General features: G+C 37.9%; 1 long non-coding RNA gene and 1 other non-coding gene across 4 annotated transcripts; both read left to right on the top strand.

Moving 5' to 3' along the window:
• The first annotated feature begins 77,645 nt into the window (after positions 1 to 77,645).
• Positions 77,646 to 135,074, top strand: LOC117662270 (uncharacterized). 3 transcript variants are annotated; one of them, XR_015734404.1, is made up of 3 exons: positions 77,646 to 77,779; positions 81,690 to 81,807; positions 133,737 to 135,074. It is a non-coding gene; the product is annotated as an uncharacterized LOC117662270 (long non-coding RNA). The 3 variants fall into 3 exon arrangements; XR_004590310.3 differs by lacking the exon at positions 133,737 to 135,074 and adding an exon at positions 91,690 to 91,850; XR_004590312.3 differs by lacking the exon at positions 133,737 to 135,074 and adding an exon at positions 88,353 to 88,897.
• LOC117664489 (U6 spliceosomal RNA) lies at positions 99,040 to 99,146 on the top strand. Its single transcript, XR_004591077.1, has one exon. It is a non-coding gene; the product is annotated as a U6 spliceosomal RNA (small nuclear RNA).
• Positions 135,075 to 144,179: the final 9,105 nt, after the last annotated feature.

Here is a 144,179-nt window from a genome sequence, read left to right as displayed (position 1 = left end):
GCCCCTGAGAGTTGGGAACGACTAGCACATATGTGCAAGGGGAACCTTTACCTTATATTTAGGACATTGAATTCAACCTTTTCCTATGAAGACACGAAATCCATTATGCTTGGGCCTGCATTCTTGCCTGCTAGAGAACTTTCCATCTGAAATCCTTTCAGTTTTTATGAAAAGTACCTCCACACCACAACTGCCATAAAATCTTTTCTCAGTAAGCTGATTTCTAGCAATTCTACCAATCTTTCTTAGTAAGCCAATTTCTATTACTTGATCAACTTCATATCGTCTCTTCTCTAAGCCTCTTCCAGTTTGTCTTAGACATACCCAATTCCAGCAACGATTCTTTGTATATTTTACCCTCCAGTCCCCTAATAATCTTTGTTCCTCTTCTCTGTTAAGGGCAAGTTGGATAATATGATGATTAAAGTTATATATAGTTGGCTCAAAAATCATAATCATCATATTATCCAACTTGCTGGAATTGGGTATGTCTAGTTTAATGAAAAAAAGGACTAGGGGTAACATGATAGCAATGTTCCAATATATCTCAGGGGTTGCCACAAAGAAGAGGGAGCCAAGCTATTCTCCAAAGCATCTGTAGGCAGGACAAGAAACAATGGATGGAAACTAATCAAAGAGAGAAGCAACAAACAACTAAGGAGAAGTTTCTTGACAATTAGAACAATTAATCAGTGGAACAACTTGCCTCCAGAAGTTGTGAATGCTCCAACACTGGAAGTCTTAAAGAAGAGATTAGACAACCATTTGTTTGAGATGGTATAGAGTTTCCTGCCAGAGCAGGGGGTTGGACTAGAAGACCTCTGAGGTCCCTTCCAACTCTGTTATTCCATTAACTAGCTTGCTTATCAGAATGTCATGGGATACTTTGCAGAAATCAAAATAAAAAATCCATCTACAACAGGGATGTCAAACTCATGGCCCAGGGGCCAGATGTATCATGTGCTGGCCACGCCCACCCCCGTTTTAGGGGGGGGCAAATTTGCAATACATCACATGATGACAACATGTTGTCATGAGTTTGACACCCCTGATCTACAAGATGCCCACAAACTATTGAAGAAGTTATTGAATCAAAACAGAGAGAAGTTAACTTGTCAGAGCTACAGAGTGCCTAAAATATTTTCAGGGAAGATGGCAGAATTATCACTATGGATCAACAAATAATCTAAATACATTATTAAAAACTTGTCCAATAGGTCATAAAAATATGATCCATAAATCTCATGAAGCCTAAGGAGCTTACAAAACATCCAAATAATATAACTGTATATTCAAACTACCAACAGCAGATAACAAAGGTCAGTAAATATTTATGACCCTAGGTAAACTCTTCTGAGATTGAACTTGCTAAAATGCCTGATTTTCTCAGTCATTTTAAGAATAAAGAAATGCTGGGAATGTCCCTAATGTTCAGAAGCCCATAATCACAAATGAAATGTTTATAATCATCCCTTAAATAATAATAATAAAAAGATTGAACACTGTAGAGGAAAAAGAGGGGTAGGTGAAGTCATTCTGTATATTATTATGAATAAATTCATTTAGGCTGACCAATTCAGCCTAAATATGGGAGAATGTCTTTTGAGAAAATCTGTGGCAGAGGAATAAGGAATAATAACAGAGTTGATGTGGATGAAGAAAGTAAAGACGATAACTTTAATGAAATTTTGCAAGAACTGTTGCCTAGGTAAAAGGGATCTAGATTCTTTTTAAATTCAACATAATGAGATAACATTCAGAACTAGCTTAAGCAGATGTCTCCCTAATTCACAGGAGTATACAAAGTGGGAGGAGTACAGCATAAGACTTCTAATATTCTGTTATTATAGCCAATCTCAATAAAAGTAATTTTACGCTTCTTGTGGAGTTGATTAGTCTTCTGTACCTATTACAGCAGAGGTGTCAAATTCGATTTCATTGAGGGCCGCATCAGGGTTGTGTTTGACCTCGAGGGGATGGAGTAGACGTGGACAGGGTGGGTGTGGCCAGCTCAACATCACTTGTGTTGGGGGGGGGACTGTGGATCCCCAGGTGCTCTGCCAGCAAAAACAGACTCCCGAGCTCCATTTTTGGCTGTGACAACCTCCTGAAATCCTCTGCCAGTGAAAACAGAACTCGGGAGAGCCACACACAGCCCTCCCAAGATCCATTTTCACCGGCAGAGGCACTGCGGGCCAGTCTTTCACTGTTTCCAAGGCAGCCCTATGGGCCAGATCTAAGCACCCTGCAGGCCAGATCCGGCCCCTGGGCCTTGAGTTCGACACCTCTGTACTAGATTTTACAGAAAGGGGTTCTGATGGTGAAAATCTGTGCTTTCTTTTGCCACTGTTCCTGAGTCCCCCATGAACAGAGCTGAACTAATGAAGACAATGCCTCTGGAACTATTGGGTGGTAATCTTTAATATGTCACTAACCCAAACTCTGTAAATTAACAAAATAATTTGCAATTAAGCAGTTTGTATTTCAAATACAATAAAAATAATGAGATTTTAATTAGGTCATTAAAACAATCAGGGTGTGTCCACTTTTCTAGGCATTACAACAAAATTTAGTCCAATTCAAGGAAACAACATTGTATTGGTTGATAAAAGTAATTATACATAAAATAAATCAGAATTGTCTGGCCATTTCACCAAATAGTGAGTTATAAAGCAGGCTCTTGAATATGGGGCATCATATAACCAGATATGAGGTATAGATTCAATGGATCCTTCACCACCAGTGCACGCTCTTCACTCGTATAGGCAGATTTATTTTAATAAACTGTTGGATTTGTCCTGACTCTGTCATTTAGCAAAGAAGAGCCTTCAGCTGCATTCTTAGTGAAATATATACTTTAACTAAAGCCAAGTGGTTACAAGATAAGAAAAGGGCAGATCTAAGGTTTGTGCATGAAAACTGCCTACTTGCTTTCCTCTTTCTCAGGTTCAACAAGCCCCCTCCCCCCCTTATCTGCTTAATGTCCAATGGGATTCAAACAAATTGCTTTGATAACAGTTGTGATTCTTGGCGGCTGCTCTAATTGATGCCCTTAGGTGCAATAATGATCTGCATTCCATTCCCATGTTTGTGGCCTTGGGGTCAGCCCAGCAGCACTGACATAGACTTCCAAATTATTGGTTGAATGAAGCAAGTGCTTGACTATAGTGCATCATTATGAGGTGCCTGACACCTCATAATATTGAGATTTTGCAGACAGATCAGTTACCATGTTGATTCACAATTGTCTGCCATGAGCAAAGAGCCTAGACCTCAGTGGGAAAAGTAACATTAATCATTGGGCAGTAGTAAAAATCTATGTGTTTGCTTCTACTTTAATCAGACCTGCCTCTCTCCTTAGTATACATCAGGGGTCAGCAACCTACGGCTCTGGAGCCTCATGTGGCTCTTTGGGCCTTCTGCTGTGGCTCCCTGTCAGGTGATCCCTACACTAGCTGGCCCCACCCCTCGCCCTCCCCTTCCAGTCACTCCTCGCCTGGCCTGAGAAGGTAAGGGCAATGGCGGGGAATGGAGAAGTGGCCAGGGCAGAGACAGAGAGATACAGAGAGAGTGGGGAGAAAGAGAGACATAGAGAGATACAGAGAGAGAAGGAGGGGGGAGAGAGGGAGGGAGGGGAGAGAGAGATATGTCAAAAGGATTTTGTGATTCCCAGTGTTTTTAACAACTAGTTCTCTGCCCTAATGACCAGCTGGGTAAGTGTGGCTAGGGGGAGATCATGTGACCGGTGAAAGTGAGTGACATCAAGTTGGCCACGCCCACCCAGGTTTTGTGGCTCCCAATGTTTTCTTTTTGTGGGAAAAGGATCCAAATGGCTCTTTGAGTTTTTAAGGTTGCAGACCCCTGGTATACATTATGCATCCATCTCTGGAATTCTTAATACATATACAGGGAGACCACTGTACCTCAGACAGCTGGTTGTGAGTCCCTCCTTGTGAAGTGGGGCCATGGGGTTCAGATGGGTTTGCTGATCACGTACCTGGCTCCCTGCCACGTGGCAGCAACCCTGCCTGAGCTACTCAACGTTATTGCTGCGGTGGCGGTTGATACCCCCAGACTTATGGTCATGGGGGATTTCAACCTGCCGTCCGTGGGTGAGACGTCTGAGGTGGCTCGGGAGTTCATGGCTTCCATGACGGCCATGGATCTGACCCAACTAATTCATGGCCCTACGCACACTGGGGGAAACACACTGGACTTGCTTTTTGTCTCTGGACAGTGGTTGAGTGATCTTGAGATAGGGGATGTAGTCATCGAGCCCTTGTCATGGTCGGATCACTCTCTCCTTCGCCTTGACCTTCGTACCGCGGCACCCCGCTGCAGGGAGGCAGAACCGATAAGATGGTACCGCCCCAGGCGCCTGATGGAACCCGATAGGTTCCAGACGGAGCTTGGGCCAATTCCTGAGGTTCTGGCTCACGCCTCGACTGGAGACCTAGTGGCCGCCTGGGATAGGGCGGCCGCTGGGGCCCTGGATCGAGTCGTGCCTTTGCGGCCTCTGACCCGGCGCGGATCTCGCCTGGCTCCTTGGTTTACCGAGGAGCTGAGGGAGATGAAGCGCCGGAAAAGACGCCTAGAGAGTAGTTGGAGAGCTAGTCTTTCTGAATCGGACCGGACACTGGTTAGATCCCATATTAGGACTTACCTAGTGGCAATAAAAGCAGCAAAATGTATGCATTTTGCTGCTCTTATTGCGTCATCAGATAATCGCCCGGCCGCCCTGTTTAGGGTGACCCGCTCCCTGCTCCACCAGGAAGCGTGGGAGGACCCCTTGGAGGGAAGAGCCGAGGACTTTGTTCAGTATCTGTATGACAAAATCACTCAGATTCGGGAAGGTCTGGACTCTGACTGGGTAGATCCAGCGAGAGTGACGGAGGCAGGTCTTGAGACTGTTATCTGGGATGAGTTTGATCCTATGACCCCAGATGACGTGGACAGAATTCTGGGTAGATTGAACGTGACCACATGTTTGTTGGACCCGTGTCCCTCCTGGTTAGTGCTGGCTTCCCGGGAGGTGACGCGAGGCTGGCTCCAGGGGATTATAAATGCTTCATTGGGTGAGGGTGTCTTCCCCGCCGCCCTTAAGGAGGCAGTGGTGAGGCCCCTCCTCAAGAAGCCTTCCCTGGACCCGGCAATATTGGCTAATTATCGTCCAGTCTCCAACCTTCGTTTTGTGGCGAAGGTTGTTGAGAGTGTGGTTGCGGGACAGCTTCCCCAGTACCTGGATGAAGCGTCGTATCTGGATCCGTTCCAGTCGGGTTTCAGGCCTGGATACAGCACAGAAACGGCATTGGTCGCGTTGGTTGATGATCTCTGGAGGGCTCGGGACAGGGGCTGCTCCTCTGTCCTGGTCCTGTTAGATCTCTCAGCGGCTTTTGATACCATTGACCATGGTATCATGCTGCACCGGTTGGAAGAGTTGGGGGTGGGAGGCACCGTACTAAGGTGGTTCTCCTCCTTTCTCTCCGACCGGTCGCAGTCTGTGTTGACAGGGGGGCAGAGGTCGACCCCGAGGCCCCTCATAGGTGGGGTGCCGCAGGGATCGATCCTCTCGCCCCTTTTGTTCAACATTTATATAAAGCCGCTGGGCGAGATCATCCGTGGTTTTGGGGTGAAGTACCATCAGTACGCGGATGACACCTAGCTGTACATCTCCACCCCGGACCACCCCAACGATGCCCTTGAAGTGATGTCCCAGTGCCTGGAGGCCGTACGGATCTGGATGGGGAGGAACAGGCTCAGGCTCAACCCATCCAAGACCGAGTGGCTGTGGTTTCCGACGTCCCGATATAGTCAGCTAATGCCATCGCTGACTATTGGGGGCGAATCATTGGCCCCCACGGATAGGGCTCGCAACTTGGGTGTCCTCCTGGATTCACGGCTGTCGTTAGAAGAGCATGTGACGGCCGTGTCCGGGAGGATTTTTCATCAGGTTCGCCTGATCCGCCAGTTGCGTCCCTATCTAGATCGGGACTCCCTACACACAGTCACTCATGCCCTCGTTACTTCTCGTCTGGATTACTGCAACGCTCTCTACATGGGGCTCCCCTTGAGGTGCACTCGGAGGCTCCAACTGGCGCAGAGTGCGGCCGCGCGGGTGGTGATGGGAGCGACATGGAGTTCCCATGTGACACCTCTCCTGCGCGAGCTGCACTGGCTCCCGGTGGTCTTCCGAGTGCGCTTCAAGGCTCTGGTTATCACCTTCAAAGCGCTCCATGGCTTAGGACCTGGTTATTTACGGGACCGCCTGCTACCACCAATAGCCTCCCACCGGCCAGTACGCTCCCATAGAGAGGGGCTCCTCCGGGTGCCGTCAGCCAAACAATGTCGGCTGTCGGCCCCTAGGGGGAGAGCCTTCTCTGTGGGGGCACCTACGATTTGGAACGAGCTCCCCCCGGAGATACGTAGGATCCCGGATCTGCGCACCTTCCGCTGCGCGCTTAAGACTTTTCTATTTTATCAAGCTGGCCTGGCCTAAATCTTCCCCCTTTTTAAATGTGGAAATTTTAAAATTTTAAATTTTAAATTCGTCTTTTTATAGGGGTATGGGTAAGGCATTTTAAATTGGGGAGCCATTTTAGATTTAATTCTGTTTTAAACGTATTTTAATTGTTTATATTGTATGTTTTTAACTTTGGCTGTTCACCGCCCCGAGTCCTTTGGGAGAGGGGGCGGTATAAAAATCTAATAAATAAATAAATAAAATAAATAAATATTTTTGTCCTGGGTTTCATCTGATAGGTCCAGTTTAACCAGTCAGTTTGGCATTTTTCATTCCAGCCCATATTTTGAGCTAACAACCAAGAGTCTCCTATGGAAACCCACACAGAGTACTTTCTCTGTTGTAAACAACATATATATTATGAATGGCAGCCAGTTCTCTAGTAGCATTATCAAAATGAGCTCTCAGGGAATTTATAAACATAGTGTAGTTGTCCAAGTCTGGGATGTTCAGGATTGTGATGCCCATTTCCCAATCCTTTCTGTCAAGTGACTACTTAGTACTTGCAAGAGATTAGTCCATTGAGAAAACCCTCAAGTCTGCTAGTGAGGTATCCCATTGAACAAAAAATGGGGAAAGGTTTCCAGGTTCATCTGGGTTAATTGATTCATCTGGGTCACTGTGTTATTGGAGCAAGACATTGGTGGCTTGATATGCAATCAATGGAACTGCAACACCAGCCATGGTTTAATAATGGAGTTGTGAGTAAATTTTCTCATTCAATAACAATGGGAGTAGAACTGGTTGATATTGTTGTCAGAACAAGAGTCAGATAAAACTTTTATTTAGGATATAAGAACCATTCTGATATATATTATAAACATTGCTCATTATATCAAATGTTGATCAATTATCCAGGGCCTTTTGCTATAGTATGACAAAAATGAAACAACTAAAAAAATGTTAGCCGTATTCACCCATGTAATAATGGTGAATAATACCTGTATTTTGGCAGTGACTAACATCACTATTTCATAATATTCCACATTTAATTTTCCAGTTTCCACAGAGATTAACAGGGTTCTTATAATCTTAGCTGTTTTGTGTTAAACTGCAGGCTGATAGAATATGTATATAGTTAGCAACACCCTGTTGTGTTAATAGGAAGAAGATGTATTGCCAGATGTATTTCTATATTATCATTGACTTGAAAATGCTGTATTTGTTCTTGAAAATGAGATCTTCAAACAGAAATGGCAAATAAAAGATATTTTTCTTAAGTCTTGTGATTATTAGTCAGTGGTGAGAGGCAAGCAGGTTATTTGTATTTGATACAAGTTAAGGTTATTCTATATAATAAAATACAACATTTTTTCAGATTTACATTATTTTACTTAGAATGATATACTGCATACCATATGACTTTTGAATGAAAAGTGATGGACCATTTTGAGCGTAATTGTAAACAAGTCTTCTTAATCCCATAATGTTAAGCAATTTTAAGTTAACATTTGTTCAGTTTAACTCAGTGGCATCTATGAGAAGTGCAGGAAGAAAATAAAGGCTACTAGAAATACTGGATCTATGCATAAAGAAATAGGCTTTTTTTCAGTGGGAACAATTAGAAGGGCAGAATAGTGAAGGGAACTAGTACACTGAATATACTGCAACCAAGGAACCAACCACAGAAAGGGCTCGCAATCTGGGAGTCCTCCTGGATATGCAGCTGTCCTTGGAGGAACATCAGACAGCTGTAACCAGGGGGATCTTTTGTCAGGTTTGCCTGATTCGCCAGTTGCGGCCCTTTCTTGATCGGGATTCCCTGTGCACAGTCACTCATGCCCTCGTCACCTCTCGTCTTGACTACTGCAACGCTCTCTACATGGGGCTCCCCTTGAAGAGCACCCGGAGGCTCCAACTGGTCCAGAATGCAGCAGCGCGGGTAGTGACGGGAGCAGCATGGCGCTCCCATGTAATACCGCTCCTGCGTGAGCTGCACTGGCTCCCAGTGGTCTTCCGGGTGCGCTTCAAGGTGCTGGTTATCACCTTTAAAATGCTCCATGGCATCGGGCCTAGCTACCTTCGAGACCGCCTGCTGCTACCGACGACCTCCCATCGTCCCGTGCGCTCCCACAGAGAGGGCCTCCTCAGGGTGCCATCAGCCAATCAATGTATGCTGGTGACCCCCAGGGGGAGGGCCTTCTCTGTGGGGGCACCTACCCTCTGGAATCAGTTGCCCCCAGAGATAAGGAGAATCCAAGACCTTAGTGCCTTCTGCCGTGCCCTTAAAACCTACTTTTTCCAGCAAGCCAGGCTGGTTTAAGAAGAAATTTTAAATGTTTTAATTGGTTTGTATTTTTAATTTTGGGCCAAATTTATATATATTTTAATTGTTTTTTAATATTTGTATTGTATGTTTTTTAATTCTGGCTGTACACCGCCCTGAGTCCTCAGGGAGAGGGGCGGTATATAAATTTAAAATAAATAAAAAAATAAATAAAATTTATATAGCTCATGCCTCTCACTATCGGGATTACAGACAACTGAAAAGTCTTTGTATTATATCAGACATTGTGCTACATCTATAAAATTCATGAGAATGTCATATTGCCCATTTCATGCTATGAGACAATTTGCTACTTTAGAAGACTTAGAAAAGCCATCGTCTACAAACGGCAATTTTAATGATATTTATGTAAGGCATGATATGGATGGATCTTCAGGCATATGCTTGAAAGGCCCTAGAGATCAATCCATATTTCTTGAGGCTGCTGACAAGATGATTCTGAATAGGATTAGTTTCTGGAACATTGATAATACTGCTGTACTCACTCTCCAAACATTTGTAATCTTTTGAAAATAAACACACAAATTGGTGTCCACGCAGCACTCTTAACCTGTTCAATTACACTAGAGGCTTCATTAGTGCAATTAGTGCATCAGCATTCATGATGTTAATATGGGGGATGGGACAGCTTTGTCTGTGGTGTGAACTCAGACCATTGATTAATTTCTAGGCAAAATGAGAAATTAAAGTAAATTCAATAAAACAGTTAAGTTTAAGGTGTGGATGCAGCCGCAACTTGGATGAACAAAGGTCACTGTTGAATGGAAATTAGTGTTTTCTTTTAGTGAAATGAAGTTCACTCTAGGACTCCATGGAAATAGTATTTTAATTAAAATATAATCGATGCCCTTAGGTGCAATAATTTTAGGTGAGGTTTTTGTGAATTTTCCTCCCTCATTTTCTGCCATTAGTTCTATTTTATTTTACTGAATCAATTCACCAATTTATTAACATATGTATTTAACATATGTATCGACCATGGTATCATGCTGCATCGGCTGGAAGAGTTGGGGGTGGGAGGCACCGTGTTGCGGTGGTTCTCCTCCTTTCTCTCCGACCGGTCGCAGTTTGTGTTGGCAGGGAGGCAGAGGTCGACCTCGAGGCCTCTCATCTGTGGAGTGCCGCAGGGATCGGTCCTCTCGCCCCTTCTGTTCAACATTTATGTAAAGCCGCTGGGCGAGATCATCCATGGCTTTGGGGTGAGATACCACCAGTATGCTGATGACACCCAGCTGTACATCTCCACCCCAGGCCACCCCAATGATGCCCTTGAAGTGATGTCCCAGTGCCTGGAGGTTGTGCGGATCTGGATGGGGAGGAACAGGCTCAGGCTCAACCCTTCCAAGACTGAGTGGCTGTGGCTCCCGGCATCCCGATATAGTCAGTTGACTCCATCACTGACTATTGGGGGAGAGTCTTTGGCCCCCACAGAGGGGGCTCGCAATCTGGGAGTCCTCCTGGATAGGCAGCTGTCCTTGGAGGAACATCTGACAGCTGTAACCAGGGGGACCTTTTATCAGGTTCACCTGATTCGCCAGTTGCTGCCCTTTCTTGATCGGGATTCCCTGTGCACAGTCACTCATGCCCTCATCACCTCTCACCTTGACTACTGCAATGCTCTCTACATGGGGCTCCCCTTGAAGAGCACCCGGAGGCTCCAACTGGTCCAGAATGCAGCAGCGCGGGTAGTGATGGGAGCAGCATGGCGCTCCCATGTAACACCGCTCCTGCGTGAGCTGCACTGGTTCCCAGTGGTCTTCCGGGTGCGCTTCAAGGTGCTGGTTATCACCTTTAAAGCGCTCCATGGCATCGGGCCTAGCTATCTTCGAGACCGCCTGCTGCTACCAACAACCTCCCATCGTCCCGTGCGCTCCCACAGAGAGGGCCTCCTCAGGGTGCCATCAGCCAATCAATGTAGGCTGGTGACCCCCAGGGGGAGGGCCTTCTCTGTGGGGGCACCTACCCTCTGGAATCAGTTGCCCCCAGAGATAAGGAGAATCCAAGACCTTAGCGCCTTCCGCCGTGCCCTTAAAACCCACTTTTTCCAGCAAGCCGGGCTGGCTTAAGAAGAATTTTTAAATGTTTTAATTGGTTTGTATTTTTAATTTTGGGCCAAATTTATATATTTTTTAATTGTTTTTAATATTTGTATTTTATGTTTTTTAATTCTGGCTGTACACCGCCCTGAGTCCTCAGGGAGAAGGGCGGTATATAAATTTAAAATAAAATAAAAATAAAAATAAAAATAAAATTTGTTGTGTTTTATGTTTTACCATCTGGAAATGCTTCTCCGTTAAATAAGAGGAGGTCAGTGTGGTTTGAATAATCCATCTATTCTTCTGTAAAGTACAAGTAACTATATTTGGGGCAATATTTATCATCTAATACTTTGATGAAAGAGAACTAAAAAGCCAGTGTGGTAAGACTGGAGCATAACTTTGGTTAGCTAATCAACGACAGTGCCTTTCCATTCTTCAATCCTTGTATGAAAAACACCGACAAAACAGGAAAATAATGGGGCGAAACCAGTGGTGGGATTCAGGTAATTTAACAAACGGTTCTCTGCCCTAATGATTTCTTCCAACAACCAGTGTGCCAAACTGCTCAGAAAGTTAACAACCGGTTCTCCCGAAGTGGTGCGAACTGGCTGAATCCCACCACTGGGCGAAACAAAACAACAGAGTTGGAGGGGACCTTAGAGGTTCTCTAGTCCAACCCCCTACTCAGGCAGGAAATCTTATACCATTTCAGACAAATGGTTGTCTAATCTCTTTTTTAAAACCTCCAGTGTTGGAGCACACACAACTTCTGGAAGGAAGTCATTCCACTGATTAATTGTTCTAACTGCCAGGAAATTTCTCCTTACCTCTAGGTTGGTTCTCTCCTTGATTAGTTTCCATCTGTTGCTTCTTGTCCTGCCTTCAGGTGCTTTGGATAATAGGTTGACCCACTCTTCTTTGTGGCAATCCATAAAGCTATGTAGGGGCAGCAGGTTGAAATTTGAAAGATATTAGAGATGATAAAGATTATATGTGGTTTAAAAAACTTGACACGGCAGTGGGGTACAACTGCCATAAGTTCTTTATATCTTTGTACATATATTGTGATATGCATCTGCGTACAAAGGCATGGCTTGGATGAAAACAAGATGTTCCTATGGAAGTTCCTCAAACAAATGATTAAGCTGATTGCTTGTGAGCACTTATATAGGCAAATTACATCTAAAAGATTGTAGCATAGGCTTGTCACAAAGGAATTATGTCAGACCAGTCCTATCACAACAGTCCTTGATAGATATTAATTTAGTGGAAGAGGGAATGCCATAGACAGAATGTACTTGGAGCTCAGTGTAATATTTGATGGAAAGATTCCAAATACTCCTTTTTGTAGAAGGATAAAATAGGCTCGATCATAGCACCACAAGGGGAAGAATAATAAAGAATATTTTTAATGGTTCATCTTAGAAGGAAATATTGAGTGGATTGTCAACAGGCTCTTTCCAAAACTTTTTTCAACACCTTGGATAAGAGATTTGAGCTGACATTTATTAAGTTTGCAGATGATGGAAAACTGGAGGGCTGATTGATACTTTATATGAAAAAGAAAAGATTTACAAACTCCAAGATGGGCTTAAGTAGTGAAATGAAATGAACAGGATAGAATGTAACAGGAAGAAATGCAAAGTTCTACACTTAGTATGAAAAATGAAAGGCACAAGAATAGGACAAGGGTGACCTGGTCTGGCATTAATACCTGTGAAAGGAATCTTGTTAATGAAAATTTAAATATCATCCAGCAGCTATTTAACACATTGACATTATTGCATTAGCTGGATAATAGAGTCTAGACCAGTCTCCCAACCTCAGCTCCTAGTTTGTTGGCTGGGGAATTCTGGGAATTGGAGTCCATATATTTTAAAGTTTCTGATGTTGAGAAACAGCAGACCAGTTCACAGGAAGAAATTCTTCTACTCTGCTGTGATCAGACCCCATCTGGAGTATAGTGTGAAGTTTGGGCACCATAGCTTAAAAAGGACAGTGATAGTTTAGATTAGGCTCAGCGGCTATCAATATGTTGAGGAGTCTGGAAATCAAACCCTTTGAAGATGGTTGAAGCAGGTAATTACATTTAGCCTATAGGGATAAGTAGGGAAAAATAAGTAAAATTATCATAATTTATCATTTATAGAGATATATGATAACAGTTATCAAATATCTGAAGGACTAACACAGAGAAGAAGTGAATATTCTTTAGCTCTCCAGGGGACAAGACTAAAACCAATGAGTTAAAATTGCAAGAAAAGAGTTCCAGAATTCTATCATGTGAACAGGCTGCCATGTGAACCAAGGTCCTTAAATACAGCTTTGTTGTCAGAGAGACGCTGCTCCTACAAAGAGCAATAGTTGGACAAGATGGATTTTGATGTCCTTTCCAACCCTATGATTCTATGAGTTGTGGTAGAGATAGCAATAGCAATAGCACTTAGACTTACATACCGCTTTACAGTGCTTTACAGTCCTCTCTAAGCAGTTTACAGAGTCAGCATATTGCCCCCAACAATTTGGATCCTCATTTTATGTACCTCAGAAGGATGGAAGCAGGGGTAGGCTCCTGGGGGTTAGGCAGGATTTGGGTGATCCTCTAGCCAAGGATCGCCAGGGTTCGGTGAACCCCCAAATGCCACCCCTGGCTGGCCACGCTCACCCTGCCCTGCCCCCCCAGGAGTTTCCACATGGCCCATTCATCAGGTAAGTGCAGGGGCCGCCTAGAGGGTCTGGCAGGGCAAAAAATGGGCCTACCGGAGGCTCTGGAAGTCCAGAAACGGGCCTGTTTCTGACCTCTGGAGGGCCTCCAGACCCTGGGGGAAGCAGCTTTTACCCTCCTGGAGGCTCGAGGAAAGCCTCCGGAGTCTGGAAAGGGTGAAAAATGCCCCCCCTCCACCATGGTGCAGGCAGCCAACTAGGCCATGCCCACCATGGCCATGCCCACCCAGCAATGGGGCAGCGAACCCGTTGCTAAAGGATCTGAAGCCCACCCCTGGATGGAAGGCTGAGTCAACCTTAAGCCTGGTGAGATTTGAACTGCCAAATTGCAGGCAGCTGGCAGGCAGCAGAAGTAGCCTGCAGTACTGCGCTCTAACCACTACGCCACCGAGGCTCTTAATGTGGAGTGAATGTTATAGTATTTTTTTTTAATTCAGGCTTGATTATTTGTGACTAATTGGGCAAGTCAATGTCATTTTTTGCTAATCATACAGATGTGGGTTGCCAATACCTTTGATGAGTTGCTTTCTGAAATTCCCAGTCTACCACCCAGTACTGGGATTTCCTAGTGGTCTTCCACCCATGGAGTAATCAGATCCAACCTTATTAATTGGCTAGATATTACCATTTACTGAAGATCAATGTAATTGTACACAGCATTATATGGCCATTAGAGGCTTTTGAGAACCAAATGTGAATTTTAAAATGAAACCGATGCTATTTATTTAAGATCCTTTCGCTACAGGCAACAAAGCAATTGTATTTTCAGCTTCTGAGGAGGAAGTACTTAACTAAAGAGAACTCCAAGAGACTGGGCTTGGATATGTGTGGGACAGAATCAGCTCTTTTTAATTATCCGCCAGCCTAATCATACAAACATCAAGCTACACGCACCATATGTCATTTCTTATTGAATGCATTCAGGAGTTTCTTGATTAATCCTTTATTATTTCTTGCCAAATCCCAAGGTTCCCGAAAAGCTGCATGTACTTATATATGTATGTGATTATCTGAAGCAATTCTAATACAAAAGCAACCACTGGAATTATTCTAGACATAGTTGCTTGTTTTTTCATACATACTAATACCTACTGGAAGTACAACCTCTAGCACCTCCTGCAGGGAGAGAATGAACCTAAATTGCTTAGGGAGTTTTCACTGTAGCATTCATATCTTTGTATTTTCTAAACAGAGCTTCATGCTGATAGGGACTTCATATTGTTCCTGCATTCACATGTACAGAGCAGTAATAGGCATATCTCATGGAGTTAAATTTTGCTGGAAGAAATGAAGTTAAAAAATGAATTTGATTAACCAGAATCCATATTTACACATTCTGAAGGTTATTCATCAATAGATTTAGGCATCCTTACTGAGATCCCAATGCAGAATAATTACAGCTAACATATCTAATCAGGGAAATAACAAGTAGTAATTGGGGATACATACAGGAATAAATAATGTATTTCTGAAATTTATTTTTGTAACATTGAGCCATTTCTATGTGAGATTATAATATAAATTAGTAGGTCAGATCCAGACTTCTCTATTTTGAATTGGTCCTGAGACTATATTAAGAATTGCTATGAGAAAAGGAAAAAGTTTGAAAATGAATTGGATCTAAAGATGAACCAAATGAAATAATGCTCAGATTTCTCTGAAGGACAAGGGGTTCTGTGCTCAGGTTCAATATTGACATTGGCCTTTGGCACTCTAAATATTTAGGACTACATTACTTGAAGGACTGCATTCACTTTTTTAGCATTAAACATATTATTTGAATTCCTCCCAGAAGGATACTTAGAATGGCAGGCATAAAAGATAAGAGTTTTCATGGTAATGGACTTCCAGTTCATGCAATTCTCTTCCAGATCATGTTCTATCATATAACTTCAAGTATTCAAGTAGATCCCACAGATTTAACTACATTGTTTACCATGGCAATAATTTAATTAGCAATTCAATGAGATTGTTGTATACAGTATATGATACTGTTTAGTTTCAGCTAGGATTGTCTGTCCCAAAAAAGGCATGTTAGAGCATACGGAAATGTAAATCAAGCACTTGTGTGTAGTTCCTTAAAGGAATTGCATTAAAGGAATTGCATTAAATGGTGTTTGCAGAGGACAAACATGATCCTTGGAAGAGACACCATTGATTTAATAAACTGATGATACAGGCTACATTCATATCCTTGCACCCCATGGCCAGGGGTGGGCTTCAAAAATTTTAGCAAGGGGTTGTCTGTCCAGTTGCTGGGTGAGTGTGGCCATAGTGGGTGTGGCCTAGTCAGCCTACTGTACTATGGAGAGGCAGGGCGTTTTTGCCCTCCCTGGGCTCTGGGGTCTTTTTTCGAGTCTCCAGGAGGGCGAAAATGGCCTCCGCAGGCTCCGGAGGCCTCTAGAGCCGGAAATGAGTCAAACTTCCACTAGGCCCGTTTTTCACCCTCCCCGAGCCTCCATTCACGCCCTGCACTTACCTGCATCCAAAACAGGCTGCGTTGGGACTCCTGGGAGGGGAGAGGCAGGGTGGGCGGGGCCAGCCAGGAGTGGGATTTGGAGGTTCTCTGAACTGCACAGAATCTTAGCTAGAGGTTCTCCCGAACCCTTGCAAATCCCCAGCAGCCCACCCCTGCCCATGAGCCCAAGATCATGCCTATATGCCTTGTCTTTTTTAAAAAAACAAACATACAAACAGCCAGACCTCTATTACTTCTATTAGAGATCTTGTCAAGAAACAGAGAGCCCAGGTCTGTTTGGAGCTTTTCTTTTTTTTTACCAGTACATTTCACCTCTAAAAACTAAAAAAGAAAAGAAAAATACTAGTGGCACTGCCTAGTATGGCACAGTTCTGGAGGTGCATTTGTACCTTGATAGGCTTCTTTCCTGTAACTCTGGCGATATACATAACAGCAACATAAGCAAGCAATTTTTGTCAATGGTTTATTTGGGTGGGGGGAGGGGGTGTTCAGGTGGCCAAGTAATGGAACAAACTGCCTCTGAAATTGAAGACAGCCATCTCCTCATTATACTGTTGGAGAAGGTCAAATACATATTTAACCAGGCCTTTATTTTTAGCATTTTATATGCCATGATTTTATGATGTGTGGGTTTTTTTTTCTTGTGTTCAGTAAGCTACCCAGAGCTATTAAGAAATAATAACCTGAAAAGAGCAGTCAGCCTGTTTTCTAAATAAACAAATAAATAAACACAAGTTGATGGAAGGCTTCCATTCTGACTAAAGCAGCAGCAGCCATGCTAATAAAGGATTTGGTTGTGTGTCTTACATGTTTAAATGGATCTGTGGAAAAAATAGCAATGCTGGGCTAAACAGAGTGTTCAGTGGGTCTTGCTGTAGCCAAAACCCAGCTCAGTTAAAGTAACCAAATTATTTTGATAATTTTATTTGAAATGCAACTGATAAACAATATATGTATGTATACTAGTGCTCCCAGCAAAGCTTTTGCATTTTGTTTGAGTAATCCTGAGCAAAAGCAAACCAAACGCTTATATACCTTTGGCCCACTATGTTGCAAAGAAAAAATCCAAGACAGAAGCAGAATGATGTAGGGATGTTTTAGATCAGGGGTGTCAAACTTGCAACAACACGAGTTTTTCCTATTTGCTAACCAGGGGTGGGAGTGGCCAGTGCATGATGCATCCGGCCCACGTTTTAGATACACCCGTTTTAGATAAACCCACTTGTAAATGACCTTATATTCATTATTCCTTCCTTGTAGGTCAGCATCATAATCATACTCTCTTTGAGATACGATCAGTCAATAGAAACAATTAGGATTACCAGCCGCTCCTGACTTGCAACCATAACTGGGACAAGAATTTTCATTGCTAAACAAGGCAGTTGTTAAGGAAGTTGTGACCAATTGTATGACCTTTTTTGCCATGGTTAAGCGAATCACTTAACGCAGTTGCATAGGGAATCATGTGGTTATTAAATGAATCTGGCTTCATCCACTGACTTTGCTTGTCATCAGTCAGCTGGGAAGGTTGCAAATAGGGATACTTTGACCCAGGGATGCTGGGTCAAACCACTATAAGTACATGGAGGTTGCCAAATGTCTGATTTTTGATCACCTGACCGTAGGGATGTTGCAAAAGTTATAAAGGCAAAGACCAGGTTGTGTTAAGACACTTTTATCAGTGCCTTTGTAACTTCAAATGGTCATTTAATTAATGTTTGAAAGTTGAGGGTTTTCTGTACTGGGCCACAGGTTCCTGACCGAGTCTTCTCGCTGTTGTCACTCAGGGTCAATTCAGTTTGCTTTGAATTGTTTTACAAGAGCACTTTAAGAAGTTCATAACTATTGTGGGGGAAGGCAACTCAAAGGTTTCGATACTGAATGCCTCTTACATATGTATGGGAAGATACAGGGGTGAAATGTAAAATTTGTTACTACTGGTTCTGTGGGCGTGGCTTGGTGGGGGGGTAATGTGACTGGGTGGGCATGGCCAACTTTTTTTTTTTTTAACTTTTCAAAGCATTTTTTCTAATGCTTTGAAAAGCCTCTGCCGATCAGGCAACTCAGCTGAGATCTTCAGAAACTTTGCAAAGCATTTTTTTAACCACCACTTCAGCCAAGAGGTTGCAGAAAAAAATACTTTGAAAAGCCTCTGACAATCCCAGCTGAGCCGCGCTATCATCAGAGGCTTTTTTTTTTTAACTTTTAAAAGCATTTTTTCATCAGAAGAGGTTGTAGAAAAAGTGCTTTTAAAAGTAAAAAAAAAATAAAGCCTCTGATGATCGTGCGGCTCAGCTGGGCATGGTGGGGGGGGCGCAGGGATTTTTGCTACTGGTTCTCCAAACCACCCGCCGCCATCGCTACTGGATCAAGTGATCTGGTCCGAACCGGGAGCATTTCACCCCTGGGAAGATACATTTCTACCACCACAGGTTCAGTGACAATTCTTCCACAGAGCAATCTTTTAAAAAGCTGCCATGTGGCTGTTTGAATCTGCAAAGGGTTTTGAAGATTGTGCATTATTTTAAAATAGTATATAATAGCTACTATTACAACTAGGTGCATAATTTGTTGAAAGGTAAGTATTGCTCTGTACATTTGGGTGAGGTGCCAGGATCCTCACTCAAAAAAGAAGTGGAGTTAGTAACAAAAGCTGACTGTTCTAATTTAATTTACATTTTAATTGCATTAATATATTACAAATTCTATACAGGCAATATGGCTACTCCATATATTTATTAATTCCTTTCCTGGCATTAACCATTGCTCTGAGAACTGGAGCCAAGATTTTGGGGAACTCCATGCAATGTTAAGGTCCCTCAGGTGGTACACCTGGGTATTACAAATCCTCTTTTTTCCCCTTAAAACTAAGAAAAATTATAAAGCTGCTGTTCAAGAAAACACATCTCTTTGCCAAACATCTGTCTGGTATAAGTGAGAGAGAGAAAGAGAGAGAAACACCAATGTTTCTGCTGTGGTCTAGAGGTGAAGCTCTTGTCTCACAATCAGGAGGTTGTGAGTTCGATCCTAAGTAGAGGCTCTCCTGCTTGGGCAGGGGGTTGGACTAGATGACCTGCAACTCTGTTAATCTGTTAAATGTACTATATAATTTATCTTCCAAGAAGATTTACCCTATTCCAGGAAGTTCTTCAGTAGCTACATCTGCATAATGTCTCTATTTCACTAAAGCATAACTATTGAATATATTAAATTCAATTATCTTTTATTCCTGGGGTCTTTGATATTATATATTCTCTTGGGAAGCTCCAATTTTCCATACTTACTGTGCACAGGTTCTTCACAATCAATCTAATTTTCTTAGCAACCAAAAAGATAGGCTGATTAGGGACAATAGGCTCCTTTTAACGTCAGTCATTCAGCTAAATGGTGATTTTTGTTCCAATGAAAACTTGTAACTATGCCTGTCTCTTAGAATTTCAAACCAAAGCCAATTTAACAGATCTGGGACATCTGGAAATACAACACTGAGGACTTCTGAAGTTCAAAAGATGTAATACAAATATATAGCTATAAAAATATAGATATAGTTTTATATCTGGATGTAATCGACAGCAAAAAGAAAGAAAAGATAAACAGGATTTCTGTAGATGGCTACAAGGAGTCCAGAATAGCCACGATCATGCTCCCAGGGTAGTGGTTGAGATCATTTATTTATTGAGCTCTTTGGGCCTCATTGAGCTAACTACGATGATTATGCAACATGATGATACAAAATGATAGAGCTATCATTTTGTGAATAAATGGGCAAGTTTGTTTTTCTCCCAAATTTTTATCTCCTAAATTCAAAAGCTTAAACAGCATTCCATTCTATCTGTATTGAGTTTTCTTATGCATTCTGCTGTCCAATGTAGCTGGACGATGATGATGATTGAAAAAAATAAGAGGTGGGAGAGTATAGACTTACTGAGGAAGTCCATGCGAATTGCTCCTTATCGATCATACTGAGGCACATCTATATGGAAGTGAACACCTCCTGCTCCCTTTTACTTTTTTTTTTTTTCTGGTCAGGGTGAGCAAGCAAAAGAAGAGATGTCATTTGTCCAACCAAAAGTGTTTAGCATTTCTAAACTGCAGTTCATTTCTACCTATAGATTGATAGGTAAGCGGGTGAGGAAAGCTTTGAGATGGTTCATAGATTTAATAAAAATGCCTGAAAAGCTCAATGAAGCTGGAAGGGGGCAATTACAAAATGCTGACCCCTGAGCATAGCAAGAGGGAATTGTACTGGAAGAGTATAATCTTCACAATATACAGGTTTACCTTCTCAAGTTTGATTTGATTCCTGCATAATGATCCATGATCCTTTAATGTATTAAAAACCAGTATTTGACTTGGTCATGAATATTTTCCAAATTCTATAATATAGCACTGACTCCTTCCACAACTTGACACTCTTCAGAATGCTGGATACGAGTTATGGGAGTTGAAGCTCGAATACATCTGGACATCAGTAGTCTGAAAAAGGATAATTTAAACCACAAAGCAGAATGTCTTTTAAATTATTTTTACTCCATTCCAGAATGTAAATAAACAGTTTTATTTATTGCTGTCCTTTCCTGGGATCCCCATATTGGGATCTCAGAGCAGCTCCTGCCATATTAATTTAAAAATCATATAAACACTGGAAACAAGGAAAGCACATTGGAAAAAGGTTAATAAAATATAAACAGCAGTGGGCATTACAACCTACAAAGCTACCATAAAATCACACAGACATTTGAAAAATATGGAAGGAAAGAAAATTATCTGATACAGAAACGGTGTGAAAATTCTTCATTGGGCAGAATGTAATACGAAGTGGCTTTCCATGTACACACATCAAGAGACAACTGGGAAGCAACTTCTAAAGCAGCTTCATGTGTCTAGGAAAAATGCATTTTCCTGAACAACTCAACAAGAGGGGCTTTGTTCATGCTTATGTCCATTCTGAAGAACTTCCCTTTCAAAAGATTGGAATAGCTCTAGTCAACAGCTACAAGAGCCAATGCTGTGATTAAGATAACAAGCTAGAAGTCAGGAGACTATGAGTTGTGGTCTCATCTTAAGCATGAAGTGAGCTGAACGACTTTGGGTCAGGCATTCTGTTTCAGCCCTGAGAAAGACAACAGCAATAGCAAACCATTTTCAAAAATCTTGAGGGAAAAAACTATAGGGACTAATCCAAGCAGTTGCTAGGAGTTGAGATTGATTTTAAAAAAGCAGTGCCACCTGGGGTTTTTTTTTCCTGGCATAGTAATAGAAAGTAACTATTTAAATACCTCTTTAAAAATGCTTTAATTGTTCTGCCAAAGCAAGAAACACTTGCCAGTACATTTATATACTTGTAGGTAGAATGCAGAAGCTGACACTGTGACTGAACATGAGTTATATTAGTCCTGCAAATCACTCTACTATTATTGTGGGAAGGTGTGAAATTAATGCATGATACCCCTGCAGTTTAAGAATCCAATTTCCTAATGTGATCTGTATCCTTCCTTCCTTCCTTCCTTCCTTCCTTCCTTCCTTCCTTCCTTCCTTCCTTCCTTCCTTCCTTCCTTCCTTGCAAGTCAACACATTTTTGCTCATATTAGCAAGGTCATACAGCATTCACTAGTAATGCACTACTCTTTTATTTTCACTTGGTATAATATTCCTTGTCCCAAAATAGAATAATGTGATGGATATGTACAGCAGGGGTGAAATCCAGCAGGTTCTCACAGATTCTGGAGAACCGGTAGCGGAAATTTTGAGTAGTTCGGAGAACTGGCAAATGCCATCTCTGGCTGGACCCAGAGTGGGGTGGGAATGGAGATTTTGCAGTATCCTTCCCCTGCCACGTCCACCAAGCCACACCATGCCCACCAAGCCACGCCCACAGAACTGATAGCAAATGAGCTTTCTCCAGAGGTCTGGATGGTCCCAATTCTGCTGTGGTTTAGAGCCATGAAGATCAGGCTCTTCACCCAGACTTTCAGTGAAAGTAAGACCTTCAATTCATCGCACTTGCCATCTTACATCTTTATTTGTATGTTGTATTGATTTTATTGTAATTTCTTTTATTGTGAGCCACAACAGAGTTGTTGAGAGTTGGGCAGCATTATAGCATTGCAAGTTTAATCAATCATTATAATTAAGATTATTAACATTTCTTCAACCACATTCCTATTTTAGCAAACATTTTATTAAGATGCACACATTCATTTATATCCCTGACAAACACAATTGGTTTGAATTTTGGTCTTCACCACATTAATTTTCAGACGCATACGTATATATCATTTATTATTTACTGCAAATAATTTTGGTTCTCTGTCAAAAACATGGCTTCATCAAAATAAAAAATAAACATATACATTCACATCATCACCCATGCCACCATTAATACCCTCAGAAACATTCTTTATATATGTATACATAAATATTGTAAACAATTCAGGGAACATCATATGTCTCATCTTAGTGTCTATTCAGTGATAATTTATTTGCTAAGCATTCTACATTATTCTCATGTGTACTTTACTTCCATCATGTACCTTTCTTATAGCATGTGGCACTGAACAATTGAATCCACACTCACATAAAACTTTCCATGCTTAAGCATATTTGTTCTATCACATGCTTTCTTTAAATCAACCAACGTGCAATATTTTTCTTACATTTACACATTCCTCAATGATCTGCTAAAGAGCAAAAATTAAAAACAACACAACCACCCCCCAAAAAAATCAGTTCTCTGCACTCCCTCCCTGGCATAAAACTAAACTGCACTTCCCAGATTTTGCAAAAAGTCATCTTCTTTATACTTGATTCAGAATTCCAACAGGCATCTTCCCTGCCATAGTTAACAAACTAATCCCTCTATATTTTTTTGCAGAATCTGTACAATATATGCTTTATATACAACTTAGATGGGGTTCTGAACTACCCCACAGTACTATAGGTCTCTCTCCATTTCTTAGGATAAGATCATTGTTTTACGAATAACCTGTGGAATTCCTTCAGATTTTCTTTTAGAAATGTATTCCTTATCTGAAGAATATCAGACTCAAAACTGTTTTGCACTTATTCTCTTATCTTCCCTTATGTCTTTTCACAATTATTTCCTGAATATCAAAGTTGCCCTGCTACATTTCAAAGACTGTTCCCGCAGTATATGTCCACTTTGAAGGATGTCTAAATCTTTTCTGTTTTATCTTGTGGTGGTATCAGTTGTAAAGCAATTCCCCTTGAAATTCAGTTTCATCTTTGAAGCACATCTGCTTGTATTGCTTTCACCAAGATATTATATAAGACCTATGTCACTTTGAAACAGTTGCTCTTGATTGGCAGTAAGAGACCAGTAACTCAATATAGCCTGTTAATTTTGAAAATAAACACGTTTCAATCCTCTCTAATTTCATGGGGTTATTTGGTGAGGCTTTTGTACCACAAATCTTGGCACCTTTTCCTTTCTAAAGGGAAATAATAATTACTTTTTCCCAATTATTAGCATAGATGGTGTCTTCTCGACAGCACTATGCTACACACTTAGGAACAAGTTACACAATCACATCCATATTTTAATATTTCTCCAATTCTATCTATACCCCCTGCATCCTAACCATCTTTTCATGTTATTATACAGATAGTCCTGGACTTACAACCATTCATTTAGTGACTCTTCAAAGTTACAATAACACTGAAAAAGTGATGTACAACTAGTCCTTGCATTTCTGGCCATCGAGTATCTCCAAAGTCATGTGATCAAAATTTAGGCACTTGGAAACCAGCATGTAGAGGTAGTCCTCAACTTGCAACAGTTCATTTAGTGACAGTTCAAAGTTACAATCGCACTGAAAAAAGTGACTTAGGATGATTTTTCACATTTATGACCGTTCTAGAATCCTCATGGTCATGTGATTTATATTCAGATACTTGACAACTAACTCATCTTTATGATGGTTGCAGTGTCCCAGGATCATGTGATACCCTTTTGCGACATTTTGACAAACAAAGTCAATGGGGAAAACAGATTCACTTAACAACTGTATTACTAATTTAACAACTGCAGTGATTCACTTAACAACTGTGGCAAGAAAAATCATAAAATGGAGCAAAACTCACTTAACAAATTTCTCACTTAACAACAGAAACATTGAGGTCAATTGAGGTCGTAAATCAAGGACTACCTGTATTTACAATAATAGCAGCATCCCAGGATCATGTGATTGCTGTTGCAACCTTCCCAGCCAGTTTCCTGCAAGCAAAGTCAATGGGAGAAGTCAGATTCACTTAACAACTGCAACAAACTGTTTAACAACTATGACAAAAAAGTCATGAAATCAGGCACATAACTCATTTAACAACACCTTGCAACAATTCTGATACCAATTGTGGTCATACATTAAAGACTACCAGTATCATTTGTGTCTATCTTTTCATTATTTCTTTCCTGGATAGTGACATTTTTAGCCTTTGTTTCAGTTTTAATTTTTGACATGTCACTATGATTCCATACAGATCTCTACAGTACCACTTTCAGCTTTCCCTCAATTCAAGTTCATCCCAAATTATTTTTATCACTTCTGTTTTTAATGTTATTCACTCTCCTGGGTGCTCACTGTGCTCACTGTTTAAGCTCACATCTCCCACTCCTAAAGTATTTATAATTTCATCAGAATGCCACCTGCATTTTCTCTGCCTTTTAAAATATTTACTATCTTTTTGATAGTATTATTGCGTAAATATTATACAAAATCTTTCTCTCATCAACATTTTTGCTGCAATCTTTCTTTTATCTCTTCGGGAATTCCCTCACTTCATCTTTGTACCAAGCATTCTTTTGCAGGGTTTCCATTAGCATAACTCCACATATTTCTATTGCTTTCCCTCATCTTTACATTGTTTTCATTTTTTCACTTTGTTCCAACCAGTTTTTACACCTTTCCTCTCCTCTCCCCTCCCTTCCGCTCCCCTCCCTTCTCCCCCTCTCCTCTCCTACCCTGCCTGCCCTGCCCTTTTTCCATTCATTCTGATAGGAGGCCATCTAGTTCATGCTTTTTAATATAGGGCTTGTATCTTTTTTGATCCCACAAGTTATTCTACTTTCGGTTTCATGTCTCTCACTTCTTTCTTTGTCATCCATTTTCCCCAAGATCTACTCTGGGTCATACCAAATAATTGTCTGTCCCATATTTAGACTGTCTCATTAGCATCAGGAGTGGATTCTAAATTTTTTTACTACCGGTTCTTTGGGCATGGCTTATTTTGTGGGCATGGTTTGATGGTCATGTGACAATTATTTAGGATTTAGCAGAGGTGCTGGTCTACCAGGCTTTTAACTGCTTGCAGAGCTGTACCGGTCTACCCATTTGTTTTTGGAAGCACCCGTCTACCCATTTGTTTTTTGAGTGCACTGGTCTACCACCACACTGCCTTTTAACACTGTTCAGCTGTAGGGCGGCCTTTTGAAGCCCCACGGTAAGAGTTTAAACAGTTTTTTTCCTTCTAGCCAATCAGCTGGGACTTGGGAGGCAGCGAATAGATTGGGGACGGGGCCAAATAAAAGGTAAGAATAAGGGGGCGGACTGGAGGCCCAGCTCCCAAACAAAGAGAACCGGTTCGGTGACGTCATATTGTCACCGCTACTGGCTCAGCCGAACCGGGCCGAACCGGGAGGAACCCACCACTGATTAGCACTGAATCCAGTAGTTTTCTCTTTCGTTATAAACAATCAGATCAGCTTTGCTTTTAGATTCTATTCATTTCCTCTCTTATGGGTGCCTAAAATTATTCTTAATCTATTTAAAAAGGGGGAATATATTGGCTAACATCTTGTTCCAGGTAGTGAAACATAGTGACATTTTGAAAGACAGATTCCCGCCCCCCCCCCCAACTGTAGAATATCAAAAGCCAAGTTTCTTCAGATTTTTTCCCCTTGCTACTTACATCCTGTCAGTAAAATGCTATAGGTAGTTAATGATATTGGTGGGGGAGGGAATTCCCAGAACAAGGGACAAGTGGTTCTACTTTAACTAACAAGTAACAGTCAGGTAAGATTATCATCACATATTCGCAGAGGCAAGGATTTAGGAGACAGAAATATGAAAAGACAAAATACGTACATACTGTAATACATAAGGTAAAGATAAAAGTTCCCCTCGCACATATGTGCTAATCGTTCCCGACTCTAGGGGGCAGTGCTCATCTCCGTTTCAAAGCCAATGTCAGATGTAAATGCCTTATTCCCTAATGTGTAAATAATGTATATATGGGATATCAGGGGTTAACTTATTCTTTGACTCTTAATGTATTCATAATTCACCACTCCCACTCTTGGCTCCACCCTTTGTATATATAAGGAGCCACCTTCACCATTTTCTTTGCTTCTATCTGTGAATATTCAGTGAATATAGAATGCCTATTATAATTAAAGAGAAATATATTTAAACCTCTAACTCTCATTATTATTATTGAGTCTGATCCTAAAAATATTGCAACAAGCTGGTAGCAGAGGATGGTTAATTGACTCAATAAATACCTAAAAATGTCTAAGAAAGATAGGCCCAACACCAGGGCCTACAGCAAAGAAATAGAAACTGAACAAGAAATAACCAACGAATCCACAAACGCGATTTCGAGAGAATCCGAAGAATACACCACTGAAGAAGAAGAATTAATAAATGAAAATGATGGCCAGGAGGAAATCGAAATAGAAAATAACGAACTCAGGTCAGAGATATTGAAGTTATTAAAAAGCCAGAAGAATGATGAAAGCCTCATCGCGAACCTCCAAGAAATGCTGAAGAACAGCGGAGCAGCGAGAGAGAAAAACATCGCTAAAGAGAAACCCAAAGACCAAAAAACTGTGAGTGATATGACTACAGAGAAAGTCGTTATGAAAAAGAAAAAATGTGATCCCGCGCGAAATTTTGAATGGCAGCCATCTTGGTTTCAACAAGCCTCCAAAGTGAGCGAAGCAGAGCCAATCAAAATGCTCAGTTCAAAATTTCTGGCGCGAAAAACGTTATCAGACAACGAAAGTGAAAAGGAGGATTCAAACTCTTCGGAAGAGCCAGAATCAGAAAATGAAGACGACTTAACGAAATCCCAAGTAAAGTCAGCAATGAAGACGCTTTTTGCTGCATTTGGGCCAAAATTAAAAATTTCCAAAGCGCCAACGAAGAAGCAAGCGAACAAGCCGATACTTCAAGACCTGCACGCTCCCATCCTGACTTCGAGAGCGACGACGCCCGAGCCCAGAGAGCCATGTCGATTCCGCCCTACACCGCAGACCGAAGCAAGTGCCAACGCACCCAAAAGAAAGAGAAGAACAGTCGCCGCCATCAGAACTCCTAAGACCGAGCCAGAGACCGACTCGTCTGAAGAGGAGCGGAGCGAGCGAGCTACAATGGAGAGAACCTTCCACGACAACGTCAAAGAAGAAATGAACAACGCGCATGTGCGAAACTACGTAGACGGTCCGGAAAGACTTGAACTGGCCAGAGAACCGCGCAGACTCGTTGCGAGCATCCCCATGCCGTTTTGCAATTTCCTACACTTGCGAGACCACGGACTACCTCAGGTTGTAAGTAATGGACAAAATAATGTGGGTAACTTACCCAGTGACTTCCCAAAACTTAGGGTTGATGGCATTAATTTACAAGAATGGTATCAACAGCTCCAGGTTGTCTTTATGAAAGAAAATTTACTATTTTTTATCACTAGTCCCCCAAGAAGACCTTGGACTTTAAAAATAGATTGTTTACACCATAAGGCATTTTTCTTAATAATATCTAGCGTGTCTCCTGCAATGTATCATAGCATCAAACCAAATCTAACTGTTTCAGAAATAATTCAATGCATGTTTAATTTGTTTCACAGCGATAGTGTAGCTACCACCACAAGAATGTCTAAGGACTTCTTTTCTTCCAGAGTAAAACCAGGGGTTTCCATAAGTGAGCATTTAATATCTTTAAACAAAATAAGAGCTGAGCTGCATTTGAGGGGGGAAGTGATTTCAGATCAAACAATGAAAAGTGTTATTATCAACTCACTTGATTCATCATGGGATAGTTTTATGTCACACTTAGACACCATCAATCTAGGATATTTATCAATAGAAAGTCTGTCTAACAAATTGATAGCAGAAGACAATTCAAGAAAAAATCGTTATAGCAATCACACAGAACACAAATCTTTTAGGAAGGTAGCTTTCCAAGAAAAATATAATGAAACTTTTAAATGCCACAATTGTGGGTCCAGGGAACACAATAGAAGAGATTGTCCCAAAATTTCAAAGGAAAGACATAGGTCAGAATATAGGAATAAATACAATTATAGACAGTCTTCCACAGATAGACATAAATATAGAAGCCCACCAAATTACAGAGAAAGTAGAGGGGGCAGAGAAAATTCAAAAGAGAGAAAATCTGGTTCACTGAATGGACTAAATAAACAAGACAGCACTAAAACGCAACAAAATGAGAACAATAATTGGCTTATTGGTTCTGGGGCAACTAATCACACCACTAATAACAAAAATATATTGTCTTCATTTACAGAAGATAAGTTTGTAATAAAGGTAGCTAATCAAGAAAAAGTTCAAGTATTAGGCAGAGGGAATGTGACCTTGCCTGGTCTAGGAAAAATAGAGGGGGTATTGTTAATACCAGAAATACCTCATAACATACTAAGTGCCATAAAACTAAGCAGAGATTCTGACATCAATATAGTTTTCTCAAAGGGAAAAGCAACTTTAGAGAAGAATAAAACAAATGTAGGCACTGTGATGATTAAAGGAGGCCTACCCTATCTGATAACAAAAGAAAGATGGTTACATAACATTGATTCAAATATGGAAGATTGTATTGAGGCAGATGATGAAAATATTAGTAACAGTGACAATGATGAATGTAAAATATCTCATGATCACACAGATACACACAATGAGAAGAAACCAAAAATAGGTAAACCAATTCATGATGAGTGTGCTCATATCTTACATAGGAAGTTAGGACATGCAAGTTTTCCTGTAGTACAAAAAATGACTGAACACGCAGAAGGTGTCAAAATAAAAAATTGTGAAAATTATTTGGAATGCTCAGTATGTAAATCTACTAAACTAAAAACTAGTCCCAGGCCAAAAAAATCCACCAGATCAACTAACAAAATTTTTGACTTAGTACACATGGACTTAGTTGGCCCATTAACTCCATCAATCACTTATAGAAAACGTTACTTCCTAACAATAGTAGACGATTACAGTCGCTATGGTTTTGTTTACACATTAAAACACAAGGATGAAACCTTTCAAAAATTTAAGGAATTTTACAAACGCATAGAAACACAACATAATATCAGAATAAAACAAATTATGACAGATAGGGGATGTGAATTCATGTCTAAAGAATTCTCCCAATGGTTAAAGGATAGAGGAATGCTACATTACACGTCTAGTCCATTTTCTGCGTTCCAGAACGGGATTGCAGAGAGAAAGAATTCCACATTACAAACCATGATTAGGTGCACATTAGAGGATGCTGGTTTAGGCAAACAATTTTGGTCAGAAGCCCTACATTATTCAAATTACACTCAAAATAGAACCTGGTCCAGTATTGTGAATAAGACACCATATGAGGTGATGTATAATAGGAAACCAAAATTAGCACACATGCACATATTTGGGGTCACTGCAGACGTACACATACCTAAACAGTTGAGAAGAAAGGGAGAAAACGTATCCAGAAGACTAAGATTTATGGGATATGAAACTGGCACCAAAGGGTACAGATTCATTGATAATAATAATAAATTTATAGTTTCCAGAACAGCTGTGTTCCATGAACAGGCCAACTGGTCTAAATTACATCTTAATGAAATATTTCCAAATAAATGCAAAGATACCAAATCTCGTGAGGAAGGGACAATAGAAAATCAAAATGTCAACAAAAATAAAAACAAAACCAAAACATGGACAAATAGTCAACACAAAATAAAGACAGACACATTAACAAAAAAGGAAGCAAGATATTTGCATGACTACCATAGCCAACCAGAAAGTGCTATTAGGAACAACAGAAATCAAATACCAAATAAATACAGAGATTACATAATGCATATGGATGGTGAACAAATAACACCTAATACATATGAGGAAGTATTAAAACTCCCTCGTGAAGAAAAGGAAAAATGGGAACTAGCTATGAAAAAAGAGATGGAAAGTTTGCAAGGATTAAATGTATTCACACCTGCGATTGCACCTAAAGATAAAACAATTATTGGTACCAGGTGGATTTATAAAATTAAGAACCTAGAAGGAGGCAATACCTTATACAAAGCTAGATTGGTTGCACAAGGTTATGCACAAAAATATCCGGAGGACTATACTGACACGTACTCCCCCACAGTAAGAACAGAGAGTGTTAAAACAGCTCTAGTAGTAGCATCCGCACTCAATCTTGATGTATTTCAATATGACATACAGACTGCGTACCTACACGCAAAACTAGATAAGGAAATATATGTAAGAGCACCTCACAGTCAATACACTAATAAAAATGAAATTTGGCTATTGAACAAGAGTTTATACGGATTAAAGCAATCTGGCAAAAGATGGTACGATTGCTTGGTAAAAGTACTTAAGACCATGGATTTCAACGCTACCACTGCTGATAACTGTTTCTTTGTCAAAAAGAGTGATGATCACATTGAATTTGTATTGATTTATGTAGATGATATTTTATATATAGGAAAACACAAAGAGAGAAGAGAAATCTTTGTAAACAAGCTAAATGAACATTTCTCGTTGAAATCTCTAGGTAAAGTAAACAAATACCTTGGTGTACAAATTAACAAAACTAGAAGGGGATTCAAACTTACTCAGAAAGATAAGATTATTGAACTTCTAAACAAATGCAATTTAAACAATGCCAAACCCTGTGACACTCCTATGCAAACTGATTTCCTTAGAAATACTGATGAATCTTCCCCTGAATTCAAGGATAATACATTTTATAGATCAGTCATAGGTTCACTTCTTTATATATCTAATTGGACCAGGCGAGATATTGCATTACCACTCAATTTATTATCAAGGCACGTTAGCAAACCAACAATGTATCACTGGGAAGCTGTCAAAAGAATTTTAAGATATCTGAAAAGTACATTAGACTTTTGCCTAGTATTAGAACCTAGTGATAATAAAGAACCAAAACTTACATGTTACGCAGATGCGGATTGGGCTGGAGATATATCATGCAGAAAAAGTACTTCTGGTTATATTTTTCTGTTAAATGACTGTCCAGTTTACTGGTACACTGGTAAACAAGAACTGGTAGCCACTTCAACCACAGAAGCGGAATATGTTTGTTTATCCAAAGCTGCAAATAACCTTGTATGGTTTAATGATTTAATTTCAGATGTTTGGAAAAAACCTGCTTTGCCTTTTGTTATGCATGAAGACAATAAAGCGGCCATTGAAATATCTAGATCCGATGCCATTGGACAAAGATCCAGGCATATAGATATAAAATTTAAGCATGTGAGACAATTGTCTCAAGATGGATTTATCAAAGCAGTGCATTGTGATACCTCTGAACAATTAGCTGACATATTGACGAAGCCTTACCTTCTAAACAGCACAAATACTTAACTTCCAAATTGTATGTCTTATATTGTCCTGAATCTGAATGTAATTGGTGTTGTATAGCGAACCGGCATTTAGAGGGGGATTTGTCAGATGTAAATGCCTTATTCCCTAATGTGTAAATAATGTATATATGGGATATCAGGGGTTAACTTATTCTTTGACTCTTAATGTATTCATAATTCACCACTCCCACTCTTGGCTCCACCCTTTGTATATATAAGGAGCCACCTTCACCATTTTCTTTGCTTCTATCTGTGAATATTCAGTGAATATAGAATGCCTATTATAATTAAAGAGAAATATATTTAAACCTCTAACTCTCATTATTATTATTGAGTCTGATCCTAAAAATATTGCAACAGCCAAAGACCCTGTGCTGTCCGAAGACATCTCCGTGGTCCAAAGACATCTCCGTGGTCTTGTGGCCAGCATGACTAAACGCCAAAGATGCACGGAGCACTGTTACCTTCTCACCAAAGGCGGTCCCTATTTTTCTACTTGCATTTTTTACGTGCTTTCGAACTGTTAGGTTGGCAGAAGCTGGGACAAGTAATGGGAGCTCACCCCGTTATGCAGCACTAGGGATTCGAACTGCTGAACTGTTGACCTCTTGATCGACAAGCTCAGCATCTTAGCCACTGAGCCACCATGTCCCTATACTGTAATACATATATACATACATACATACATACATACATACATACATACATACATAGCTATTTGGATGCTATTCTTGTAACTCTAGACACTCTTATTTTCAGCAAAATCAATGAAATCAATTTCTAGAGTCACAGTCTCTGCTGGCAATGAAAATGTGGTCTCTGCAGAGACTAAACACCTAATAGCAAGATCTTCCTGCATGGATTTCAATCAAAATGAATTGAGTGACTTTCTATAATTTCATGCTGGGTTACAGGAAGGAGGTAAGGAAGAAGGGTGACTTCCCTAATACCTAATCGGTCTCTAACAGCTTTATAATTGGCATATCCCATGAGCTATTAAGGATGAAAATAACTAATTTCCACTCATTGTACAGAATAATCAGATCACCTTTCCTGTCCCCTCTTCCAATTGCTTGAGTACTATTTTGGAGTAGCAGGGGGAAGCTTTTATTTTCTTATTCTGGCAAAGGGGAGAGCAAGATGTGATAATTAGAAAATAAAGAAGGGTTTTTTTTTTTAAAAAAAAAAAAACAGGATCAGAATGCTGAGCTGCAAGTGAATAGTTTATGTCTGTAGGATGCAATGATTTTTTTTCCTCAGTTAATTCAGGAAAGTCTTCTTGTTCACCTTATGTAGCTTTTCTCTAAAAATAGAAGCGGATTCATACAAAGTTGAGAAATATGAGATACTCTAAGACAAGTTAGCAACTTGCTGGTTAAATGCAGCTTTTTAAGCATTAATTTGTCAATGTTTCCCAGAGTATGCTACTGGAATTTAGCAGCCAAGCGCATATTTGGGGATCTTGACCTCCCCCTCTCCCCCCTCAAAACATAGTCCCTTTCAAAGAGGAAAAAAGACTATTAATTCAGCATTATCGATTCTAACAATGCCATTTTTCACACTGCCTTGGAAAGCAGAACAAGATTAAACTTGTACTCCTTATCCCTTAATATTCTGTGTATCTCTGTATAAAAGGATAGAGCTTTGACCTGTGTAAATTCCTTTTTCCAATTTCAGTATCCTTTAGTTTTGTTTTTATCTGAAATCTCCATATTCTGTATCTAAGATGGTTCGATTTACATAGATAGATAGATAGTGCATTTCCTAAAGGGGTAGACATTGCAGATGTGGGCACCAATCAAACATTTGGCAATATGTGTGGAATAGCCCAAAATATCTATAAGCATCTAGAGGTGTAAATCACATAGATATTAAGGGGCACTAGGGCTAACGGGGGGGGAGGGGGTGTCTTCTCATATTCAAACCTCCTTCTGTTCCTAGAGATTCAATGTCACATGCAATATGCACACATATCAGCATCGCTCAGCACAATTTCTCCTTCCAGTTAATATACAGAAATTTTGTATGAACATTGTCACCACCTGGCTTCTTCCCCATTTAAATCTTATCTTTTCCCCCTCTCTCTTTATAGGCTCCACTGTCACAATAGTTTAAATGATCTTGGGTCCATTTCTTTCTCTTTTTATTTCTCAAGTGCTATAAAAAGCACACAAAAAAAATCTTAAGGATGCTTTCATGTAGTAAAAGGAATCAAAGATTAGAATTAGTCTCTCGCACCAAAACTGAAATACCTCTTCGATTCCAACTGGAACATTAAAAGTCATACAGATGAAAAACCTGGATAAATAAATAGGTATTTGGAGTTTTCTAAAGAATTGAAAGTGATACAAATGAGATATCAAACCTTGACATAGGTTTAATACTTCCTATCAAGATTAAAAACAATAGTCCTATTCCCGCAGAACCCAAATACTTCACCATCATACTCTGGACCACTCCGTCAGAGATGGATGAGTCATTGTAGTAACCATTTTTATATTTCTGTCAGACATGGCAAAAGATTTAATTGCCTACCACCACTCTCAGCAGTTCTTCCAAGCAATATAAGTACAGCAGTGGTGAAATGTACAATTTGTTACTACTGGTTCTGTGGGCGTGGCTTGGTGGGGGGTAATATGACTGAGTGGGCGTGGCCAACTTTTTTTTTTTACTTTTAAAACCATTTTTTTCTACAACCTCTTCGGCTGAAGAAGTTGTTAAAAAAATGCTTTTAAAGCCTCTGACGATCCCAGCTGACTTGCCTGATCGACCGAGGCTTTTTTTTTTTTTTAGCCTCTGATGATCCCAGCTGAGCCGCGCAATCATCAAAGGCTTTTTGTTTACTTTTAAAAGCATTTTTTCGGCCAAAGAGTTTGTAGAAAAAATGCTTTTAAATTTTTTTTAAAAAGCCTCTGATGATTGCGTGCAATGGGAAGGGCAGGGATTTTTGCTACCGGTTCTCTGAACCACCCACCTCCATCACTATTGGATCGGGTGATCCGGTCCGAACCAGGAGCATTTCACCCCTGAAGTACAGCATACAGCAGTGTTGGTGAACCTTTTCGGCACCGAGAGCTGAAATGGGAGCGTGGGTAGGCAGGGAAACCGGAGGAGTAGCTCCCTGGTGCACACGTGTGGGAGTGCTGGAGCAGTTCTCCAGCACAGATGTGCATGCCAGAAAGCTGAGCTCCCAGTTTCCGGTTTGTGCATGCACGCCAGTCACCTGGTCTTTTGGTTTCTGGCATGCATGCGCCCACAAAGACCAGCTGCCGGGCTCACATGCACCAGGGAGCTGCTCATCCGGTTTCCAGCGCTCCCGCACACATGAAGACCAGCTGACGCATCGGAACCCAGAAGAGCAACGGGTGATGGCTGGAGTGCCCAGAGAGATGGCTTTGTGTGCTACTTCCAGCACACATGCCATAAGTTCGTCAACACGGGCATACAGCATATTATTGTTTTACTTGGGTTTTGTCTATAGAAGATATAGAAGAAATTTAAGGAAGAAATTGGTTGAGAAATGGCTTGTTTCTTGAATTATAAAGCAGGCCTGTTTTTTGTAAGGAAAACATCTCCCTGGTCTCTGAAATATGGGAAATATGGGGGGGGGGTCTATTAAAGATGAAAGTCAGGTTAAAACAATAAACCAGGATGAAATAAGTTAAAAAGAATCCCCCTTCCAGTTATTCTTAAAATCTTTCTTTGTATCCAGCAGAACAAATAATGGAAAGTTTTTTTGCAGATTCTAGTTCAAAATCATGTGATTTATCAATTGCAAGATAAATATACAGCGTAACATGGAAAGAAGGAAGGAAGGAAGGAAGGAAGGAAGGAAGGAAGGAAGGAAGGAAGGAAGGAAGGAAGGAAGGAAATGTGTGTGTGTGTGTGTGTGTGTGTGTGTGTGTGTGTGTAAGTATATATACTTAGTTCATTTTTACCAGCATTTTTTTTGACCCAATTTGTCTTTATCTTTTCTTTGACAAAAAAGAATTATTTGCCTTGAGCAGTGTCACTTCCATTTTATTGGCGCCATTCCCTGTAACTTTTTTAGCTGGCATTCTGAAGCTTATTATTTGGCTGACAGCAATGAATACATTTACATTTTTCAACTGTTTTTTTCTTTTCTCTAATTTTTATTCTGTCTTTGGCTTTTGTTTTGCTTTTTGTCAGACCTAGGCATAATTATTTTACACTTTTCTAAGTAGTAATTAAAATTCCTGCTAGTTTTGTTTGCTATAATTTTTGAAGATAAAAGTAGCATTACCTTAATTGACTCTTGAATATAGATTATTTTTCTATTAAACTAGTTTAGTAACTATAAATGGTAGTTTAATTTTGTGCCTTAAACCTTTCATATAATAACTGTTCCACCTTGATTTATTTTTCTATGTAATAATTGCTTTTTACATTTGCTTGTATATGTTGGTTCTATTATCCCATTCAAAACTCATTTATGCATAATAATCCTTTGTTTTCTCTGATTTTTTTATATCACCATCTTATTACTTTACCTCATAGGTTTGACTGTATCCCTTGCCTGTTGCTATAAATTTAAACAAACAAATGAACAAAGAAACAATCTAATTTTCCAACTATTGGTGATATTTTCCAATCCAGCTGTTTGGTTTATTAAAAGAATAGTTATTCACTCCAACCATTTACCATTATATTCATCTTTCTAGATCAGATCTGCAAGTATAACAGAATAAGGTGAATGATAATGAAGATACAATGTACTTTTATCACCTGAAATTGTTGGGGAAAGTTATTATTTGTCAGTGTATAAAGAATTTATGAACTGGAATAGCCATGGCAATGAGACAGCCAATGGGAACTGTTTTTTTGACTGAGACACAGGATTTGCTGTGAAAGCCATGGGAGCAGTTTTTAGTCTGGGTGTGGCTTAGCTATTCTGTGTTCAGATTTTGTTCTTCTCTCTACCACATTACAAGAGATGCATAAGTATTGTTTGCTTGTATCATGTATTTCTATTTTTGTAGATAAAGTTTTTCTATATTATGAATCCTGTTCAGTTCTTTGTATGTGTGCTGGGTTAGCAACAATTACTAACATTACTAACATCATTGTTTAATGCTTTTTTTCTTCTTGGAAACTTGATGTTCAAATACCAATATGAAAGGCAAAAGAATTAAAAATTCCTGTTAGTAACTACCTGGGGAAAGTATTCAACAGTGGTAGGTCTGACATGCACTGTAGTCTATTCAGTCATCTGAAGATCCAGATGTATACCATAGACTCTTTCTGAAATGAATGAAAAACTTAAAAGTATTAAATGAAATGCCTGACATCTATTGTTTCTGGGCAATCCTAAAACTTGAAGAATTATTGCCAATATAAAGTAGTAGCCCAGATCAACCTTGACTGATTACTTGATTGTTATTATGAAATGTTGACTTGAAACAGTTCATACCATTCTACAATGTTTTCACTTCAGTATAAATTGAAGGATTTTCTGGAGGCAATGTAAAAAAAAGCACAGGAAGTTCAGAGACTGACAAGAGAAATAAAATCAAGTAGACTTTCAAAAAGGTTATGTGTTATTGAATTTAATATTTCAAGTTGCAAAACTTTCCAGTTATCAAAGTGAGATATGCCTTAAGTACTTAGCCCAGACAAGTTGATGAGGTTGCTGCATTTTCTATGTATAGTATCTTCAAATATGATTATATGATATATCAGTTCTATGATTAATTTGAAATTATATATACTAATTTCCTTTTATTTTTTTATACTTTAATAGATCCACATTCCAGTTTTGGAATTGTTGGATCGATTGTTGGTTTCCAGAGGCATATAAACTTTAGCAGTAGAAGAGCAGTAGTTTTCCTAACTTAACAAAACATGCCTCACTGGACTTGTTATCAAAGAATAAAAAAGTTAAGTAACATTATTTTGCATTCAACTGCAGCAGAATAACAATCACCCCAAAAAAGTGGTGAAACATTCAGGATATTTATTAAGAGGAATGTAGCTGCTTTCTCTTAAAGCTTTGCTATATTTAGAAGTGATACATTGTGAATTTATGTCTTCTTGATAATACAGCATGCCATCACCATCTACATGAGTTATAAACCCCTGTTTCACATGATCTAAAAACCCATACTTTTTCTCATATTATTATCTGGAAAAAATAAGTCATGTTTATTATTTTATGTCCTAACAATGAGAATACCACCCCTTCAATAGCACTGAATAGGATAGGAATAGAAGGATTCCTTAAGCAAAAACTTGGTCAAGGAAAGAATTTTGACTAATAACTAGAAAACTCATACTCATTATATCATATTTATTTATTTATTTATTTACTTATTTATTTATTTATTTATTTATTTTGTCAAGAACATATTAGGTAGTATATATAAGTATGAGCATGAATTGAATACATAAAATAGATACAAATAGAGGAAATATTAGGACAGAGATGGTAGGCAGGCTGGTGCTCTTATGCACGCCCCTTACAGACCTCTTAGGAATGGGGTGAGGTCAACAGTAGACAGTCTTAGGTTAAAATTTTGGGGGTTTGGGGATGAAACCACATAGTCAGGTACTGTATTCCAGGCATTGACCACTCTGTTGCTGAAGTTGTATTTTCTGCCATCGAGTTTGGAGCGATTCACTTTAAGTTTGTATCTATTGTGTGCTCGTATACTGTTGTGGTTGAAGCTGAAGTAGTCATTGACAGGTAGGACATTGTAGCAGATAGTTTTAGATCATACCAAAGAAGGCGTAGTTCTAAGTTTTTTAGGCCCAGAATTTCAAGTCTGGTGGCATAAGGTATTTTGTTGTGAGCAGAGGAGCGGAGGACTCTTCTTGTGAAATATTTCTGGACACATTCAATTGTATTAATGTCCGATTTGCAGTGCAGATTCCAGACAGATGAGCTGTATTCGAGAATTGGTTTAGCAAATGTTTTGTATGCTCTGGTTAGTAGTGTGATATTTATATAAATATATAGATATATATTTATATAAATATGTATATATTAGATATATAAAGTATTTCTCTGGTTCAAGAGGGAAACAGAATGGCCATGATGGGCAAAAAAGCAGAGGGAGTAGAAGTGACTTACTGTCACATTTTCCTTGTGGGAAGACAGGAGGGAGCATCAGAAATCTCTCTCACTTCCTCCCTTTTTCTCTCTCCCTCCCTTCCTCCCATTGTGCTTTGCCCTGTCCTGAAGGCAGTAACTGATGCTGCTGGATAGGAGAGCAAGTGCTTGAAACATTGTAAATTAGAATCACATGACGCAAGGAGCAGCTCAGCAACACTGAAGGAACAGCAGCCTGGTAGCACTGAAGCAGCCACAACTTCCCCAAATTTCATTCTATAATGAGTCCCAGCATTCTGTAAGTTAGCCCACTTGTTCTTACTTTGCAGACAAAGGTTTGCCCTATGATGTATCATTTCACCAGGTTAACGGTTTACAGACACAAATGTTTTAGTAATATATAAATAGAAAACCATTTACCAAATATGAGCCAATACAAAAGTTTAAATGGGATTGGAGACTCCCAAAATGGAATAGATAGATGAGAGTGTGCCTATCTGTCTCTCTTCCTTGGGTAAAAATTGACAAGATCAAGGAATAGAGCATTATGGAAGGAAGCTAAATAGTTGCATTTTGAATAGGAAAATGACACTTTGTGTGATATTTTATAACACGTCTGTTTGTCTAAGAAAACAATATTCATTTCAATATTATAAATTCAAAGCAGAAGGTACTGTAGATTGCTATTACCGGTATCGTATGAGAATATATATTAAGGAATTATTCCCGATGCCGTATATCTTCAGTGTATTTTTCATCACAAATATATTTCCATCAACAATCCTGTATCGCATAAATGGCCTAAAGGGGAAAAAATGCAAACATATAACATTCAAACATATTCTTTACTGGGATTATTATTTCACAATTTATTTGAACAAATTCTTTCTACTTTTACTTGAATTCTATCACAGACTCTTTCCCTGTTCCTTCCACTGCTTGAGGTAATGATTATAACATTTTTTACTATCCATGCAGCACAAGATTTCTAAAATTTCAAGCATAAACCTAGGAATCTACAATAGCTATCTCTTATTTCAATCTGAAACCTGAGACAATGGAAGGTTTTCATTATTTCCAATTCAGTTCTAACAATGCAATGATCTGATACTCTCTGTCTTGGGCAACAGATTTGAAAGCTGTGATGCTAATAATGAGACAGCTATCTAAAAAATTTACAGTGAGGGTTGCTAGAAGTGAGTGTCACGGGAGATTTCTGGGAATGGAAAAAAAAACCCATTCCACAGATAGCCTGGGCCCAGGTTGCTCTGAACTATTCAGTAGCTGTTTACCCCAAATCTAACAGAGTTTTGAAATGTTTGCATAACACAATAGCCTATCAATTTCATGCAGTTCTCAACTTATGACTGTAATGGAGACTGCCCATTACAGTCATACGTTGTGATGTTGTTATTACCTCTTTTTTTTTGCAGTGAATTAACTTGGTCATTAAGCAAATCCATGGTCATTAATCCCATTGTTCTCTATGAGACACCATTGCCAAAATCAGGAAGTAAATGCCAGCTATAAATGCCAATTCATAGCTTCATGTCTTGAGATGGAAAAGTACACATCTGATATGCATACTAATCATAACAAACCCAGGCTTTGAAAAATACTTAACAATACATGTTAAACGTAAGATGAATTATGGAATTGCCTTTGAGAAATAACTGGAATTATGGCATTCAATTCAATTTATTATGAAAGGCAAATTAGTGCCTTTGTAGCCTCAACCAAAAATGTAATCCAGATACTGTCACTGATGATATAAAAACTATTAAACCAGCAGAACTAATAGCTAAACACATTTCAACAAGTTGCTAGTATAAAAAATACACAAAGTAAACAACTGCTGTTTCAGTTCCCAAATCAGGCCCAAAAGAGATGGAAATGGATCAAAATAGACACTCATTTGCTACAATAGCAGTTTAAGTGGCTGACCTATCATATAATCCCTGAACAATTCTAATCCATCAAAGTTAATAAATGGAGAAAGTTGCTAATATTTATGACAAACATACTTACAATGGAAAGCATTCTGCACTGTTTTAACTAAATTGGGTATATTTGTTATCGTTATTAATGATGATGGAACAGGAGTTGTTTCAAGTGGTTGAAGGCTGGATCAAGTTCTATCAAGGATGTAGTACATATTACTGTATATAATAACATTTGTAGTGATCTCTCAGGCATTTGTTTCAAAAATTCAAAGAAGCTTAACATAGAATTAAATCACAGTGACAATCTGAATTGGATGAAAAATACAGGAAAGAGTTTGAAAAGTTAATTTGACATGCAGAGAAATTTATCTTAAAGTTTAGAAAACTGAGAAATGTAAGAAATGTCTCTAGTGTTTTTTGAGGGGTTGTTAGCAGTATGATAAAAGAGGCAACCTGTTTTTTTTATACAGTTTGGGATGATATTTAACTGACATTCTAGTTTTATCCTATGCTCAAATTTCCCAGAAGGATTTGACCTATTTGATACTTTACTGTCTGGCAATCCTTTTACCAACAAATTTTTCCTGCTTTATTTAATTTGACTATTCTTTATTGTCATCTGGAAATAATATTCTTTGCATGTTTCCTACAATTATTTTTTGAAACAGGTTGCTTTCTCTTCATATTCTTAAGGGCAAATGAACAAATGCAACCACAAATACAGTACTTTGGACACAACCTGTTAGAAAACAATAGACTCTTGAGAAGATTGGGAAATGAGATTAGAAAAATAGTGAACATTTGAAAACAGGAAGCAAGCACATTTATAGTGGCAATCAAAAGTTGAAGTTAGAAAACTAATTTTGTAAATGGGACCCAGTGGCCAAATTAATACATATAAGAAACTGGAGAAAGTTTTGATGATGAGTAATGGCCAATGGCTGAAAAAGTACAATGGATGGCAAAATATAGGTTCTTAAAGAATATACAATATCTTCCTATTGCCTTTAAAATGGAGGCGGTGGTTCAGTGGCTAAGATGCTGAGCTTGTCGATCAGAAGGTCGGCAGTTCAGTGATTCAAATCCCTAGTACCGCACTCTTAGTACCGGAGTGACCTCCTGTTACTTGTCCCAGCTTCTGCTAACCTAGCAGTTTGAAAGCATGTAAAAAATGCAAGTAGAAAAATAGGGACCACCTTTGGTGGGAAGGTAACAGCACTCCATGTGCCTTTGGCGTTTAGTCATGTGGGCCACATGACCATGTTTACGTCTTCGGACAGCGCTGGCTCTTTGGTTTAGAAATGGAGATAAGCACCGCCCCTAGAACCGGAAATGACTAGCATACATGTGCTGGGGAACCTTTACCTTTATTGCCTTTAAACATTAGGACTAATAGCCATTCATAGTCCTATCATAGCACAATTTGTCTCCTTTAAATCTATTTAAACTAGTAATTTTAACAAGATCTGGCAGTAAAAAAAATCCATCAATTGATTATATGCTATGAGAAGTGTTTTTGTTTACCCTAATTCTTCTATCAGTCATTTTGATTAGATAATTCCAATAAGCGAAGGGGGAAAATTTATTTCTCTCAATTTTCTCACCAATATTGTAAAATTACCTTTCAGATTTTATAATGTTCTATCCTCAACTTCTTTGGATCTTTTCAGCCATACTAGAAATATTAAATGTATAAACTTTTACTCCTTGTTCAGTAAATTTACTTCTCCTTTTCCAGTTTTGCGAAGCTCTTTGTGATTTAGGATATCCAGAGTTATAATTAGCAATATTCTTGAAAAAAAATCCAGAAAAGAAATACATACAAATAAAATAAAAATAAATTATATGTGTGTGTGTACACACACACACATACACACACACTGTATATGAGATGCAGTTTGGTGAATCAGTGGCACTTTATATAAACCTATCTGAATTTTGGCCCATCCATTATTCCAGAACAGTCTGTTAAACAAAGACCAAGAAGAAAATGTTGAAATGGTTTTATAACAGACCTGGATTCTGAAATTCTAAATGTTGAAATATGTTTTTGTGCACTATGTCCTACCGTAGCCTGATTGTTTTCTGGAACAGAATAACAATTTCCATAATTCCAGACCAGCAAGAATTTGAATAAGAAGATGATTTGTTACTGTTGGGGCAACACAGACTAATATAATTATCCTTCTGGAAATTATAGTTCAAAAAGCAGATGAACCCTTGTGATTTATCCTATTAAGAAGTAAGATAACAAACTATGTGGCTCCTCTATTAGGTATAATAGAGTATAACTATTTTGTGCAGAAATAGGAATATTTCTTCTTTCTTTCTGTAGCTGAAGCTCCACATTCATGCAAACCACAGTATTCACATGAATTTGATAAATTAGTCAAACGGTTGTTTGAAGGTTTCATCAATCTTTCCCACTTTTTGGACTGAAATATTTTAGCCCAAATATTAAGTAAGGAAGCTAATATGTAATTGAAAACAACTGTCATGTCTATGTGTGATTGTGTGTGTATGTGCTTGTGTATGTAATTATGTACATATTTTTAAAATGTGGTTTTTAAATAAAATATATATAATATCTTTTATTTTAACTACTTTTGAGCTGTGGCTATGGCCATTCAAACTTCAAGGAGAGCTCTTAACAATCTCCTCAATCTTCTCAAAAAGAAAATAATTTAATTTGTGCAAACAAATTGTGGGAGCAGAAAAAACAAAGCAATTATATTTGGTCAAAATATATTTCACCCCTCACTGTGTAGCGCCCAGCTATAAAAATTTCTCATCCAACCTGATGAGGGTGTATTTTTTTGTTGTTGTTTTTATGATGGCTTTATTTTGATTGATGGCTACTAGAGGGTTTTACTGAATTTTGAGGCAAAACTATTGTGCAGTCACAAATCATACCAATGTGACTTAATAATATGACAATTACCTTTACCATTATCACCATCAAAAATTCACATCAAGACAGTGCAGACTTGTATTCTAAGATTTTTTTTTAATGAAATTGTAACCACATGGGAACGTATAGCTTACTGCCACTATCGCTATAATATTTCTCTCCCTTGCTTTGCCCTCCCTGACCCCCATCCATATTTTAGAGAGATATTTCTATGATTTAAATGAATTATCTCCTCAAAAGCTCTCCCTTGTGATTGGAAACCGCAATCTGGGTTCTAAATCATGGTGAGAGTTCATAAATACAGCAAGTTTCCTACTTCAGAGTTTGCCTAATATGCTTCTGTGAATTTTATAACATGCCAATTACAATCGTTTGAAGAATGGCTGTTTTTTTAAATTTAATTTTTGTAAATCATGGGCCATTTTGAAAATAATGAAGGAACAACAGAACCCATGAGGGACCTATGCTTCTTCCTTCCACCCCTCAGAATATGATATGAAAGAAGAGAACACCTATCAACTTTATGAGATGATATCCTACTCCTGATGTGAGCCCATCTTGCATCTCCCTAATATCCCAAGAATATGGGAAGTCCAATCTCTTATATCTTCCACTGCTTCTTTTAAGAAACATGCAAAATACCTGTAATGAATGTGTAGTCGGCTCCTCATACATCTAACATTACCAAGAGGTAGAGATTTTTTTTTCCTTCACTATATGACTCAAACCTTATGAATTCTCCCTAACTTATTATTTTATATTCTGATTGTCAGATGTAAATGCCTTATTCTCCAATGTGTAAATAATGTATATATGGAACATCAGAGGTTAACTTATTCTTTGGACTTTAATGTATTCATAACTTACCACTCCCATTCCTAGCTCCACCCCTTGTATATATAAGGAGCCACCCTCACCATTCTCGTGGCTTCTACCTCGAATATTCAGTGAATATAGAATGCCTATCATAATTAAAAAGAAATATATTTAAAGCTTTAACTTCTATTATCTTTATTGAGTCTGATCCTGAAAATATTGCAACAAGCTGGTAGCAGAGGATGGTTAATTGACTCAATAAGTAATTAAAAAATGTCCAAGAAAGATAGGCCCAACACCAGGGCCTACAGCAAAGAAATAGAAACTGATCAAGAGATGATCAACGAATCCACCAATGCGATTTCGAGAGAATCCGAAGAATACACCACTGAAGAAGAAGAACTAATGAGTGAAAATAATGACCAGAAAGAAATCGAAATAGAAAATAACGAACTCAGGTCAGAGATATTAAAGATACTAAAAAGCCAAAAGAATGATGAAAGTCTCATCGCGGACCTCCAGGAGATGCTGAAGAACAGCGGAGCAGCGAGAGAGAAAAACGTCATTAAAGAAAAACCCAAAGATCAAAAAATCGTAAGTGAGATGACTACTGAGAAAATAGTTGTTAAAAAGAAAAGATGTGATCCCGCGCGAAATTTTGAATGGCAGCCATCTTGGTTTCAACGAACTTCAAAAGAGAATGGAGCAGAGCCAATCAAAACGCTCAGTTCAAAATTTCTGGCGCGAAAAACACTATCAGACGAAGAAAGTGAGAAAGAAGTCTCAAACTCTTCAGATGATCCAAAATCAGAAAGTGAAGACGATTTAACGAAATCTCAAGTAAAATCAGCAATGAAAACGCTTTTTGCTGCTTTTGGGCCAAGACTGAAAATTACCAAGACATCTACGAAGAAGCAAGAAATCAAACCGGCGACTCAAGACCTGCACGCTCCCATCCTGACTTCGAAAGCGACGACGCCCGAGCCCAGAGAGCCATGCCGATTTCGCCCTACACCACAGACAAAATCGAATACCAACGCACACAAAAAGAAGAAAAGAACCGTCACCACCACCAGAACCCCAAAAACCGAGCCAGAGACCGACTCATCTGAGGAGGAGCGGATCGAGAGAGCTGAAAGGGAGAGAACCTTCCACGACGCCACCAAAGAAGAAATGAACAACGCGCATGTGCGAAACTACGTAGACGACCCAGAAGGACTTGAACTGGCCAGAGAACCGCGCAGACTCATTGCAAGCATCCCAATGCCGTTCTGTAATTTCCTGCACTTGAGAGATCACGGACTGCCCCAGGTTGTAAGTAATGGACAGAATAATGTAGGTAACTTACCCAGTGACTTCCCAAAACTTAGAATTGATGGCATTAATTTACAAGAGTGGTATCAACAGCTTCAGGTTATTTTCATGAAAGAAAATTTACTATTCTTTATAACTAGCCCTCCAAGAAGACCTTGGACTTTAAAAATAGATTGTTTACATCATAGAGCATTTTTCATAATAATATCTAGCGTGTCTCCTGCAATGTATCATAGCATCAAACCAAACCTAACTGTATCAGAAATAATTCAATGCATGTTTAATCTATTTCACAGCGATAGCGTAGCTACAACCACAAGAATGTCTAAGGATTTCTTTTCCTCTAGAGTAAAACCAGGGGTTTCTATAAGTGAGCATTTGATAAATCTAAACAAAATAAGAGCTGAGCTACAATTGAGGGGGGAAGTGATTTCAGATCAAACAATGAAAAGTGTTATTATCAATTCACTTGATCCATCATGGGATAGCTTTATGTCACACTTAGATACCATTAATTTGGGATATTTATCCATAGAAAGTCTATCTAACAAATTGATAGCAGAAGACAATTCAAGAAAAAATCGATCCAATAACCAAACAGACCACAAACCTTTTAGGAAAGTAGTCTTTCAAGATAAACATAATGAGGCCTTTAGATGCTACAATTGTGGATCCAGGGAACATAGTAGAAGAGACTGCCCCAAAGTCTCAAGAGAGAGACATAGACCAGAATATAGGAGCAAATATAATTACAGACAATCTTCCACAGATAGACACAAATATAGAAGCCCACCAAATTACAAAGAAGGTAGAGGGGGTAGAGAAAATTCAAAAGAGAGGAAATCTGGGTCACTGAATGGGCTAAATAAACAAGACAGCACCAGAACACAGCTGGATGAGAATAACAATTGGCTTATTGACTCTGGTGCAACAAATCACACCACCAACAACAAAAGTATATTATCTTCATTTATAGAAGATAAGTTTGTGATAAAGGTAGCTAATCAAGAAAAGGTTCAAGTACTAGGCAAAGGAAATGTGACCTTGCCTGGTCTAGGGAAAATAGAGGGGGTATTATTAATCCCAGAAATACCTCACAACATACTAAGTGCCATAAAATTAAGCAGAGAATCTGATATCAATATAGTTTTCTCAAAGGGGAAAGCAACTATAGAAAAGAACAAAACAAATGTAGGTACTGTAATGATAAAAGGAGGTCTACCCTATCTGATAACTAAAGAAAGATGTTTACATAACATTGATTCAAATATGGAAGATTGTATTGAAGCAGATGATGAAAATGTCAGTAACAGTGACAATGATGAGTGTAGAATAACTCATGATCACAAAAACACATACAAGGAAAAGAAACCAAAAATAGGTAAACCAATTCATGATGAGTGTGCTCACATCTTACACAGGAAGTTAGGACATGCAAGCTTTCCTGTAGTACAAAAAATGACTGAACACGCAGAAGGTGTCAAAATAAAAAATTGTGAAAATTATTTGGAATGCTCAGTATGTAAGTCCACCAAACTAAAAACCAGTCCCAGACCAAAAAAATCTAACAGATCAACTAACAATATTTTTGATTTGGTACATATGGACTTAGTTGGTCCATTAAGTCCCTCAATTACCTATAGAAAACGTTACTTCCTAACAATAGTGGATGACTACAGCCGATATGGTTTTGTTTACACATTAAAGCACAAGGATGAAACATTTCAGAAATTTAAGGAATTCTACAAACGTATAGAAACACAACATAATATCAGAATAAAGCAAATTATGACAGATAGGGGATGTGAGTTCATGTCTAAAGAATTCTCCCAATGGTTAAAGGATAGAGGAATGTTACATTTCACGTCCAATCCTTTTTCTGCATTTCAAAATGGAGTTGCAGAGAGGAAAAATTCCACACTACAAACCATGATTAGGTGCACATTAGAGGATGCTGGTTTAGGCAAACAATTTTGGTCAGAGGCATTACATTATTCGAATTACACTCAAAATAGAACCTGGTCCAGTATTGTGAATAAGACACCATATGAGGTGATGTACAATAGAAAACCCAAATTATCACACATGCACATATTTGGAGTCACTGCAGACGTACACATACCTAAACAATTGAGGAGAAAGGGAGAAAACGTATCCAGGAGATTAAGATTCATGGGATACGAAACTGGAACCAAAGGGTACAGATTTATTGATAGTAATAACAAATTTATAGTATCCAGAACAGCTGTGTTCCATGAACAGGCCAATTGGTCAAAATTGCACCTTAATGAAATATTTCCTAATAAATGTAAAGATACGATATCTTGTGAGGAAGGAACAACAGAAAATCAAAATATTAACAAAAGTAAGAACAAAACCAAAACTTGGACTAATAGTCAGCATAAAATAAAGACAGACACATTAACAAAAAAGGAAGCTAGATATTTGCATGATAACCATAGCAAGCCTGAAAGAACTATTAGAAACAATAGAAACCAAATACCAAATAAATACAAAGATTACATAATGCATATGAATGGAGAACAAATAACACCTAATACATATGAAGAAGTATTGAAACTTCCACATGAAGAAAGAGAAAAATGGGAACTAGCTATGGAAAAAGAGATGGAAAGTTTACAAGGATTAAATGTATTCACACCTGCGATCGCACCTAAGGATAAAACAATTATAGGTACCAGGTGGATTTATAAAATTAAGAACTTAGAAGGAGGCAATACCTTATACAAGGCTAGACTAGTTGCACAAGGCTATGCACAAAAATATCCAGAAGACTATACTGATACATATTCACCCACAGTGAGAACAGAGAGTGTCAAAACAGCCCTTGTAGTAGCATCTGCACTCAATCTGGACGTATTCCAATATGACATACAGACCGCATACTTACATGCAAAATTAGATAAGGAAATATATGTAAGAGCACCACACAGTCAATACACTAATAAGAACGAAATTTGGTTATTAAATAAGAGTCTGTACGGATTAAAGCAATCCGGCAAAAGATGGTACGATTGCTTGGTAAAAGTACTTAAGACCATGGATTTCAACGCCACCACTGCTGATAACTGTTTCTTTGTAAAAAAGAGTAATGATCATATTGAATTTGTATTAATTTACGTGGACGATATTTTATACATTGGAAAGCATAAAGAGAGCAGGGAAATCTTTGTAAATAAGTTAAATGAACACTTCTCACTGAAATCTCTGGGTAAAGTGAATAAATACCTTGGTGTGCAAATTAACAAAACTAAAAGGGGATTCAAACTTACACAGAAAGATAAAATCATCGAACTCCTAAACAAATGTAACTTAAATAATGCTAAAACCTGTGACACCCCTATGCAAACTGATTTTCTTAGAAACACTGATGAATCTTCCCCTGAGTTTAAAGACAACACATTTTACAGATCAGTTATAGGTTCACTCCTTTATATATCTAATTGGACTAGGCCAGATATTGCATTACCTCTCAATCTATTGTCAAGATATGTTAGTAAACCAACCTTGTATCATTGGGAAGCTGTCAAAAGAATTCTAAGATATCTGAAGGGTACATTAGATTTTTGTTTAATGTTGGAACCCAATAATGACAGAGAACCAAAAATTACTTGTTATGCTGATGCAGATTGGGCTGGTGATACAACATGCAGAAAGAGTACTTCTGGTTATGTTTTTCTACTGAATGATTGTCCAGTTTACTGGTATACTGGTAAACAAGAACTAGTGGCCACTTCTACTACAGAAGCGGAATATGTTTGTTTGTCCAAAGCTGCAAATAACCTTGTATGGTTCAATGATCTGATCACTGATGTTTGGAAGAAACCCACCTTACCATTTATTATGCATGAAGACAATAAAGCGGCCATTGAAATATCCAGATCCGATGCAATTGGACAAAGGTCCAGGCATATTGATATAAAGTTTAAGCATGTGAGACAACTGTCTCAAGACGGATTCATTAAAGCAATACATTGCGATACTTCTGAACAATTAGCTGACATATTAACAAAACCCTTACCTTCTAAACAACACAAATATTTAACTTCTAAATTATATGTATTATATTGTCCTGAATCAGAATGTAATTGGTGTTGTGTAACGAACCGGCATTTAGAGGGGGATTTGTCAGATGTAAATGCCTTATTCTCCAATGTGTAAATAATGTATATATGGAACATCAGAGGTTAACTTATTCTTTGGACTTTAATGTATTCATAACTTACCACTCCCATTCCTAGCTCCACCCCTTGTATATATAAGGAGCCACCCTCACCATTCTCGTGGCTTCTACCTCGAATATTCAGTGAATATAGAATGCCTATCATAATTAAAAAGAAATATATTTAAAGCTTTAACTTCTATTATCTTTATTGAGTCTGATCCTGAAAATATTGCAACACTGATCTTTTTCTTTTGGAGATGAGAATCATCTATGCAGCTCATACATGTACACAGAGTGATATACATAAATGCTTAATGTATTAACTGTTCCTTACAACGAGCATCAGAATGCCAACAAGAAGTTCTCAGCCAATGGTGCTTTTGGAGATTTTAAAACTGTAACATTCAGAATCCTCAACTGAATCCACTTAGTGTTTTTCCTTCTTCATGCAATCTCACATTTACTTAGAGGATTGATTTCCCTTGAAATCCACTTCTGTCATATTTCTAAAAGCTCAGGCATAAAAATTGATATTCTTGTGAACTTTGGCTACTTAATATCTGTCATATTTCTTCCCAAGATTGACTTTTGAATGACATTATTTAAAATGTAGTTATATGCTGTGACTCTTTCCCAGGTGAAACTCTCCCATCAATCAGTCTGCATCAAGAAATGAATGTTCTCTGCTCTGCAAAGCTCTCTGCACACTAACAATAAGCAAAGTGCTCACTCTGTCACAAACCACAATTTGGGTCTTGAGGAAATGGAGCAATGAAAAGTGTGGAATTCATCTTCAACTTTTATCAGGCCCTAGAGTTGGCAAATGAATTGTTTTTCTGGGCAAATTAACTTATGCCCCAACTATTGGGATGAATTTTTTCAGATGAATGATGAATTGACCCCAGCTGGAACATCTGTAGAAGTAATGCCCCATTTAGGATACTGTGAAAGCAAGTACTATCATCCTTTTTGTCTATTCTTCAGTCTCTAGTGAAAAAAAACAGCTCTACGTGGAGAGATTATTTCTTTTGTGTTTTTCATGCCAACTGAAAAACTAGCATTGATCTTTCTGCAGTCATCTCCCCAAGGCTGAAAGGCATGTAGGATATTGTAAAAAGTTTAAAAAATAGACATTTAATTTAGCCTATTTAAATTCTTAGTTAAATAGCCAACTAGTTGTTTAAAGAATGTTTCCTTTGAGCAGTATAATTCTGGTGCACTGTCTGAACTACTACAATGGAATAATGTTTTCCACCTAAAGATTTTCATTCTGTCTGTGGTTTGCATCGGTGTCTCTTGTGAAGTTGCTGTCAGCAAGTCTGAAAGCCCCACATGATTTCTCTTTTGTGTGATACAGTAGATTCCTCTAACTCTTTTGTTTTAGGAGTGCAAGCAAACTTTTCCTCCTGATTCCCAAAATACTTTTTCTAATTTTTTTTATATTTAACTAACTTCCTGCTTTTTCTTCTTTCTCTGTTTTTGAAACTTGGGATATTTCCTTTGGATGATGATGTTGTCCTAGTAGTAAATAACAACGGAAGGTAACCAGAAGCCTAGAAACAAATGATTTATTAACCTACAACTTTTGTCTAGTTTGTATGTTAAGGATGCTCCTCCCTTCTAAAATTCATGTATTTTGTAGATATGAATCGGTGGTGAAATTCACATTTTTTTTACTACTGGTTCTGTGGGCCTGGCTTGGTGGGCATGGTATGGCTTGGTGGGCGTGGCTTGGTGGGCGTGGCAGGGGAAGGATACTGCAAAATCCCCATTCCCTCCCCACTCTGGGGCCAGCCAGAGGTGGCATTTGCCAGATCTCTGAACTACTTAAAATTTCTGCTAGTGGTTCTCAAGAACCTGTCAGAACCTGCTGACAGGAATTTCACCCCTGATATGAATACAGTTACAAAAATTGCCCACATTCTGTTTGACTATTAACATTACAACCTTTTGGTCTTAGATATTTAACATCCCTACTTGAAAGAACAATCCATTGGGATCTGAATCAAAGATTGTCCTCTTTCCTCCTGGGATCAAATACATTATGAGCAGAAATCCTAAGTCAAGGCAGTTCAGCTGAGAACCCATTGTATTAAAAAAAAAACTTAGAGTATTGTGTAAAGGTGATGTATTTATCTGAATGCTGATTTTTACCACATACGTATTTTATTACTGTATTTTCTTTTTATCTACAGTACTTTATCCTCTAATCATATTCTGTATTTTACTTTTATTTTATTTGATATAGACATAAGACTAAACAATTAATTAAACTACTATTACTCGATTATTATTTTGCTTGAAATACATTTTTGATAAATTTAAAATAATGTTTTACATAAAAGAAATTTAATACCAGCATATTGCTGCTTTATTATTTGGTTTTTTTCCCCCTTTTGGTTAAATATGTTGTTTTTAGTATTTTTTAAATCTACTGACACTAAGAGGCTGTCCTACTTAAGCTCATTTTCATTTCATTGGAGTTTACTAGAGAGAACTGGTTATTTATTTATTTCAAGTATTTCTATGCCACCCCAATCAAAACAACTCTGAACAGTTGATGCAGAAAGAAAAATACAATATATAACAGGCCCATATACAGTATATATGCAAACGTGCAAATATATATACAGTGTGTGTGGGTGTGTGTGGGTGTGTGTGTAAAATACAGCAGCATTACAACAATGCAAAGTAGATAGAATTAAACAGATGTCAACATCAAATAAAATCAGAGGAAGCTCTCCAAAACAGCTTTATCTTCAAGAGCCTTTGAAAGACCAGTGAAAAACAACTTTTCCACATTGTTTGCATTGCAAACAAAAGCAGCACCTTCTTTCTTAAACCTGTCCAAAGTGTCAGATTTGCAGAGATCTCTCCCTGGTAGATTTAATGGGTTGCACCAAAACTGATTGTAGAAGACAACCATGAATGCTTTATAAGTTAAAACCAGCACCTTCAATTACATCCAGAAACCCATTAGCATCCTGTTTATTTATTTACTACATATTTAAATGTATTGGCTGCCCAAATACAGTGGACTCTGGGTGGCTTAAAAACTAAAGAAATAAAACATATAAACAGTGAGAAACATTATCTCAACAGGCAGCCTAGGCAATGCATGGTTTATAATACCAGGGTTAAGTGTTCCCAATGTTGGGAGCCCAAAGGTATGCAGCAGTGGTGAAATCCAATTTTTTTTTACTACTGGTTCTGTGGGCATGGCTTGGTGGGCACGGCAGGGGAAGGATACTGCAAAATCTCCATTCCCTCCCCACTCCTGGGGGAAGGCTATTGCAAAATCTCCATTCCCACCCCACTCTGGGGCCAGCCAAAGGTGGCATTTGCCAGTTCTCTGAACTACTCAAAATTTCCACTACCGGTTCTCCGAACTGCTCAAAATTTCCGTTACCGATTCTCCAGAACCTGTCAGAACCTGCTGGATTTCACCCCTGGTATGCAGGCTGCTGCATTTTGAAACAACCAAAGTTTCTAAATATAGTTTAAGCGCAGTCTCAGGTGGATAGTGTTATAATATCTAGACAGATGGTATAAGGCCATATTTTACCATTGCTAAATCCTCCTTTTCCAAATAAGACTGCAAATTGCTTATCAGCTGGAGAAGGTGTAGCCTCATCTGGTCCACTGCTTTCACTTTCTGATCTAGAAGACCTTTAAGTTGTAAACCTGCTCCCTGATTTGAATATTTGCCCATCAGCTCCAGTAGTGAATGAGGACATCCATGTAGCAACAGCAACAGTAACTCTGACTTGTCAGCATGGTTGGGAAAGGATGATGGCCATAGCATTTCCCTCAAGACCCAGGGCAGCAATGTAAAACTAGATATCATCACCGTAATGAGCATATTGTACCCCAAGCTACTGTGTTTCCTAGCAGCAACATATAGATGCAGGAAAGTAGATGAGATGAGAGTAACCCCTGTGGAACTACCAGGGGTCAGGGACCAAATTAGGGACTACCAGGCAAGCCTCTTGGAATTGCCCATTAAGGAAGGAAGGAAATCATTGCAAAACCCCCAAGCAGTCAAAAAGGATATCACAGTTAAAAGTATCAAAAGCTATTGACAGATCTACCAAGGTTCGATTGGATTCATTTCTCTTATCCAGGTCACAACACAGATCACCTAGGATGGGTGGGCAAATGTGGCTCTTTTACAACCTGTGGACTTCAACTCCCAGAATTCCTGAGTCAGCCAAACTGGCTCAGGAATTCTGGGAGTTGAAGTCCACAGGTTGTAAAAGAGCCACATTTGCCCACCCCTGACCTAGGAGAATAAACAAAGCCAGACCTGAAAAAGGTCCATGTAATCTGCTTCCTCTAAGATTCTACAAAGTTAGTTTACCACCACTGTCTCAACAACCTTCACAAAGTGGAGATTGGAGACTGGTCAGTAGTTTTTTTTAACATCTCTGGGTCTAGGGACAGCCTTTTAAGGGGAAAATATACCAGAGCCTCTTTCAGGGCTGCTGAAAACTTCTCCTTCACACAGTGAGATATTGACAAAGTGGTCATTCACAAGCAAACTTCATGCACAAGCTGTGAAAGGCAGGAATCCAACAACCACATAGCAGAAGACATAAAAGACAGCACTTTATCCATTTCCTCAAATGTCACAGACCATAAGTAGTCCCAAATAACAGGGGGAAATTGTGGTCCATCCCCCCCCCCACGCATAGACTATGTCCAATTGGAATTAAGGTTACAGGGAATCTGAGCACTGAATGGCAAAATTCAGAGATTGGACAACCATTTGTCTGAAATGGTGTAGGGTTTCCTGCCTAAGCAGGGAGTTGGACTTGAAGACCTCCAAGGTCCTTTACAACTCTGTTATTCTATTCTATTCTATTCTATTCTATTCTATTCTATTCTATTCTATTCTATTCTATTCTATTCTATTCTATTCTATTCTATTCTATTCTTCTCTACTCTACTCTACTCTACTCTACTCTACTCCGCTCTACTCTACTCCATTCTATTCCATTCTATCCCATCCCATCTCATCCCATTCCATCCTCCATCCTCCATCCCCCATCCCCATCCCCATCCCCCATCCCCCATTCTATCCTATCCTATCCTATCTTATCCTATTCTAAAATGATGCATAAAATTCTTATAGTAGCCAAGAGGAAGATCACAAGTCTATAAATAGTCTCTGAATGGTAGCTGTCTTACTGCCATTGTGAATGGCCAAAGTTGGGCATGTAACCATGTCTGGTCAGATTTGCTTTCAGATTTCCTCTATTGATGTTCCAGACATAATGGTGGTACTTCATCTCTCAAATAACTCAGTAAACCAAAGTACCCTTTGGAATCAGTCCTCAGAAAGAGGTTGTTCAGGGTCAATAATGTCAGGGCTTGGCTTATTTCCTTATACAGCTACTTACTAGATGCTGAAGAAAAATGCCTACTAGAAAACTCAGAAAATCTCTTAAGTACCCTCTGAAAATCAATTGGATCCATTAGACACCTGGGGCAATTGGTTCTAATGCCCTATAGAAGTTCTAGGAATCTACTAACTAGGTAGTAGCATGATTGTACACCTTACCTCACAAAGAACATAGTACTCTGTTTAAGAACTGTCTAAGAATAAACAGTCATTTTGAGGCATTCTTTATTTGAAATGCTGCCCAGCCTAATTTTAGATCAGAGATGAAAGAATTATAAAAACAAAGAAAGGGACATTAAGGTTCTTTATAACAATTCACTTCCAAATATTTTACGCAGGATACTGATCAATCTTTCTGACAATGGTAGGATGTATTATGATTCTATTTAAATTCATAATTTAATAATTAGTGAAAATTATTAGAAACAACTACTAATGAGCAATATAAAATTTGCCATTGATGAATAGCTTATGCAAATTATATGATTATTCTCTTTCATACTTTTTTCTGATAATTTTTCTTTCCTTTTGGCATAAATGGTCATTCTACTGTTAGAAGATGCATGTTTTTGGTTCCATACAATCATTTTAAAACCCCATCAAGACTAACAGTGAGTAGTTTATTCATAATCAATAGACCATGTCTATAGTATATTTTTACTTTTATTAGCATTTTCCTTTACAGGTGTAGAATATCCACAGAATGATTTTTGTAGTCTATAATGTTTTTTTCAATCTTCTGAAATTCACAGTCTGTTTTATTTTTGTCTTTTGACCAGTGCCATCAGATCACCCTGACCTAGGTTACTGAGGTTGCTATCAGATAACAATTGAATGATACCTACTGATACTAAATCTGCCAGATGCTTCTGCATTTTTCTCTCATTAATCTCTTTCCAGCATGTTTTGAGTTACTCATGGTCCCAATGAAAAGAGGATTTTCATAACTAACACTTCTACAATATTAAAATTGTGCTTTTCTACACTGTAAAAACAGTTGAACCAATGAGCCATTTGTCATGCATCTTAATTTTAATATGAAATACTAATCAGCCTTTACAGTCATGTTCCCCCCTTGCACCGTTATCTTTTTTATGAGCACATTAGCATTGTTATTAAGGGAGAGGACTCATACGGACATAAACACACTTAGCATTTATTTATTCCTTCCTTTGAGTTCATCATTGGAGACAATCACCTATGCTTCAGAAGCAGATGCTATCACTTTTGTTAGGGTTATGGAGGTTTGATATTAAAGGAAGTAAACCTGTTGAAAATTTGATGTCATTAGATCATGGGTTGTTTTATGTATATTGTGCGGACATTTCTTTGTTGTAACAGATTCATCTTGTTGCATCATTCCATAAAATAAAAATGACTTTGAATAGTCGCTGCTTCATTCTGGTAGCAGAGAGTGGGCAATGCCCATGTATCATTCTTGGTTGAGAGAATGCTATGCCAGAATTTGACTTAAAATTTCTCAAAAGTATTCTTCCACTGCAGAAGAGGTTTGAGTTTTTATACCAGATTTGCAAGAGGCTTAAGAACTTATTTCAGAGTTAATCTGTGTTTGTTTTCAAGCTTGCTTTAGAGACTGTAGTGGGTACAGTTATTTTCTGTTGCACAAGTTTTCTTCATTCTGAAGCATCCTTGGTTGCCATCATTTCCAACTCTGAAAACAACAGAGTATTTCCAATTGAATGTTCCCCACTTTTTTGGAATATAAGGAAAGTTTGGGATGCCAGGGAAACTGCCTACCACTAGAGACATGATTGGGTAATGAAAGAGAAGGTAACTAAATAGTGAATAACACTATATCCCACTAATGATAATTTGTCTGGCATTCTTATTTTCCTTGAAATAAATGTTCAGAGCAAAATTTCTTTCTATCAATTTGAGAAATGGTAGGAAAAAAATGCAGGAAAAAAATGATTTAAATTGAAGGACTCACCGGAGAAGAGCCTAATGCTGGGAAAGATTGAGGGCTAAAGAAGAACGGGGCAGCAGAGAATGAGGTGGCTGTATGGAGTCACTGAAGCAGTAGGCATGAGCTTAAATGGACTCCAGGGGACGGTAGAAGACAGAAAGGCCTGGAGGAATGTTGTCCATGGGGTCGCGATGGGTCGGACACAACTTCGCGACTAACAACAACAACAATTGATTTAAACAGGATGCAAGTCCATAATGCAAACCATTGGTAGTCCCAAAAGTGCTTTTCAAAAGGCAACTGGACTTTCTTGGTTTTTTTCTTTTAAAAACATTTTGCTTCTCATCCAAGAAGTTTCTTCAATAGAATGGAGAATCTCCATAGATATTAAACCATTAGTATTTTTAGGTGCTCTCTCGTGATCTATACTTTTTGACGTATTTGCATTATTTCTTTTTGCTTTTTCTCAATACCCAGATTTCACAATGATATGTTATTAGTAGAAAAGAAATTGTCATTGCTTAACTATCAATCAAATCTTTATTATAGTCATAGACTACCATAAGAAGGGTGGAATATAAAAAATAATTTTAAAAGCAAATAACGAAAATAAACAAAGGTAACAACACAATACTTAGCTTGCTTAACTATTCTTTACTATTCTATTCTTATTTGATATCATACAAACATGCTTATCTTTCAAAATCTTGCCTACATTTTTCATTAACTTCTCCCTAGAATTAAGCTCCTCTTTATGTGGCCAATAGGCTGTCCATCTTTATTCTTAAGCCTAATTTACCACCTTCATTTTTAGTGAGTTCACAAAGCATGCTGGTTAACATTACCTTTGTCTTCCTAATTTGTAACATTAACCCAGATTTTTCATCCTCCATAATTACTTCCATAATGTACTTCTCTTACTTTCAGTTAACAAAATGGTTAATCTACAAATCCTCCAAGTTTGATTTCATCTATTATCTCTTCCAATTTTTATCCTTACATCCTTATATTTAAAACAAATTATGGAGACAATATTCTTTCTTTAGCATCATTTGCTTTAATTAGATCTCTTTCATGATTACTTCTGAATAGTCCTATCTTATTTTTCTGTCATTCCTCTGATTTTCTTAAAACATCTGTCAATATTGTTAATTTTCCTAAGTTGCATTCTTGATTGAGCTATTGATTCTTCCGCTTCCTTCTTGCCTTTCAAAGTCTACATTTAGTTACCATACTATACACCCTTCTTGTTGTTGCAGAGTTTTCATCCTTCATCTTTCCCTGGATATCATGATAGCTATTATTCTGAAAGCTATTTGGAACTTTTTCAATTATGGATTTGTTTGTCTGTTTAACTTGTATGACTGCCCAATACAGTGACTAGACTGTCATTTTTTGCTTTGGTTTTCACAATATCTCTAATCATTTTCTATAGCAATTTGGTTTCTCTTTTGCATGGTAATCTGTTAAATTTACTTTCATTCTTTGTATTTATTTTATATTTTAACAGTCTTCCAGATCAAGACTTGCTGGAACAACTATTCTTTAAAAACAAATCTAGGTTTAAGCCAGGGGTGAAATGCAGCAGGTTCTGACAGGTTCTGGAGAACCAGTAGCGGAAATTTTGAGTAGTTAGGAGAACCAGCAAATATCATCTCTGGCTGGCCCCAGAGTGGGATGGGAATGGAGATTTTGCAGTATCCTTCCCCTGGAGTGGGGTGGGAATGGAGATTTTGCAGTATCCTTCCCCTGCCATGCCCACCAAGCCATGCCCACCAAGCCACACCACGCCCGCCAAGCCATGCTCACAGAACCAGTAGTAACAAATTTGAATTTCACCACTGGTTTAAACTATATATTTGAACTACAAACAATCTACACCAGGAAGTATCCTGGCTGACTGGATTGAATTTTTCTAGTTTCTAATTACACTATGATTTTGTGAATGCATTGTACATGGTATAACTGATGGTGCATGTTTCGATAAAGAGAGAGGGCTGCATGTTTTGTGGTTTGGGAGACGCTGTGGAAAGATTCATTATTTTTATACTGAGAACCTTTCTGGGGAAAGTTTTGGATTATGGTAATCCATTTTGTTCTGGTTTGAAGAATAAATAAGCCTAGATTCACTTATTCTCAGTTCATATTTCTTGTAAGTGGAGGCAAGGGTTACAATTATTAAACATTTCTGGCTTTATTTTAACTGCATCTCAGCCTTGTCATAAAGAGGGTAAGTATATCATCAGTTCCAATTTCTACTGTAACTTTTAGACTAGCATTGTAGGAAATTATGACTGCTGCCTTTCAATCAATGTCTAACAGAGAATCATAGAGTTGGATGCTCACACCCTTCTCAGTTTTTTACAGTGTTGGCTAGACAGAGGATCATTCTCCAAAGAGACCAACAGAAGTGCATGTGTTTGATCTTTATATGATAGGATCAACCCCTATCCCTTGCTGAGACTTTATTCTAAGGAACAGTATATCTATATCTATGAGGCTTTGAACGCACAAGTTGCCTTTTATTACAAAGTGAGGTAACCTAACTGTGATAGCATGAGGGCAGCACCCCCACATAAAACAAAATCTATGTATCAGGGCTCCCAGAGAAGCTGTCATTCTGAACAATACAGTTAGCAATGGACACATGGCTGGAACAGAAATAATCCATTATGCTGTAGATCTTTTATCATTCTCCCCTTTCCCCCAGTGAACTGTGCTCTTCTCTTTTCCCTATTTGTGCTCTATTTTGCTGTATGCAAACCGCAACTCCCTCTTTTCTCTATTCAGCTTTATTTTTCTGAACATTCATTAACTACTCACAAAAGACCATGCATGGTAGAAGGAAGTAGCAATTATCTGCTGATTCTGATCCATGTTTAATGGTCAGAGATTAGCATTAGCAGTAATAATGGAGTGTGGGATGCAGGCTATTTAGGACTGAGGAGCTGACAAGGATCCAACTGGCACTTCTCAGATGGAAGAAAGGGAGGGTTTGGCGGTGAAAAGTGACGTGTTTGCAAAAGCGATGGAGGAAAATCAGATGCTTCTCTGAGATAGATTTTGAAATATCACATTCTTCCCTTCAAAATAATTGCCTAGCTCGGTGTCACTTGTCTTTAGTCAGACAGAAATTCTATGCTTGCCATCTTATTTGGGCAGAGAATTCATTGGAGTCATTGGGGTTTTTTAATATCTCACAATGAAATGTCAAAAGGAGGCAGAGGAAGTGTATCTTTTGCATTTTGTATCACCAGGACAGCCCCTTTGAACTTTGCAGAGGAAATGTTTGGCCTAATCCTAATCACACTGCAATGCCAATCTGACATCATTGCAATGTCTCAGACCAACCAAATGACATGAAATTGGGCTTGGGCACTTGAGGACACACACTTCCTTTATTATTGGCCAGACTTTTTGCTCTATCCTACTTTATCTCTACCACCTGCCTGCCCTCGTATTACAAAGCAAACAGTAACATCTACTAAATTGTGTCTCCCATACAGGCATTGATAAGCATAAAAAACAAAACAGTAATTAGCTTGGACAAGTGCTCATTTGAATCCCCTCCCCCAAATGACAAAACCGGTCATTTGTTTCTTTGTGAAAAGATAAGCCTATCTCAATCACAAGGTTGATCATGAAGAGCCCTATGATTATTAGTTTCAGTTTACAAAGGAAGGGTAACGTAGAACAATGAACAAATGAATAATAAAATAGAGGACATTAGAGAAACAGGAAAAGCAAAGCTGCCACCCTTCAAAACTTGCAATATGTCTTGATCCATCTTATGCTTCATTGTATATGACCCAGAAACGTGGTGATAGGTTGCAACACATTATTTACTCCAGGTTCATTTAAAAAAAAAAAAAACATGGCTAATAGTTACAAATGTCACTGCTCATTGTATAGACTACTAAGCAACTGTGGGATTCAAATTTTTTTACTACTGGTTCTGTGGGCGTGGTTTGGTGGGTGTGGCAGGGGAAGGTTACTGTAAAATCTCCATTTCCTCATCATCAGCTGGGACTCGGGAGGCAGAGAATAGATGGGGGCAGGGCCAGTCAGAGATGGTATTTACCAATTCTCCCAACTACTCAAAATTTCTGCTACCAGTTCTCTAGAACTGTCAAAACCTGCTGAATACCATCTCTGCTACTAAGTTTACAAGGGTGTAGACAGGAAGCAAAGTGAACAAATAATGTTTACCATACAGCCTAGGGCTCAGGAAAGTGCTTATCAAGTGAATGCTGTAGTTGCAGCAAACTTAATTTCGTAGATATTTTCAAAACTTAAGAGTTTTGGTGTGTGGCTGGTTATTGTTTTACTGTATTCCTCTCTGATCAACTTGAGGGGCAGCAGGACATGATTTTCAATGCATAAATATACTGCTTAGTAACACATCCACACAATCCTAGGGAGTAATTTTCAGAATTTGGCTTATGTGGGCTCTGACTTCGTTATTCACAGGGGGAAAAAAATACACTGGCTAGGTGCCAGAAGAATGAGAAAAGCTCATCTGATTTATCATTACTTCAACCTGATTTTTTTTTTAATTGCTGTGAGTTGATTAGTTTTATGTCCGAATTATAAGTCTTCTCAGATCAAAATCTTTCATAGGAAATACATTTTGTAATTTAAGCTTTCACAGGAACTGTCATTCAGTAAACTTAATTTTAAAAAAAAAAACTTTGTGCTTAGATGTTGTACAAGATCCATGGTGTCAGCAGCAAATTCCCATGCAGTTATAATAATAGTACCGTCAGGTAAAGAATATCAATGAAAATATATGCATTCAATTTGTGCAGAATATGAGTAAAGGAGAGAGTCCTTGCTGACTCAAAGTAATTCTGTTGTGAGAGACTTCTTGATGAACTCTCCACTCTCTATATTGATCTGCACTCCTTGCCCCTTGTAATATAGTCATCACTTCCTTCACAAGCAGCTGAAGAGGTGCAGGTGAAAGTGGTGACTTAGGCTATATTAATCATTATAGAAGCAAGAGAGTCAGAGATAACTACCAAATATGTCTGTGTCCGGTGGCCTCAGTAATAAAAAGCATTGCCACTTAATGGCCTCTCAGACATAAAATTAGAATTAGTTTTGCAGTTGTGATCAGAATAGCTGTCCACAGAATTTAAGGTGAATGAGATGCTAGCAAGCTCAATCTAAGATAGAAGCAATAGATTATACTTGTGGTACTCTACTGCTTTTTCTTTCTGCTCTAAACAAGACAGCTAGGTCAGGAGTTTGAAAGGGGCTGCATATTTGCTGCAAACTCCAAAGGAAGGGGCGTCTCTTCCATATCACTGATTTATTGATTATATGCTATCAACTCATTTTTGAGTCCTAGTGAGCACATAGACAGATCTTCTCCAGGACAATCTATCCCCAACCTATTCATACAAGTATCCCAGTGATGGACTCATTGCCATTGTAACTGAGTCCTCTTCTCTTTCCTTCCATCTTTCCTAGTATTACAGGCTTTTCCAGAGAGCTATATATATGTATCTATATATAATGTGTCCAAAGTAGGATAATTTGAGCTGATCATTTTTTTTTTTTTGTCAAGTGAACTTGATTTATTCAGTGATCTATTGATTTGTTTTCTGAGCTGTCCATGGTATTTTCTCCAAATACCATGAACTCTCCAGGAGTTTTCTCCAACATCAAAGTTCAAAGGTGTCAATATTCTTCCTATCTGCTTCTTTAAAGTCCATAGAGTGTCACAGGAAATATACTGGCTTGCATGATTTTGATCTTTGTAAATATAGAACTTGGTAGAACAGCCATGAAGATCTTGGAAAAGATATTTAAAATCTGATTTTTAAATATCTTTTCCAAGGTCTTCATGGCTGTTCTACCAAGTTCTAGTTTGTGATGTATTTCTTTTTTTAAAAAATTTTTATTTTTAAACAAACAAAATATAAAACATCCATCATCTATTACAATTGCAAACAGTGTGTCGATCAGTTACAAATCCCTTGTGCTTCATTTTACAAATTATATTCCTTACATTATCAACGTGGTATATATCTTTATATCATCATTTAGTCTGTGATGTATTTCTTGACTGTTTGTTCCTTTACTGTTGATGGTTGATCCTAAAAGGCAGAATCACTTCAATACCTTTATTGTCAGTTCTAAGGCTGTTTGTTCTACTTTTGCCATTGGTTTGGTCTTCTTTATATTTAATTTTAGTTGATTTTTTTTCACTTTGACTTTTAGTACTGGGCTTGCAGACAGCTATCAGAGTAGTGTCATCAAGCACACTACAGGTTATTACTGTTTCTTCCTCCAATTTTAAAAATACATGCATTTTTTTCCAATCACGTTTTCCTTAATATTCAACATATAGGTTAAATAAATAAGAAAGACTATACAGCCTTGCTATGCTCTATTTCTCCAAGTTCTGTCCACATTTGGTTTCCTAACCTATTATAAGTTTCTCATAAGGATGATGAGATGTTCTGGAATTCTTACTTTTTTTCTAAGAACTTGCCACAGCTTGACATAATCAACAAAATCAAAGGCTTGTTTATAATCCATGAGGCATATGCTGATTATTATTTTTTTGCATTCTTTGGCTTTCTCAATTATCCAGCATGCATCTGTAGTAATGTTTCATGTTCATTGGATTTTTCTAAAGCCATCTTGAACATCTGCCATCTCTTTTTCTATAAAAGTCTCTAATCTTCATTGGATGATCCTAAGCATTATTTTGCTACCAAATGAAATTAAAGATATTGTATGATAGTTTGCATTCTCTTGTTAAGTCTTCTCTTTTTGGGTATTGAAATGTACTGTAGAGTGGCTTCTTCCAATCAGGTGGCTACTATGTTGTTCTCCAGATTTGCTGGAGTAATTTGATTAGAATTTTGACTAATTCCTTTTCTGTCATTTCTTCTGTGCTTATCATATTTCAGTGGGTATTCCATCAGTCCCTATAGCCTTTTGATTTGGTAATAATGTGATTGCTGACTTATGGGTATATGTTCAAGGTTATCTGATGAAAATTACTGGCTTTCCTCTTCCACTTTAGCCATCCAATATTTTCCTGGGGTCCAAGATCACCGCAGATGGAGACTGCAGCCAAGAAATTAAAAGAGTCTTGCTCCCGGGGAGGACAAATCTAGACAACATACTAAAAAGCAGAGACATCATGCTGCCAACAAAAGTGCATATAGTCAAGGCTATGGTTTTCCCAGTTGCAATGTATGGCTGTGAAAGTTGGACCATAAGAAAGGCTGAGCGCCAAAGAATTGAGGCCTTTGAACTATGGTGCTGGAGAAGACTCCTGCGAGTCCCTTGGACTGCAAGGCGATCAAACCAGTCAGTCCTAGAGGAGATCAACCCTGACTGCTCTTTAGAAGGCTGAATTCTGAAGATGAAACTCAAATACTTTGGCCACCTAATGAGAAGGAAGGACTCACTGGAGAAGAGCCTAATGCTGAGAAAGATTGAGGGCAAAAGAAGACGGGAATGACAGAGAATGAGGTGGCTGGATGGAGTCCATGAAGCAGTCAGCGTGAGCTTAAATGGACTCCAGAGGATGGTAGAGGACAGAAGGCCTGGAGGAAAGTTGTCCATGGGGTCGCAATGGATCGGACACGACTTTGCAACTAACAACAATAACAGTTATTCAATTTGGAACATCTGCATGAAGAGCTCTCCTTTGCACCCCTTTCCCTTTCTTCATATAAACATATGTGTACTCAAGGGACTTTAAAAAAATATTGCCTCCTCCCTTCAAGTCACACCTTCTTGCATCAGTCATCAGAGAGCCGAGGTGGCACAGTGGTTAGGGTGCAGTACTGCAGCTACTTCAGCTGACTGCTAATTCAGCAGATCAGCGGATCAAATCTCACCGGCTCAAGGTTGACTCAGCCTTCTATCCTTCCGAGGTGGGTAAAATGAGGACCCAGATTGTTGGGGGCAATATGCTATTTAGTATACTGTCTTTGGTGTAAGTCGCCCAGAGTCCTCGGAGAGTGGGCGGCATAGAAATATGAATAATAATAATAATAATAATAATAAATAATAATAAATAATAAATAATAATAATAATAATAATAATAATAATAATAATAATAATAATAATAATAATAATAATAATAATAAAAAAAAAAAAAATCTGTGTAGGACAAGACCCAGTTACTTGTCTGTGAAATTGTTGAAGAACCTAGAATAACTATAATATCCCCTGTAGGGGGTGCGGACTCTGGGGGAAAGGGGACTGTTAGAATGCCCTCTAGTGAGGGCTTCTCTATTAACACCTGAATGGGAGGGGCAGGTATGGCGGGAGCAGGGGGCCATATCATGTGGTGGGGGCACGTGCTCGCTATCTCCGAGCGATTGCGTGCCCGGGTCCCCTTAGCTCTTCCCATTCCCCAGGCTGCTCAGAGTCTCAGCGCCCGAGTCTCCGGCTGATGTTGTGTAATGCCAGGTCCGTAGTAAATAAAGCCCCCCTCATTTGTGATCTTATTCAGGAGGGGGGAGCGGACCTGGCAGGTATCACGGAGACCTGGTTGGGCCATGAGGGGGGAGTTCCCCTCATGGAGATGTGCCCATCAGGCTTCCGTGCATTTCATCAGCCGAGAGCTCAGAGCAGGGGTGGGGGGGGGTGGTCATTCTAAGAGAAGGTCTTGATCTGAGGGAGACCACTGTACCTCAGATAGCCGGATGTGAGTCCCTTTTTGTGAAGTGGGGTCGTGGGGTGCAGATGGGTCTGTTGATCACGTACCTGGCTCCCTGCCATGTGGCAACGACCCTGCCCGAACTCCTCAATGTTATAGCCGAGGTGGCGGCTGATACCCCCAGACTTGTGGTCATGGGGGATTTCAACCTGCCATCCATCGGTGAAACATCTGAGGTAGCTTGGGAGTTCATGGCTTCCATGACGGCCATGGACCTGACCCAAGTAATTCACGGCCCTACTCATATGGGGGGACACACTCTGGACTTAGTTTTTATCTCTGGTCAGTGGTTGAGTGGCCTTGATATAGGGGATGTAGATATTGAACCCTTGTCATGGTCTGACCACTCGCTCCTTCGACTTGACTTTCTGACCGCCGTACCCCATCGCAGGGAGGTGGAACCGACCAGGTGGTTCCGCCCCAGGCACCTGATGGACCCTGATAGGTTCCAGATGGAGCTTGGGCCATTTCCTGAGACTCTAGCTCATGACTCGGCTGATGACCTGGTGGCCACCTCGTGCCTTTGCGGCCTCTGACCCGGCACCGAACTCACTTAGCTCCTTGGTTTTCCAAGGAGCTGAGGGAGATGAAGTGCCAGAAAAGACGCCTAGAGAGCGGTTGGAGGGCCAGTCATTCCGAGTCTGACTTGACACTGGTAAGGTCTCATATTAAGACCTACCTAGTGGCGATAAAAGTGGCGAAATCTAGCTATGTTGCCGCTCTTATCGCATCATCAGATAACCGCCCAGCCGCCCTATTTAGGGTGACCCGCTCCCTCCTCCATCTGGGAGCACGGGAGGACACCTTGCAGGGCCGAGCTGAGGATTTTGTACAGTATCTGGATGATAAAATAACTCAGATTCGGGAAGACTTGGCCGCCGACTGGGTTAGTTCAGATGAGATGACTGAGGCAGGCCTTGAGAGTGTTATCTGGGAGGAGTTCGATCCTGTGGCTCCCGAGGATGTGGACAGGATCTTGGGACAGCTGAACGCAACCACATGTTTATTGGACCCGTGTCCCTCCTGGTTGGTGCTGGCTTCCCGGAAGGTTACACGAGGCTGGCTCCAGGGGATTATTAACGCTTCTTTGAGCAAGGGTGTCCTGCTGGCCACCTTGAAAGAGGCGGTGGTGAGGCCTCTCCTCAAAAAGCCATCCCTGGATCCGGCTGTTTTGGCTAACTATCGTCCAGTCTCCAACCTTCGCTTTATTGCGAAGGTTGTTGAGAGTGTGGTGGCGCGACAGCTTCCCCAGTACCTGGATGAAGCTGTCTATCTGGATCCGCTCCAGTCCGGCTTTAGACCTGGGTACAGCATGGAAACGGCATTGGTCGCATTGGTGGATGATCTCTGGAGTGCCCAGGATAGGGGTTATTCCTCTATCCTGGTCCTATTAGACCTCTCAGTGGCTTTTGATACCATCGACCATGGTATCATGTTGCGCCGGCTGGAGGGACTGGGAGTGGGGGGCACCATTTTGCGGTGGTTCTCCTCCTATCTCTCCGACCGGTCACAATCCGTGTTGAGAGGGAGGCAGCGGTTGACCCCAAGGCGCCTTGTTTGTGGGGTGCCGCAAGGGTCGGTCCTCTCGCCCCTCCTGTTCAACATTTATGTGAAGCCGCTGGGTGAGATCATCCTTGGTTTTTGGGTGGAGTTCCATCAGTACGCTGATGATACTCAGCTGTACATTTCCACCCCAGACCATCCCAATGATGCCTTGGAAGTGATGTCCCAGTGCCTGGAGGCCGTGCGGGTCTGGATGGGGAGAAACAGGCTTCGACTCAACCCTTCCAAGACCGAGTGGCTGTGGCTGCCGGCGTCCCGGTATAGCCAGCTGACGCCATCGCTGGTTATTGGGGGCGAATCATTGGCCCCCATGGAGAGGGCCCGCAACTTGGGTGTCCTCCTGGATGCGCGGCTGTCTTTAGAAGGGCATATGACAGCCGTGGCCAGGGGGGCTTTTTGTCAGGTTCGCCTGATATGCCAGTTGCGCCCCTTTCTGGACCAGGACTCCCTACGCACGGTCACTCAAGCACTCGTCACTTCTCATCTGGACTATTGTAACGCTCTCTACATGGGACTCCCCTTGGGGTACACCCGGAGGTTCCAACTGGTGCAGAATGTGGCTGCGCGGGGGATTATGGGAGCGACGGGGCGCTCCCATGTGACTCCTCTCCTGCGCGAGCTGCATTGGCTTCCGGTGGACTTCCGGGTGCGCTTCAAGGTGTTGGTGATAACCTTTAAAGTGCTCCATGGCTTAGGGCCAGGGTACTTACGGGACCGCCTTCTGCCACCAATAGCCTCCCACTGGCTGGTTCGCTCCCACAGAAAGGGCCTCCTCAGGGTGCCGTCGGCCAGACAATGCCGGCTGACAACCCCCAGGAGGAGAGCCTTCTCTGTGGTTGCACCTACCCTATGGAACAATCTACCCCCAGAGATACGAGTGATCTCCGACCTCCGGATTTTTCATCGGGCCCTAAAAACTTATTTTTTCAGTTAGCCGGTCTGTCTTGATTTTAGGGTTAGTTTTAAAATTTTAATATTGATTTTAATTGACAAGTTTTAAATTATGGGCCAAATTTATAAATTATTTTAACTTTATTTTTAACTGTGATGTTATGTATAGATGTTTTTATCTTGGCTGTTCACTGCCCTGAGTCCGAAAGGAGAAGGGCGGTATAGAAATTTGAATAATAAATAAATAAATAAATAAATAAATAAATAAATAAATAAATAAATAAATAAATAAAAGCTTTCTTAAGATTTATTGCTAGGACTGTGATGAGATATTCTGTGTGACTTGTACTATTTGATAGAAAAGAATATAGGTTTGAAATTTTAAAAGGAAAAGAATATTTTAATGGTGTTTTTCTTGGTGGCGTGCTATATATTTTAATTATGAGATGGCTAAGTAGAGTGGGGTAGGTTAATGTCAGACATGAAGAATCGGGATCATAGGTACCTTCCAGTTCAGATTTATTGCTCAAGCCTACACACAAGAAACTGGTCAGCTAATAGTCAGCACTAAATTGGTGCAAGGTAAGGGTTAATGGAGTTCAAGAGGGGCCTAAACTTGGAGCATGTGTAGACATGTAAAAATTCTAGACTGAGTCCTCTGCTGACTCCACATCTAGGCTCAGCCTGATCTTCTCCTATAGTTACTCTCCTATCTTTTGCAATCTTTTCAATACCTCCCCACTTCTGAGAAAGGAAACTCTTTTGTGAGAAGCCAATAAGTCATAGAAATTACATTCATGGAGCAGGGGAGGGGAGGGGAGGAAGATGCCTCTTCTGTCTCCATGTAGTAATAATATTTTTAAAAAGTAAGAATTGCTAAATTACTTTGAAATGGATATTTTTTTTAAAAAAAACAACCTACTTTCAGGAAAGGAAATTTCAATAAATTTGTCACCTAATTTGTAATGCTGAAGTAAATAGATAAATAGATTTCATTATTTAGTGAGTTAGTTATTAAAATTATTTATATCCTGGGTTTTAGGATTAAAGCATTTTACAATAAATTCAAATGCTTGCAAATAAAAATACAATGAATGTTATTTACTGGGCAAAGGAAATAATTGAAAGAAGATAGGCGGGAAGATCCCTTCTTTCCATTCTATTTGATTTTTATCCCATCTGTCAGTTCAGCTAAGCACTCAAGGTGACTGTCAGTAAGTTAAGATACAGAATAAAAAAAAAATAAAAGTTTAAAACATGAATTAAAATAAATGCAAACATTAACAGAACCATTAAAAGATAAAACAGGCAGATTTACTTCACCATGGGGAGGCATTTGAACTCTCTGTCAGAATGTCTTGGAGGATATTTTTATCATAATGTACTCAGGTTTTCACAGGTAAATCAGAACTACAGGTAGTCCTTGGCTTACAAACATTCATTTAATGACCATTCGCAGTTATAACAGCAGTAAAAAAAGTGGCTTATGACCATACCATGCATCGGAATAGTCAATACATTAGAAGGATCTCTTCTTTGTTCCTTTGGCCTAACAAACAGATATTCATACCCCATAATTTAGAAGCAGGCCCCTTAGTTTCAAGTAAGATGTCTTTTAGACATATCACCTGCTCTCAGTCACAGCATTGAGTCTGCTGAACAGGCTCTGAAACCTGAGAGGGCAGATCTCAGGGTGACATCTTCCTTGCCCAATTAGATTCAGTAATACACAACATGTGCACTTGTCCAGGGGTGGTATTCACTTACCTTCACTACCGGTTCACAAATGTGAGCGTGCACGCGTAATCGCTCTCTTCGCTCTCACGTACCACCTTTGTGCATGTGCAGAGCCTTCCACGCATGTGCAAAATATCAAAAATGGGACATGATGACATCCGGGCAGGTGGGCGGAGCCTCCCAAAGCCGCCGCTACCAGTTCGCCTGAAACTGATAGAACCGACTGAATACCACCACTGCCGTTGTCTATCACTGCAGATAAACCAGTTCTTTTTACAAATGGATCTGGTATTTACATCAGCAACTCAACTTGATGTTACAATCACTAGTGATCCAGGATTGAAGCTTTCCCCAGAAGTGGGGATCAACAAATTGTCAGTCTGCAAGATTGTCAGTCTCCTTTCTTGCAAAATATTGTGCTGATGCTGAGAAAGGAAGGGCAGTATCTCTAAACACAATCAGCAGATAGGAGATCCCATTATAGGTTTATCCAACAAACCAACACGAAGTCCCATATGCAAACATGAAGAGAAAAAAGATATTCAAAAGCTTCAAAGAAACCCTATTTTAATGAACTATCTAATAAAGGCAGGCTGGAAGGTTCTTATCTTAGTTCTCAAAATTCTGCACTCTAATTTCTAATTATTGGCATTAAAGCTAATTAAAGAACATCTATGTGAATCTTGATTCCATTACTGTACTATGCAGTTAAGGTGCTTGAAAGTTTCCCTTGAACAGCAAATCTAGTACTTCTTGCCACATATCCCTTGGCCCATTAAAACTGGGGTTCAACTGATCCTATCCCCTAATGCAGTTCAGATATTTATCACCAGCATTTGGGAGCCAACAATGTAGTTTACACCCCAATCTTCCTTTATATCACTTATCACAAAACTTATATCATCTAATTAGTAGCTGACAAGAAGATTTCATATGACATCTAGTGAGGAAACTCTCTTATTATGAAATAAGAAGCCAGAATCTCTTCCATTCAGGGGTGGTCTTCAAAATTTTTAGCAAGGGGTTCTCTGCCCTGTTGCTGGGTGGCATGGCCATGGTGGTGTTGCCTAGTTGACCTCCTGCACCATGGCAGGGGGGGCTGTTTGCCCTCCCCGGGGTCCAGAGGCTTTTTCCAAGCGTCTGGGAGGGTGAAAACAGCCTCCCCAGGCTCTGGAGGCCCTCTGGAGGCCAGGAATGTTTCTGACCTTCCCGAACTTCCGGTAGGCCCATTTTTCACCGTCCCCAAGCCTCTGTGTGTGCCTTGCACTTACCTGATTCCAAAACAGGCTGCATGGGGATTTCTGGGAGAGGCTGGGCAGGGCCAGTCAGGAGTGGGATTTGGGAGTTCTCCAAACTGCACAGAATCTTAGCTAGAGGTTCTTCTGAACCCCTGCAAACCCCGAGCAGCCCACCCCTGCTTCCATTCCACTTTTCATTCTCTCACTACAAATGGGAGATGTCAAGTCACCCTGTCTAATACCTAGAGGTTAGCTATATGCATTAGGCCAGCAGGCATTCACAGCATTGAACAGAGCAATGCAGAGTACAGAATATAACCTTGACAAAATATAGAAAAAACATTGCCTAAGCAAAGGGGAATGAGACCTTTTTTTAACCTTGAGATCGTATTTGGAAACAGCCCAGACAGATACACTCTTGATTCGCTGGAATATATCAGAAGGGAGATATGAGTCTGCTGTTCTGTTATTCTAAGGAGTCAAAATATAAGTAGTTCTAGTCTTTCCAGGGAGTTGATTTTCTGGTTTGTTCTACTTAGTGAGACTGAGAACTGTAAATGATTTATGATTGGTGCCCTTATCCCAACCTCACATGTTGCAGCTCAATCATCAGAATTTTTCCATTAGTCCAATATTGGACACCCCTTTCCTTCCTTGCCTGGACCATCTGGGCACAGAATGTGCCACCTTTAGCTCCCATCTTATCTTGTGTTTTTGAAGGACAAGCCTACTACCAATACCACTATACCTTTCTAAGTTCAGTCCAAGTTCTGTCATTGTAGTCCTGGTTGTGAAAAAAATAATGTATTACTTTCCACAGTGCCCCCATGTCAAGGCCCATGTAGCTGGCAAGGAAGCAAGAATAATGCTTCAGTGAGATACCTTTAATGTTAGTTTGGAGTAATAGTCTCAAAAACTATAATAGGAATTCCCAGCCTCTGTTTCAATGAGTCTATTTGGAACACTTTTTCCCTCATAGCACATGGAATCAATTGCCTTTTCTGAGATTAAACATTCAATCAACACATTCTCAGCTTTCACACAATCATGTCCACATGTGGGGCTTCCTAAATTCAATAGAGGTTCAGCCCTCAGCAAATCTCTACCTTGAGTTGTCTTCTAGCTCTGGTTCAAACCAATATCTTCTGTGCTGAAGGCACTATCTTATCCAGAATTCCACTGTACAATGCTATTTACACAACTTCACTTGGTTTGATCCTCTGATACTGATTTTACACCCAGGAATAAGTTCATCCTAGCCCCAAACTCTTCCAAATTCTAATGATACTGCATAAGAAGAGTCTGCCACTGGTCAGATATTTTTTCTGTCTCCTTCACCACCATAATCTCAAACACCACCATTACTGTATTCTCCTTTAACCAGTCCCTATTTCCTAAATCTTCCTTACCTTCACTCCAACTTCTTAATCCATTTTCAACTAACCACTCTATTAGAAAGTAATTCACAACAAGATGTCATCTTAATGATAAACAAGTGTGGAAAGCAGATTAAGGCTCAACTAAGTTATAAACAATTAAAATAAAAAGAGATTTATGGATAACAAAAATACACTATCATATCCCTGCTATTTTCTCCAATCACTGAATTTTTTTTCAAAAAGATCTATTAAAAATCTAGATTCAGAGCATGATAAATTTCAGAATGAATTCTCGATCTGGAGGTGATTTTCTTATAACTTATGCAATGATAATAGATTTTAAGAATTAAGTTATTTAATCTTTATCCAATGAAAACCAATTTGTCCTTTAAAGGCCATAGTAAAGAAGAAATAGAAGAAAATGTACTATCATATTGTTTATTAATGCTGGACAAGGTTGATTTGTTTTCCTTTTTTAACAGCATGCCATAATATATTATTCTAGCTCTTTGTATGAACAGAGATAATTGACTCTATAATAGCGCAGGGCTGAAAATTGTTAATTAATTTTGATTAAATTAATTTAGAGCAAGATCTTTTTCTTGTGTTTATTGATTTGGTATAAAGCATATTTTTTCAGACAATTCAGACCAAGGGTTTTTTCCCCCTTTTCTCAATAAGCAGGTAGTCAAGAACAGATTCTTAATGTTCTCTTGAAATTGAAAGAAATACTGACTCTCAACAAATACAGCAAAGTGCTTGATTCATTTATTAGACCTTATCTACAGAATAACCATTGAAGAAGTAGAGTTGTTTTAAAAGAATTTCCCCAAGTTTTTATAAAACATTTTTATACTGTATACAGGATCTAACTTTAGGAAATTGTTGACAATGATTTATATGATCTTATCTCTTATAGAGACACCACATCTTGAAAATCTCTCATTATTGTACTGCTTATTGGCAATATTTGCTTCAGACATCAAAATTGTTTCACACATGCACACACAGAGAAAGGAATATCGACATATTGATTGCTTACTATCCAATGAGGGTGATTAGAAAGTATGCTTGTTTGATATTTTGGTATAAGTAGGAATGAATTTTTATCTATCTATTTATGCAGTCCCTAGTTACATTAAAGAATGTCACGGCTTGTGGGTGAGTTAATTAGAACTTATTCAGGCTTGCATTAGGAGGCTAAGCAGATTTGGTTGGATGTCCTTGGGAGACAGATGTGGAGTTTTTCCCCCGTTCTCTTCCTGTACTACAGTAATCCTCTGTTTTACAAATGATTAAAAAGTGAGACACGGCTCTAATTGATCCTTATAACAGAATTCCTCTACTTATTGATTTCTATTTTGTACTGAGCAATACATATTCCAACTATTACAGACAGGGCAGATAGGTTTTGCTGGTTTCTCTGTTTAATGAACCACATAAAAGCAATCACTCTTAAAAAGCAGCATCAAATGAACAACTTATCCTTTTTGCCTTTTGTTGCTTATTTCTAAGTAATTACATCTCATTGCAGCCCAAAAATACAAAATAATATTAGACTATATTCTGCAGTATTTTTTTTAATCTTACGGGTTTTTTGTTGTTGTTGTTGTTGTTGATTTTGATAGGCCCATCTAATCTATTATGACTTTGAGCAGTTTAACAGAATCCAACAATAAAAAGCAGAAATCAGAACAGGGGAAAGAGATCATCAAATGAGAAAGCTGAGAAAAAAACAAACAAGTCAAAAGACCCAAAAACATCATAGAAAGGAGCCATCACAAACTCTGATCTAGCGCCTGGAGACAGAGCTAGCATTAAAAGGCTTATTTAAATAATATCAGACCTTTCCGGACAAGAAAAGCTTATTCAAATAGACAAGAGTTTGTTCACATTCCCTCTAGGTTTCCTCAGAGCTTCAGGTGTTTTTAAATAAAATACATTCAAAAGAGCAAGGTTTATGACTGCCATATTTATTTTTTTAGCCCCTTCCATCTGAAACCATTAAAGAGGTTTAAATTCTACTTCCAGATTAGCAAGAATCACATAAAACAAGTATATATTTCTCATCAAAGACTCTTTAATTAGCGTCCAATTGATATGGCACAAAACTCATCCCTTAATATTCAGGTCAGTTGGCTGTCAGTCTCTTCCTGATGCACGCAAGATCTAGTCACTGAAATTAGTAAGCAAACAAATCACAAACACCTAATAGCCTGTTACTACTAAGTAAAAAAATGGAATGTGGCCTGTGGCCCCTTATGTGCATATCAGTGTCTATTTATTTGGTCGTAATTTTCCATCATTTTCTTTGACTATGCCTGCCAGGTTAAGGTGACATGCAGTAGTTTCAGATCACTGCTTTAGAATCTTCTGAGTCCAACCCTGGTATCCTCAATACCTGTTCCCAGCAGGTAAATGGCACTTCATGCTGTTCCCCTCTGTGACCTCAATATCCAATTCCTGTTCTCCTTCATTGGTTCAAAGCTGGAATAATGCCCTGCGTACAGATAACGCTGTGCAACATCTCATCACTATACAAGTTAGCCCAGAACTCTTTTGAGAAAGGGGTACTTTGTACACGGCAAGGTCTGGAGATTCCCCTTTTTTCTTGTTTGCTTCATTCTTCACCATTTTTTACTGACAAAATTATTTTGTGGACTGTTGAACTACATTTTCCTCAATGGGGTGACATTGGTGCTATAATCTGGAAAGTTTTCTAATGCTTGTGACAAAGGTGGGAAAAATGTTGTCATTTCTTTCTTTCCAAAGTTAATGGATCTTTACAGATATTCTGTCTTGTTTTGTGTAGTGGTATTATTCTGCAGTGCATTTGCTTACCACTGCTCATCAACGTTTCACAATATGATTAAGTAGAAAGAACAAGCAGCAGCAAACAATGCTGACTTAGGCATTTGTTCTACTGCACGGGCAAATACAAGTGTTAATGCAAAGCAATTGATTTTTACATTTATCAATTTAAAGATTGTCTTCACATCTCAGATAGCATTCACAAAACTGATGCACTCCAGAGACACTGAATTCTAATTCCCATCACCAGCCAACATAGTCAATATTTCTCCTGGAATGATGGACTCTATAGTCACACATATCTGGAAATGTCATATTGGGAAAAATGATAAATGTGCAAATATAACAAAAATGTTATTTCAGTATTGATAGGGAATAAGAAAGAATTTGATGATGATGTAGACATCTCAGTTTCTAAAACTTGAAGTCCTTTAGAATTTTTGGCTGTAATAACCAATTTTAATATTGTTTCAAAACAGTACAGATAAGTCTGCAGACAATTTTGGGTTGGTTTCTAAGCAGAACACTAACAAAAAATACTTCTAGTGGGTGCTTTTCTGCCTGTTCATTCAATAATGCAACCGGCTGAATCCATTCTTAAGAGAGTGAAAATATCCACAGCCTTGGGGATATTTGCATTTTCTCTAATTAGCAGGAAATAGGTAGAGAGATAGGTCTCTGTGTGTTTGCACATGTGTTAATATATATGTGTTAATATATAGGGTTATGCATATAAATACAGAAGAAGTATGATGGGCAAATACCAACATGTGGGAGCTATACAATATCATTTTCTTTTATCTTAATATAAGGCAAAACTTAGAGAATGTCTCATTTTTATTGAATAATGTGAAAATTGATCAAACTGCAGTGCTATTATCCAAATCTTAAAATTATATCTATTTGAATCAATGAACTCTAACAATGGGAGAAAAAATAGATAAAAATGTGAGTTCCCTTATTTCCTTATCCCATCACCACTATATACAAATATTTCAAAATGAGTCATTACTTGCTTTAGCTCCATTTTTCAAATTAACTGAAATATAATTTCCCTAGTGGAAATAGAAAAACTACAAAGGTTGCTGATTTTCTGTTCTGTTTGCACTCACAAAATAATTCCATTCTATTATATTGTTCTGTCTTCCAATATAATGACTGACCCATTTGGAAGATTATCACCTACACAAAAGGCAAGCTTTTTTTTATTTAAAAAAAAAAAGATTATGTGGCTTTGACTGACTGTCATTTAAAGGAAATATCCGTGATATTTTTTTTTTTTTGTTATGAACATTTATTTATCCAGACAGTTTTTCTTATCATGCTTCATGCTTTGATTTTGAGCACATACCTGAAATAATTTAAATAGAAATAGAATAACAGAGTTGGAAGGGACATTGGAGGTCTTCTAGTCCAACCCCCTGCTTTGGCAGGAAACCCTATACCACTTCAGAAAATTGTTATCCAATCTTTTCTTAAAAACTTCCAGTGTTGCATTTACAACTTCTGGAGGCAAGTTGTTCCACTGATTAATTGTTCTAACTGTCAAGAAATTTCTTCTTAGTTCTAGGTTAGTTCTAGGTTGCATCTCTCCTTGATTAGTTTCCACCCATTGGTTCTTGCCCTCAGGTGCTTTGGATAATAGGTTGACTCCCTCTTTTTTGTGGCAGCCCCTGAGATATTGGGACACTGCTATCATGGCACCCCTAGATATATATTATCCCAAGCTATTTTTTCTGATACATTATTCTGTAAGCCTAAATAGTGTCCAATATTTGACACTGAGACCACCAGAAAACATAACACAGGCTTCAGTTTTGTTTTCAGTGCAAAATCACATTATACTGTTATGTATTAATAGCACTATGAAAATTTTCATAATTACACTCATATTTGGTCCCTTTGACGCACACACAAAAAGCCTGGAAATAATTTTTTGGTCTGCAATATTTCGTTGTTTTTATTTCATTTCATGCCCAACTCATGAGTGACCCAGTCTTAATTCATTACTAGCTATACCAGATTAACATAGTATTTTTTCCTTTATTCTGACATCATTTAAACACAGCTTTATGTTGGAAGAAATGTCCATCTGGGTTCAGTTCCAAGTGAGGAGAAAGACACTGGAAACATGGAGGCTGCTTGGAAAGCTGGTTTAATGGAGCAGAACCACTAACCACATGGTCCTGGTGCAATTGAACACATGAAGTGGAGAGTGAGTGTTATTTATACCGTCTTGGGCTTTGAACTTGAGCTTCCTCTTCCTGTGGCAAAGGCTGGTATTCTATTGGTTGCTGTAGGGGTCATATGCAAAATCTAGCAGTTTGTCTGAGATAAATCTGGTTAACTGTGCTGGGTGATGTAATATCCCCAGATGCCATGTGGTAAACTCTGCTGCTAGATGGATAGAGCACTAATCCTATTATGTCCTGAGGGTGAAGGTATTTTGTTTTGTAGATAAGATGGCCCAGTCTTTTGTCTTGTAGATAAACTGGCACCAAAATATCTGCTGGGGGCAGGGAGCTGGGGCTCAGTAGAGCATGTTTCTCAATTTCTCATCCAGGGAAATATAATATTCTGCCTTTTAATATTTCCTAAAAGATTTCATTCTTCTAAGAGGGGTGGGTGCTAACTTTCTTCACTTGAGACAGGTAAAATCTATTAGTGTTGGCCACCCATTGTCATAAAGGGAAATCAGTGACTAAGACATTAAGGTAAGGATAGTGATCAACAATGGGGAAAGCACTCCCAAATAGCTAAATATAATTCTAACAGTAAAAGATCCCTTGTATCTTATACTGAGTTATTTCTAATAAAAAAGTTCAACAATTTCAAAGCTATCTATGAGTAGCTTTCTTTCACTTTCTTTAATCAATTGCTGAAATTATAGATGTGTTCATATGCATCCAAGGCTTTCCTGAAGTCTTTCTTCTGTAGTTGACTTTCATATTTTTGCCATATTAGAAATTGTGTATGGTCCACATTTCTAGGTTTTCAGGAACCGTGTGAATATCAGATAGATGTACAGTGACCACACTGAAACCACACCTAAAGAATAGGATTTTTTTTTCTGAATGAACATGCATAGCACCAAATCCACATGTCAGTTTAAGGGAAGTAGGAATGGGGAATAATACATGTCCACTATAGTTGGGGAAAATATGAACTACCGTTGGTCACCAAATAATATACTGTATTGGGGTCGGGGTTGTCTCATGTTCACTTGATAAACAATCAAATATTTATAACATTAAATATGGATATAGTGAATTGATTCATTTTCATTCAAGGCAAAAAAGACTGGACAACAATTTTTGGCTTCCTGAAAAACATTTATGTTTATTATGATAGATCCCTTCAAACTGAACACAAATACAGAATCATTGTATCATATCACTTAAACATGAGTTTAAGTGCAGCAGCAGTCAAAAAAGGTAATATAATCCTTGCTTGTATGAACAGAAGCATAGAATCAAAATCATATGAAATATTACCCTGTTTCCCCCAAAATAAGACATCCCCTGATAATAAGACCAATCAGGCTTTTGAGCACGTCAATAAGGCCAAGTGCTTATTTCAGGGTTCAAAAAAAAAATAGAAGACAGGATCTTATTTTTGGGGAAGCACGGTAGTACCACTTTATAAAGCCTTAGTAAGACCACACCTGGAATGCTGCATCCAGTTTTGGCATCACATTACAAAAAAGAATGCAAAGAAGAACAACTAAGATGATTAAAGGCCTGGAGACTAAAACATATGAAGAATGGTTGCAGGATTTGGGTGTGGCTCGTCTAGAGAAAAGAAGGACTAGGGGGGAAATGATAGCAGTATTCCAGTATTTGAGATGCTGCCACAAAGAGGAGGGGGTCAATTTATTTTCCAAAGTACCAGAAAACAGAAACAATGGATGGAAACTAATCAGGAGCAACCTGGAATTGAGGAGAAACTTCCTAATAGTGAAGACAATTAACCAGTGGAAGAGCTTGCCTTCAGAAGTTGTGGGTGCTTCATCACTGGAGGTTTTTAAGAAGCAACTGGACAGTCATTTGTCTGAAATGGTATAGGATCTTCTGATTGAGCAGGGGGCTGGACTAGAACCTCCCAGGTCCCTTCCAGCTCTATTCTGGATAATAATTTTAGAATTACTATATCATGTAGGAATCTTGAGAAATATAAAATTAACTTTTAATGACTATAATGTATTTAACTGCATGTTTTCAACACACTACATGAGTTCAACAGGGCCAAATGCACTGATGGATTTGAATTGCCCTGAAATTGTTTTTCCATTGTGGCAATGTTCTGCTTAAACCTTTTGCCATGTTCACTTTTTTTTTTTGGCGGGGGGGGGGGGAGTCCAAGTGTGAATGCAGAAAATGAATCTTCAGTTACATGTTACTTCATAGTCTTGGGTTCTGTAAGAAGTTTGTCAATCAGATGAATGTAGTTTGGTGCTCTGTACTTGTCAAGAAAAATTCTCAATGACATTCTTGAATGTCTTCCAGATGATTTCCTCTGGCTCAGCTAACAGATCCTCAAACTGCTTGTCATTGTTGATGTATCTGATCTGTGATCCAAAAATTAAATGCCTTCCTTAATCTTGGCATCTGTTATACTTGGAAATAATAATGTTTTTATCCACCTATCCTTATCAAGGACCTGGGAGAGGAAGATATTGTTTGAAGGTGTAAAAGGTATCATTGCAGGATGCAGCTCTTCCAAGTAAAGCTGCTTTTTGCAAATGATGGTAATTTTATCAATGCCAATGTTGTTCAAGTCATATTCTGGTTGTTTTGGGATTTCACAGAAAGCAACTATTACTATTTCTTTGCTTTCTTTTGCCAAAATTATTAATTCAGACAAGAACAGTGAGAAGGACAATTTAATATGTATCCAAAATATGCAACCTTGCCTGCTGATTCCTTTCCCAGAGAGGGAATTCAAACAGGTTCTAGCTCCTCCTTCATGTCTCAGCTGAAAACATACCAACATGTATCGTAGCTTTATATAAACAACATGAAGAATGTGTGTGTATGGGGAAAAAATGCATGTGTACTCTTTAAACCTCTATTATCACAAAAAGCACCTACAACAGGGATAGGTTCTACTTATCTTTACTACCAGTTCAAAACGGGAAGCTTCTGCACATGCGCAGATCACCCATGATGACGTCGTGGCAGCTGGGCATAGCCTCCTGCCAGTTTTACTACCGGTTCTATAGAACTGGACCGAACCAGGAGCAACCCACCACTGATTTACAACTATAGATAGCAGGCATCTTCAGTTTATCTTACAGTACATTCTTACATTGCTTCATGAAGTTCTTCCTTCCCCTGTTTTTTCAGCCAATCAGGACTAAACTGTAAGGAACAAGGCCAAATTTCAGCAAACTCATAATCCATTTCTTGTATACATACTGACTGTCCCTTTCAAAGCTGTAGAATAAAACATGCAGCCTACCTGGAGCTGTTAATTAGACATTTATTTAACTTTGTTGCTTTTTTTTAATGACACACTGTTGTTGTTTGAAGCTTGCTGCCTATTATTTGTAATAAAAACCTTTGTCACTTTTGTTGCCTCATTATTCTTAACAAACAGTGCCTTTCGCAGCCCTTTCTCCTCAACACCACCTCGCAGGCTATGGCTCCAAGAGTTTCAAAGAGCAGCTGTTATCATTTTGTCTACTGAGAGTTTTTTGAGAAACTTCTGTCACAGATTCAAGCCCAGCAGGAGCTGCTGAATAAAATATCAACCCTTCAAAAGGGAATTAACAGAAAGAAGAAAAGAGGCTGGGAGGAGGCAGCAAGAGGCAGCCAAGGCCGCCACTCCTTCCTTGACAGCCAGTAGTTCAATGGAAGAAGTCCGTAAGTGATTCTGAGGCAACCAAGGCAGTTGTCTGCACCTTGAAATAAGTCTAGGAAGAAACTGTGGGCTTTATTTCCTAGGAAATATTGTAGAATTACACTCGTTAGTCTGCAACTTTGATTTTGGGCTTTTCAGTAAAACTGTACTCTACTATCTACTTTGCAACAGCAGTGTGAAATGTTTGGGGATGTTGCTTATTTCTTTTTCTTTTCTTCTTCTTTTTTATGTGTGTGTGTGTGTGTGAGTGTGTTTTCTTGCAGAAATTTCCTTTTTCTTCTGACAAAGCAAGTTACAACCAGTTGTTACAAAGGCCAGTAGGCAGAGGAGATAACATTTGCCCCACTATGTTTCTAGTGGTTAAGCAATTCAACATATGAAGTAAGTATTTAAAAGCAATATATCTTTTTATGGTGAAAAAGTAGACTTGTTATAACCTAGCAAAAATAGTCAGCTGTGGTTATGGGAGGGGGGGCAGGGGGGAAGTGATACAAAGAACTACCATGTTTCCCCGAAAATAAGACCCTGTCTTATATTTCTTTTGAACCCTGAAATAAGCGCTTGGCCTTATTTCCCTGCGCTCAAAAGCCCGATTGGGCTTATTATCAGGGGATGTCTTATTTTGGGGGAAACAGGGTAGTAAAGTTTACTTTTGAATTATACGCTACTTTAATGCTACTATTTAGGATCCAAGCTTTTAAAATATTCTTGGAAGCAGAAACATCTGAATGAGTACTGCAGTGACTGATTTAGGGAAAAGAAACAGCTGGGCGAGATCTTAAAATAAGCTGCATTCCTCAATCACTGACCACAATTGGGACTGGTAGCTTCACTAAGCAACTTGTGAAACACTACTTGACTATGCACCCAACTTATGACATCATTTCTAGTTGCAGTTGTGAAGCAAATCACTCACAATTGTTAAGCTTAATTTTGCATGATTATGGCTTGTCTTATGACTTCCAACTTCTGTATTGACTTTGCTTGTTGGAAGGCAGCTATAAAGATCACAAATGTAAGGCTGCAAACTCAAGAACTGATTATAAAAAATTTTCAGCACTGTTGTAACTTGGAACAGTTGCTGAATGAGCAGTCAGTAAGCAAGGATGACCTGTACTATTTTTCATAACTGTATTTAATAACAGCAAAGAACTGATACCATGTAGTACATTGCTTTACATCAGCGGTCCCCAACTTTTCCAGCTTGGTGGAACAGCAGGGCCAGTGGCAGGTACATGTGTGAGCATGTGAGACTCCATTTGTGCAAATGGAGCTTCGCGCCCCAGCACCCACCATTCACACAAATGGAACTTTACACACATGAGTGCCCATCGCTCAAGCAAGTGGAGCTGCACATGCTTGCCCACCAAATGGGCCATGGTCCGGTATTGGGCCATGGTCCAGAGATTGAAGGCCATTGCTTTACGTGAATCAAATGGGTGAATCAAATGGGTGATCTGATTTAAATGCTTAAAAGTATCAGCAAGTTTTCTACAAAAATGTTTTCATGAATTACAGCACACATATGATGGGTCAGTGTTACTTGATGGAAAATATGATCTACTATTCTGTGTGATCTATTATATCCCTTTAGGTATTCAGGATAAAAAAAGAGCAAAGGCTGCAGATCTTAAACAACTACTAAAGCACATCATTGTTGCCTGTGTAGCTGTTTCTGGTTTGATCTTAGCAGTGATAGTCCTTGTGCACATATACAATTCATTGTTTGTGAAGAAGCAATAAGTTATTGTTTCATTCTCTTCTCCCCTCCTATCACTGTCATTCTGTATCATAAGAACTCCCATCCTAACACTTCGTTACCATTTATATTTTTTTAACATAGACATAACATGTTAGGTCAAATTGATGCAGTAGTAGAGACTGCCGATCAAATGCAACTCAGCCATGTAAGACTCAGACATTGACACTGAATATCCTGTAGAAGGAGGACATCCCAGTTCAGCCATGATGCTCCTTTCTAGAGCCTTGAGCCTTGTCTCTTGGCCTAAACTTCATGATGTTAAGCATAAAAAACTGTCTCATGTGAAGCGGGAAGTAGACATAAGTATTTTGTATGGGCTTATTAAATGTTTATCTATCCATCATATAATTCTTGCCCTATATGTTATTTGACCTTTCTAACAAACTTAACAGGGATTGCTTGTCTCATGCTTGAAGTTGCCATTCATTTTAAGAATATTTTTAATTTATAAGCTGTTTAGACCAATTTTCATTGAAAGTGACCCCAAAGCATGCATGTCCTCTAGAACAGGTGTTCTCAAAACCCACATTTGCTCATGAGGCTTTTGATATAAGCACCAGCATTCTTTTCTTCACTGTTTATCCTTCCCTTATTTCCCATTATTTCTTTTTTTCAAAAGAAAAAAGAAAAAGAAAAAGCAGACTGTGAATTCCTTAGGAAGAAAGCCATCTTCTAATGTCCTGAAATTGTTTGGGGCCAAGAAATCTAGGAAACCACTTTCTCCCAGATGAAGCCAATTTATAGTTTAACATCTGCCACAGAGACTTTCCAGTATTTCTAAGATAGAGTGTAAGATGGGTATAATCTCTTTGAATTATCAAAAGAAGTTAGAAGAATTTCAGGAAAAAGGATGGCAAGAGATAGACCAAGGATAGCACAAGTTTACCAGAAACTGGATATTTTTGATAGAGAAATCTGATATCTCCTCAAGCTATGTACAGCTAAGAAAAAACTATGAATAAATGAAGCTAGAGAAATGACCTCTTGGCTCATGGCAACCTCTGACATTTTTAGAAGTGGTATCTTTCAATAGCATAGCTCCTGTATGCATTTGAGATTTAATTATGGATATCATATTCTTTCCTTTTACACCTATAGGGATTCAAATTTAGGCTATGCTAGATTGCTAATCAAGGCAGGGAAATGTTACCCATGCAATAAAACAGCCATTGTATAAATTGCAAATGCTGCATAGATGAATTACTTAGAAAAACCACAGGATTTATCCCAGGTTTCCAAATTCCAGTCATGTCTAAGTACCATGAGAGCCAATATAATAATTCTGAGATGGTATATGCACTTTTGAACACTTCAAAAGAAATAAAAAAGTGGTTAGAAGCGAGGACAGCATTAAAAAATGGTTGGATCAAAAACAGACCAAAGCCTAAACAACTCATGGCAGAAAAAAATGTATAGGAAGCTACCTGAGTTATTTATTTAATTTACATCCCATCTTTATTTTTTTCTTTATAAAAACCTCAAGGTGGCAGATATGTCTAATACTCCTTCCTCCTCCTATTTTCCCCCAAAACAACCTGTGATGTGAATTGGGCTGAGAAAGTGTGACTGGCCCAAAATCATCCAGACAACTTTAATGCCTATGGTGGGACTAGACCTCACAGTGTCCTGGTTTCTAGCCTGGTGCCTTAAGCATTACACCAAACTGGCTTGTATTGTAGAAAATTGTAGATTGAAGAAAATAAATGTGGAATAACATGTTATTGGAGGATAGGATTAAACATTTAATCTCACAGTCATACAAAGGGACAGATTCATTAGTATAGAATCTTTTTAGTGAGACAATCTCAGAAATGTTCTGGTTCACAAGAGGTCATGTAAATTAGAAAAAGACATATTGGCAAATAGATCCATTTAGAACTTTAAACACTGTGTAATTATAGAAGGAAAACATGTTCTTGGCTACATACACTTTGAACTTGTACAATATTTTTTTAGCCCTAAAAGAACCAAGTAACAGAGAGCACTCTCTCTGTCTCATTCTTCTGCAAAATGTGTTACAGTCCAATAGGAACTTGCAAAAAACGACAATAAGTTATCAACTTTCAAATTCTTATTAACAATACCTAGCTTCTTGCAATAAAAGAAATAATAAATTTTTATGCTCTATCCCATAGACTTTAGCTACAAACATGCTTGCCAATGGCATATTCACCTTGCCATTGTTTTGACCTACTTTTGTGAGATTCAGTTTGCAAGAGAACAAAATACCATATTGCCTGAAGAATGGCATTTAGATGACTCTCCATCCAAAAAAAAAAAAAGATACGGTATATTCAATGAAAAGATCCATTATGTTCATCAAGCGTTCATATTTCTAGTTGAACAGTCACTTTTCCCTTACCTCTCATTTCAGTATTGAAATTCAGTATTGGCTTGTGGTTTACCCATCCGGAAATTTATCGGTCCTGTGGTTACTCATTTCCTTGGAATGCCTTCTAGGACTTGACTCTCAAGTGTTCTCTTGATTATTTGACAGGAGAAGCTAGCAGTCACTTGATTAATAATAGAAATCTCTGTATGCATCTCTATATATATCACTATATCTCTATAATCATCATCATCATCATTTTAGCCATTGTCTATCTACTGCAGGATGAAGGCCTCTTCTGCATGTTTCCAACCAATACAGTCCAGAGCTTTCTTTTTGCCAATTGGGCCAGCAATTTTTGCTGATGCTGTTGATCCATCTTGTTTTAGGTCTCTTTTGTGGATGCTTTTTATCAAGTGGGATCGATTCTAGGACTGCCTTGGCCCACCTGCCATCAGTTCTTCTTGCTATGTGACCAGCCGATTTCATTTCAATTCTTTTACTGCATATTTCTGTCTTTAATTCATTTTGCTTTTAAGCTACATCTGAGCAATCAAAGTGGCCTTTTAATCAATTATCTAGGAAAGCAAGTTTTTGAGTTTCCATATTTTATCAACTATAGATGGACGAAAAAGTCTTACAGTATTAGTTCTCAGTCAAAAGTTATTTGACTGACATAAACATTTCAAAAAAGCCTATCATATACTTAGCATGTTTAGTTTACTTTTCAATTAGCAGATATCTTGAGCAGATAGTGCCAGGAGGTACCATCAACTTTAAGTTTTTTTTAAAAAGAGTGTATTTAGTGCTAGGGAATTTCAACAAGTTTCCTTAGTATATTAAAAAGTTACAGGACATAACACGCCACTAGAAGAAAAAATAATACAAAAAACAATGGAATGTGCAGAAATGGATAAACTGACCAAAGAAATACAGGGAAAAGAAGATTCAGACTTTTACTTAATTTGGCAAGAATGGTACAACTGGTTAGATAAAAAAGACACGAAATAAGGGAATACCACCCAACGATACAAAAATAAGGAAATAAAATGAAATATCGTTATATAAACATTGATACAAGATGAAAGATAATATATACAGATATATAGATATATAATTACCGAAGTAGCTCTATTTTCAAAGTTCAAGCTCTATGACTTGATTTCATTGTATAGTTAGTTTATGTTTAGTTTGTTTAAATGTTCATGTCTGTATGTGTATGTTTGTTATAAAAAAAAAATAAAAAAAATAAAAAAAATAAAAAAAAAGTTACAGGACATAAAGTGACAGAAGAAGTAAAGAATAACACTGCTGCAAAACAAGTAAAAATGGCAGTAAGAGCAATGAAAAAAAGTTTATTGAATCTGGGGATAGGTGCTCAGAAACTTTTCCTCAGATTTATTTGCTGGATCTGAACCAGGACTTGTAAATTATTGGAAAGAATTTATTCAGCATTTGGAGGGTTAATCACCTGCATCCACTCAGAATTGGACAGCAGGTGAACTAGTCTTGTTGTGATAAGGAAGACATCAATCCAGGTTGCCACTGTTGACCCAAGAATTGCAGGTCCTTAAGCAGAGGGAGTCCCAGGTAAAAGTATGAAGAAGTGCCATAGGATGGGTGGGGAGGCCTGCACAGATCACACTTGAATTGGGGTGGTACTGCAGTGTGGTACAAAGCCGTAGCTGCCCCTGGAAGCATCAACTGCTGCAGCCCATCTAGCCTAGCTCAAACCTGTTCTGATCTAGGAAAAGTCAGCCACCCAACCGAGCCAGCATCCCTAACAACTTCAGGAACATTGCAACTCCCTCAACCCACCTATCTTCCATCTGATGTATGCCCTTTTGGCCACCTTGCACAGCATACTTGCTGACTGCAGCTGAAGTAGATGTTGGGCCTACAGCAGTCTACACTAGTTGGAGACTGGCAGATGTCCCATTCTTGCCAGACCTGGAAAACATCAGCAGCTGGGACTTTGTGCAATGATGCTGGGGTGGCTGGTGAAGTTGTATGACTTGAGGCAGCATTTCTCAGTAGTAGCAGTGGTGTTGGGAGCAATGGCCACTGGCTGAGACTGCTGAAGGACTAGGGACTCAACTTCAGCCGTTATGCTGCTGCCAATTAATGCCATTGTGCAGGGGGTCCAAAAGAACATAGACCAGCAAGAGTTAGGGGTGGGGGATTTGCAGAACTCCTTCAATGTAAATTCAGACAGGCTGAGAAGTGCCCAAATCTTTATCATATGACCAGGATGATGGTGTAATGGCTGCGAGTTTGAGCATGGGTCATACATCCTTTTTTTTTTAATGGTCTCTGAATAAACGGTCATAAGGCAAAGACTACCTCTATACTCTCTTATACTGTATCAAACTACAATTATTTTGTTTCCAACTATCATCTAATATAATGGTACTTAACTAGACTTCAGCATACTACAATCTATACCTCTGGGGATTTGTCCTACTAAACTGTGATTAGAACATAAATTGCTTTGTCCTCAAGTTTGCAGAATTCAATCATTCTCAGCCTCAGTGCTGCATTTGGTACAATAGACAGTTATTTTGCAAAATACTGCATTTATCTATACTGAAACACACTAGCTTAAATCTCTTCTGCTCATGAAGTGCATATATTATGAGCTTCCAGCACCTGCTGGAAAGCAATGTCCTAATAGTAATATGTTGGTAGCATAAGGGAAACTAGAGCCCCAATATGATTTCAATAACAACAAGTTGAGTTTGCTAGTCATCATCCCTATATGGATACCTGCAAGAAGAAGTGTTATTATAGTACAGATGAGTTCCAGTAGCTTTACATTCCAAACTTTTCTTCCAGGTGTTATCTGTTCACTAAGACAGACCACTGCATATGCTGCAAAGGTATGTGGTCCAACATTCATGAAGAGTTAATACAAGAGTTACCGTATGTCTCTTTATTGCAGAATCTGCACTGCAAATGCCACAAGATCCCTTAGGAGGCTGACCACAGAGTAATGTCTGTTAGCATAATATTGACCATAATGTTGATCTTCAGAGCTAATCAAATGTATTACATATTACTAATAATAATGATCTAACATAAGAAATTTATTACTGTAACCCAACCAAGAATGCACAGTTGTCTACCAAGAAAGAAGGGGTAAGAAAGAAAATGAGAAAGAAAGTACATCAATATGCAGAATATGAGGAAAAATACAGTACAAGAAGGATAAAATTTGTTCAAGATGAGATCAAACAAAAAGGGAGGTGAAATTGCATTATTGTTAAGAATGACTACATAGTTCTTTGACCTTTTTCTTTTTTCAAATCTTTTCTTACCTTTTAACTTTGTACTTTTTTGACAATCAATAAAGTTATATGTCTTAAAAAACCCTACCTTGAAAAAAAAGTGGCCCATTTCTCCTCTTTGTCAAAGAAGAGAAATACTGATCAAAATAGGTAAATAATTTATGAGAGAACATTTAGTTGCTTTGAATGAATTCAAGTCTCTTGGACCAGGGCATTAAAGTCATTGACAAGAAATCCTGGAGCAAGGAGAAATACTAATATTATTTCAGTATTTGAAGAGAGTAAAAAGTAGATCCAGGAAACTACAGACCAATCAAGTTGACATCAGTACATGGAAAAATCTAGAAAAGAGAATCAAGCAATAGGCTTATGATCACTGAGAAACAGGGTTCTTATTAAAAGCCAATGTGGTCCTGTTAAAAAGAGATTGCACCAAACAACTCATACAGCTTTAACTAGATCAGTATACCAAGGAAATGCTATAAACATAATATGATTAAAATTCAGTAAGGCATTTGATTAAGTAGACCATAGGTTCTTTTTTGATAAACTGGACCAATGTGAGTTGGATGGTCCCACTAGGAAATGGTTTTGCAATTGACTGATTAAACATAGCAAATGTATTGTTAATGGGTCTGTCTACTTGGAAAGAGGTATGCAGTGGGGAACTGTAGGGTTCTGTCTTGGGCATCTTCATAAATGACTTAGATGAGATAAGAGAAGTTTGTAAAATTTGTGAACTACACAAAATTTGAGGAGGAGGAAAGCTAATTCCTTAGTAAACAAGTTCAGAATTCTATAGGAATATTAAGAAATGTTACATTTTCAATGTATAATATACATATATGGATAAATGCACACACACACACATTTCACATATTCCACATATTCATATACTTTTCCAATTGTACAACTGCTTCAGGCAAGATGCAGATGCACAGAATCAGTACAAAGTTAATTTATTCCATTTCTGCATCCACATAATAAAGAGATTATCTGAGATCCCCTGATCATTTACTTATCCAAAATTACAGTGTAGTTTCAAATTAACTTTTGCTTAAAAGGAACATTAAGGGAAATAAAGATCTGCCTCACGCATCTGCTTCTTGATACAGCAAATTCTCTTCCACAGTCCATGTTTCATTTGGATTAGAAGACATTTGTTCATCTATATAAGAACCTTCTAATTTTTTCCTGTTTGGTAAAGAGGTTTTTTGGCAACTTCCAACACTCCTTTTTCCTCAATAGCTGCAAATCTGGCTATTACTCATGATGATGATGATGATGATGATGATGATGATGATGATGATGATGATGATGATGATAATAATAATAATAATAATAATAATAATAATAATAATAATAAATATTTTTATATTATAAATAATATATACAGTAAAATAGAATAATGTATACTGTAATAGCAATAGCACTTAGATTTATATACTGCTTTACAGTGCTTTACAGCCCTCTTTAAGCAGTTTACAGAGTCAGCATATTGTCCCCAACAATCTGAGTCCTCATTTTACCCACCTCGGAAAGATGGAAGGCTGAGTCAATCTTGAATCTGATGAGATTTGAACTGCCAAGTTGCAGGCAGCCGGCAGTTAGCAAAAGTAGCCTGCAGTACTGCACTCTAACCACTGCGCCACCGTGACTCATAATAATAATTGTCTGGTTTATTCATGAATGGCATTGTGCCAAGTTACTTGTGAGATTGTCTTTTCCTAAAGACATCTACCCATTATACCAGGTCTGACAGGGTGGGCCTGCTCCTAGTCAGTGGTGAAATTCAATTTTTTTAACTACCGGTTCTGTGGACATGGCTTGGTGGGCGTGGTGTGGCTTGGTGGGTTTGGCTTAGTGGGGATGGCAGGCGAAGGATACTGCAAAATCTACATTCCCACCCAACTCTGGTGCCAGCCAGAGGTGGTATTTGCCGGTTCTCCAAACTACTCAAAATTTCTGCTACCAGTTCACTAGAACCTGTCAGAACCTGCTGGATTTCACCCCTGCTCCTAGTCCCTTTCCCTAGATATTATCATCTGATGGAAGCTAGGAAGTGTACCTTTTCCATGGTAGCTCCTGCCTTCTGAACTTTGGCAGGCCTCTACTCTTTGCCTTCCATAAAGTTTTGAAGACTTGACTTTTTCCCAAGCACTGGGATCAGATTGGATGACTGCACAGTAGAAGCTTGACATGTTGCCAGGTTTTTGTTGTTTTTAATATTTTAGTGGGTTAAGTTTTATAGTTTTAATATGGTTTTATAGGTTGTTTGAACTTTTGATTGGAAGCTGCCCAAAGTTGATCAGAAGATGGGTGGCTCTAAATAAATAAATAATAAAATGACTATGCAAACACTGAGATCAGACTGTAGTACAGAAAGTCCTCGACTTGCAACAGTTCATTTAGTGACCATTCGAAGTTACAATGGCACTGAAAAAAGTGACTTAGGACCATTTTTCACATTTATAACCGTTCAGCATCCCCATGGTCACGTGATTTATATTCAGATGCTTGACAATTGACTCATAGTTATGATGGTTGCAGAGTCCTGGGGTCACGTGTTTACCTTTTCCAACCTTCTGACAAGCAAAGTCAATGGGGAAGCCAGATGCACTCAACAACCATGTTACTAATTTAACAACTGCAGTGATTCACTTAACAAATGTGGCCAGCAAAGTCGTAAAATGGGGCAAAACTCACTTAACTAATTTCTCGCTTAGCAACATAAATTTTGGGCTCCACTGTGGTCCTAAGTCAAGGACTACCTGTACTACCAAGTTATTGATTCAGAGAGATACCTTTAAAACATGAAATGTAACATGGAATTTGTGTTTTTTTTTTAAAAAAAACTGAAATTTTTTTCTATTTTTCTTTGGAAGGTAATTCCATGGGCATTTGTAGAAAAGAATAAATGAATTATTTATCAGAGGAATACAGCTAAATCCGTGTTCACTGATGAGGTGCACAGAATCCAAAATTAGTGATAGCAAAGTCACATTCCTACATATCCCAATGGAGAAATGACCATCTGGTATGTACTGTGCAGTCAGTGGAAAAGGAAAGCCAATATACAACTAACATGAATACCATATCGCAGGAATGATATGGCATAAGGTGGTACAGGAATGAAGATTCTTCTTGCAAAGGTCCAGGTTGTATTATAATCCAGGTTTCCACAACCTGTCCAATATGAAGTATTTTGTCCTCAAAGCAAATTTCATTGTATTCTTAAGATGCCTGTACTAAAAGGATAGTAAAATTCTTTGACTTACCATGGTGCAATTGCCATAGTAACAAGAAATATTAGGTTTAGCAGCAGCCATTTTCTTCACATTCTCCCTCAGAGATAGGTTGGGAGGCATTTGGAAGCCAATCCTAATGACATATACTGCTACTTCGACTATCTAGAGCTGAAAGCCAAATCGTTAGAAATAATACAGTCTAAACAATCCCTTTCCATATAGAATATATATTTGTTATTGTTGAACTGCTATTTTATTTGGCCTCTCCTGTTGAATTATAGTCATTGTAATAATTAACATTTTTTAATATTACAAATCTATACTTAAGGTACTTATCTGTGTTTCTAGCATTTAAAAAAAACATTTGCCTCAATTTTTTTTTTGAAAAAAAACTATCCAAGATACATAAAATCATAAATCTAAAATCCCATATTGAGACAGTATTCTACAAAGACTTCACTTACACTGACCATATTGTTTTGGAAAAAATGAAGACCAAATCTGAAAAGGGGGCAAAAAGGTTGATAAGGATAAAGCAGAATTCAAGAAGGAAAACAAAGAAAATAAATAATTACATTAATTAAATAAAAAAGCTTTCTGAAATAAAGGGCTGCCCCTTATAATAAAGGCTGCATGGTCACTGTAACTTTACTCTTTTATATTATTATTATTATTATTATTATTATTATTATTATTGTTGTTGTTGTTGTTGTTGTTGTTGTTGTTGTTGTTGTTGTTGTTGTTTAGGTGCAGATTCTAAAAAATGGGGAATGTATAAATTGTGCCTGGCAAATGTACTGGACATTTTAGCCCCACTTCATGGGGAAAAGTTTTTACCAGTAGCATTGAGTCCTTCCGCCCTACAAAACATTGAGTCCTTCCACCATTACAAAACTGTCTTTCAGTATTGAAAGAAAGGTAAGGCATCATCAGTAATTAATTAAGAAAAGGGTAAGGGCTCAGTGAAAAGTTGTATTATGAAATCTAAGAGATCATCCAATATTTGTAAGATTCTTGTATGGAATTTATGTGAAAAACTATATACCAACGTTTCATGGATCTGCTCAGTATATTCATTCCGTCCAAAAGGATTATTTTCTACTTGGGTGGTAGGTGGGAGCAAGAGTAAATAACATGCAATGGAACTTTGAAGTAGCCTAATTCTGAAATGCTATAGAATTAAGTGATACAGAGCAAGATTTTTTTTTATTTCACGATATTCCTTGTTGTTGCTCGTTGATTAAAATAATTGAAGATCAATTAACAATTTTTAATAGCTGGTTTGTAGTACTCCAGGAAAATGTGCTTATTGTAACAGATCCTGCTTGTTACAACACCTACATCCCATCTATAAAATTCATTACTATCACTTTAGTAAAGGAATATTCAAATGGAGAAGTAATCACCACAACACTTTGTTTCTAGGTAATGGTGATACATGAACATTTACTTAGAGGACTGTACCAGCTTTCTGAACCTAATGGGGAAAAATGATATATTATTTCAGAACTTTGTAACATTTAGACCAATTTCATTATTTTCTCTTCCACTGCTTATTCTCAAAAAGATCGACTCTAAAATTTACCACACACCAGTCCTGTAGGTCAATTACTGTATGTCCTACCCTCTTTATTATTCCTATGTAGTCCTTTCTCCTTGTTATGAATTCCTATAACAGAATACAATGCTGTGTTAGTAAAATGGGAGAGCTTTAAAATCTGTGTTCATTGTCATGCTAAAATAGCAGAAGTCTATGTTTATTTTCTTGCTGTTATAGAATTAAAATCAAAGTCTGAAGCCCACATAATTTAATTCAATATTCTCAACAATTCAATATTACAGATCACTCCTAACCAATTCAAGGTACATTATTTTTGCAAAAGGACACAATTTATTTTCTTTACTTCATATACAGAAAGCAAATGCATTATCAACTGAATTTTATTGGAAATGCAGGTTATGGGACCAGGAACTCTACCATAGCTTAGCCAGTAGGCTAACTCAAACAGCTTAAAACTGTCTGAAAGATATTTGCATTTCCTCCAAAAGAGGAAAACATCTTAAAGTTCTAGAAGAATAGCCAAGACTCGTTTATTACTGGCTGGAAATATTGAGAGCTGCAACCGAAACTAGCTGAGGGATATCAAATTAAGGAAAATTTATTTAAGAAAACATAGAGGTAGCATTACATGAGGGCTGTCAAACTGCCGGCCCAAGAGCCGGAGGCATCACATGCTGGCCACGCCCATGCCCGGTTTAGCGAAGGGGGAAAAAGTCTCAATACATCATGTGATGTCATCGTGACGCCATGAGTTTGACACACCTGCATTAGATAATTTAGCTAGGTTCTACATGACAGCAAATACATACTGTATAGGGTGAATTCGTAAAATGAAATTTGGGGAGGAAAACACTGCAAAACTCCAGTTATGAAAGGGAATAGAGGTAAAAGATAGCATTTTCTCAACATAAAAATAATTAGAACAATTTTTTTTTAGAAAATAACTCATAAAAAGCATTTTTGCTTATTTTAGAATTTAGAAGCATTTTAGAAGCATTTTGCTGAATAATGATGCAGTCAGAAATCAATATGCAAATCATACAATAGGTAAAAATCTGCTCCACATTTACTTATCTAAAAGTCAGAAGACGTATCCCTCTGCATAAAGTGCATGCAATGTTAACGGCAAGATGTCTCTGGAGATTCTCAGTCATCCAGGTCATGGTTGTCTCAAAGGTGCTTTTTCAAAAGTCAACTGGACTTTTACAAAGTCCACTTGCTTTTTTCAAAAGGCACCTTTGTGTTAACTGCAAGACATTCCTGCCATAATATATTAGATTGCTGTTCCACAGTATTGGCACACTTTTAAAGCTATTGGTTGCACCCAGAGGCACAGAAACAGCATTCCCAATAACATTATATCAAAGGGACCCAGAAGTACTTTACTAAAGTTATCCAGTTTATCCAACCCAGTTTACTACAATTATCCTGATTCAACCATAGCCCCGTTACCCAATAGTACCCATATTTAGATAAGCTTAAATAAGTTAAGGTAAAGGTAAAGGTTCCCCTCGTACATACATGCTAGTCGTTCCCAACTCTAGGGGGCAGTGCTCATCTCCGTTTCAAAGACGAAGAGCCAGCACTGTCCGAAGATGTCTCCGTGGTCATGTGGCCGGCATGATTAAATGCCAAAGGCACACGGAATGCTATTACCTTCCCACAAAAGATGGTCCCTATTTTTCTACTTGCATTTTTTACGTGCTTTCGAACTGCTAGGTTGGCAGAAACTGGGACAAGTAATGGAAGCTCACCCCATTATGCAGCACTAGGGATTCAAACCACTGAACTGCCGACCTTCCTGATCGACAAGCTCAGCATCTTAGCCACTGAGCCACCATGTCCCCGAATTAAATAAGTTATGATTGGTCAAAAGCAACAAAAGTGTCTTTCTTTGGGCTTGGAAAAAACTGTACCATACTTATGGGAGAAGTGAAAAGTAATCAGTTTACTCCTTTCCATTGCTCTCCAGTTTAAATTCCAACAGTACCAACTCCCCGTTTATCCAGTTTTATTTCTTCTGAAATTAGTTTTCTAAACCCAGCCATATTTGTTAAAGCAAAATAAACAAATTTAAACATGGCAATAAATTAAGCAGTATCTGAAAAATCTCTCTTGCCCCTTTCCTGAGACAGGATAATAATAAATTCTATGTGTGAGTTGAAAAAGAGTTTTGAATTAAAAAAAAAACAAACAAACCCTGAAGTAAATGCCCTGGGTCAACAGAAATGTTTCTAGTTTATGGGGTGATAAACAAAGTTGAATTTTCCTTGGTAAATAATGCAGTTTATCTCTATAACTTGGATGCACATACGTTCAGTATAATTATATTTCAGGGTAAATTACAGTTTTGTGACAATTCCATAGAGAACTTCTAATATAAATAAACCACAAGGACACTTATTTATTATGGAAACAGTCTGCTCCTGCAATTGGATTTCATGTAGAGTTAGGCATGGTTCTGCTCAGTAATTTCTTCAAGTTTTTGTACATTAAAAGTTGTATATAATTATAGTATTGAAATGCAACCAGCTTGGAGATTCAGTGGGGATTAAACATGCATAGGTTCAGATGGCTTCATATCTTTAGCTTCGTCTAACAGGTGGCGAGTTGGCCTTTAAAAATATATATTCTCAGAAAGTCAAACATTCAACAGGTATTCTTTTCTGAAAAGAAATCAATACTTTCTCAACACTTTTTCTTTCTTTCTTTCTTTTTCTCTGCAATTCTTAAGAAGCCTCTTTATGTATAGCAGGGTAAACTCTTTCCCATCAAATGAAGTGAAGCAAGATGTCTCCAGGGAGATGAACCCTGGTTTTCTTAGCAGATAAATCTTTCAAGGTGTTAATTTGGATGTGGAAAACTTAATTTTTTTTCCTCTCTGGCTCTTTTTGAATGATAAATGAATCACAAATGTCAACTACATTTTAGCCTAAGATTTTGGGTAAATCTAGTCTTTGTATTTATAAAATTATAAATTGGGTTGAATAAAGCATGACTAATTTAACCCTGAATGACTATGTTTATAAATGTAGCCTCTGTTTGTCATAGTCAACTAAATGAGATAACTCTGATAATTAATTATTGATTAGATTAACATGGGATTAAACTGGGATTTAAAAGTTAAATAATCACATTTGGCTGGATTCATATAGGACGGGCAAAAACTGTGGCTGACCAATCACAATTGCTGAGTTCATACAATATTCTAAGATACAGATTTATTACATTGTAATTTAGTATGACATGTGAATCCAATTACTCTGTAGCTGTTTAAATAATTCAGTGTTTATTTAACTGGGTTTGCTGAACAAACTACATTGAATTTATATAATACAAATACAAACAAGCAAGCCACATTTAGCTTAGTATGCTCTACAATTTTAGTTTTTATTTTATAGCCTAACATACATATTTATGAAAGTATAAGATTGGTCATATTATGGATTCCCAAATTATTAAAGTGAATTGTTACCTTGATTTATAAATATCAGTAGAGATCATTTTTTTCCTCAGACCAAAGATGAAATGATCATCTGCTCATGTTTTAAACTAAACAAACAAAAACATCTTTCAAAAGATCTCCCTGTTTAATTTATAAAACTGGAAATTTTTAGAAAGGTTATGGATATTACGGATTCCTTGTGTTCATGGAAACACAGTTCTGTTTAAGCCTCACCTGTAAGATTCTTTTCTGAATAGCAAAAAGTTTCTGTTGATAAAAGGAGTGCAGTAATGGAAATTTGAATCACATTATAAAATCCTATCCTTTAAAGAACCTAATAGTAAATATCACAGATTTAGTGCAATAAAATTCCAGCTAAATATGATTTGAATTCCAGAATTAATGCTTTGAAAATGAGTTGGATTACAATGATAGAAATACAGTGCAGCTCTTTTCTGAATTTCTTTATAACTGACTTTAAGATATGTACAAGAAGAAAAGTAAAATAGATGAAAGAAGACCAGAATCCCAAATATTCCAAAAACATTTCCTGAATACTGTAGCTGTATATTTGTGATAGAATGGAGTGGAAGACAGGGTACCTTTCCCAAAGTATATTTCACTTCTCCTTTACTCCTGTAGAAAAGCTTTTGGATCAGATGCAAGTCAGAGAAAAGAGGAAGTAAAGAGAGGGATGTCATTGGGAAAGTAAAATTAAAAATTCAGCAAAGGAAGAGGAGATTCTGGTTTTATTCCAGTTTGTTATCCCTTTTTTCATCAAAAGATACTCCGTCTGCTAACTAATAGGCCAAAGCTAATTCTTCAAGGAATTATAATTAGGTTGGTTTTTTAAAATGTTAAATGAAAGAAATAGGAATCCAAAATAATTTTTGTTACAGTTTGTTCCCACCGCCACCATACTTTGAAATCAAAAGAACATATAACCTAACCTCGGTTTCTCTGATTCTGTAAAGTTCAGCAGATATTTTTGTATATAGTGTCTAGGAGAAAACATGAAAGCTTGTCATACAGTCATTAACTGATTAGCTAGGAAAAAAATAACTCCTGAGACCACTTCAAAGAGCATTGGTCATGATCAATAGCCTTTACTTTAAGTATTATTGCTACCCCGCACTAATTATGCATTTTAATTAATGCTGCTGACAAAAATAATTTGATTCCATTTGCTTCCAATATTTTTCCCCAAATATGCTTCCTGAGATATTCATTCATTTACTTACTGCGTATTCTTCTGAACGCCTCTGCATGTTCATTCATATCTATTTTTTTTTTAATTTGATTTATATGCCGCCCTTCTCCGGAGACTCAGGGCGGCTTACAATGTGCTAAGCAATAGCCTTCATACTTTTGTATATTTATACAGCTTATTGCCCCCACAACTGGGTCCTCAATTTACCTACCTTAGAAAGGATGGAAGGCTGAGTCAACCTTGAGCCTGGCGAGATTCGAACCTGCAGTAATTGCAGGCAGCTGGTCTTAATAACAGGGTGCTTTAGACCACTGTACTACCAAGGCTCCTTACTGAATACTGATGAGATATCTAGATAATATTTCACCCAGTGGAAGAGTACTGTGTCTAAGACAGAAACTGGAAATATTCCACAGTATACGTCTCTCCGTATAGGTGTAGTTCCATTAAGGAACTGTTGGCTTCTGGTTATAATGTTGCTTACCTCCAGATGTTCATAGTTTCATTGCTCATTCATCTTTCCCAGGATCTTACCAGGAATTGATGTCAGGCTGATTATTTCTGGAGCTATTTTTTCCCCTTTTTTGAAGATGGGAACCACATCAGCTCTTTTCCAGTCTTCTGATGGTTCCCCAGTGCTCCAGGATCTTTGAAAGATATGGTTCAGTGGTTCTGAGATCACATCTGCCAGCCCCTTCAGAACTTATATATTCCTATAAGAGTTGTTAAAGAATACTGATTCTGTCCTTGTGCATAGGAATATGAAATTGTGTGCTTACTTCAGCAGTACATATACTAAAATAGGAATGATATAGAGAAGATTAGCATGTCCCTTGCTCAAGGATAACATGCAAATTCATGAAGCATTCCATATTTTTAAATATAAAAATACATGAAATTGGATTGATAATCTAAACAATAGTTTTGTAAAATATCCCATCCTTATATGCACATGGATTCCTCAGCATGCCTATTTGGATGTTTTACTGAATTAATTGGATGATATTCGGTGACTTTAGATTGTAAATATTCTTCTTAATTCACATGATCTTCTAATAAATGGACTCTGGGAGATGTGGCTAACATCTACTTCCATAGAAGCATATGGTACATACTTGCTCAGCAAGCATCAGGGGATGAGAACTGTGTTAATTTATGATAGCCAAAAATCAGGAGTCTGATAGCACTTGTTCAGATTAACAAATTTTATTAGCTTTTGCCTCCTGATGTTATGTCTCTGGATGTTTTTCCTACAAGATAAGTCTCCAAACTTAAATGCAAAATATTTCCTGTTTTAGAAGCAAATTTATCTGAAAGATAAATAACTTTGGGATAATCAACTGAAATGTTTTATAATAAGGAAACATTACTGGGATATCAGCAGCTCTATTTGATAGGACAGCATGCTGTCAGTGAAAATTGGATAAAAGAGTACATTATAATTAAAACACAAGGAGTTAAGCATTACAGATTCATCATATGAGTTAGGTCTTTGCATAATATGTCCAAAATATGATAATTTGAGCCTAGTCATTTGTGCCTCAAGTGAGAGCTCTGAAATGATTCATTCTAGGATGCATTTGTTTGTTTTCTTGGCAATCCCTGATATTCTCAGGAGCATTTTCCAAAGAACACCAGAGTTCAAAAGCATGAATATTCTTTCTATCCTCTTTCTTCACAGTTCAACTTTTACATCCCTAGAGTATCAAGGGAAAAAGATTGCCTACACAATTCTGATCTTTATATGTATAGACACATCACAGCTCCTGAATATCTTCACCACTACTCTACCAAGTGCTAATTTTTGGTATATTTTTTGACCGCTGCTTTTTTTAACCTTTGATAGTCTTAAAAGGCAGAAGCTATCCACCACTTCTATGTTGTTATTGTATATTCTAAGGCTGGCTACTATTACATGTTGTCATGACTGCATGTTATATTTAATCTTAATAGAGTTTCAAAGATAATAAGCTAAAGGTAAAGGTTCCCCTTGCACATATGTGCTAGTCGTTCCCGACTCTAGGGGGTGGGGCTTATCTCCGTTTCAAAGCCGAAGAGCCAGTGTTGTCCGAAGACATCTCCGAGGTCATGTGGCCGGCATGACTAAATGCCAAAGGCGCACGGAACACTGTTATCTTCCCACCAAAGGTGGTCCCTATTTTTCTACTTGCATTTTTTACGTGCTTTCAAACTGCTAGGTTGGCAGGTTGGCAGAAGCTGGGACAAGTAACGCAACACTAGGGATTCGAACTGCTGAACTGCCGACCTTTCGATCAATAAGCTCAGTGTCTTAGCCACTGAGCCACCGTGTCCCTTTGAGCTACCACGTCCCTTTGAGCTACCGTGTCCCTTATGAGTCACCGTGTCCCTACATGTATATATATAGACAATAGATATTCATAAAGCTATAACAACAGAATTCAACTTTTTAAAAATGTTAAAATTAGAAATAATTTTAAATTAGAAATATCACATAAAAAATAAGGGCATTTAAATAAATGAATATATCTCTTAGCTCTCAAATTCCTGCTCCTGAGTCTTATAGAAGTCTCTGCTGGTTTCCAGTGAGTCTAACAAAAATGTTTCTTGGATCTTAACAATGGAAGAAAGATGGGAATAGAAAGATGGGGATGGTGTAATAAGGTAAATATGTGTTGCTCTCGTGTCCCTGCAAATTTAATGCCAATCTTCAAAAAGACAGGTACAATTATGTTATCAAGCATTTCATACAACATTATTTCTCTGAAATGTGTTGTTTAGAATATGTAAGCATTTAGAAGAAAACTATATTGCTGAACTACTCCACAGAGATACCAAGGTTTTTATACCCTATTGTTCTGAGGATGTTTTTGTAGCAGGTTTTAATTCTGATGTTGCAAGGAGTAATAGGTGGTCCATATTGTAGCTTATCCACTTGGATTTAAAAAATCCTTCCTACCTTATTTTTTTCCATTCGGATATTTATTTCTTCTTTCTTATATGCATACATGCTTCTTTATGAAAATAGCATAACAGAGAAATAAATTGTGTGTAATAGAATATAAACCCATTATGCTTAGAAAAAAGGAAGGTCATATGAAGCTCAAGATAGTAACAGTCAAGGTCAAAAAAAGAACATTATGTGATAGCATCACATTAATTCACATAAAGGGTTAGGATTAATATTTATCTCTCAATCCTTCAGAAACTTATTATTAAATATATTTTCCAGGATTCATTATATGTCCCACTGCTTCTCCTTTGACCCCATACCATTTCATCTTCAAAGTGACGAAGTTTAACAAGAAATTAAAGACAAAAGTAGCATTAGTGTGAACATTTTAGATGGTCAGTTTTGAAGCTCCATTCAAAACTTTGAAGTTGCAATTTGAGATCCAAGTCTGGATAAATGGTTTCTCCATATTACTTAACTGCAGTAATTTAAATCTTGGACTTCTAATTCCATGGTGTCCCAGAATGAAGAGGGCAGTATTGGTGATCAGATGGTGAATTCTGGAGAACTTGTATGTCAGACCACTGCTTCTCATGAGTAGACTGCGGGAACTGAGGTTTTTATAATGAGCCAAGTGGCTGGGAATTGAAGAATGACTTAATGCAGCCCATATTGACATAATGTTTATCAAGCATTGTTTCTTATCAGTTTTAGAAATTGCTTCTTAACTTCATTTAGCTATTAGAAACTATTGCAACAGCAGGTTTCAGAACACTGGGTGAGTGTTCTTCAATCCTTAGTTAAAAACAGATTTAAATACAAATGTAAGGATTTAAGAAAAAATTATGTAATAATCAACAAAAGTATAAATAAAAGTAATAAAGATGAAATAAAAAAATCTAAAATAAAAATGATTATAAATTGATTTTGATAAGTTACCAACAGATCAAGTGTCCAGATGATCCTTGAAATAAGATTTGAAAGCTAATTCTAAGAATCCTTTCTGTGGGAAAATGCTATTGTTTTGAACAATAGGATAGGATGGAATTTTGAAGACTGGACACTACAGGGAACCAGAAGAAACTAAAATTTACAATTAAAGGAGAAAAACATTGAAAATGTTATTTATTAAAACAGAATGGAGCAAAATACTTTGATCCTGAAGTTTTTTTTTTTTTTTTTTTTTTGTAAGCAAGTTTTATTAAAAATTTTCTTTCATTATACATATTTTATGAACAGAGTGTTGACCGGGTCACATCTTATACATCGCTTTTTCTATATTCATCCCTTTTATATAAGTCTTTATCACAAATCCATCATTTTTCATCGAGTCTTGTTATTCATCTCTTTTTTTTCCCCAAAAACATTTTACATATTTCCAATTTTGGCCATAATATTCTTTCCATATTTCTTTATCTTATCTTAATCTCTTCTTAATACATAATACATCAACCATATCACTATCTGCCCTTTAACTCCTAATTTCTTACAATAACATCAATTAATTGTCTTATTTCTCCATTTGCTAAATATATTTCTCAAAATTCCCCACTTTTCAACTATACACAATATATGTCATCATGTTCAATTCTTACATTAAAACCCTTTAACTTAATTAACTAGCCACATCTTATCTTACTCTCTTCTTAATACATAATACATAAACAGTATCTCTATCTGCCCTTGATTCCTAATTTCTTACAATAACATCAATTAATTATCTTATTTCTTCATTTACAGCATATATTTTTGAAAATCCCCATCCCACTTTTTAACATTTCAATTTTGTCTCTTAATTTAACTTGTCTTCATAATTAAACCCAATTACCATTTCATATTTCATCTGCTATTCTCTTTTACTATAAGCAATATACATCATCATATTGACTTGTTACATTAAAATCCTTTAACTTAATTGACCTTCTACAATTAATAATATTAATACAATTCCCTTAAATCTACTAATATATACCTTATTTCCCTTCCTCCTTTCCACTATTCTTCCCCTCTTTAGCCATTTTCTCTTGGTCTCTCCAAAATTCCACTTCTTAGTAATTTCCTCCTTTTATCCCGTTCTTTTGACTTCTTCTTCTTCTTCTTTTCTTTTTATTTTTATTATGTCTTTTCTCCTGAATCCTTTTTCTCACTTTTAAATATATTACTCGAGTAATTCTCCTAGTCTCTTTCCACTCTTTCCTTCTTTTCCCTTTGTTTGATTCTTTTTGGGAGAATATTCCCCTCTATCCACTCTTTTTTTGCCACTGTTAATCCCAGTGAAATCATCTAACTGCTTTTTGCTTTCAATTCCTTTTCTTTCAGTATTATTTTCTTGCTCCTCACTTATACTCTCTTTCTCCTGCTCTGTATGTTCCAGCAAAATTTCTAACTTTTTATTAACCTTTAGTGATTAATGCATATTTTTAAACATCTCAATTAATTCTTCACACATCCAAGACTCCATATTGTCAATTTAAAAAATTGATAACACTTTTACTTTATATTTAATTGAAATTCTAAAGTCCATATAGTCTCTTTTTAATTCCAAATAGTATCCAATTGAAATATTTATCCAATCCACTCCAAATCAAAGCTTTGTTATGTTTCCACAATTGTTCACAGTAGAAACCAAGCAGTTCAGAAAAACAGATACTCCTTAAAAATTCTCACAGTTTCCAGATTAAATTACGGTCACAGCTGTTGTTTTTTCTTCTGTCTTCCCACCAATATTGCAGTACTCACTTTCCACCAGCAGATGTCTCTCTCAAATCCACAATATTTTCAGAGCAACTAAATATCCAAGCTGTCAAAAATATTTTAAATTCACATAAAGGGTTCTTTTCCTCGGGTTTCTTTTTCTTTTGTTGTTTTTAATCTCTCCAAATCTAATTTTAAATCCAGTTTTAAAATTTTATTTTGTGGGCTTTAGTATTTTAATCTCCTCTTTGTTCTTATCCCTCCATTAACTTCCCCAAGTGCCAATTAGCTGCTCATTTCACATTCTTGCCTTTTTAAAAAAATGTACTTTTTTTTACATTTTATTTGTGCACCACTCTGAGGCCCCCTGCAGAGGAGATGGGCGGTTTCAAAATTTGATAAATAAATAAAAAATAAATAAAAAATTGAGTTGCTTGAGGAAAGGCTGGACATAAATACAACAAATCGAAAATCTATATTATGCTAGTAGCAACAGTGAGGGGGAACTTAGGTTAAAAAGGACAGTTATTTCCTAAATGGTATTCTTACCATCTCACAAATAAACATTTTTGCACTGTTCTGATCTGAGTAGAACAACCTATGTTTGTGAGTGCTGGGAGATGCAGACAGGGGAAAAAAAATGATGTCTTAAAGACATTTCTTCTTTAAGGACAACTGTTCCAGGATTTTGCTAATAAATTAACTGCAAATAGTACACACATTCAAAATGGATATATGGATTGCAGCTTGAAGGCATCACTGGCATAATATCATATCATATATCATGTCGTGGTGTGTGTGTGTGTGTGTGTGTGTGTGTGTGTGTGTGTGTGTGTGTGTGTGTGTGTGTAAATCTGAACAGTATTGCCAGATCTTTAAAGAATTGGGACTTGCCTATTTTCTCATTGGCCACTTACATATAAGGAAGATGTATGAGCCATGAGAAGAGCAGCGAACCATATATGATATAGAAAACATAAATCAATGTTCCTTGTATTGCTTCTTTGCAATTTTTATAGCATCTGAGACAGAGAATCCAAAGAAATCCCACATCAGCTTAAAGGATACTGTACTGATGTTACTGTACTATCAATGCATATAGATCATCTAGAATAATGTAGTTTATACATACTGTATATTATAGACATAATAAAATACTCAGCTTGTTTTTTTATGCTTTTCATGTATTTTGAATGCGCTTCATCCAAAATAAATATTTAGCTAAATCTTTAAAGCTAACCATTTGAGATAAATTTCAAAAATATGCAGCAATGCATAATTTCATCATCTTAACCATCATTCATTTTTAAATTCAGTCATCTTAGATATTACCGGATCTATTTTGGGTATAATAGGAAGGGTCACTACTACACCTACTTAGCCCTCAGCCAAATCAGAAATAGATTATACTCCTAAGAATGTAAATTCAAAAATCCTTGTGTTAATTATAGGTAAGTTGAACACTAATCTTAACTGCAGTGGGAAATTTGCCATAAAGTATTTTGTCCTGTATATATTCTGCTTTATTGGTACAGCTAGGTAGAGTGCCATGCTGGGAAAAACTGGCCTGAGTAATAGTAGTAATTGTTTCCAAACCTAAAATAAACATACTCTCAGTATCATGCAGTAATGACCTATAGGAAACATACTTTCTTGAGGCTTTGATTACTTTCTTTGAAAGTCAGAGGATGATCCACTCCAATACTCTTGAAATTAATACAAAATCCAGAAACATAGTAGCTCTTTGGCTACTAGCTATTCTTTTATCATCATGCCTCAGGCTTTCCTGGCAATGATTCCTATTCTTTGGTCCTTGTAATTATGAGCTTTTTTCATTCCACAGCATCAGAATATATATGGATGATAATTGGGAGAGCCAAATGTTGTTCATAGAGCACTTTCCATTAGGAAAATGAAATAATACATTGTAGATATCAATAATAATCACAGTTAATAGCATTTGAGATACCTAAATAATAAGCTGTTGTTAGTACAGTAGAAGCAAAAAAAGTAGGATTTGTGAAGAATATCACTTAGTTCATATTGTATATGTAAATCTGTGTCTGTCTCTCTCTCTGTGTGTGTGTGTGTGTTGGAGTGTGTTTCATGAATTCAATCATTGTAACATAGTTTTTCTTTTGACATGCTGAGATCCAAAGACCATTGCTAGGAAAATAAGTCAGCATGTTCCAACCTAGTCTCCATCCAATAAGATATGTCCCACATCAATTCCAATAATTCCCAGCCAGCCAGAATAGCTAGTCATCATTCTGTATGAGAAGAATAGGAATTGGTTCAACTTGTTTGGGGTCACCAAATTGAGGGTGACTTATCTAAGATTTTTTTTTCTTTTCTTCTTGTTTACATGATATTGTCTCATCAATCATTTCTGAACCTTCTTCTTTTTCTTGTCTCAGTTCAATTCACCATTAAAAAGCCCCAAGCCTCTTTTTCCATGAATTAAAACTGCAAGTGTTATTGGTAAAAGGTAGATAATACAATGATCTAAAACACAGTGGTTTCAGATTACCCCAGCTATAGAAAATATTCTACCTATGGGCCAAATGTACATTGTACCTGTCTTTTTTCTTTTAAAATATTTCCTTTATGTAAAAAAATAATGAATAGAAAGCTGGCACACTGCGCAGCAGGCAAACTCCCAATTGCATAGGAATTTTAAACAAATGAGGTGGATGTTCTGAGGTCAGTGTTTATTTGGAAATGTCCTCACTGGCCCAGGAAAGAAATGAACATTACATGAGATGGTAAAAAACACTATAGAGGTCTAACACATTTATACACACTCCAGAATAGCAGGAAGAAAGTTCCTTTGCTTAGTCACAATTCATAAAGGAAACCATTTTGAACATAGGCAATACCACATACTATTCCTGTAAAATTACAGACATGTCAACCAGCAAATTGATGGGGAAATGTTGATTACTGAATGAAAAACAAGTGATCAATAAACCCAAGTGAGCAGAAAACAGAACTAAAGAAACTAGCAGAATAAGAAAATACCATGGTTCCACATGAGAGTGTTATTATTTTTCGTTTCAAAAGGATTATCCAGGGATGGTATTCATTTACCTTCGCTACCAGTTCACAAATGTGAATGTGCGGGCGTGCTTACTTTGTGCTCACATGCGCCACCTCCGTGCATGCGCAGAGCATCAAAAACAGGATGTGATGATGTTTGAGCAGATGGGCGGAGCCTCCCACAACCGCAGCTATCAGTTTGCCCAAACCAGATAGAACAGGCTGAATCCCAACACTGGGCATATCGTTCATTGTTAGTACAATCACTCATGTTCAGTGCAAATTACCTTATTCATTATTGTTGTAGATCTGCAAGAAAAGTAAGGTTCTACATTTGGGCAAGAAAAACAAAATGCACAGGTACAGTATATGTAGCACCTCGCTCAATAGTAGTAATTGTGAGAGGGATCTTGGAGACCTAGTGGACAACCATTTAAATATGAGCCAGCAGTGTGCAGCAGCTGCCAAAAAAGCCAACACGGTTCTAGGCTGCATAAACAGAGGGATAGAATCAAGATCACGTGAAGTGTTAATATCAGTTTATAATGCCTTGGTAAGGCCACACTTGGAATACTGCATCCAGTTTTGGTCGCCACGATGTAAAAAAGATGTAGGGACTCTAGAAAGAGTGCAGAGAAGAGCAACAAAGATGATTAGGGGACTGGAGGCTAAAACATATGAAGAACGGTTGCAGGAACTGGGTATGTCTAGTTTAATGAAAAGAAGGACCTGGGTGACATGATAGCAGTGTTCCAATATCTCAGGGGCTGCCACAAAGAAGAGGGAGTCAAGCTATTCTCCAAAGCACCTGAGAACAGGAGAAGAAGCAATGGGTGGAAACTAATCAAGAAGAGAAGCAACCTAGAACTAAGGAGAAACTTCTTGACATTTAGAACAATTAATCAGTGGAACAACTTGCCTCCAGAAGTTGTAAATGCTCCAACACTGGAAGTTTTTAAGAAGAGATTGGATAACCATTTGTCTGAAGTGGTGTAGGGCTTCCTGCCTAGGCAGGGAGTTGGACTAGAAAACCTCCAAGATCCCTTCCAACTCTGGTATTCTGTTATATCAATATGTGCAAAATTTAACTAGAATGTTTTTCTTAGCCATTTCACACAGAATAAGTAATAATTTATGAAAGCAGCCATAAGGTGATTTGAAAGTGATTTTGTTTAACATTATATGTTCAAAATCACGAGGATCTGTGCTTGCCAAGTTCTTGGTTTTCATTTACATTGCATTGTTATAGGCACTAGTGGCAAGTTTACATTGATGTAAAATGCAACAGCTATATTACTAAACAGCGCAAGATACAGGTTCAAACAATACTGATATTGAAAGACCTTTATGAATTACCAACGGCTTACTGATAAGAGTTTTGACCTTCAAAGCTCTATGTGGTTTAGGGGCTGACTTGCTTTCACTTGTTACAAACATATCTGATTGTTAAGGTCAGTAAGAAAAGTCCTCTTGAAGATGTCACCACTCTCATTATTTAAATCATTAAATCAATAAGTAAAATCTTTCTGTCCGTGGGATACGTCTGCCTTCTGAATTGTTTCTGGGTAAAGAATGCACTCCCCTCCCCTCCATTCTCTCTGGGTTTAGCACTAGTAAATATATGTCTGCTTTGCTATGTTTTTAACCTGTTAGATTATTTTAATATTTACTGTTATTTCACTGTTTTCCCCCAACTTATTATATGCACTCAGCATGGGGCTATCCTTGAAGAACATTCAGAAGCTTCAACTCATGCAGAGTGCAGGGGCAGTCTTCAGGGCCCTAGAGTAGCCCATGTTACACTGCTGTTCCATGAGCTGCTGGTTTCAAGATGTTGATTATTACCAGTGGTGGTATTCAGCCGGTTTTATCCGGTTCGGGCAAACTGGTAGTGGCAGCTGAAGGTGGCTCCGCCCACCCGCCCAGACATAATCACGTCCCATTTATCCACGTTTTTGACACTCCGGGCATGCGCGCACACTCACATTTGCGAAAAGGTAGCTAAGATAAGTGAATACCACCCCTGGTTATAAAAACCTCCATGGCATGTGTCCAGGTTACCTGAGGATTTGTCTCAATCCTAAGGGATAGGCCCATTCTGCCTGTGCTAACAGGGAGTTATGCTACAGGCCCCATCAGTCAAGGAGTTCCAGCTTGTGGAGTCCAGGAGAAGATCTTTCCCTACCATGGTCTCTGGCCCTTTGGAACATCTTGCCCCCTGAGTTAAGATTGCTCCTGACCTTCCACAATAGCCAGAAGTACTGGCTGGGCCAGCTGGCTTGAGGCCCCAATGGGAGGTGATTATCAACCAATAGCAGCTTCCAATTCCGCCCGCCCCCCCAAATATTCTGCTCCTGTCCTCCCCGTCTGTTAGTTTTAGTTATAATTTGTATTTTTATTACAATTTTATGGTGATTTTATACATTAGTAAATATATTTATGTTTTTATTTTGATGTTATAAGTCGCCCAGCGTTACCTTACAGCAAGATGAGTGGCAAAGAATTGTAATAAATAAATAAAAATAAACATGTTACGCCTCTTAAATTTTGTCAACTGCCTTAAATGCTCACTACAGTGCAACAGCAGGATAAAAATCAAATCAATCAAATAAAATAATAAACAAACTTTTAGATGATTGTAATAAAAGTCTATTTTAATACTAACAAGTTTTCTTTCTATCAAGCCCCATAAAAAAGCAAAAGTGAGAGAAAGCCTGAGTTGGCAATAGAAAAAGGACTGCAGTCCCGTAGCAGCTCAGCCAACACTATTTCCAAAATCCCTATAACCCAGTAGTCTTCCAAACATCATGTCTTGTTAGTTTCTCAGAAATCAATCTCTAACTAGAAACCAGAGGTTTAGCATTACCATTCATTAAGTTGCAGCTCTATCTATGTCTATGCACTGACCATAAATAAACTCAGTTTTAAAAAAGCTACTCTGTAATATGGGTTCATTCAACCATTTCTCAATTTTTTGTTAAATTGTGTATGTGTGTATGCGCGCGCGCACATACATTTGTATCCATGTATGCCTTTGAGTCAGCATTGACTCCTGGTCACTACTTGAATGAGTCCCTGCAATTTCCTTGAAAACATTGGTTTGCCAATGCCTGCTTTTTAGACAAAAGAGACAGTGAGTGGCCCAAGGTCACTCAGCTGATGGGATACAAATTCATTGTCTCTTGGTTTCTAGCCTTAACTACTACACCAAATTGGCTCTCATTTATTAACTACTAGACTTAAAACAAACAAAGCAACTATGATTGTTTGGTAGTACCAAAAACTCATGAGTTATAAATTGACAATTAAGTTATCTATTTTTCTCTGAAGTAGTTACTGGATTTGATTATCCAAGCTTCTAATTATTTGCAAGTTAAGATAAACTGCATAATTGGTAATGGTATTTACCTTAAAGTGCCTTACTCATGCTTAAGTTCTACTGAAATTAATGGAGCTTAAATTAATTGCAACCAATCTTTCTCATTGATTTTAAGACTATTTATATTGGATGGAGGCCAAACTGTTTCCATTTCACAGGAGTATTCGGAAAAAGTGTTGGTTTGAATATTTTTCTTTTATAAATATGAGGGGAACAAAATTCTTAAATGAAAAGTGGTAAATCATTTGGTATGACATTTCATAGTTTGCTTAAACGTACATGATATACACAGCTTTGCCAGATATAATTCCTTTTAATATAGTATCTGAAAAGAATAGAAGTTATACCTGGAAAATGAGCTCTTAGGCTCTAGAGAAGCTTAAAATAACTCCTTCCAATTGTTCACCAAGGAGCAGTATTTACCTTCTTTGATTTGCTACTTGCTGCCCAGGAATTTTAAAAAGGGGGAATTTGAAGGTGCCCAATCTTTCTAGCAATATATCCTTCTGGATTTTGGAAAGGGAGAGAACACACATTTCACATCAATTTAGAGCTGATAAAAGAATAAAAGGCTTCCGTCATTCTTTGCATATTTGATGTTTACTTTCATGCTCTTTTGAAGGCATTCTCACTCCAGGAATGCAAAGTAAATGAATAACATTAAGGAGATGTAATAACAATTTTGAAGATGTTAGGCTGAGTTAACCTGTAATTTTAAAATGCTACATTTTAAACAGCAGTGACTCCTGCCTGAGAAAAAATAAACATTGCTCACATTTAATTGGGGAAAACTTAAAGGGCTGACAGAAATGTTAATTTTTAAAATACAAACTGAGCCCAAGCCTTTTGTATATTTGGTATATACGTGGAGCTTCAGATAGGAGGATCTTGCTACATTAATTCCAGTGGAGTCAAATCATGATTCTTGTGGTGCAAACATAGTCAGTTGTGGATTATTCCACAATGGTTAAACTGTTCCTGATTTAGTGAGATTAGCAGGTGATTTATGTAATTGTTATGACTAAACATAGGGAGAAATGTTTGCTGTCGTGAATTGTTTGGTGGTAGGGCAATAAAAATATAAAAAATATTTTTTCCTGAGTTCCTAAAATAGGTGTAGTCAATACTCATTTTTAAGTTATTACTCTAGTTTTTAGAATACACATGCAAGACTGTACTGTGCCTCAGTGAATTCCTTTTAAAGCAGGAATGGGGATGCTGTACATGATCTAATTTTGTCTGGACTTTGGTCCAGTTTCAAAAGCTTCCTGCAAGCAGTCAGCTCAAACTTCAAGCAAGAGTGATGTCTGCCTACTCTGCAGCAGCTTTCTGGACATGGGAGATAAAACAGGTCAAGCAGAAGAAGCAAGGAAGAGACAGAAATGGGATTGCCTTGCCCACTTCTGTAATGGCCTCATTATCAGCAAGTTTGCCATTACCAGCAATGAGACCATTCAATAGATAACCCATATGGGAATGCTGATATATTACAGAGAAAAAAAATCTTCCATACCCTTCACTTACAATAGAATTTCTAAAGTGAACTTCAAGCTTCTGATTTGAGAAATCCTTTCAAAGGCAAGGATTTCTCCTTGGCAAAAAATTTCAAGATCAGTCCACCAAAAAATATGACTGATAAATGATAAGTTCGTAATTAGATGCAGAATGTGAACCTTAGCCTGACTAGGTGGCTCAGTGGCTAAGACACTGAGCTTGTTGAGCAGAAAAGTTGGCAGTTCAGCAGTTCGAATCCCTAGTACAGGTCTCCTGCGTGAGCAAAGGGTTGGACTAGGTGACCTCTAAGGTCCCTTCCAACTCTGTTACTGTTACTGTTTATGTTAATCCCATATTTCACCAACTATTCACCAACAGCTCATTTTGACTTCTTCACATTTTGACTTTTTTTGTGTGTGTTTCTGCAATGGAAGTTGCTCCTCCTGCATTTTCTTTTTCGACTTATTTATGTTGTCAGCATTGGATCTTGCTTGCCATGCATTTTCCTCATATTTGGAGCCAGCCAAGAAGAAAGGAAACAGCAACCAACCTATACCATGTGCATTGTTAGCCATTGTGATTATTATTTATGTGTTTATTTTAGATGAAAGTCTAATCAACCACAGTGAATTCTCCTTCCTTTTTTCATAAACCTAAATGTCATGGATAAGTTCTGCTGCTGTCCCCAGCAGTAAACTGTTTCAAAATCACTTGGTGCTCTAAATGCAAAACAGTTTCTGGAATTATGACTTGCTTTGTTTTTAATGCCAGGATTAGTATTTATTGCATCGTTGGGACTGTATAAATACTTTCCCATTCAGAAGCATTGCAATTTCTCAGGAATGGTGATGCATGTTTGACAAAGAAGCACGGCGGTACCAACATTTGGTGCTTGCACTCACACTCCACAGTTTTTCGTTCTATCAAAGTGCTTCACAAGCATGAATGAATTAAAAGTGATGTTTCAGAAAACAACAGCTAATTGTAAGCATCCAGCTTGAGATGTCAGAATCACTTTGAAAGGGTGTCAGATACTATAAGCCTCACCCAGCAAGCTGCAGATGAAAAGTTTGATCTTGCTGAAGTCTTCTATAGTGAGCAAACAAATCAACCTTATCTTCAGATCTCAGACAAAGACTCTGAAATGCAAAACTGAGACAGGCACAGGAGCATAGGGGGGCTGGATCAGCATGCTGAATATGTGGCTCTATATGCTGTCAGACAAACTGAGCATCTTACTGGAACTTAATAACTTTCCACTGTCACAAAATATACCCATTTTACTGCCTGAAGAATAATGCAAAGGAATGCTTGAAAACAGTGGTGGGTTGCTCCCGGTTCGGCCTGGTTCGGGTGAGCCAGTAGTGGTGACGATGTGATGTCACCAAACCGGTTCTCTTTGACTGGGAGCTGGGCCCTCCCGCCCGCCCCCATGTTATTCCTACCTTTATTTCTTGTTTTTTAGTCCAGCTGATAGGCGCAGCAGAGTGGATTGCCGCACCTCAGCTGGGCAGCAATCTAAAGCGCGTACACGAAGAGAACTGGTGGTAACACGGGTTGGAACTCACCACTGCTTGAAAAGCAAGCATCACTCATGAAATCTGCAAATTCAGAACAAAGCCATTCTATCAATTTATGCTTTCTACTTTCTTCTAGTAGCATTGGCCAGGGAGGGAGGGGGGGGGATTAAAGATAAGGGGAAACATTCCTCTGTCAACTCCTATCCCCTAGCAATTTAAATACTACTGCACAAGTTGACATTTTCTTTTTTTAACGTTGTCAGAAGCCTAAGAATTACATTTCCCTGTTTTTAAAGGTTTTAGGAAAGGTTACCAGATTCTCTGTTTACATAACTCAGCATTTTTCTGTGTTTCTCTTTGTGTATGTGGTTTGGCAGATATGAAAATGCTCTAGGTGTAGCAGAGAGATGAATTTTAAAGTATTCTTTTCCTACCCAAGTTTTAAAATATTGTTTCTATCTATAAAACTCCACTAAAAAGACACTAGAGAGCTTCATAGCATTCTTTTTAATTCATGAAAAATTTTAGCCAAGATTTGGCAGACCACCATTCAGTTTGCATAGCCCAGCAGAGAAAACAAAACTTTTTTAGGCATTTTAGCATCTTGGGAAAGACCCCTTTGAACAACTCTTCTGTTTCAGATATAAGTCTGTGCAGCAACAGGCCAAGACTAAAGATAGTGAACTTTGATGAGGTATTCAGGCTAGTGGTGTCATGCTGTGAGCAGAGTGGGCTAACTTGATAGTTGCATTCTGAGTGTCAGGCAAGGAGAAACTGATCTCTCTTGATGCCTGTACATTACTGCCATTGTTAATCAGTCAATGTAAAGTACTCGTGAAGGAGCTACAGATGTTATACTATGTAGAAAGAAGTAGGACACCTGGGTTTCCTTACTGTCTAATTAGGTTCTCCATGTGATTGACTACTTGTGCTGTAGACAAAGGAAGGCAACTGCTAGGGTAAATGTCAGCAGAAGACACGTGGGAAAGCTTAACCCATCTAGATTTCAAATAAAATAGGGAGAGGAATTTTGAATAGCATAAGAACTTTAAGCACATACTTGTTCCCAAAGCAAAAGTTGAGTTAGTCCAGCCCTCTAGCTTCATTATGCTACTTTGAAGGCCAACTCAAAAATTAGTTAGAACCCAGAGGCCATTAAAAGGAACAACTCAATATGAAGATTTAATATTTGAAAGGAGATTTTGATTTAATTGCATTTATCTAAGTGAACCAAAGTTATTCACAGTGCCCAGATTAATATTCATACCTAAATGCATTCAGAGAAGAACTGAGTCTGAAAAGAACAATGTTCCAAGTAGTTCAGGATACATAAGGATCAGGATAGTTTGCAGAATTAAAAAAAAACCTTCAGCCGTAAAGTAGCCAGAAATTTCCCAAGTAAAATCATTACCAGGAAAATGATTATTAAATTATTATTATGATTATTATGATTATTATTATCTCATTTGCCCTCAGTCTTACTGGTATGAAGATTGGAACTTATTAGCCTTCTGATTCAATTGGGGTTACAATGAAAAAATAGATGCTTGTTTCTCAGACAAAGAGCTGTCTTGTAGAATTGCAGGAGATGGGAGTTTGGTTTTGTTCAGATTATCTGAAATGCAAAAAGGCAATTTCAGGAAGCACACCGAGAATGGAGCAACTGCCTGATCTATGTTTATGATAAAAACCAATGTCATGATGCACTTCAATGTCATGAAGTGACAAGGACTAAAACCACAGGAACTTGGAATGTCCTCAGAACTCCATAGGGATCTGTCCATCGTGGCAGCTGTTCAGACAGAACCTGGCATCCTGTGTTAATGTCTACAGTTCTGAGCATTAGCTTTAAAGTGCTTTTGATATTATTTGTTACTCAAAGAATTTCCATGATACTATAGTTATCTTTCTTCATTTTAAGTCTTCCAATGGTTTTAATGCCAACAAGAAGTACCAGATACTGGACAGAGTTTTCCCACCTTCCCAAGAAGCAAGCAGGTTGTAGGATAGAAACATTTCCCTCTGTTGCTGTTATGCTGCATGATCTGGCTTGAAAATTCAGCTCCCCCCATGCAGCTCACTTAAATATCATAATATAAGGATATGCTGATTTCAATAAACACAATCAGAGAAATGTGGCCAGAACAAGCCTATACAATCAATATTTAAACCAGTTTAAATTAGTCATTACTTGGAAACTGTATTCCAGATTCAGTCTAGAGAAAAGAAGTATTATTCCAATATTTGAGAGGCTGCCACAAAGAAGAGGGGGTCAATTTATTTTCTAAAGCCCCAGAAGGCAAGACAAGAAACAGTGGATGGAAACTAATCAAGAAGAGGCGCAACCTGGAATTAAGGAGAAACTTCCTAACAGTGAGCACAATTAACTAGTGGAACAGCTTGCCTTCAGAAGTTGTACTGTAGGTGCTTCATCACTGGAGGTATAGGGTCTCCTGCTTGAGCAGGGGGTTGGACTAGAAGACCTCCAAGGTTCCTTACAGCTCTGATTGAACTCTATTTTTGAAAGTTGCATTCGTTTATATGCAAACAATATTTTTAAAAAGACAGCATATTCATGTATTTAATAAGCCTACCAAATACAAGCAGCAAAAATCCAAATGACCATTATTACAGTTAGAATATTCTGTAGCTCTTTCTGCCATTTAATGTGTTCCTGAGTTTTGCAGCCCCAAAATAATATTTAATATTTAATACAGTACAGCCATATTCAACCTTTCTTTAAAAGAGCTTAATATGGCATATATTAGGTTGTTCCCCTCCTTTCATTCTCATAAGAATCATGTTAAGGTACTGGCTGACCTGACTGGCCCAAAGTCACCAAATGATCCATGGCCCATGCTTTGGTCTCTCCATTCCAATACATTACTAAAGGGCCACCATCAGTGAGCTGTTGGACAGCATTACTTGGTCTGTTGTGTGGATGTTTGGATGGTTTAGGGGTGGGGAATTTGTGATGGGTGGGAGCGTGTTTGGGGATTGTTATGTGTGTTGGACTTGGTCTTTGGGTGTTAAGTGAATTTCGTTGTATAGTATATTGTGTATACACGTACAATGACAATAAAGTTCTTGTTCTTGTTCTTGTTCTTGTTCTTGTTCTTGTTCTTGTTCTTGTTCTTCTTGTTGTTGTTGTTGTTGTTGTTGTTGTTGTTGTTGTTATTATTATTATTATTATTATTATTATTATTATTATTATTATTATGACAGTATACACAGCAAAAGAGATGACCAAGCTGGATTTCGTATCCCAAATCACTAGTTGAACACTTCCCAAATGTTTAGGACTGCGTGATGTATCGGCGGATTATGTGAGCAGATCCCAGTAAGGTGGCCTTCTGCAGCTGACCAATTGTGATCTTGTCAGCGCCAATTGTTTTTAAGTGCTTGCCTAGGTCTTTAGGCATAGCACCCAGTGTGCCGAGTATCACTGGAACCACCTGCACTGGTTTATGCCAGAGTCTTTGCAGTTCGATTCTCAAGTCCTGATATCTGGTGACTTTTTCAAGTTGTTTCTCGTCGATTCTGCTGTCACCAGGTATGGCAATGTCGACGATCCACACTTTTTTCTTCTCCACAATCGTGATATCCGGGGTATTGTGTTCCAAAATTTTATCAGTCTGTATTCAGAAGTCCCACAATAGTTTTGCATGCTCATTTTCGACCACTTTTTCAGGCTTATGATCCCATCAGTTCTTTGCTAAAGGCAGATGGTAGTTGTGACACAAGTTCCAGTGGATCATCTGAGCGACTGTGTTATGACGTTGTTTGTAGTCAGTCGGAGCTATTGTCTTGAAACCACTCAGTATATGATCAATGGTATTATTATTATTATTATTATTATTATTATTATTATTATTATTATTATTATTATTATCATTATCATTATCATTATTATTATTATTATTATTATTTAATCTGTAGTGAGATTCACAGCCTTTGAGGCTGGTTAATAGCTCAGCAGCTCGAATCCTAACCAAGGACCTAGGAACTGTTAAGGTATCATCGGAGGATGTAAGCTGTTCCGAGTAAGGTGGTTTTTTGTAGAGTCAAAATATTCAAGTCCGGTAAATTTAGAATTTCTAAATAGCGGGGTAGCCCTTTGGGTATTGCTCTATTATTATTATTATTATTATTATTATTATTATTATTATTATTATTATTATTATTATTACTACTACTACTACTACTACTACTACTACTACTACTACTACAGCCTCCCCCAACCTGCCATCCCCTGAATGGGTCAAGACTTTTTTTTTTTTCCTTTTTGTGTCTTTGAGTCAGTGTTGATTCCTAATGGATTACTTGGGCAAGTCCCTGCAGGTTTTTAGGCAAGGTCTTTTAGAAGTGGCTTGGTATTGCCTCCTTCTTAGGGTTAAGAGACAGTGTCTGGCACAAGGTCACTCAACTGGCTTTGTGCCTAAAATGAACTACATACAACTCATAATCTCTTGGTTTCTAGCCAGATGCCTTAACCACTAGGCCAAACTGCAAGGGTTGGGACTACAAACCACCACCACTGAAAATCTCAGAATGCTAACAGTGAATTTGGGGAACAAAACTCTGAAAACATTTGGAGAGGGCCAAATTAACATTCCATTTGCTGCAGCCGAGAATGAAATGACAGTGTAGCTAGAAGAAAAATGCTAATTGTGCATTTCATAAGCAAATTAATACATGCAGCTGTCTCTACCCTCTTTGCTAAAACAAGACCATTAAGCCCATAGTCTAAACAGGATATGCAATGAAAATTGTTTGTTTGTTTGATCTGCACACAGCCATAATCTGCAAGAATTCCTGGCAGTTAACAACCATTAAAAAGCATGCATAATTGGTTCTCACAAATTGTCTGCCAGACTCCCTTCTCCCAATTTTATATTTTAAGGAATTTTTTTTTTAAAGAAAAAGAGATTGATAAATGAAGCAGCATTTTACAGCAGTAATGTATCGGCCTCTAGCATCATCTTTAGTTACATCACTGTGTCTAGAGGCTCCATCCGTCCAGGAAAAAAAAAATAACAGTGGAAAGAAAGGAAATATCCTGGGGGCTAGAGGTGGTGTGGGGAACAATCATACCAATGTAGCTTTTAGTAAATAAATGTGGCTGATCCATTCAACCATATGGAGAAAATTCTTCCTAGACCAGATTTAGGCTTCTCTTTGATGAGTTCAACGTCTTTGAGTCACATGAATAAATGAAGAATATAAACTGATTTGAACCTTCTTTTTTAAAAAAAATACCGTGTGGGAGAACAATAGGAACTGACATTCACAAAGATAGAAGTAAGATATTGTTAGGCGTTTTACTGCGGTTGCTTTTCTGTTTCTTTTTCTTTCATTTATCTCTGTGATACTTCTTTTCTCTACTTGGACCAAATGCTGTTGCATCAAATTCGGATATGTGCTGCTGAGGACAAATACAGCATTATTTTTACATTTTAAATATATTTGCCTTTCACTTTAAAAATCTAAATTCTAGAAATTGAATTCTCTGATCAGAATATATTAAGCAAATTACAATTGAACTTGTTTTGCATGAAATCTGTGGCTTAAATTTATGTGCTAAGACTGATATTCAGTTCCACCTTTGCCTTCTTATATATAATTAACCAGTGAAACACATTTAGCAAGCTGTGGAGGTTGGCTGCTCAGTGAGATTTTATTTGGGAACATATTCACATTCTCTTTAACATTGAAAATGCCATCTAAAGAAATTCCAAGTGTATATTTTTAAATACCTTGAGAATATGAAGATAAAACAAAAGTCCAATTTGCATAAGAAGCTAACTCTGAAAATTGAAAAGTAGAGGTCAGATACCATATCAACTTTGTTTACATTAGCCCAGCAGTCTATACTGCTTGCTAATCTTTGCCAATATTAACATTGCTGTATTACAGAATACTTAGTTGAAGGTCACTCCTGGTTTCTTGAGGGATCACCTGCTTCCTCTATAATCTAGCTAGGTCAGTTTGGCAGGGTTGGTGAACTCCAGGTTCTATCAATTAGAACTGGGGTCCCCAATATTTCGGACCTTGGGGACCACTAAATTCATAATTTTAAATCCCGTGGACCGCTAATATGATCTGCCTAATGACTGGCTGGATGGGTGTGGCTAGGTGGTCATGTGACTGGGTGGGTGTGGCCTACTTGATGTCATTCACATCGAAGGGCTCCTTGCCAGCCTCTACTCGCCCCTCCCTGCCCAGCCACTCCTTGCCTCCCCGTCCAGGCTCCTTAGGACCCCAACAGGAAGCAGTTGTTGGAGCTAAGCAGCCACAACAAGAAAGAGTTGGCAAAACAGTTCAGTTCAAGTTGGATCTGATCAAGAAGGAGGTTCAGCAGAAGCACCTCACTGAGCCCTATGAACATAGACTTTCCAAGCAGAGGGATGACCTGCAGGAGTGCAAGGCCAGGAACCAGAATCTGGATGCTGAGATGGTCAGCCAGTTCCAGGTCATGATGCAGTCCCACTGGAACAAGGCCCTCCAGCAATTTGCCACCAGCAGCACTTCCCTCCAGCCTTTGCCCAAAGCCCTGAACCAGAAGGATGAAGCAGACCCCAAGTTGGAATTTCTGCCCCCCTCCGACTCACACAAAAAGACCCCGAAGAGGGAGACTCTTTGCAGCAACACAAATATTCATTGCACATATCCGTCCCAGGGTCCATAGTTTGAGGAGCCCTGATTTAGTGCAATATAAAAATGCAAATAATTTTTCTGCGAACCACCAAAATTTTCTCATGGACCACCAGTGGTCCACGGAACACCAGTTGGTGATCGCTGAATTAGAACGTATCGTCTATTGAGACTCTGGCAGAATTCTTTCTCTGCAGTGATCCCTGCCCTCCAAAATGAAATTTCAATTGGGATTTGAACAACCTCCATCCTACTAGTATCTCAAAGCGCCCTGAAGTATGTAGGCTTCATGTAGACTTCTGGTGAAGATAATTGATGCCCCTCTTTTTCCTTTTACTTGTTCCCCTCTGTGTTTGTTCGTTTGTTGTCACCTTTTTTTTTCTTCTTGTGCTGCTTTTGTGTTTTTAGAATAGAATAGAATAGAATAGAATAGAATAGAATAGAATAGAATAGAATAGAATAGAATAGAATAGAATAGAATAGAATAACAGAGTTGGAAGGGACCTTGGAGGTCTTCTAGTCCAACCCCCTGCTTAGGCAGGAAACCCTACACCACTTCAGACAAATGGTTATCCAACATCTTCTTAAAAACTTCCAGTGTTTTATCTTGTTCTTGTTTTTAAATGTTTTTAATAATTTGTAAATCATCCAGAACATCACTGGGAATCAGATGGTTTACATATTAAAATGGTAATTGTTGCAATATTTTTAGGATCAGACTCAATAATAATAATGAGAGTTAGAGGTTTAAATATATTTCTCTTTAATTATAATAGGCATTCTATATTCACTGAATATTCACAGATAGAAGCAAAGAAAATGGTGAAGGTGGCTCCTTATATATACAAAGGGTGGAGCCAAGAGTGGGAGTGGTGAATTATGAATACATTAAGAGTCAAAGAATAAGTTAACCCCTGATATCCCATATATACATTATTTACACATTAGGGAATAAGGCATTTACATCTGACAAATCCCCCTCTAAATGCCGGTTCGCTATACAACACCAATTACATTCAGATTCAGGACAATATAAGACATACAATTTGGAAGTTAAGTATTTGTGCTGTTTAGAAGGTAAAGGCTTCGTCAATATGTCAGCTAATTGTTCAGAGGTATCACAATGCACTGCTTTGATAAATCCATCTTGAGACAATTGTCTCACATGCTTAAATTTTATATCTATATGCCTGGATCTTTGTCCAATGGCATCGGATCTAGATATTTCAATGGCCGCTTTATTGTCTTCATGCATAACAAAAGGCAAAGCAGGTTTTTTCCAAACATCTGAAATTAAATCATTAAACCATACAAGGTTATTTGCAGCTTTGGATAAACAAACATATTCCGCTTCTGTGGTTGAAGTGGCTACCAGTTCTTGTTTACCAGTGTACCAGTAAACTGGACAGTCATTTAACAGAAAAATATAACCAGAAGTACTTTTTCTGCATGATATATCTCCAGCCCAATCCGCATCTGCGTAACATGTAAGTTTTGGTTCTTTATTATCACTAGGTTCTAATACTAGGCAAAAGTCTAATGTACTTTTCAGATATCTTAAAATTCTTTTGACAGCTTCCCAGTGATACACTGTTGGTTTGCTAACGTGCCTTGATAATAAATTGAGTGGTAATGCAATATCTGGCCTGGTCCAATTAGATATATAAAGAAGTGAACCTATGACTGATCTATAAAATGTATTATCCTTGAATTCAGGGGAAGATTCATCAGTATTTCTAAGGAAATCAGTTTGCATAGGAGTGTCACAGGGTTTGGCATTGTTTAAATTGCATTTGTTTAGAAGTTCAATAATCTTATCTTTCTGAGTAAGTTTGAATCCCCTTCTAGTTTTGTTAATTTGTACACCAAGGTATTTGTTTACTTTACCTAGAGATTTCAACGAGAAATGTTCATTTAGCTTGTTTACAAAGATTTCTCTTCTCTCTTTGTGTTTTCCTATATATAAAATATCATCTACATAAATCAATACAAATTCAATGTGATCATCACTCTTTTTGACAAAGAAACAGTTATCAGCAGTGGTAGCGTTGAAATCCATGGTCTTAAGTACTTTTACCAAGCAATCGTACCATCTTTTGCCAGATTGCTTTAATCCGTATAAACTCTTGTTCAATAGCCAAATTTCATTTTTATTAGTGTATTGACTGTGAGGTGCTCTTACATATATTTCCTTATCTAGTTTTGCGTGTAGGTACGCAGTCTGTATGTCATATTGAAATACATCAAGATTGAGTGCGGATGCTACTACTAGAGCTGTTTTAACACTCTCTGTTCTTACTGTGGGGGAGTACGTGTCAGTATAGTCCTCCGGATATTTTTGTGCATAACCTTGTGCAACCAATCTAGCTTTGTATAAGGTATTGCCTCCTTCTAGGTTCTTAATTTTATAAATCCACCTGGTACCAATAATTGTTTTATCTTTAGGTGCAATCGCAGGTGTGAATACATTTAATCCTTGCAAACTTTCCATCTCTTTTTTCATAGCTAGTTCCCATTTTTCCTTTTCTTCACGAGGGAGTTTTAATACTTCCTCATATGTATTAGGTGTTATTTGTTCACCATCCATATGCATTATGTAATCTCTGTATTTATTTGGTATTTGATTTCTGTTGTTCCTAATAGCTCTTTCTGGTTTGCTATGGTAGTCATGCAAATATCTTGCTTCCTTTTTTGTTAATGTGTCTGTCTTTATTTTGTGTTGACTATTTGTCCATGTTTTGGTTTTGTTTTTATTTTTGTTGACATTTTGATTTTCTATTGTCCTTTCCTCACGAGATTTGGTATCTTTGCATTTATTTGGAAATATTTCATTAAGATGTAATTTAGACCAGTTGGCCTGTTCATGGAACACAGCTGTTCTGGAAACTATAAATTTATTATTATTATCAATGAATCTGTACCCTTTGGTGCCAGTTTCATATCCCATAAATCTTAGTCTTCTGGATACGTTTTCTCCCTTTCTTCTCAACTGTTTAGGTATGTGTACGTCTGCAGTGACCCCAAATATGTGCATGTGTGCTAATTTTGGTTTCCTATTATACATCACCTCATATGGTGTCTTATTCACAATACTGGACCAGGTTCTATTTTGAGTGTAATTTGAATAATGTAGGGCTTCTGACCAAAATTGTTTGCCTAAACCAGCATCCTCTAATGTGCACCTAATCATGGTTTGTAATGTGGAATTCTTTCTCTCTGCAATCCCGTTCTGGAACGCAGAAAATGGACTAGACGTGTAATGTAGCATTCCTCTATCCTTTAACCATTGGGAGAATTCTTTAGACATGAATTCACATCCCCTATCTGTCATAATTTGTTTTATTCTGATATTATGTTGTGTTTCTATGCGTTTGTAAAATTCCTTAAATTTTTGAAAGGTTTCATCCTTGTGTTTTAATGTGTAAACAAAACCATAGCGACTGTAATCGTCTACTATTGTTAGGAAGTAACGTTTTCTATAAGTGATTGATGGAGTTAATGGGCCAACTAAGTCCATGTGTACTAAGTCAAAAATTTTGTTAGTTGATCTGGTGGATTTTTTTGGCCTGGGACTAGTTTTTAGTTTAGTAGATTTACATACTGAGCATTCCAAATAATTTTCACAATTTTTTATTTTGACACCTTCTGCGTGTTCAGTCATTTTTTGTACTACAGGAAAACTTGCATGTCCTAACTTCCTATGTAAGATATGAGCACACTCGTCATGAATTGGTTTACCTATTTTTGGTTTCTTCTCATTGTGTGTATCTGTGTGATCATGAGATATTTTACATTCATCATTGTCACTGTTACTAATATTTTCATCATCTGCCTCAATACAATCTTCCATATTTGAATCAATGTTATGTAACCATCTTTCTTTTGTTATCAGATAGGGTAGGCCTCCTTTAATTATCACAGTGCCTACATTTGTTTTATTCTTCTCTAAAGTTGCTTTTCCCTTTGAGAAAACTATATTGATGTCAGAATCTCTGCTTAGTTTTATGGCACTTAGTATGTTATGAGGTATTTCTGGTATTAACAATACCCCCTCTATTTTTCCTAGACCAGGCAAGGTCACATTCCCTCTGCCAAATACTTGAACTTTTTCTTGATTAGCTACCTTTATTACAAACTTATCTTCTGTAAATGAAGACAATATATTTTTGTTATTAGTGGTGTGATTAGTTGCCCCAGAATCAATAAGCCAATTATTGTTCTCATTTTGTTGCGTTTTAGTGCTGTCTTGTTTATTTAGTCCATTCAGTGAACCAGATTTTCTCTCTTTTGAATTTTCTCTGCCCCCTCTACTTTCTCTGTAATTTGGTGGGCTTCTATATTTATGTCTATCTGTGGAAGACTGTCTATAATTGTATTTATTCCTATATTCTGACCTATGTCTTTCCTTTGAAATTTTGGGACAATCTCTTCTATTGTGTTCCCTGGACCCACAATTGTGGCATTTAAAAGTTTCATTATATTTTTCTTGGAAAGCTACCTTCCTAAAAGATTTGTGTTCTGTGTGATTGCTATAACGATTTTTTCTTGAATTGTCTTCTGCTATCAATTTGTTAGACAGACTTTCTATTGATAAATATCCTAGATTGATGGTGTCTAAGTGTGACATAAAACTATCCCATGATGAATCAAGTGAGTTGATAATAACACTTTTCATTGTTTGATCTGAAATCACTTCCCCCCTCAAATGCAGCTCAGCTCTTATTTTGTTTAAAGATATTAAATGCTCACTTATGGAAACCCCTGGTTTTACTCTGGAAGAAAAGAAGTCCTTAGACATTCTTGTGGTGGTAGCTACACTATCGCTGTGAAACAAATTAAACATGCATTGAATTATTTCTGAAACAGTTAGATTTGGTTTGATGCTATGATACATTGCAGGAGACACGCTAGATATTATTAAGAAAAATGCCTTATGGTGTAAACAATCTATTTTTAAAGTCCAAGGTCTTCTTGGGGGACTAGTGATAAAAAATAGTAAATTTTCTTTCATAAAGACAACCTGGAGCTGTTGATACCATTCTTGTAAATTAATGCCATCAACCCTAAGTTTTGGGAAGTCACTGGGTAAGTTACCCACATTATTTTGTCCATTACTTACAACCTGAGGTAGTCCGTGGTCTCGCAAGTGTAGGAAATTGCAAAACGGCATGGGGATGCTCGCAACGAGTCTGCGCGGTTCTCTGGCCAGTTCAAGTCTTTCCGGACCGTCTACGTAGTTTCGCACATGCGCGTTGTTCATTTCTTCTTTGACGTCGTCGTGGAAGGTTCTCTCCATTGTAGCTCTCTCGCTCCGCTCCTCTTCAGACGAGTCGGTCTCTGGCTCGGTCTTAGGAGTTCTGATGGCGGCGACTGTTCTTCTCTTTCTTTTGGGTGCGTTGGCACTTGCTTCGGTCTGCGGTGTAGGGCGGAATCGACATGGCTCTCTGGGCTCGGGGGTCGTCGCTCTCGAAGTCAGGATGGGAGCGTGCAGGTCTTGAAGTATCGGCTTGTTCGCTTGCTTCTTCGTTGGCGCTTTGGAAATTTTTAATTTTGGCCCAAATGCAGCAAAAAGCGTCTTCATTGCTGACTTTACTTGGGATTTCGTTAAGTCGTCTTCATTTTCTGATTCTGGCTCTTCCGAAGAGTTTGAATCCTCCTTTTCACTTTCGTTGTCTGATAACGTTTTTCGCGCCAGAAATTTTGAACTGAGCATTTTGATTGGCTCTGCTTCGCTCACTTTGGAGGCTTGTTGAAACCAAGATGGCTGCCATTCAAAATTTCGCGCGGGATCACATTTTTTCTTTTTCATAACGACTTTCTCTGTAGTCATATCACTCACAGTTTTTTGGTCTTTGGGTTTCTCTTTAGCGATGTTTTTCTCTCTCGCTGCTCCGCTGTTCTTCAGCATTTCTTGGAGGTTCGCGATGAGGCTTTCATCATTCTTCTGGCTTTTTAATAACTTCAATATCTCTGACCTGAGTTCGTTATTTTCTATTTCGATTTCCTCCTGGCCATCATTTTCATTTATTAATTCTTCTTCTTCAGTGGTGTATTCTTCGGATTCTCTCGAAATCGCGTTTGTGGATTCGTTGATTATTTCTTGTTCAGTTTCTATTTCTTTGCTGTAGGCCCTGGTGTTGGGCCTATCTTTCTTAGACATTTTTAGGTATTTATTGAGTCAATTAACCATCCTCTGCTACCAGCTTATTGCAATATTTTTAGGATCAGACTCAATAATAATAATGAGAGTTAGAGGTTTAAATATATTTCTCTTTAATTATAATAGGCATTCTATATTCACTGAATATTCACAGATAGAAGCAAAGAAAATGGTGAAGGTGGCTCCTTATATATACAAAGGGTGGAGCCAAGAGTGGGAGTGGTGAATTATGAATACATTAAGAGTCAAAGAATAAGTTAACCCCTGATATCCCATATATACATTATTTACACATTAGGGAATAAGGCATTTACATCTGACAGTAATAATAGGTTAACCATACTGTAGAGGTCTCATCAAAGGAGACAGACAAAGAGTGCCTCTGCCATAACCATAATGGTGAGATATAATTTATGGAAAACTATACTGGATTGTCACCATCCAGATTAGCATGGACCAAGTTAGGCATTGGAGTTCTTGGACATTTGTTAATAAATGGATAGGACTTCTTCAAGACTCTGGACTGTTGGATGAGCAACCAGGGCTAACAGCTGCAGGATTACTGGCGAGAAAAAGTTGTTTATCTGCTGCAAATATACATAGCTGAAAACAAAAAATCTGGTTATTTCAAATCAAGTCTAGCAAGAAGAAGATATCTGAAAAGAATGCACCAGTTCAGGAAGGAAGACCATCCAGAATCAGGAACAGTAGAATATGGGCTAGCAGATGAATATTAATTTATAATATGAAACAAATTATTTTCATAAGTAGAATTGGAAGAACTGCAAAGGTAGAAGTAGCCCAGATTGTAGAGGGAAACCAGGGACAGTCAGCAGTAGAGGGAACCAGGATAAGTATTGAATTTTTTTCATTCCCAAACCAGGCACCCTCTCATCTGCTTTCTCCTTAGAAAGAACAAAGACCTCTAACTATTTTTTTTAAAAAAATGGATTGAAACAATCAACAAAAAAATAACTGAGCATCTAGAACAGTACTGAATCTTGATACAAAGAAACATCACAAGTATTAAAATATGCCAATACTGTAATATCAAATATAAGTATACGCTCACTGCAAGAAACAAATCACTTAATGTACAGCATGGATGTGAATATCTTGGATGCAGAATTAGCGAGAAAAAAAAGCCAAATAGTACACTACCAAACACTTCCTTTAAGCTTCTTCTAGTCAGCATGGAGGGGGACAGGAGTCTTGCCCTAAGCTTCTGTTTTGTGGAGTATCTCAAGGCTCTACCCATTCCCTGTTCCTATTCAAAGACTACATGAAGTCACTGGGTAAAGTAATGTATCAACATAGGATAGGAGATCACCAGCAATTTATATCTATGCTATAGACCGGGTGTCAGCAACCTGTGGCTCCGAAGCCGCATGCGGCTCTTTGGGCCCTCTGCTGTGGCTCCCTGATGGGTGATCCCACCACTGGCTGCCTCCCTCCTCGCCCTCTCCCCCAGTCACTCCTCACCTGGGGAAAATAAAGAGAGACAGGGAGAGAGAGAGAGACACAGAGAGAGAGGGGGAGAGAGGAGGGAGGGAGGGAGGGAGAGAGATGTCAAAAGGATTTTGTGGTTTCCAGTGTTTTTTAACAACCGGTTCTCTGCCCTAATGACTTGCTTGATAGGCATGACTAGGGGGGTCATATGACTGGTGGAAGTGAGTGACATTGAGTTGGCCACACCCACCCAGGTTTTGTGGCTCCCAGTGTTTTCTTTTCTGTGGGAAATGGGTCCAAATGGCTCTTTGAGTGTTTAAGGTTGCAGACCCCTTCTATAGGCTGACCAAGTAATGCTATCAAGGATCTTTCCCTTTACAAGAGGTTCTAAATGTCTAGATGAAATAAACAGTCTTCAAATGATTCAGAATGTAGTGGCATAGGAAGTTTTAAATGCAACAAAAGAGTAACTGCACTGAATTCCATTAGGCTCTGGAGATAGTGGCTATGATTTAGAAAGCCCTATATTGAATAACACTAGGTTACTTGTGGGATGCTTGTCTCCAATTGTTTCTGCTTATTCTATCAGATCTGACAGAGTCAGAGTGGGAATGTTTTTAGTCTCCTTTATGAGATAGTTCATCCAATATGATTCAAGAGGTGTTAGCTTTCTGTAATGGTGACTGCTTAATAAACACTGAGATCCATATTAATTCATTTATTTTGTTTATCTGTGTTATTGTTGATGTTTGTTATTAGAATATAAAGTGGCACTGGATGATGGATGGATGGATGGATGGATGGATGGATGGATGGATGGATTTCATGAACTTGTAAATACCTAACTGTTTAGGAGATCCAGGAGAAAGACATTTCCAAAGAGTTGGTGTCAAGTGAATGAATGAATGAGATTATTGTTGCTTGTGTTTAGATGAGGTATATTACATGTGTTTACCCTTAATTATCAAATTGAGTTTTGTAAACTGCTCAGAATCAACAGATTAAAGCATCATGAAAGCCTCTGAAATTAACAGGAATAAGAAAAGAAGAAAGAAAAAAAGGATGAGGAAAAGAAAAATGAAAATAAATAATAAATTAAAAAGTTATAGAGTTACAGAGTGAAAAGTTTTAGAGTTGGCCTTTGCATATTAGCTAAAGGTTGGGGTGGGGTTTTTATTTGTTATTGTTTTAACATGAATTACATCTATGCAAAATTAAAACACTACAAGAAAATTTATGATATTTATGTAGTCATTAGGGAGTAAAAAGGGGAGATATTTTAATTTATGTTTTATAAACTGTTATTAATGGGGGTGGTTCTTTTGAATGATATTTTGGAAGCAATAACTAAAAGACAACTAAGAGATCTGGTAAACAAATGAATAACAACAGGAACTTGAATTTCTATATTATATTTGTTGTACAATTTTCTTCCAAGCCCATTTCCCCGTGTCTTGGCTGATACACCTAAAGCCAAGAAAAGGGAAGAACATTGTACTAAGTTCTTCCTACGTGGTAGTAAGGTATGAAAAGCTCTGCTGGATCAGACTGAAGACTTATCAGACCTACAACCTGTCCCCTACAACCTGTAAGATGAGCTTCAAAATGAGAGCAATCACCATAACTTGCTATTCTTTCCATATGACTGATATATCTATATATAGATAAGTCAAATATCACTCACTCATCACAAAATCTCCAGAATGATGAAACCTACAAACTTGAAATTTGGCACGTATGTTCCTCTTGGCTTCTAGGTGCTCGCTAAGAAAGGATTTTTCAAAATGACCATTAGATCAGTAGTATTTCATATACAGTATTATATTCACACGTTCTGATGTTAAGGAGCTAGACGTTCTATTCCCACTCCCCACCTGAAAGGGACTCTGTTCCAACTGCCAGTTGCCTTTTATTAACATGCTCTGATGCTACCCCTTCGCTAAACCAGGCATGGGTGTAACCAGCGTGTGACTCATCTGGCCTGCGGGCTGGGACATTCTAGTCCCCCTCCCCCTCTGTTCCAAATGCCAGTTGCCTTATATTAACACACTCTGATACTACGGAGTTACACATTCTACATTAAGTTTCAGAATTTAAGTGTCAACTTATCACGCCCGATCACATAGTTCCGTAGCGAAGCATGGGCGTCTAGCTAGTAAAGGGATATTTTTCTGAAGCCAGAACAGAATCATCATAATTACTAGCCACTAAAGCTTCATCCTCAAGCCCCATTTATAGCTGTTTAATTTGGTAGCCCTTTTCACATCTTGTGGAAGAAAATTGTGTTTTTAGTATGAAGTAAGGACGTAAAAAGATATTTCCTTTTTCTCTTTGGATTCTCCCATGATTCATCTTCAGTGGACAACCTAGGGTTTCAAGTTTTATTAGAAAAATAAAAAGTAGCACTCTCCATTTTCTCTCCAACATGCATTATCTTCACTTATTTGTTTTTTAAGGGAAAAAAGCTATAACCTCAAATGAGATTGTCATAATGTGTGAAAATTAAAATTGAAGAGAAAGAAAAGCAGTAGCTTCTAACACATTAATGTTATTTAATCAGAATTGGGTGAATTTGCAGCTTCCTAAACAGAAATAAATTAATAGTGGGGAGAATTATTTTTGGAAAGGTATTTACTCCATAGACAATGTAAATGTTAGATGTCATATCTTGATTATGCTATATATAAAAAATTTAAAAAATCCTTTTGGGCAGGATGTGTCTTCCTCAGTCTTGAGTATTTTCCTTGGAAGCTTGAGGATTCTATGCAGTATCTTAACTGTTCCTAGCACTGCTGTCTTCTGGACAAAGAACTCTGACATTGTTCTTAGGATCTATTGGAGCCATTCTCCCATCTTAAGAGTCACAATCCTGAGTGCTCCTGCCACTATTCGGACCAGTTTGGCCTTTACTTTCCACATCCTTTCTAATTCAGGCACTGGTACTTCTCTAGCTTCTCATACTCTTTGTTCCTGTTGTTGCTGTCACTTAGCACTTTTAGATCTATCACCACTACTGTCTTTTAGTCCTTGTCTACTATTATGATGTCTGGTTGATTGGCAAGGATCTATGTAGATCTGAAAGTTCCACAAAATTTTAAGCCTATTATTGTTCTACACAAGATTCTCCCATCTGGAATTGGGAGATTGGGGGGGGGGGTATAGTCTATAAATTTCTTGTGCTGCTATTATCAATGCCTCAATACTATCCCTTTATACAGCTCTTTCCAGCCACTGGTAGGATTTCCCAGTATCTACCATCTCAGCTATCTGTCAATGGTGCGTACCATGCAAAGTCATGTTTTGTCATGGCACTTCCTCTACTTGATCTTCCTCCCATGTCTTCTGCTGCCTATGGCATTATCTCAATAGCTTGTCTTTGTGTGCCATCTTATTTATGTAATCATGGATGCTCTGGGTTTCACCCAGGACATAGGGGTAGGGATGTATAGGTATATTTGTGTGTATGTGTCCTTTTTTCTTTTAAACAAATTAAATGTTGCCCTTAAGTACTATAAACTGTATATGTATTTAAAGGGTGCTATAGGATAGAAGGAATTTACTTATACATTTTAAAAACAAAAAAATCTGGGCTTCTTTGGCCATTTTCCATAGGCTGAATTAACACATACATGCCCACAAATACACATACCCACAAAAAAGAGAAAGAGCTATAATATAGGAATCAGTTTCCAACACTTACTTCAGTACTACTATAACAGTTTACTTTTGTCAGTGAGTATTGATGATGTAGTGTTTACGAAGAGGATAACTCACACTTCAAACAGTTTGGGAATAAAAAATATTTCATGGTTTATATTGTATTAGGGGATAACAATTTGTCTAGGTTACACCTCTTAGCAGTTAACTATGTTGTACCTCTGAACTCAAATACAAGATTAATATTGTCTATTTCTCTTGGCCTTTTGAACATACAGCCTTTGGGTCAATTCTTCTATTTCAGTATACAACAGCTGGCTGTACTTGACTTCCTCCCAATACACTTGCAAAGACAAAATAGGACTAAATCCAGTACAAAAAGGTCTGTTACAAGTTTGCTGCCTTAGTTGCAATTCATAAAAAATTACACACAGGTGTTTTTTTGGGCGGGAGGGTTGGTTGGTTATCTTTCAACACAGTATGGCAAGGCTGTTGAACATATTGTGGAGGGAACTGGGCCATCAAGGATGTTCTTTTCAATCTTTTACATGACAGGGTTATCCTGAAAAGCCTGATACCATAAACTGACAGCAGTAGTAAGATTTACCAGGTGTTTGTGCCTGTTGAGTTCTTCCTATTTTTGAATAGTATGTCTATCTTCTCAACAAGACCAGCATTCCCTCCCTTCCTCCTTCTTTTCCATTTTTCATTTAAAAGGGGGCAAAATCTGTTATACATCTGGCCATAGTCCTTGGACACATCTATGCATTGTATTGGCAAAATTAGTGGTAGTCTTTGCTAGTGCTCTGTTGGGTTACAACATAATATACTCAAAAGTGTTCAACCATTGTTTGCTCCAGTGCAATTAACACTGGAAAATAATTGGATTTGGTCATGTCCTTTTTCAAAAACCTGGTTGAGTACTGAAGGAGGTGTTGCTCTCTCAGGGATGTGATTATCTGGCTTTTGAATGTAGCACCAGCAGTGTCTTTAGAAAGCAGTGGTAGAGTAGGTATTGTCATCTGAAAGATCCTGGTGATTTTCAGAAGCATTACCCCGGTTGATAAGATTGAGTTTTAGGGATACTTTAGGGAGTGGAATTGAAAATAACTTTGAATTGCTGCTCTCTACCGGCATCCCTGTATAATGGCTTTCCTACTTGAACTGCTGAATGCCACGGCCAGATTGTTGATGGGATATCCCAAATTTATGATATTGGGGAACTGCCACCTGCCTTTTCTGAATGTAGGGATGGAGTTGAAAGCTCTCATAGATTATTGAAGGACCTGTCTTCAGCAGTGAGTGCATATTTTGTCTCAATAATGTGGAGTTGAAGATGTTATGTGAGTTAAAGTCTTATTCATTTAGGTCCACCCCTAGAACCTAGTGGAGTCTATTTGGTACCAGAGGAAATTTAGCATTTTTCTTGAGGCTCTGATTCATGATTTAACTGAGGCCTTCAGGTTACATCAGGCTAGGACATCAATGCATTTATACATCAGTATTATTTTTTTACTGCAAAACTATAGCAGCAGAATTTTGCAAGTCTGAATATATTTCTCCCAACTTTTTTTATGAACTAGGGAGAGTTTTGTTTTCTTGCTCTGTACACAGATCCCTTTTACCAGTCTGCTTTCATGTCATCTAGGAAGAACATAAAAGCATGAGAGGTTATAATTTTCCTCTAGATATACACATGCTTCTTTTGTTCATGATTCATTTTATTGTCCACCCTGCCTTGTAGGCATGGAGTAAACTTCACATTGTAGCCGACACATGAGCCTGTCAGCAGCAGCTGCTAATGGTACTTGAATGCCCTTTAATTTCTGAGAAAATCCAATGAGTTTTTAAAGATAATAGCCATAACTTTTGCTGGACCAAGACTGGTGCATGTGGGACAAAATTATTAAATCATATCTGAAGAAGTATATCTGTAAACTTCTTCAGAGTATCTGAATTTTAAGTCTCAGGATGGTGAAATGGGTATATTTTGGCCCTACTGCACAAAGGAAGTACAAGTGTATACATTTTAATGTACCATTTGGTCAATAGCAGCCACTTTTATACTGCATTCACCAAAATATATCTTGAATTGTTGATAACATAGCTTAGGACATGCATTTTTAAGTACTGTATATAGTTAATTAAATGATTAAAAGCATTAGCATTCTATTGGTTTCTTAATCAGTGCTGGAAAAGCTCTTAAAGGCAGAGGAGAGCTTTCAATAATGCTCAGGAGGAGCAAGACAAAAATCCTGGAGTGTTGACGAGCGTGTCTCTATTTTTATCTTTGAAATATTGTACTGCCTACAGCAAACACCCTTGAAGTGCAGATGCTCAGCATTTTAAATAAGTGTTCCCATTCATGTCACCATATAAGCCAGGGGAAATGGAACAGCATACACTAAGAATTCTTATTTATTTATTTTAGAAACAGAACTATATTTTTGTATTTCAGTAGATCATGTCTCTTGAATATTTTATTTCTAGGGACCTTTCTGAGATGTACAAGTTTGTTTCTGATACCATATTATCATGGAAGGCTACTATCTTCATCTGAAGCTTGGGAATTCTTGGAGCTGTACTGATACATCTGAAGGAAGGCATCAGCCAGGAGAAGATCCCATAAAAGATTGATTCCTTCTAAGTGTGTGACCTTTTTGTAGTATATTGAACATCCTTTCATTTAGTCAGTTGAGAAAATGTAACTGTCTTAACTTGTGATTAGAACTAAAGTGAGATGAGAACTATCAGCATCACCATTTCCCCATCACTTACAGGATGAATAGGGCAAGGTTGGGATTTGGGGGTGAGGAAATGAAGAATAAGCCGAGCTAGAAATTTGAGATATGGCTTATATCAACAATTAACAGGCTGAAGCATAATTCAATTAGAATTTCAACTGGAAAAAAAATAAACCATAATAATAAAAGGGTGATTTGCGTGTTGATTAAAGAGAAAACATGCAGTCATTAGCCTATATTTAAATCTTATTAGCTGGAATGCAGAGCAGTGCCATATTATTAACCTGCTGTGAGTCTGCCTTCCTCTGGCTGCTGAACCAGTCTGGATATGCTGGAAACAGGTGCAGAGTACAGGTTACTAACATTTTATGGAAGCAGATGCTAGGGGTTTTATAATTCTCAAAACAGCACATCCCCAAAGTATTTTATAAGCCTTCTGTTTATGTTATCCCCAGTTCTGAATAGGAAACTGAACGATGGATAGGACAAACATTTCAAGAACTATTCTTTTCTTGCAATGTAAATGGCATTCCCTCCCCCCCCCCCAAAAAAACCTTGGGATTAATTCTGATTTGCTAATAGCGCTCTTGTGCAAGAGCTGTGTACTGTTGAATACATATACGTAGCCATAGGAAAACCTAAATTATAGTAGTATAAGAAGGAATAATAATAAAACTTTCAGGTCAAACAAATGATTTTTCCAACCACATACTGTAATTTGTATAACTTTGCTCTTTATACGTTCGGGAATCAAAGGCTGGTACTCAGCACAAATACAAATGCATCCATTGCAACTATTATTCAGGTATTGGCTTATGAGCTAATGCTAAGTTCTGGACTCTTTCACATCACATCCAATGTGTGTATCTTTGTTCTACAAAGAAATGGAAAAATACTGTACATGAGGAAATGCTGCCACCTCCATAGCTTTAGTTTAAATGGGGATATTTTAATAAATGAAATAAGAAAATATTACTTGAAATGAGCCCTCATTACCTGCTTTGTTACCTTTAGTTGTTTGCTATCATATATTCATTTGCTACATAGTTCTGCCAACTTCTGCCAATAAACTTCTTAAAACCAATATGAAATAATTCCAGACTTTTTCTTTTCAATCTAATGTCAATTCCATTGCTTCACTAGAGTCAAACAGATGCCCACTAAGGTGTTCCTTAAATTGTAGGAAGTGTCACATGGGAGTGCAGTCTGGGCTGTATGGCAGATGGGGTATAGCGGTGAAATATAATTTTGCAATTGTTTTTTGGGTGGCTGTGTTAGGTGTGAGACTAACACTACTATCTTGCTGCAAAATTTTCTTTTTGTGTTTCTGAACTCTGCTTAATCACTGGTTGTTGTTTTTTTAGTGTTATAGCACTCTGATTTGAGAGTGGAAGCAGGTTCAAGGAAATCCACATAAACAATTCCATCTGCATCTCAACAAATTGCAACCGTGAGTTTTCTTGCTAAAACCTCAATTCCCTCCATTCTACATGCTTTACAGGTGAAACTTTGTGATGATATTCCATGGACTGGCACTTCATTTGGGGGTCATACAATAATAATGAGCCATGTTTCATCAGCAATAATGTTGCTATGAAGAAATTAATCACATTCACTTCTATACAGTGAAAACAATTGCTGGCAAATTTCAACTCTTGAGTTTCCATCTCTGCCATCAGCATTTGAGGAACTCACCTTGCAAACATTTTCTGATGTTGAAGAATATCAATAATATGATTCATATGTAAATGTTTATTATATCCATTCTCAATCAAAGTAGCCCTCTTATGGAGTTAAATTCCCATTTTGGACTACCTGGTAAATTTTTATTTTCATTTTATTTTATTTTATTTTGATTTGATTTATATGCCGCCCTTCTCCGAAGACTCAGGGCGGCTTACAATGTGCTCAGCAATAGCCTTCATCCTTTTGTATATTTATACAAAGTCAGCTTATTGCCCCCACAAACTGGGTCCTCATTTCACCTACCTTAGAAAGGATGGAAGGCTGAGTCAACCTTGAGCCTTGGCGAGATTCGAACCCTGCAGTAATTGCAGGCAGCTGGTCTTAATAACCAGCTTAATAACAGGGTGCCTTAAACCCCTGTACTACCAAGGCTCTTATTGATATCAATCTTTCAACTGATTGCAATATTCCTCTTTCCCCTTCTTATAGTCCTCTGACTTGGGGAGGACTACCCAAGCATCTTCCAGCTTCTTTCTGTTGTAGATTTAAGATATGTTTCACTTCTTCTCATTCAACTTATATTTGTCAAAGTCATCTTCCTTACTGGAAGATGGATTATCCCACTACTAGACAGATTTGCAGTTGGCTGAACACCCTAGCCAATGCATGCTTTTAATAGGTCTATGTCCACATGGAATAAGCCAGTGGTGAAATCCAATTTTTTTTACTACCGGCTCTGTGGGCATGGCTTGGTGGGCATGGTGTGGTTTGGTGGGCGTGGCAGGGGAAGGATACTGCAAAATCTCCATTCCCACCCCACTTCAGGGGAAGGATACTGCAAAATCCCCAATCCCTCCCCACTCTTGGGGGAAGGATATTGCAAGATCTCCATTCCACCCCACTCTGGGGCCAGCCAGAGGTGGTATTTGCCGGTTCTCTGAACTACTCAAAATTTCCACTACTGGTTCTCCAAACTGCTCAAAATTTCCGCTACCAGTTCTCCAGAACCTGTCAGAACCTGCTGGATTTCACCCCTGGAATAAGCTATGCAGAGGGTTACCTCTGGATTCTGTCTTCAGCCTGGTATTCTTTTTTTTTTTATTGCAAAAGTTTCACAATTACATTTTCACCCCTTTCCCCACCACCACCACCCACCCCAAACTTCCCAACCTCCCTAACCCTCCCTAACCCTCCCCTCCCCCCAGACTTCCACACAATATACTCATATCAGGTAAAAAAAAACCCTTAGTATAAAACTTGTATAAAACTTGAACCCCTCCCTCCCCCTTATAATTTTTCTTTTTATCTTCATTACATTAAAATATTTCTAATACATTATTTTCAAATAAAAGCTATTTGATACTTCCTAGTTTGATATTTGTTCTGAACATATTCTATCCACTTTTTCCATTCCCATTCATAAGTCTCTTGTGAACAATCTTTTAAGTATGCTGAAATCTTCGCCATCTCTGCAAAACTGGCCATCTTCAAAGTCCATTCCTCAATAGTGGGCAAAGCTTCGTTTTTCCAGTATTTACCTATCAACAATCTTGCTGCTGTTATCATATACAATATCAATTTTGTTTCACCCAATGTAAAACCCTTAACTATACCCAATAAAAACAATTGTGGAGAGAATTGAATTTTTTTCTTCAGAACATTCTGCATGACCCACCAAATTTTTATCCAAAAAGCCTTAACTTTCCTACAGGTCCACCAAACATGATAATATGTAGCATCCAAGCATTCACATCTCCAACATTTTGGCTGAACATTAGGGTACATACATGACAACTTTTTGGGGTCTAAGTGCCATCTATAAAACATTTTATAGAAATTTTCCCTCAAATTCTGCGACTGTGTAAATTTAACGTTCTGAACCCAAATTTTTTCCCATGTTTCCAACATCACTGGTTCTTCAAAATTTTGTGCCCACTTAATCATACAATCTTTAACTAATTCGGTTTCTGAATCCCTTTCTAACAAAACATTATAAAGCCTTTTAATATGCATTGGACCTTTCTCTTTTATATGTCTAACCAATTCTTCCTCATGCAACATAATACCAGTTTTTTGGTCCTCTTTCCATCTCAATTGCAATTGATTATATTGTAGCCAGGTTAAATTAATCCCTTCAGCCAACAGTATCTGTAGTGTCTTCAGCTGCCATCTGCCCGCATCTGTAAAAAGAACCTCTTTATATAAAAACCCCCCGAGTGACATTATATTTGTATTCCACAAAGTATGACCAAGATCCAGCCATAGCGGTATTTTATAATCCCATTTAAATCGGTGCTTCTTCCAAACTCTCATCAAAGAGTCTCTAAGTATATGGCTTTTAAATACTTTGTCGACTTTGTTGTCATAAAATAAGTAGGCATGCCATCCAAATTCAAGATCAAAACTTTCTACATTCAATATTCCAGTCTTTTTCCTTCCAAACCAATCACTTGTTAGAGTCAAAGCTGCTGCATCATAATATAGCTGTAGGTTTGGAAGTTTAAGACCTCCCCTTTCTGGAACATCTTGCATAATTTTCAATTTCACTCTCGGCTTTTTCTCGTTCCAGACAAACTTATTCACTCCAGTTTGCCACACTTTCAATTGTTTATCACTTTTAAGCACCGGAATCATTTGAAACAAAAAAAGAAATCTTGGCAAAATGTTCATCTTAACTGCTGCTATTCTTCCAAGTAGAGACAGTTGCAGTTTTTTCCAAGTCTCCATATCTTTCTGCACCTCTCGCCACAACACCTCATAATTATTTTGAAACAATTTCGTATTTGATTCTGCAACCTGGACTCCTAGATATTTTACCCTTGGTACAACCTCAAAACCTGTCCTCCTTTCAAGCTCGTGTTTACGATCTTGTGTCATGTTTTTAACTATCATCTTAGTCTTTTTGTGATTCAGTCTAAAACCTGAAACTTTACCATAGTCTTGTATAATGTCCTTCATCAGGATTATTGATTCCATTGGCTGTGTTAGGGTAACAACTAGATCGTCTGCAAATGCCTTTATTCTGTAATCCTCTTGCCTTATCATTATACCTTTCAAGATATTAGAGTCCCGTATTGTATTTAACAAGACTTCTAGTGTTAAAATAAATAAAAGTGGGGACAGTGGACATCCCTTGTTCCTTTTTCAATTTTAAACTCTGTTGTCAAACTTCCGTTAATAATAATCTGTGCCTTTTGCTCTTGATAAATTGCTGAAATCGCCTGTATAAATTGATCCCCAAAATTCATCTTTTTTAAAGTCTTTAGTAGAAAATTCCAATCCACTCTATCAAAGGCCTTCTCTGCATCCAAGAAAACCAGCACTGCAGGGATCTGTTTATTCTTCTCAAGATATTCCAATAGATCTATTACTTGCCTTACATTGTCCTTCATGTATCTACCCTCGATAAATCCCGCTTGATCATCATGAATCACCTTTTGAATTACTGGCATCAACCTGTTGGCTAATACTTTCGCATAAATTTTATAGTTAGAATTCAAAAGAGATATTGGTCTATAATTCTCCGGTTTTTTAGGACCGGCTTGCTCTTTTGGTATCAAAGATATGTAAGCTGTTGTCCATGATGGGGGTATTTTACCCCCTTGTTGAATATTACAAAATAGATCTCTGAGTTGTTCCACCATTTCGACTTGCAAAGTTTTATAATAGACTGCAGTCAAGCCATCCGTACCAGGAGCTTTAGCTGTTTTTAATTGTTTAATTGCTACTATTATCTCCTCCTCTGTTATAGGATAATTCATTCTTTCCTTTTGTTGGTCAGTAATTTTTGTAACTCTTTTATCATCTAGGTATTTTTCTGTAAGTCCATTCTGCACATCCTCTTTAGCATATAATTTAGTGTAATAATCCACAAAAGCTTCTTTAATTAATTTTTGTTGAAAAATTTCTTTCCCTCCAATATCAATACTATCAATAGTCCGTATACTCTGTTTTTTCCTCAATGTATAGGCCAACCATCTGCCCGGTTTATTAGCGTTACAAAATGTATTATGCTTCGCATATTGTAAGTTTGTTGCAACTTGTTCCGCCATAAGCATTTGAAATTGGTCTTTCAAAAGTTTTATAGCACCACATATTCTTTCATCTGTTGGATTTTTAATAAGTAACTGTTCTTTATTCTTTATTTCTGCTTCCAATTCAGATCTTTTCTTTTGTCGAATCAGTCTATGTTTAGAGTTCATATAGATAAGCACCCCTCTCATATAAGCTTTGCTTGCATCCCACACAATTTCTATTGGGGTGCCTTTATTCAAATTTATTTCAAAAAATTCTTTCAAGTGCTTTTTAAGTTCTGTTATATTTTTTTCATATCTGAACAAGTTCTCATTTAATCTCCAAGAGCGTCTCTCAGTCTTGCCTATCTCAATTTCTATCCATACTGGGCTATGGTCAGTCAAAGTTCTTGGAAAAATCTTTGTTCTTTTTGTCTTAATGAGTAAATCATCTGACAACAAAATGAAATCAATCCTAGAGAAGGATCTATGTCTGTCTGAAAAGAAAGTATAGTCCAATTCTTTTGGATTGTGTATTCTCCAAATATCTTTTAATTCCAAATCTTCTTTCATATCAAAAAAGGTCTGTGGTAACCTGATCCTAGACTTCGCCAAACTCTTTTTATCTAATTTGGAGTCAATTACTCCATTCCAGTCTCCCATGATTAAAATAGATCTATAGTCCCATTGCAGTATTTTAGTATGTAACATTTTGTAGAAGTGATCCTGTTGTTGATTGGGAGCATAAATTCCAATCAGAAGAATTTGGCCGTTTGTTGTAAATAATTCAATTGCTACAAACCTACCATCTTCATCTGCTTCTATAACTTTAGCCGAAAATTTTTTATTTACATAAATAACCACACCATTCTTTTTTTGCAAAGTTGAAGATATAAAATGCGTTCCTAATTTGGAGTTTATCAAATATTTTTGATCTTGAACTGTAATATGCGTTTCTTGTAGACAAATTATATCATTATTAAATTGTTTCAAATATGCAAATAATTTCTTCCTTTTCTGTGCTGAATTCAACCCATTCACATTCCAAGATAAACACTTAATCGTCATCTTTATCTTTCTGGAGCAAAGAGCAGAATAACCGAATGTCTTCCAGAATCTTCGGTCTTGCTCCCCCCATGGCTCCAGTCTCTTGTGTAGTACTCTTAGCTCCCTTTTTATCTTGTCTTTCCTGTTGTTGCTTTTCTTTAAGTTGCTTAGACTTAGCTCGAGTTATACGCTGATCCTTAAATTCAAGGACCCTGAACCGGGTCCAAAATTGGAGAAGATTCCAGCAAAGGCTCATCCAGAAAACTTCCTTCAGCGCCCTGCGTTTCCTCTGGTTCCTGCTTAGACTGTTCTTGAGATTCTTGTTGAAGTTGCTTCTTATCACTCTCCTTAGTCTCCAGAACTGTGGATGTACGCGGAGATGGTGTTCTTTCTTTAAAAATAGTAGTGTAAAAATGCTCCGCCTTCTCCACAGTGTTCAAGCGATGTCTTTCTCCCTTGTATCTCAAAATTATACCAGTTGGGGCATCCCACCGAAATGGTATCTGTTGGTTTTGCAATTCTTTAACAAGAAAGCCAAAGTCCTTTCTGGTTTTCAACATTTTAGGTGGTAACTCTTTATAGACTCCAATTTGTGAACCCCCCACTTGTACAGAAGTATGAAAGGATTTTTGCAGGATGTCATTCCTTATTGCTCTATCTGTAAAATATATGACCACATCTCTAGGCAATTGTCTTTGTCTGGCCACCCAAGAATTCACTCTGTAAATTTTATCTATTTTGTAAAAAACCACATCAGGATTAATTTTTAAAATCACAGCCAAAGCCTCAGAGCAGACCTGTCTCAAATCCTGTCTGTCATCTTCTCGAATTCCTCGAAGCCGTATAGCGAATTCCATTGCCCTGAATTGCATCATAACAATTTCGTTCTCGACTCTCTGCATTTTATCATCAACATCAGAAATTTTATAGTCATTATCTTTCATCTTAACATTAACTTCTGATTTAAATTCTTCCACTTTAGAATCAACTTTGATAATAAATTCTGCCAGGCCAGACGCAACTTCTGATATTTTTTTGGTCACCTTATTTTGATTCTGTTTCACCATATCTTTAACTTCATTAATTTCCTGCATAATTTCCTGATGAGACTTTTGAAGTTTGTCATCTATTTCCTGTTGGGATTTTTGAAATTTATCATCCAAAATTTTAGAAATAAATTCTTTTAAATCTCCCACATCAAAATCTTTTTTCTGAGTCTGTAGCTGTTGAGCAGGGGGAAGCTGCGTTTCATGTTTATGTGTGGGGGATCCCCCCCCTGTTGCCTTCCCTTCCTGCTTCTTTGAAGCCATCCTGCCACGTAGGCTAGTTTTTCTGAAGAGGGAAGTTCCTTTTCCTTTCCCACCTCCACAGAGACTTCTAAAAAAGTCCCCCAGATTTAGTCAAATAAGAACTGAAGTAAAGCAAAGTCAAGTATTAAAAAGGGAGAAATTTTTCACTTATTTCTCTTATTACAAACGAGGCAACTTTGTAGCAACTTGGAAACTTTGTAACAAAGCAAGATGACTTCACCAATCCACACTCGCTGGCTCGTTAACTCTAAGGCTGAGCGCCATGTTTTTTCAAGTCACTTTCACTCATTCGCATTTTTCTCAGGTTAAAGAGTCAACAAAGCGCTAATACTTGCGTTTCCGAGTTTCAGGGTTCAAGTAGATTTTTGCTGCTTATTAAGGCTGGTTCCTTTCACTTTAATGTTTCCTGCAGCCGGCTTGTTCCGCAAGAGCAGAATCGTCCCACACCGCCCGGAGTTTCAGCAGGTTGGGAGGGAGCCGCGCCTGTTCCCTCCCCAGAAACAATTCCCTGGGGGGTTACAGGGGCTCGACCTGTGCCCTGCGATCTCTTCTTCAGCAATCCTGAGGATTTTGAAGTTTTCGAACCGCTTCTGGGTCGCGAAGAGGCTCTACAGGCGGCGGGGCTGGCGGAGCTTCAAAAAGCACCGCCGTCGCCGAAAACAAGGAAACCGGAAGTCCCCCCTGGTATTCTTTAACATCTTCATAAATGACTTAGATGAGGGAATAAAAAAGATGCTGTAAAATTTGCAGATAATGACTATTACGCCAGAAGACAGATTCAAAAGGATCTTAGCAGATTTGAACATTGGGCCTTATTGAACCAAATGTATTTATTTAAATAATTTATATGATCACTCTTCTCACAAGTGTAATTCTGGGCAGCATTCAGAGGTTAAAACAAAACCCACAACGTAGAACCCATGCTGTCCAAGGTCAAAGCAATAAACTCCAATTATAAAAAGAAAATGCTTCAAGAGCAGCCAAGCTCATCTTGCCTCCTGACCCAAATGTCTGGGAAAACAGCCAGGTCTTCAGAACTTTGTGAAAAGCTAACAGGGTTAGGACTATCCAGGAATCTTTTTTCATAAAATAGCACTGCCACCAAGAAGGCACAGTGTTGGATCCAACAAATTGACACTGATGGAAGGAAATGTACTTATAAGCCTATTGGGGGCTAGTGCAATTCATAAAGCAGTGGTATTGTAAGAGCATAATACAATGCTCCCATGCCACTACACTCTGGACAGTTACAACTTCCAAATGCTCTTCAAGAGTGGTCCCATGCAGAACACATTACAATAATCCAAATAAGGAGTGATAACACATGGCTTACCATGTGCAAAGAATGGGCAAAATTGGTACATAAGATGAACCTATACAAATGTTGTTTAGTGGCAAGAAATTCTGCATTTGAGAAGAAAAATAAGATGCACATGTACAAGATAGGTGGTATCTGGCTTAATAGTAGTATTTGCAAGAAGAATCTGAGAGTTTTGGTAAACCACAGATTATGGATGAGTCAACAATGTATTACAGCTGCCAAAAGAACCAATGCAATTTTGGGCTGCATCACCAGAGGTATAGTGACAAGATCACAGGACATGATAGTACTATTCTGTGCTGGTCTGGTCAGTCCACACAATGTCCAGTTCTGGTTTTCACATGGCACAAAAATTCTGAGGAATTGGAAAGATTACAGAATGATTAGGATAATAAGGGACTTGGCGGTTAAATTCTACAAAGAGTGGTTTAAAGGAAATTTGTATGTTTAGCCTAAAGTAGAGAAGTGAAGATGTGGTATCAGTCTTCCAATACATGAAGGGATGTCATAGGGCATAGGACTTTGCTTTATACTCTATTGCATCAGGCAATTAAAAAAAAAATCACAATGGGTGGAAGCTTAACAGGGTGATAGCTAAACTTAAAATCAGGGGGAAATTTCCTGACTGTGAGATAATTAAGCAGTGGAATAGCTTGTCCCCTAGGGATTGGTTCTCTATTACTGGAGGTTTCAAGAAAAACAAAACGAATAGCTATTTTATGGATGGTATGAGACTTCCTAGACTGGGCAGGAGGTTGGATTAGATGACTTCCAAGGACATTCCAAATTCTATAATTCTACAATTTTGTGAT

The sequence above is a fragment of the Pantherophis guttatus genome, chromosome 5 (assembly GCF_059756535.1).
Source record: "Pantherophis guttatus breed Tessera chromosome 5, ASM5975653v1, whole genome shotgun sequence".
Lineage (NCBI taxonomy): Eukaryota > Metazoa > Chordata > Lepidosauria > Squamata > Colubridae > Pantherophis > Pantherophis guttatus.
This window is presented reverse-complemented; position numbering and strand designations above follow the sequence as displayed.